General features: G+C 48.0%; 1 protein-coding gene and 1 long non-coding RNA gene across 2 annotated transcripts; one reads left to right on the forward strand and one right to left on the reverse strand.

The window, feature by feature from the left end:
* Positions 1-8,582: 8,582 nt before the first annotated feature.
* Positions 8,583-71,888, reverse strand: DAP (death associated protein). The gene is made up of 4 exons (XM_065905719.1): positions 71,677-71,888; positions 56,478-56,574; positions 11,439-11,481; positions 8,583-10,459 (listed from the first exon to the last, which is right to left on the reverse strand). Exons 1-4 carry the CDS (start codon positions 71,729-71,731, stop codon positions 10,346-10,348), a joined length of 309 nt encoding a protein of 102 aa, XP_065761791.1. The 5' UTR covers positions 71,732-71,888; the 3' UTR covers positions 8,583-10,345.
* On the forward strand, positions 43,612-55,538 carry LOC136146696 (uncharacterized). The gene is made up of 3 exons (XR_010659035.1): positions 43,612-43,650; positions 44,402-44,542; positions 55,472-55,538. It is a non-coding gene; the product is annotated as an uncharacterized lncRNA (long non-coding RNA).
* Positions 71,889-104,029: the final 32,141 nt, after the last annotated feature.

Consider the following 104,029-nt stretch of genomic DNA (forward strand, 5'->3'; position numbering starts at 1 on the left):
GCATCTCATGCAATGACGTTTGTTTTTACTTTACCTACCTTGTGACTCTGGTATTCTAGGTACCTGGTGCAGCTAGAAGTAGAACAAAGTCACTGAGTGCCTTCAGAACCAAAGGAGGGCCAGGACGGCAGCATTCCAGCTCTAGGATCTAGGTGGTGTGGCGTCCTAGTCTAGGATCTAGGTGGCGGTACGCTCCAAGGGAAAAAAATGGCCACGCTCCCGAGGGCAAGCCTTAGTCCTTAGTTCGTCCGTGAGAGAATCAGGGAGCGGGGAGGCGCTGCGAAGGGGTGGAGGTGGAGACTACGCGAGGAGACGAGGACACAGGATGAGGACAAGGACGTGAGCTGACGCGAGGTTTGCCTTCACGAGGGTCTCCCCTCACCCACCTCAGCCTCGGCCGCTCGCTTGACAGAGGCGCTCGGTTTCCGCTTCCGCTTCCGCCTTCCCCTCCCGCTTCCGGCTTCCCCTCCGCCGCTTGTACGGATAACTCTGAGGTGAATCAGCTTGAGACACACACGATCTGTTTTGGAAAACAGGCTGCAATTGTTTGGAGAGAAGTTTCTAGACCTCCTTTTGAGTCTATTAAATCAGCTGAGCCAAGAGCCTGCACGTTTGTCCCACCCGTCCTGAGGGAGAGTATAGGGGAAGCCAACCAGAGACCATGATCTCCACTCTTCTTCGTATCGGTGACTGAGAAAACAGCCATTACACTGTCGAGCAAGGAAGAAGCTTGCTTTATCTAGAATTTTCCATTGCACCCAGGAGTGAATCTGCATCATAGCAATTTGATATCTTTTGCTCCAGGGACTGAAAAGCATACAAGCTTGAGTTACTTCAGCTGCTTCCACAAAACGTGCTCTGTCTCTGACACACATGTAACTTTTTTTTCCCCCTCATGATTCCAGGATGAGGGGAATTTGCCTTGTATTGTTCAATTGTATTACTATAAGAACAAATCACCGACTCAATGGACATGAGTTTGAGCAAACTCCAGGAGATGGTGAAGGACAGGGAAGTCTGGCTACTGCAGTCCGTGGGGTCACTAAGAGTTGGACATGACTTAGCAACTGAAAAACAACAAGAACACAACAAATAGCGTCCCCTAGCCTCCATATTGGTGATCTTTGGTCTCGATACTCTGTTTCAGGGGCTGTCCTGAATGCTGAAGGACTTTTATGAGCATCCCTGTCCTGTACTCACAAGATTCAGCTGCCAGTTTCCCCCTTTTCTCTCCAATCCCCTGTTGTGACAACCAAGTATGTCCTCAGACACCGCCCAGTGTTCTCTGGGGCTGACACTGCCCACTCCCTCCGTGAAAACTACTGCCCTTGAGATAATGAAGATCGTTACTAATACTCTAAAGCCTTCGATACATCTCTGTTCAAAGAAAGACCCAAGCGGGTTTCTGTTTAATTTACACAGAAGTTGAGTCCTTGTGCTACAAAATGTTGAATTCTTTTAGGTGACACTCACCAGCACAGAATGACAATGCTGAAATGTAATCAAAAAGCTCACTCAGGGCTTCTGGATAGAGTCCTAAATCTTCTCCAGACTATAACAGGTCATTATATCAGATTATGTGGGGTCTTTTCCAGTTGACAAATTGGATTTTTTTTAAAGCATGGCAGTTGGATTTATAATAATATTTAAGATTAAGTGGGAAGATGAGGGAAAAATTATTTTCTCTTGTCATGCATTCCCTTAATTGAATTTTAGAATGTCTGTTCGGAAGAGCAAGTTCAATGTTAGAAGGTCAGGAGTATGCCATATGGTCAAAGTAAAAACAGATCCATGATGCTCTAAGAATTCCAAGAAAAATGAACTACACTGAACTCTTGTGATGGTCTATTTTATGTGTCAACTTGACTGAGCCACAGTGCCTAGATATTTGGTCAAATATTAGGCTGGATGTTTCTATGAGGGTATTTTTGGTTGAGATTCACATTTAAACCAGTGGACTCCTGAGTGAAGCAGGTTACGTTTCATAATGTGTGTGGGCTTGAATAGAACTCAAGATTGTCCTCCCCAGAGAAGAGATAATTCTCCCAGCAGAATGCTTTTGGACTTGAATTGTGTTGGCTCTTCTCTGGGTCTCCAGCCTGCTGGCCCACCCTGAAGATTTTGGACTCATGAACCTCCACGTGGGACTTCCCAGGTGGCTCAGTGGTTAACAATCCATCTGACAATTCAGGAGACGTGCATTCAATCCCTGGGCCGAGAAGATCCCCTGGAGAAGGAAATGACAACCCCCTCCAGTATTCTTGCCTGGAGAATCCCATGGACAGAAGAGCCTGACGGGCTATAGTCCATGGGGTCACAAAGACTTGGAGATGACTGAGCAACTGAGCACTCAGTGACCATGGGCCTCCATAGTCACATGAGCCAATTCCTTAAATCTCTTTGTCTATCCATCTGTTGTGCTGCAGTCCATGGGGTTGCAAAGAGTTGGACACGACTGAGCGACTGAACTGAATGGATACATCCATCTATCATCTATTTCTTTATGTATACTCTATCTATCCTCCATCATCTACATATTTATTTGTATCTATTCTATTTATCAATCTATCATATACCTATTTCTTTATATCTATTCTACCTATCCATGTACCATCTATATATTTATTTATATCTGTTCTTCCTGTCTATCGTCTATCTGTCGTCTATCTGTCATCTCTCGGTTGCCTGTCTTCTGCTGGGTCTGTTTCCCTGGAGAACCTCAGCCAATACAATTGAGGCTATTTCAAGTACTCAAAACTTCCTGGTTAACTGCCACCACCCACTCACTCCCTCTCCGTTCTTCAGGAGCATATGGCTATAGATATCTCCTGGGAAGGTTACGAAATGCCTGTCTTTTTTTGTTTTGTTTTCATTTTTACACTGCAGAGGCAGCAGGATGTCAACTCTTGGGGAAGAAAAGTTTACTTTGGGGTTTATAGAGGGAAGCATTTAACCAGCACAGCAGCTGTGAAGTTAGAAAAAGCTGCAGGGTTGCAGAAGAACCCCACAGGCTGCTGAGGTAGGAGGCAGATGTTTAAAAAAGAGTTCATTAATTACGAACACTTTGGGTCTGGCACTATCTCCCACCCTGCAGGCTCTCCGTCGAGTCCTGCCCTTTCTCAGGGTGCCTGAGCCTGGGGCCCGCGGGGGTCAGGTGGTCCCTCCCCACCGCATGGGCTGTGGTACCTACAACCTTGCTCCTGAGTACACGCAGGCTGCTGGCCTGGGGAAGAGCCAGGACTGGGTCTGGGGGCAGGATAGTTCCAGCCTGGTGTGCACTGGTGCACACTTGAGTCAGCATTCAGCAGTGTAACCTCCGAGCAGCTTCAAAAGGCTCATCTCGGAGCCTGGTTTCCTTCGCACCTGCTTTTCAGCTCCCTCCTGGCATTGGCTTTAATTGGACAGACTCTCACGATGTCTCTCGTCTTGCATCATCAATTAACAACCTCCACAGTAATGATGATAAATGAACATAGACGGCGTGCTCACACAGCCCCAGCGGGGAGGTTCTGGAGGCTTCCTCTTGCTGGTGATGAAGCTGAGCCCAGAGAAGAAAACCCAGCTGCCCAGTGCGGGGAGGAGGGACATGGACTCTGAGGGCGCACCTCCCCTCTGGGACTGCGTCGGTGGGGCTGATCCTGACCCTGGTTTGAGGATGCAGCTGAGCGTCCTCTGAAGCAGACAGGCATCAATGCCACAGACATGGACCTGAGGACCAACCCAAGTTCCTTTCTCTGGCCTCAGACAGGAACTCTCCCAGGGCTTCTCATTCCTTTGGGAGGGCACGTGCCAAAAAGTGAACTGGTCTCCCCAGGTCGGGCCAGGCAGCAGAGGCCCAGCGGGGACTTGGCATGAGGATGTCTGTTTCTTGGTGCCCTGGGTGGGTCTTAGGCTCAGCGGCAGCAGCTGGGCAAGCTGGAGGCACTGGAAAATGGCATGTTCCTCTCTGGCCCCTCCCAGGGCTGGACTCCTTCCAGTAACACTTGTAAGTTACAAGCACATTTCTTGCTGAAACCATTCAAAGGCTGAGCTTTGTACCAGGGTGACATGGGCCCCAACAGAGACCGGGGCATAGCATGCAGGAGCCGGGGCAGAAGGCAGCCTGGTCGACCTTGGGGTCACACGGGATCCCCAGGGGGTCCTTTGGTTCCCAGGGTGCCCATCCCTGCTCCTCGGGTCTCACGGCGCCTCCTGTCTCCTCTGTGTTTCCTCACTGCTCCTCCTGCACACCATCCAGAGTGGCAATGAGCCAACCATCTCCTTCTGGAATCTTCTCTCCCTGCTAGCCCACAATCTCAGCATTGCACAGTTCCAGCATGCTGTCCATGTTGAAAACCCTGTTCTACTGAAACTGGTTTCCCTATTAACCAGGGGGTTAATGCCCGCAATTTTCTTTTCATCTCTACAAAACTCTGTGTACACAGTGGCCCAATTAGACAGGTGAAGGACTGAGATCCAGAGATGCTGATTGAGAAACTTCTCACCCCAACAGGGGCCAGGTTGGAACCAGGCAGGTGTGAGGTGGACTATACAGTCCTCGGGAACTTTCCAGGCCAGAATACTGGAGTGGGTAGCCTTTCCCTTCTCCATGGCATTTTCCCAACCCAGGGATCGAACCCAGGTCTTCGGCATTGCAGGCAGATTCCTTACTAGCTGAGCCACCAGGGAAGCCCCCTATTCATCACCTTACACTTACTGGTATGTCAGCTCTGACTGGTATCTTTCTTAAGGATCCCGAAAGGAGTGTAAGAGTCCATGGGTCTATCGTAGTCACAGACACATGCAAGCATCCCCTCAGGTGATTTTGTTTTTTAAATTATTTTTTTTGGAGCATAGTCACTTTACAATGTTGCATTAGTTTCTCCTATACGGCAAAGTGAATCAGCCCCACACATATCCACACATCCCCTCTTTCTCGGATTTTCTTCCCTTTTAGGTCACCGCAGAGCTCTGAGTGGACAGAGGAGGCTGAAGGGCCGCAGTCCATGGGGTCGCAGAGAGTTGGACACGACTGAGCGACTGATGCACACAGAGCCCTGAAGTCCCCGGCACCTTACAGTGAAGTTCTCATTAGTTATGCTTTCTACACAGAATTAGTGGTGTACACCTGTCAATCCCAACCTCCCAGTTACTCCCACCCCAACTCCTTTCCCCTTCTTAGTGGCCATATATCTGTCTGTCTGTATATTTCTGTTTTGCAAATAAGACCCATCTATACCATTTTTCTTCCCTGGTGGTTCAGATGGTAAAGCGTCTGCCTATAATGTGGGAGACCCAGGTTTGATCCCTGGGTCAGGAAGATCCCCTGGAGAAGGAAATGGCAACCCACTCCAGTACTCTTGCCTGGAAAATCCCATGGATGGAGGAGCCTGGTAGGTTACCGTCCACAGGGCCGCAAAGAGTCAGACACGACTGAGCGACTTCACCTTCACCACTTTTCTAGATTCCACATATATGCATTAATGTCCACTATTTGTTTTCTCTTTCTGACTTACCTCACTCTGTGTGACAGCCTCTAGGCCCATCCTCAGTTATTTCAGAACATTTCTATCACCTCAGAAAGGAGTCCTGTTTCCTTAAGTTCTCACCCCCTGTATCCTGCCTGTCCCCCAACCCCCAGCACTGTGCAGTCACTGTCTCTAGATGTCTCCCTATTGTGGACACTTCATGTAAATAGAATCCTATAGTACATGGTCTTTTGTGGCTGGCTTCTTTCACTGAGCATAATATTCTCAAGGTTCACTCATATTGTCCCATAGATCAGTATTGCATTCGTTTGCATGGCCAAATAATGGAATGATATTTACAATGGAGTAATATTCCATTTGTGTGTATGTGTGTATATAACATTTTATGTATTCACTCCTCAGTTGATGGACCTATTTGGGTTGTTTCTACCTTTTGGCTATTATATATAATGCTACCCTAAACATCTGTGTACAAATTCTTGCAAAGACATGTGTTTTCATTTATTTGGGGGTATATACAGAGGAATAACATGCTGGGTCACACAGTAATTGTTTTAATTGTTTGAGGAACTGCCAGCCTGTTTTCCCAAGTGGCCGCACCGTTTTTCATTCTCTGTATGAGTCACTGTGCATGGGTTTAATTTCCCCACATTTTTATCAAGGCTTATTATTTGGACTTTTGATCCCTGCCATCTCTGTGGGTGTGAATGGGTCGCTCACTGTCTCGATTTGCATCTCTCCGGTGACTGTTGATCTCGAGCATTTTTCGGATGCCTATTGGCCCTCTGTGTATCTTCCCTGGACAAGTGTCGGCTAACGGTGGCTTTTGACCCTGGGTAGTGAGCTTCAGTCTCAGTCTTCCCATCTGTGAAATGGGCTGACCACTGCCCGTGGATCACTCTTACAGAAGATACGATATGTGCTATTGGGACATAGTGACTTTGACCTGAGGATGCATGCAGCAGAGAGCTGCGATCTCAGGAGCTACTAGAACTGGGGGTGAATGCCCCCCCCACCATGGCCTGGGTGACTTATCCCTTGGCACTTCTGCCCTGCTCTCTTTCGGGTCCCCCAACACACAGGCTTTGGCTACTCTATGCCCAGCAACACTGTAACAATCTGTAGTGGGCAAAACTTTCTCACAGTAAAGCTCAAGAAACCAATTGACCAGATGAACAGCTATTCCAACAGTGTGAGCTGGGAGCAGGGTTTCCGGCTTTTCATCTTGTGGCTGAGGTCCTGAATTGAATAGTGTCCCCCCGAGAAGATAGATAGTTCAGGTTCTGAGTCCCAGGGTCCATGAACACAACCTTATCTGGAATTAGGGTTCTTGCAGATTTGATTTGTTGAGGTGAGGTCATCTAGGTGGGCTTCTCTGATGGCTCAGATGATAAGGAATCTGTCTGCAATGCAGGAGACCTGGGTCCAACCCCTGGGTTGGGAAGATCCCCTGGAGATGGAAATGGCAACCCACCCCAGTATTCTTGCCTGGAGAATCCCATGGACAGAGGAGCCTGGCGGGCTACAGCCCACAGAGTGGCAAAGAGTAGGACATGACTAAAAGACTAATGCTTCCAGTTTTCACACTGGATGGGGGTGGCTCTGGTCCAGTGACTGCCATCCTTAGAAGAAGAGGGAAGTTTGGACACAGACATGCAGGAAGGTTTCCACCTTAAAAACAGAAACAAAGACTCGGTTTGAGTTGCAACAAGTCAATGATCACTAGGCACTGCCAGGAAGAGGAAGAGGCCAAGAATTATTGCCCCTGGAGATTCTGGCGGAAGGCGGCCCTGCCCACACCTTCACTGCAAATTTCTAGGCTTCAGGACCAGGAAGTCACGCATTTCCACTGTTTTCAGCCACCCAGTCTGGGGTACTTTGTTATGGTGGTGACTAACAAATGCAGGTGACGATGTTCGTGACGATGTGGAACACCCTGGAGGCAATTCTGCTCCACGTTTGTTATGTGGTTGGTATTTCTGTTTGTGTCTGTGTTAGTGACTCAGTTGTGTCCCACTCTTTGTGATCCTGTGGACTGTAGCCCGCCAGGCTCCTCTGTCCATGTGATTCTCCAGGCAAGAATACTGGAGTGGGTGGCCATGCCCTCCTCCAGGGGATCTTCCCAACTCAGGGATTAAACCCGGGTCTCCTGCATCGCAGGCGGATTCTTTACCCTCTGAGACATCAGGGAAGCCCTTCATAGTCATATAGTAACTAGATATAATCATGAGTGTAATAAATGGTGGAAGACCTGTGGCTCTTATCATTCTCAGGTCTGCTAAGACACAGATCATTCTGAGAAATAATATAAACTTTGGAAGAAGGCAGGCTGCATTCTCTAAGTGGAGGGTCTGGGTCCTAGTGAGTCATAGCAGTGTTTGGTAACCTCCTCCCAACAAATGTCTACACAAACATTTCTCAGAAGTCTACATGGCCTGGTAAGTCAATGTTATGTACCTAGGACAACTCTCTACACAGTGACACTAAATGCACAAGACCCTCATTCTGTCCTCAACTTAGACAGGGAGGTGGAGGCGTGAATGCAAAGAGCAGCATCCAGAGGTGACATCAGGGGCTGAGGGGAGGCCAGAGCTGGGGACACAGCCTCTGGCCATGCGTGCCTTCCCCCGGCTCAGGGCCACCAAGCTGCCCTGTCCTTCTAGGGTGAAAACAGGTCAGGGTCCCTCCCAGCCCACATCTGTAGTCTGACTCTGGATCTCGAAGCTAATAATTATGATTATTTTCTCATCCTGCTCATAAGGGTTCCAGGGGATCTTTGGATAAATTAGGTGAATGTCTTATTTGTCAAATGCTGCTCACAGCCACCCCTGGGCTTACTACTAATCATTCTTCCCAAGTCTGTTCCCAAAGGACCTTCCAAGCACAGGGCCAGCTGCTCGGCCCAAGGAGTACATTTTAATCCACCACATTAAAGCTTTTCCACTTTATGACATTTCAAAGGAGGCGATTAGACTCAAGGCGCCAGGTGTCCAATAGTTTGGCTTTGTGTCTGGGAAACAATTTGTGAACATACTCCTTATTTTTGCATGTTCGTATTTCTTTTGAAACCATCTGGCAACCCTAGCGAGATGAGAAAGAACAATCTCTGAGATATAAGAGAAAACAAACCACGCAGGAGCTTTATTAGAATGATTATTCTTGAAGTTAACCATGGATAAATTCGTTCAGGGGAACAATTTGCTTTCAGTGATCGGGAGCCCACAGATACACGCCAGATGTAGCTAAAGGGACAAGAAAAATGCACAGCACGGCACTCCTGGATGAAGCACTACCAGGTGTCAAGGATGAGCCTTCATCTGCACAGCAGAGGGTGCAGCGGTCCACAGACTGACCCGGCGCTGCCTGCTCTCAGGATCCCTCAGAGATGCCGGCTCCAGGAGGTAGCCAGGAGGAGGCTACACACCCAGGCGGCATCTCCAAAAGCCAGCCTCTGTTTATAGCAACATCTCAGCGACTAAGAAATACGAGATGTGACTACGCACTGCCGTGAGTGTGAGACCTTGGCTCCAAAAGTCAATGAGACGGGAAACCAAACGTTGCCTTTAAGATGTGAAGCAGGGCTGGCTTTTCCCTTAGAGAGGGGCAAAAGCTAGGTCTGTGTCACCTTTACCAACCGTGGACATGGAGTTGGAAAGTGTCAGAGGGGCTGTGGGGTGCCTGCTGCCCCCATTGCGGATCTGCTGCAAGAACTACACTGGCAAGTGGGATAGTCAGGCCACACCAGCTCCCAAAGCGCTTGCTCCGGGAGATCTGAACATGTGCCTTTCAGAAAAGCAGGGCACCCAATTGCTGTAAGCAGTCTAGGGCAGCTCTGGGTGGGAAACCTGGGCAGAAAGCGTAGGATAATCTGAGATGCCCAAGTGAACGGTGCCCTAGGGCAGAGGGTGTTCTGACACTTCGACTGACTAACAAGCAGGCTTTTCTAGCTCCAGTGGTGATGTGATGCTTCTACTTTTCCCTCGGGGAGCAAAGGCAGGTTTTTATCTTTCCCTGTGGTCAATGCTTTTGCTTTACCGTTCCAGGGTTATCCATGTGTCTATTCTTCCACCTGGTCAGGGATCACTCCGAGAACTTCAAAGCAGTTCTCGAGGTGATCACTGAAAAAATGAAGTTTCGCCTTGATATCCTGGCACGCCTGTGTGGATGGTGGGGCCGTGCGGGGCTTGGGACCCACACTGAGAAATTTCAGTCTGGAAGTATTCCCTTTGGGCAAAATTTTTCAGCCAGATGACTCCTGGAATAAAAGAGCCTCTTCAGAGCTGTAGGCTCTTCTCTGGCTGTTCTGGGAGAGCGTGGTGTCGCCCCGTGATCTGAGCCCTCGTCACACAAGGGAGGGAAATTCAGTGACGCTGTTGTCTATTGCAGTATCCTCCCTACTCAGGTTTTCTGTAATTAGCGCCTTCATCTCTTTCTCTTCCCTCTAGGTGTTAAGATTTGATTGTCCTATGACTAAAAAGCATGCAATGATTGAGCTTTCCCCTGACCTTAATCTAATCCTCCTAGATTTGTGCCTGCTAATTTTTAAGACCACTGGCAGGGCAACTGATGAACCAGAACTGAAGCTAAACTGGGAACAACGTCACTTCACTCGGGTCTTAGTAATTTCTGCTCAGGGCACAGAGAGAGGCGTGATAGTCCTCGAGCGACACCAGCCAGGACTCCCTGGAAATGAGGATTGGGGGTCTGATTCTAGTTTTAGAGCTGGAAATTGAAGGCAAAGGAAGGGGCACTTTGCTTTGTCTCAGATTTCCCAGTGTGGCAGTGTTTTGAGGAAGATGCCAGTTCTCTTTGCCGGAGGAAATACCAAGTGTCGGGGAACCGAGGCGTGCCTGGTGAGGGCGCTGGGTCCTTGCTGGTCACTTGCGAGGCTGCTGGATATGCTGGGTCCTCGGGGAGGGGTGTCTGTCTATGGAGGCGTGGGGCTTCTGGTGGGCCACCTGGGCGGCCGCTGGGGGGAAGTCCTTGTCGCCCTGCGGGAAGACACAGAAAGCACTGGCTCAAAGCACTGTCTCATCAACCGTGGACAGCTGGGTGAGGTCACGCACGCCTGTCTGCCCAGTCACGCCTGACTCTGTGACCCACGGACTGTAGCCCACCAGGCTCCTCCATCCATGGGATGCCCCGGGCAAAAACACTGGAGCGGGAGCCATTTCCTTCCTCCAGGGGATCTTCCTGACCCAGGGACTGAACATGTGTCTCCTGCATTGCAGGCGGATGCCGCCAGGGAAGCCTGAGTAAGTTCATGAGCAAGACCCAAAGCCGGCATTCTCTGGCTTGCCTGTGCGAGTGGGTGGGTGGTGGAGTGGAGAACCTGTTGGAAGGTGGAAACCCATCTCCTAGGACTGGGGGGTGGTCCTGAGGCTTTCTGGGGAGCTCAAAGGGGCACAAAGACCCATGTACCTTCCAGAAGGTGAGAAAGCTCGCCATCTCTGCCCTCATGCCAGGGGCTCAGGCACCACACGACTCACTCAGAACTTAAGCTCAGGTGTTGGGTGGCTTTCTTCTGCTAGAGCAGTCCTTGTGGTTGTTTTGAATCCCATGGACAGAGGAACCTGGTGGGCTATAGTCCATGGGGTCACAAAAGAGCTGAACCCGACTTAGCGACTAAAACTTCACAGGTATCACCGTGTAATTCTTATTTCAAATCTCTTCAACCATTAAAAAAATGTAAAAACATTGTCAGCTCACAGATCCCCCAGAAACCCTTTGGCCTGTGGACAGTCTACTGACCCTGGTCCAGTCTAAGGAGAAAGAAGACAGCAGAGGGTGGAGGAGAGGCAGGCAGGTGCTGTGGGCTCTTCCTGGCTACCACCCCGTCTGTCCCTGACCACAGAAGCAATTAAGAGCCCCCAACCCCCCGGCTCCCGGGTGGGTGCGTGGGGTGGAGTAAGGACGGGAGGAATCAGGAGATCACGCGCTGAGACCCCGAAATGACGAAAGGGCGCTTACCCGGGCAATGACTCCGGAGATAAACACGGTCGGCTTGGGCGGACTGGAAGACAAGAAGGAAAAGACATGGACCACCATGACTCACAGGGAGGAACACACAGGTGATGCGAATGGGGAGGCTGACTTCGTGACCGCATGACAAGCAAGGAGCCCCCGGAGGGCGGCGGGAGCACGCCTCTTCCCGTTATTTCCTCACCCGCTGGCGCCGTCCTCTGGACACCCGGGGGTCCCCTTCTTCCTGAGGCTGAGCTCAGGCAGAGAGGGAGAACGCTGTAGCAGAGGACGTGTCGCTGAAAAGCACTCTGTTTTTGGCTAGTCCTTCAGCTAACTGTGGGCGAGCCCAGTGGCTTTGGTCTCAGCAGACTGTGAACCTGGGTGCTCCCTGGAGCAGGGAAGGGGCAGGGTCACAGAGGATGAACAGGAGACTCCAGGCAAGGGGCCTCCGGTCCTCTGGGCTGCGAGGTGCTCTCCTGCCAGAGTCCTCAGCTTCCAGAAGCTTCTAACGGGTGAGATTCCCAGAGCCGATCGATGCAAGGCTCTTGGCCCTCTGGGATGCCAAGTATTAAAAACGTAAGGTTCATGCTTCCACTGCAGGTGGCACGGGTTTGATCCCTCGTTAGGGAACTGAGGGGATTCCCTGGTGGCTCAGATGGTAAAGAATCTGCCCACAATGAGGAGACTCAGGATCGATCCCTGAGTCAGGAAGACCCCCGGGGGACGGCATGGCAAGCCCCTCCAGTATTGTTGCCTGAGAAATCCCAGGGACAGAGGAGCCTGGTGGGCTACAGTCCATGGGGTCAGAGAAGAGTCAGACAAGACTCAGAGACTAACACTTTCACTTCACTGTCTTAGGGAACTAAGGTCCTGCATGCCCCATGGTGTAGTCAAAAAAATTAAAAAAAGAAAAGAAAAAGTAAGGTCCTTGTGAAGCTCTTGCTATTTTTTTTACACTCTTTCATCATACTGAGTTGACCCACCCTGTCACCAATACTGAGGGAACAGGAGTTAGGATGAAAGCAGTACATGTTCATTGTTCAAAAGCAACAAGCCAAGCACATTAAAATCACTTGCAGTTCTACCACCTGGAGAGAACTACTGTTAATGTATGGGATGTCCTTCCAGCCTTCCTTTCTGTGGACAGAGAGATGCACTTGTTTCCTTATTACGTTTCCTTCTGTCTTACCAAAAGAGTCACCTTGTTTTGTAGTCTGCATTCAGCACTTAGTATCTGGTGAGCATACTTCTAAGATATTAAAAATTCTTCTATGGGTTCAGTATGTTGGGTCAAGAAGATCCCCTGGAGGAGGGCGTGGCAAGTCACTCCAGTATTCTTGCCTGTAGAATCCCATGGACAGAGGAGCCTGGCAGGCTACTGTCCATGGGGTTGCAAGAGTAGGACATGGCTGAGGTTACTTAGCACACACACACATGCCTTTATAAAAATAACTGCATGTGTCATAGTTTAGAAGCGTCAGGACACAGTCACAGGCAGTACACAGGTGCTCAAGCCTCCGAAATGTCTCAGTGAGAGATGAGGGGACCCGGAAGCTGTTAGGTGAATGCAAGGTCGGCCAGTCAGGGTGGAAAGTTGGGTGAGGGCAGCTCTCAGAAGTTGGTGGCTTGGCTTACGGCTGGTCCTGTGGGCAGGCAGAGCGGAATCGTCACCCCTGAGCTGCCCAGCCCGCCTCCCACCAGCTCTGCTGCTCCACCCTGGAAGGAAATCATTCGTTTTAGCTTTCTTTTGCTGCTGGCAAAAGTCCCAGCATTCAGAAAGTTCATTGTTTACATCCCCAGGTCAGCTCAGTCGCTCAGTCGTGTTCGACTCTCTGCGACCCCAGGGACCGCAGCACGCCAGGCCTCCCTGTCCATCACCAACTCCCAGAGTTCACTCAAACTCATGTCCATTGAGTCGGTGATGCCATCCAGCCATCTCATTCTCTGTCTTCTACTTCTCCTCCTGCCTTCAACCTTTCCCAGCATCAGGGTCTTTTCCAATGAGTCAGTTCTTCGCATGAGGTGGCCAAAGGATTGGAGTTTCAGCTTCAGCATCAGTCCTTTCAGTGAATTTTCAGGACTGATTTCCTTTAGGATGGACTGGCTGGATCTCCTTGCTGTCCAAGGGACTCTCAACAATCTTCTCCAACACCACAGTTCAAAAGTACCAATTCTTCAATGCTCAGCTTTCTTTATAGTCCAACTCTCACATCCATACATGACTACTGTATAGCTTTGAATAGACAGACCTTTGTTGGCAAAGTAATGTTTCTCCTTTTTAATATGCTGTCTAGATTGGTCATAGCTTTTCTTCCAAGGAGCGAGTGTCTTTTAATCCCAAAGAGTTTAGCAAAAGCATCTGAAATTCCCCCAAGTAATTTCTGTTGCTCCATGAGACTAAGGACTTCACGTCCTACTAAGCAGCACAGAAATGTTCCCTACATGATGCTGGTTTTGTTTTATTTAGCTTTTGTGGTTGGTTAACTGGGTTTTTTTTTTTTTTTTACAAATATGGCTTGGCTATGGAATCAACAGCCAACCAGGGATGAGTAAGTTTTGCCCAAGTTTAAGTCTCTGATGTCATTATGTTTGGATTTGTCTGGAATCCAAGCACACCCTGCCTTGACTGCTCCAAATCACCCACCAGCTCCGCCTCCAGGGATTTCACGGCCAAGGGTTTCCCATTGGAAGCTTGAGAACCATGCTCTGGATTCTAATATTTTGGAGGACGCATCGAATGGCTTTCCACAGCGTTTCCACATCTTAGATTCCCACCAGCAATGCATATGGGCTCAATTTCTCCACGGGCTCACCACTTTTAAAAAAATTATAGATTTATTTATTTAATTTATTCATTTGTTGGGGCGGGTCTTAGCTACAGGACTTGGGATCCTCCATCTTCTCTGCGGCATGCAGGAGCTTTCAGTTGCAGCACTTGGGATCTAGTTCCCTGTTGTTGGTCAGTCGCTGAGTCGTGTCTGACGCTTTGCAATCCCATGGACTGCAGCACTCCAGGCTTCCCTGTTTTTCGCTATCTCCCAGTCATCCAGCCATCTCATCCTCTGTCGTCCCCTTCTCCTCCTGCCTTCAATCTTTCCCAGCATCAGGGTCTTTTCCAGTGAATCAGTTCTTCCCATCAGGGGCCAAAGCACTGGAGCTTCAGCTTCAGCACCAGTCCTTCCAATGAATATTCAGGCTGACTTTCTTTAGGATGGACCGGTTAGATCTCTGACCAGTCTCAAACCTATGTTCCCTGCTTTGAGAGCTCAGAGCCTTGGCCACTGGACCACCAGGGAAGCCCCCTCACCACGAATTAGTTCCTGTTATTTATTTATTTATTTTTTGATAGAAGTCATCTCAGTGGGTGTGAAGTGGTATTTCATTGTGATTAGATAGATGTAGCAAGTAATTTTAAGAATAAGCTTTCTTACGGCAGGGAATAATAAACATCTGTATTGATCATTCAAGATCTTTAAAGCATAAAATCCACTGCCCGCAACAAAGTCCAAGCTCCTCTAAAACCCTGAAAAGGCCCTAAGGACCGTAAGGACACGCGGCAAGTGCCTGGACAAAGGCGACGGACTGGAGGCTGGCCCCCGAGTCTCATCTAGGAGCGACCTCTGCTTTCACACGTCGGGCAGAGTGTGTGTGCAGTGCCGGTTTTCAGCAGACTTAGTCTTTTCCATCTTCAATTAACAGCATCTCAAACTGGTCAGTCATTGTCTATTACCTTCCTGTAGTAAAAGCATTCTCTAAACTCCTTGAGACATGGTAGCTTAAATTCACAAACCCCAGTAAAGCGTGTGCACTCGAAGCTGTGTTTGCAAAAACACACTTGTTTTAAATTCCATTAGGGTTCCATGTGAAGCATAACCTACATTTCCAAGATTCTATAAACTGTGAGAGCGGCTTTGAGGATTTATTTAATCTGATGAGAATCATTCTGACAGATGTTGATTTGAAGAAGCAACATTACTTTCACGAAACAGAGACGGTGAAAAATATCGTTCCTGCCCTCCCCACATCCTCAGGCCTTTCCAGTCTTTGAAAACCATACTATTTAAATTTAAAGGAACCACAAACCTGATGGAATTAGCTGGAATTAGAGCCCCTGAAACCCTCCCAGCCTCATGGGGTCACACAGAGTCAGACACGACTGAAGTGACTTAGCATGCATGCGTGCATCAGAGAAGGAAATGGCAACCCACTCCAGTATTCTTGCTGGGAGAATCCCAGGGACAGAGGAGCCTGGTGGGCTGCTGTCCATGGGGCCGCACAGAGTCAGACACGACTGAAGCGACTTAGCAGCAGCAGCCCTCCCATACGTCAGCAGAAACCGCAGCTCTCTCACACTTGGCTTGTGAAGCTGCCAAACGTTTGATGCACGTGGGTTTCCAGTATCCACCTGCCAATATGTGTTAGGTGCTCAGTCGTGTCCGACTCTTTATGACCCCCTGGACTGTAGCCCACCAGGCTCCTCTGACCATGGGATTTCCCAGGCAAGAATCCTGGAGTGGGTTGCCATTTCCTTTTCCAGAGGGATCTGCCCAATCCAGGGATCGAACCCGGGTCTCCTGCATTGAAGATGGATTCTTTACCTGCTGAGCCATCTGGGAAGCCCGGCTTACAGGTGAGGGGACAGTAAATCAGAGAGGTCCATAAGTCACCTGAGGCCTGCACAGCAGATACGCGCTCTGAGCCAGACTTGGAACAAGGGCAGCCCAGAGCGTTAGCCTGTTGCCCTCATTTCAGGGCTGAGAACTGGGTCATGCAACAGGCTCTATTTTTAGGTTCTGGATTTTACACACGATTTAGAGGTGCAGATTTTTCACATAAGTAATCTACATGCAGTCAGAGGATTCGTTATCCAGGCAGACAGTACAAGGTATTCAAATCGGCCTCCGCACTTCCTTTCTGACTTGGTAATGGATTCTTTCCCTTGAAAACCATCATTTATGTCTCTAGCACTTAACTAGGGCATGGAGCACTTCCATATAGGTTATTAATGCATCTGATGCTCTTCAGCAGGTGCTAGACCTCTGTTACAGGTGAAGGCACGTCGACTGGGAAAGGCTGAACCTTGTCCATGGTCCTTGGAAGTGCAGCCTGGAGGACGCAGGTCTGGGCCCCTCAGCTCCGTGCTCTGTGTTGGTTCACGGGCCCCACCGTTGCCCACATCTCAGCTCCCAAGCTTCAGGAACAAAGCAGTTTCAAACTATCCATTGAGTCAAAATGCAGTCTACACGGCCTAAGAAGGAGGCCCAGAGGAAGGTGGCAGGTGGATGCCAGTTGAGTGTGGGTTCTGATGTCAAACCATCCCAACTCTGCCAATGATTGGTGGGTGGGCTGGCATCTGACCTTCTGAGGCTCAGTTTCCTCATCTGTAAAATGGGTGGCAGTGGACCTTCTCTCACCAGGTACTACACATACACACGCTGCTTAGCACATAGCAAGTACTGGCAAAAAGAGGATCTGAGATACATACACAGATGTCACCAAACCATGGACTTGAAGAAAAAAAGCCCTCTGGGTCCTCAGTCGGATTCCTGTCTAACCCGATCGGAACAGACTGCTTGTTAGTTTCCCAGCCCATGGAAGACTGGAAGCAAGCCTGGACAGTGATAAGGCCACATGAGCTTAATTAAGGTGGGGCGGCTGCCCTGCAGCGGGTGGCTCTACCCAGCCCACCAGCTACTCATCCACCCCCAGCTGTGGTCACAGCACAGGAAGCAAGCTGGGAAGGAAGCTGCTGGGGACGCCGGAAGTGGTGGCGGGAGCACCGTCATGTCGGCTACGTGGGGACCTGGGAGCCATCATCACGTGATGCTCCACCCTTCCCGGTGAGAAAGCACGTGAATGCTCAGAAAGGGATTGTACCCTAAAAATCTCCCTAGAAGTCAAAGCTGCCTGGGGATCAGGGAGCAGGGCTCTGATGAATGCTTGGGCCCAGAAAGCTGCATCCGAGTCTTGATTTCATTTTCTGACAAGCAGCTAACACCCTGGGTGCAGGGTGCAGGTGGGTGGGTGGGTGGGGTACTTTGTAGAAGGAAGCCGGAGCAGACCTTGAGAGGCGGAGTTTAGGCTGAGATCTGAGTGTGAGCATGAGGACACAGGTGTGTAACAACAGGAAGGATATGATGCCACAGCCCAGTGAGGAGGAAGGGGCTTGGCTTCACCTGCTGTTGTCAGCAGAGTGTGTGGGGCCCAAGCCTCTCATCTCTTAGTGATGGAGGTGCGCCGGTTTGGGCTCAGGTCCTGTGATGGACTCCTGGGGAAAGCCATCTCCTTGCTGGGAGGACCGAGCCTTGAGGTGGTCTAGAAGCTGAAGCTGTGGCTGTGGTCTGTGACTTTGTGTTATCACAAAGTTTACTGAAAAATATATCCCACCTGGGGTGATGCTGAATACATTTTCTAGTAAATGGAAGGCAAGCAAAATCCTTCCTGGCCACTGTTAATTCTTGAAATTCTTTCTGGCTTGGCGTTCGCTTATTAAAGCCATTCGTCTTCTGGACACCAGAATCCTAAGTAGCATGGCTGGTGACCAGAGGGAGTCCTCACACGTGACTGCACCCGGGCATTGCTTTGTCCCTCACCCTTCGCAGCGTGGCAGTCAAGGTGGCCTCCCTCCTTCGGCCTGGTGTCAGGCGCTTCGAGAACTCTCCCACAAGATGGCACTGCTGGTCCTCTGAGCTTGCGGCTCTCAGGCCAGCAAGGCTTTGTCCAGCTCGGCCAAGCCCGGGAAACTTCCCCCAGGAAACCGGGGTTCCGCGGTGGGCAGGGGCCATGGGCACCTTACGGGGTGCCCTTCTCCCTAAGAGCGAGGTTATTGTTCAGGGAGTCTGACTGCCGGGAAACCAAGGACGACTCAAGGGCTTTAGGAGAAATCCTAGATCTAAAGAAAATGATCAGGAATCCACCTCCTTCCAGGATTTGGCATTCAGAATGTGCAAAATCCTTAAAAAAAAATGGCTGCATCAGGTCTTGGCTGCAGCACTCAGGGTCTTTGTTGCTCGCGTGGGATCTTTCCTTGTGGTACACGGGCTTCTCTCTAGTTGCAGCGTGCGGGCTCAGTAGTTGCGGAGCTTGGGCTTAGTTGCTCCATAGCAAGTGGGATCTTGGTCCCCCCAACTAGGGATCAAACCCGCAACCCCTGCATTGCAAGGCAGATTCTTAACCGTTGGACCTAGGGAAGTCTCCTGTAATGTCTTTTTAAGGGCGTGAGCAAAGGTGCTTCTCTGGGGGACAAAGTCTGAGTTTGTGTTCACATCTTCATTTCAACAAGAGGACCAAGCTTCAGCATCAGCCACGGTGTCTCTAGTTCCCTGACTCAGGCCTGCTGATCCCAGGGGGCCGTGACTCTGGGACAAAGCCCAACCCAGCCTGTTCCTCCGAGTCTGTCCTAGACATGGGTCTCCATGCCAGAGGAATTCCAAAAACTCTGCCCTCCAGATGACACTCTGCCCACAGATACTGGATTGGTTGCTGATCCAGATGCCAGCACCTCACCACCTGCTTATTTCGAGAAGACTGCTGCCCCAGTACTGACTGTAAGGCAAGGATGGCCTACGTGTAAACAAGCGTCCCACAGACACTCTGGCCACAGTGGCTGCTGCCTTACTAGGGCCTCGGAAGCCCCTTCTTCCCTTTAGACACGTGTTTCCAGAAAGCTACTCTAAGCTTCCCACCAGTCTCTACACACAGGACCGCCTCGTCGTGTGACCCGATGGTGTTCCCTCCTCCGGCTTCCCTCTGCTCTCACCTTATTCTCTCTCCCTCACTGGATGCAAAGAGGATAAGATAAACACAGTCCTCACTCTCATTCTTAGCTTGCATCCTAAGGATTTCCTACACGGGTGCTGTTCCAGGCCAGTGTGTGTGTGTGTGTCTGCATTCATCACGATACAGAGTGGTCACCATGTCTGATGAGGGAAGCCTAGCCTGGTCTCCTGAGCATGCTGGGGTGAGCCGAGCATCTGCAGGGCTTGGCAACGCACTGCCTTCTGCCGCTGAATGTACTAAGCGCTGTGAGGACTCAGCAGCAGAGAGTAAAGCTGTGTAACGAAGCATTTGAGGGCTGGGCTTTGGAGACAAAGGGCTCTGGGTTCAAATCTTAGTTCAGAGGAGTAGCCTCCTTGAGCCTCCATGTCCATCTGCAAAATGGGAGCAATTCCTATTGTATAGAACAGCTGTTCAAGTCAAATAATGTATATAAACTGTGCTTACAGTAGGATATTGCCTCCACTGGCAAAATCAGTTCATTACAACAGAGACTTTCTCTGAGCTTAACCTGAGACCGCTTCATGTAACTATCCGACAACCTGTGTAGCAATCCTTCATATGTATTAAATATTCTAAATGTTAGCTCATTTCAGTAAAGAGCACTTACAATGAACTAACCCATCTTCGATTCTGAACACATTTGTTTCAGTGTCATTCTTTTGAATTCCAATATAGGGAAGTACTAGTGGTTCAGATGGTAAAGAATCTGCCTGCAATGCAGGGGACCCGGGTTTGATCCTGGGTCGGGGAGATCCCCTGGAGAAGGGAACGGCTACGCACTCCTTGCCTGGAGGATCCCATGGACAGAGCAACCTGGTGGGCTGCAGTCCATGGAGCTGCAAAGAGCTGGACATGACTGAGCAACTAACACTTTTCACCAGTGAATAGCTAATGCTGACTAGACAGGTGCTAAAAAAAAAAAAAAAAAAAGGTATTTGTGGCCTAGATAGCTTGAAATCAGATCTTGTTGGCTGTCTTCAGGGTCAAGGTTATGTTTTATAATGAGCTGGGGGTTCATGGTTCAAAGTACAAAGTATGTATTTTCTATAAGACAGCTATCATGGCTATAAAAAGGAAAATGATTGTGTAAGTAGAAAAAAACCTGACAAGATGACTGTTAATAGAATTCCTATTAGAAAGAGGTACACACTGAGGTTAAATCAAATACAGATACCAAAACTCGTTTGATATGGGTCTACTCCCCTCCTGGGAGGTGCAGGGGGCTGGCTTTGCGTGGGACCAGCTCTTGCTAGGCTGGTTCTGGGAGACCCTAGCCAAGAAAGAGAAAACCCAGATTAACTTGCTCCCGGGAGACTGTCAGCTGGCCTGTCTTGGTTGTGGGAGCTTTGCCTCTCACAAAAGTCAAGACATGGCCTGGGAGGACCAGTCACAGCTCAGGTTAAAGTCAAGTACATAGAGAGATGGATGAGAGCTTTTGGATTTTTCTGCTGCTGGATTCCCCAGTAATTACATCCTTAATCCACCCTCCAAACTCACGGCGCGGAGGGACTCCGTGAGCTGATAGCGGCCGTGGCTCTCTCCCCAGGCAGTCCGGTGCACACGATAAGAGATAAGCCGCGGTCCTCAGTGGTCTCCGGATTTGCAGATTCACCCGCCGCCTGATTAAAACCCTGCCTCTGTGGGCCCTCTTCAGATAGCACCACGCCCTCCTGCCTTTTCCAGAACTAACAGAAAAAGAGGCACAGAGTCAAGTACACAGAAAACTAAACGCACTGCCAATTCTGCTTACTTGAAATAAGCCAACGCGTGAGTTAGGACAATTTCCGTTCAGTTGGGCAGCTCCCACCCTCTCCCACGTGTTGACAGCAAGCTCTTGGGAATGTCCTGCTAGCACACAGCACAGCAGAATGGACTGGGTCAAGGTCACTGCGGCCATGGGGAGTGCAGGCTGGGTGCTGGCTGGAGCCTTCACTCTCCCTGATGGTGAAGAGTCAGCAAGCTCTGATTCCCCCCACAGTCCAGGTCACTGCCGGGGCGAGAAATCACTGTTCAGAACCCTAAGGCTTATTCTTGACTCGTCAGTTTCATTTGTTGGGCTATTTGTTGATTCATCAGTTTCACTGGTTTATTCAACAAGAATATGTGTGTGTATACACGTATACACTCTTAAGTACCCAACGTGCCTCAGAATTGGGAAGAGGCCTCACGTTACATCAGACACATCTCCCACTTGCTGCCTGGGCGGCAGCTGCAAGGACCTCCCCCCGCCTCTCATCATGCCTCCTCCTCTCCTCCACTAACACCCACTGGGCAGCGCTCTGGGTTAGGGGCCAGGGGAAAGATGAAAGTCCTCGGGGAGCTGGGCCTGGAGACCGCTCGAATGTCATCAGGAGGCCAACAGGGCACACCTGTGAGGTTCCCCAGATGCCAAACTGGAGAACGGATCATCGCCATGTTCCAGAAGTGGGTTTTCCTTATTTCAGTTGTGACCCGTCTCCATGACAACCACAGGGAAACCAAGCTCGTCCTCATCGGCAGGAAGAGGGTCCACAGGCTGATCCTCCGATGGGGATGGGATCCTCTAGGGCTGCTCCTGAGCACCAGCGGGGACCAGAGGCTCTCTCTGAACTTGACCAAGAAGGATTCCAAGTGGGGAGGGAAGGGCAGAGACCCCAAAGCTCTCATCGCCACCCTCCCTTCCAGTGCTCCCTTGGGTATCACCTTCCTGAGGGTCCTTTGCTTTCCATGGAGGCACCCAGATAATCTCCTTTTGCCACCGATGATGCATTCATGGCACCCGATATTAACATGTGAGGAGGATAACAGGAGAAGGGGGTGGCAAAGGATGAGTTGGGTAGACAGCATCACAGACCCAATGGACATGAATATGAGCAAACTTCGGGAGACAGTGAAGGGCAGGGGAGCCGGGCTACAGTCCACGGGGTTGCAGAGAGACTGAGACACTGAACGACAAGCACAACAGTAAGCATGCAGAAGCATGGGGCTGGGAGAGACGGGCTGGCAGACAGAAAACACCCTCTCTGACGGCCAGGTAGCACCCGAGCCTCAGCGTCCTCATCTGAGATGTGGAGCTCGTCACCCCTGGATCTCACAGGGGTTCAGGAAGATCCGGGGAGCGCTGTTTGTTAGGCATGCTGCGTACGAGGTGGGACTCCAGGAGAGAGCTGTCATGAGGCTAGTGTGTGAACGAAAGCAGATTTATCACCATGTCACCGTGTGGACGGCGGACTGGATGGTGGTCATGGTACTTGCAAAAATTAAAGCAGAGAAGCACATTCTTGTGGCTGGAGGAAGTGTAACCTGTAACCGTGAGGCAACACTTGGAGACCACGACGTGGATTGTGCCTGGGGCTTTGGGGGAAGAACTGAACCTGAACCAGTGCAGCGGCTGAGCTCTCGGCAGGCTGGTGATGACTGAGGGGTACTAGGGCTAAATGCAAGCTTTAAGTGAAACTGTTAGTCTCTCAGTCGTGTCTGACTCTTTGCGACCCCATGGACGGTAGCCCGCCAGGCTCCTCTGTCCATGGGATTTCCCAGGCAAGAGTACTGACTAGAGTGGGTTGCCATTCCTTTCTCCAGGGGATCTTCCCCACCCAGGGAATGAACCCGGGTCTCCTGCATTGCAGGCAGATTCTTTACTGAGCCACCAGAGAAGTCCAAATATAAACTCAGTGTTTAAGACATCAAAGAAGAACCTATATTTTGAGATGGCAGGCGTGAACACACCCCGCCCAGTGCCTGCCTTCCACCACCATTGGGCAAATAAACCCATACTGAAGGCACATTTATTCTGAGTGGGTGATGGAAAGTGTGAGGACAGTGTGGCCACATTTCAGAAGAGCCGAAGGTCGCCCTCAGTCAAGGGCAGCTGTGAATTACCCTCAAAATCGTAAAGGATTTGGGATGTAAACTAAGGCTGGGAGAGAGAAAGAGGCAGGGGCCCTTTTCCTATTTTTTTTTTTTTAAACACCCAGAGGAAGGGGAGTTTCGTTAGGGTTGGGAAAAGCGGACAGTTCAGCTGGAAGAGCAGGTTCTGGCTGGGGAGGTCGACTTGGTGCTGTCAGGATCCAGGGTGGCACAGATGTCCATGGGGGTGTTCGCCACCCTCTGTGCCTGGGCCTGTGTGTTGAATAAACACTGAACAACGCCGGTACAGCCAGAGGGCTGAGTTCTACAGACCCAGCATCACCAACACAGCCTAACTCCGGAGGGTGGCCTGGGGCTCAGGACACATCTGACCTACACGCAAGTGGACTCAGGGCCCCAATTCCTCTGGATTTCTCTGGGTCACGTGCCACAGGTGAGAGAACCCTGCCATTGATTTACACCTTGTTGCTGAAAACTAGAACACATTGCCTGACAAGCAAAAGCTCTTGTGTGACAGTGGGAAATAGTGTTTAAAACCAGAGCTCTTCCAGGGAATGTGGGCCACGTGGTCTCTGGAGCAGAGGGTATGAGTCGCCTGGGTTTGCACGGTCTGCAGCCTCGGTTATCACATCCGATGGTGGAGCTGTTATGACGGACACCAGAGAGAAGGACCCTAGACTAAGAAACGCGACACCCAGGGGGCCAGGGGAAAGGTGTGGGGCACGGAGTCTGCTGGGGAGTGGGTGCCTGGCTGAGAATCACTCGCCCGGGGGAATCAGAGGGCCGTGTTCCACGTGAGACACTAGACCAAGCACCCAGATAAACATCACCGGTGTCCCTGCTCTTCTCTCACGGAGGCAGGCGAGGGTGGGATGCGAGTGCGAACTTGAAACACTGGTTTTTGTCTTCTTGTGGGCTCTATGGTTTGTTTTTAAATATTTCTGGGGTATAGCTGCTTTACAATGTTGTATTATTTTCTGCTGTAAGCACAGTGAACCAGTATACATACATGTGTATATATATATGTATGTATGTATATATATCCCTGTTACAGTAAAAAGCCACTGCTGACTCCACGTTGGAACTGCTTCTGTGACTTGCTTTCTGTTGCTTTTGTTATTATAATCACACATAAAGGGCAGCCTCAGAGAATCCCGCCCCTGTGCCTGACCATTAAACCAAACTGCTTTTGTTCATTTAGCACCCTGTCCTCAAAGTGGATGACACGAAGAAATGAACACCTCCCCTGCCTGAGACTTGCCATTCTAGGATACTCGCAAGATTAATGACCTTTTCACTTTGCTTCCTCACCTCCCCCCAACCCACCCCATCTCTGATCCATAAAAGAACCTGGCATCCAGACACAGATAAGACGGTTATTTTGAGACATTAGTCTGCCACCCTCTCGGTCAGCTAGCTCTCCGAATAAAGTAGTATTCCTGGCCGCAACACCTTGTCTCCGATTCACTGGCCTGTCAGGCAGTGAGCAGAGAGACCTGGAACTTGGTGACACCCTCTTCTTTGGATTTCCTTCCCATTTAGCTCACCGCAGAGACTAGGAGAGTTCCTTGTGCTGTAGCAGGCGCTCATTAGTTATCTATTTTATGTGTATTATACTGTGCCTGTGTGCTAAGCCATGTCCAACTCTTTGTGACCCCATGGACTGTAGCCTGCCAGGATCCTCCATGGGATTTTCCAAGCAAGAATACTAGAGTGAGTTGCCATTTCCTCTTCCAGGGAATCTTCCCAGCCCAGGGATTGAACCCATGTCTCCTTCCTTGGCAGGCAGATGATTTTGCTACTGAGTCACTTGGAAAGCCTTATTTTATGCACGGAGGTGGTTTAGTTGCTAAGTCGTGTCTGACTCTTATAACCCCGTGGACTGTAGCCTGCCAGGCTCCTCTGTCCATGGAATTCTCCAGGAAAGAATACTGGAGTGGGTTGCCATTTCCTTCTCCAGGGGAACTGAACCTGGGTCTCCTGCATTGCAGGCAGATTCTTTACTGACTGAGCTAGGAGGAAAGCCTATTTTATGCCCAGTACTGTATATATGTCAATCCCAATTGGGATTGAAACACTGTTTTAAGACAAATAATTTGTATCCCCTACAGCAAATCCCAGTCAAAGAGGAGTTCTTCTTAAGCTCAAGATGTTCTGTTAAGTTTCCTCAGCATAAAGCAACATCTTTATGGTTCAGTAACAGAGCTGTGAGTTCCTAAAACAATTACTAGTGAGGTAAATACCAAACATTTTCTGCATCGCTGTTTTCAAAACAGATCAGGAGGGCCGAAGGCACTGTATATTTGTCGTGCTGCCCTTTCTGGGAAGAAGAAACAAAGTGGCCAAGCCCCTCCTGCCTGCTCCCAGACCAGCAGAGAGAAGACAGAACTGGCCCCCGTGGTCCTGGGGACGGTCACGTGTCCCTGACTCCCTGGGACAGTGCAGCCTGAGGCCTGGGTCACAGTGTCACTACTGTTTGCACCTCCTTTCACGCTGGAAGACACACCAGTCTAAACACGTTGCATGGCCACTCCAAGTCGAGACGGAATTCTAGAAGGATCTTCACCATTACTCGGGCTCTAAGGAGTTTGATCATGCATGTTAGCAATTCTCAAACTCATGCCTGTATGACCTGAAAACCTGAGCCAGCTTCGAGGGCGGCTCACGGGTTTTCTTTCCATTGTTTTCCCTGCACTGACCCTTCCCCAGCTGTGTTCCCCTGAGGACTTCCCACGTATTGTGATACAGCAGAAGCGCTTACATGCCCAGCACCCCGACAAGGTCAAGGTTAATGGTTGAGTTTGCACTGTCCCCAGCACCTGACACAGTATCTGGTGCGCATGGAGGCCCAACAGATGCCGTCAGCACCAGCTGAGCGTGGCGCGCACAGTCTATAGTAGCGGGGTGGGAGGGTGAGCTCACGTCTTAGCAATGCACAGAGCTCCTCTGGTACCAGAGCCTCAAAGGCTTGCAAGGAGCAATTCAAAGATTTGCTTTTGTTACCTACCAGTCGGATGGGCCAGATCTGGTGCAGGGGGTGGTGGACCTGGTGTTTTCAATCAAATGGGCTCTTTCCCCAGCGTTTGCCAGAATGACCTTGAAAACTAGTAAACAGTCTCTCCCTATTAGGACAGGGCTCAGGTTAAGAGGTACCTCTTAAATCATCTCACGCCAAACTGAGAGTGCTGGTGGAACCACGAGTTGAGTCTTAGAAGATAAGAACAGTTAGCTGAGGGCAGGTAGAAGAGAGAGAAGGGGCGAGCACCTTACTGAGACCACTTTCCAGAGTCTATGAATTAAATTTCACAGGAAAAGAATCCATCAACTTTCTCTATGGCCATTCCTGGCAGATGTCAAGGGTTGGGTTTCTTTGCAGGACTCTCATTACCTTTCCCTAAAAATCTCAAAAAATACAGACCTGAGGCACAGGTTCAAAGGCAGCCAACCCTGTAAAGAACCTGGAGTCTTTTCTTTATAAAGTCTGACTTCACTTTACTGCAAGAGGGACCATAGTGTCCGAGGCATTGACTCCAGAGCTCGGAGAAGATGAACTTGGGCACGTGCTCATCCAACTCTCATCATGGACAGGTTTTCAAGTTCCATTTGCCTCTTCCCTTTGGGGCTTCTCTGGTGGCTCAGACAGTAAAGAATCTACCTGCAATGCAGAGACCTGGGTTCGATCCCTGGGTTGCAGATCTCCTGGAGAAGGGCATGGCAACCCACCCCAGTATTCTTGCCTGGAGAATCCCATGGACAGAGGAGCTTGGCGGGCTATAGTCCATGGGGTCACAAAGAGGCAGACACGACTGAGCGACTAACACTTGCCTCTCCAGCTGGATTCTCAGATATGTGTGTCAGGAATAGTTGTCGGGAATTTTATTTTAGAATTCGGAAGGACCACCAAGGGAGTAGCCCAGTGACCTTAGCTCTAAAAGAGATCATCCCTCTAACAATTAAAAGAAATACACCACAGGATTATGAGGGCTGAGTAAATCATTAAAGCATTAAGACATTGGTATAAATAAGCAGAGTTCATTTGATCACTCAAAACGGACTGGTTCTACAAGACTTCCAAGGCTCATAAAATAACGCTGGCTTTTGGCGGTAGCTGGCACCTCGGGTGTGGCTTCCCTGGTGGCTCGGTGGTAAAGAATCTGCCTGCTAATTCAGGAGATGCGGGTTTGATCCCTGGGTCAGGAAGATTCCCTGCAGAAGGAAATGGCAACCCACTCCTATATTTCCATCCCTGGGAAATCCCATGGACAGAGGAACCTGGCAGACTACAGTTCATGGGGTCACAAAAGGGTCAGACACGACTTAGCAGCTAAACAAAAACAACAACGAACAGCACCTGGGGGGCATGCCAACGGCCTCTTTAACCCGGCAGCCTGGCTGTGGGGCACCAGGGAGCCTTCTCCTTGGCTGCCTCCCAAGGTGCCCCAGTGGAGCAGAGAGCAGGGCCCTGTGCTGTGATGAGGGTCCCTGCCACCCAGCCCGGGGTCGGGCTCTGGCCGGCTGTGACTTTAAGAGGGAGGCAGGAAGGAAGGAGAGAGAGAGAGGGTCACAGATGAAGCTTCTCGCCAGGTGCCGTGATAATGACGAGTGGGACAGTGAGAAATGACCCACAAGGTGTAGCAACCCCCCACCTGCACCCAGGAACAAGGCAGCCTGCGCCTCCAGGCCCCGAGCCCTCTCGGCTGACGTTCATCTTCACACGTGCCTTTGTGCCTCAGAGTCTCCAGTGTCTCCCCTGACCTCAAATCAAAACCCTTAGGGCCAGATAAGTTTCAGAATTCAGATTTTGTTGCAAATATTACAAAGGCACCACACTGCATAAATCGTGATTAATGAATATTCCCAAAGGGGCCAGGGGCAGCACCCCTTAGTCAAAACCATTCATATTTTGTACAGCCAAAATATGGAGGTTCCACCCAGTAGGATAAACAAGAACTATAAATAGCTGCACTTCAGTTTCTGCCACTGTATGAGTTTTATTGTGAAAATATGAAAACCTCTGCAGTTTTCCCAGCCCCCTTGGACTGTGCACTTTGCTTCTCTGGGGACACTGGGGCACTTTCCGATTGCTACCTCCTAGGAGGCTCCCTCCGCCACCAAGCAAGAGAAATGGATTTGAAATAAACAAGACAGTACAGCTGTCGAGGGGTAAAAAGAATCTTAGGCATTAGTCTGGGATTACACAGAGAAGCTGCAGTCAGCTCTGTACATTTATCTATAGACAGCAAAATCTGATTCATGCATTTGAGCCAAATCTTTGGCAAGGCAGAATAAAACAGATGCAACCAGGAAATTCCTCCCAGATTGGCAGCCTGCCCCAGTGTTTTCTGGGTTCAGACAACTTGCACTAATAACCCAGTCTCACATTTGCAGCTGATCTCAGAGCCCGCATTCCAGCCACTCTCTGCGAGGCGGGCAGGGCAGGCGGCACATGGGGAGCGCACCCTCTTTTTACACAGATGAGGAAGCCACCTAGTGATAGAGGAGGCCGTGTTACCTGTGGCCCCGTGTCAGAGAGGAAGTGGGGTCCCGACAGGAACCTGGGTCCTCAAATTCTCTGGCAAACTGCCCTCCTGACTCCGGCCACACGCACAACCCTCAGGATGTGGCCCTCAAATACGTTCCAATCGCTTCTAGTTTTTTTTTAAATTACTGTTTATTTTTAATGGAAGGATAATTGCTTTATAGTACTGTGCTGCCTTCCCTGGTGGCTCAGACGGGAGAGTCTGCCTGCAGTGCAGGAAACCCCGCTTTGATCCCTGGGTCGGGAAGATCCCCTGGAGGAGGAAATGGCAACCCACTCCAGTATTCTTGCCTGGAGAATCCCATGGACAGACGAGTCTAGCGGGCTACAGTCCATGGGGCTGCCTAGAGTTGGACACGGCTGAGTGACTAACACACACATTGTGTTGCCAGCCACCTCTAGTCTTGTAACGTGATGCGAGTAACCTCGGCCAACTAGTTCTTGGAAACCCTGCTGCCCGTCTCCTCCTCTTGGAGAGTTAAATGCCCTGAGCGCATGAGGACCCTGAGATGTTGCAAGGAACCCAGATGAACTTCATTTCACGTGTGTTTCGTGAGTGCATTTGAATATGAAATCTCTGGAGCAAAACTCCCGTTGGCTCTGACACATTCAGGGACGCTGATTAAAGGCAACTCCAGTTGTGTTCCAGGCTGTGCACAGACCTGAACTGAATGCGGCTGATCCACTTGGAAAGTGTTTCACCTCCAGGATTGGAAGAGAAATCACAGAGATTTATCGGAGACCCAAGTCTAGGGAACCCATTTTTCCAATCCTCTCCTCCTCCTCCTCCTTATGGCCAGTAATCCCCAGCCACGTGCTGTTGGAGTCCTGAATGGACAAGCTGGGCTCCCTCCACTGCTGACCGTGAGCAAGGCTGGGAATCCTGCTCACAGTTGCTTAGGCATCCTGTCACTCGCAGGGAGACAAAGCACCCCCACGGAGGGCTGAATGTCCTCACTGAGTCGCACTGTCTGTGCAAAACCTGGTGAACAATGGGTATTTTTCAAGGCAAAAGGGGACCCATCTGTGGCCTAAGACCCTGCCCTCCTCCAGCCTTCCTTTCCAAGCCAGTATACCCTTTCCTGGGGCTTCCCCGTTGTCGCTAGAGGTAAAGAACCTGCCTGCCAATGCAGGAAACATAAGAGATGGGGTTCGACTCCTGGGTTGGGAAGATCCCTGGAAGAGGACATGGCAACCCACTCCAGTATTCTTGCCTGGAGAATCCCATAGATAGAGGAGCCTGGTGGGCTATGGTCCACAGGGTGGCAAAGAGTTGGACAGGACTGAGACGACTTAGCACACGAATACAAATACCCTTTCCTGGCTGAGCAAGGTGATGAGGGCACAGCTGCTGCTGCTGCTGCTAAGTCGCTTCAGTCGTGTCTGACTCTGTGCGACCCCATAGACGGCAGCCCACCAGGTTCCTCCGTCCCTGGGATTCTCCAGGCAAGAACACTGGAGTGGGTTGCCATTTCCTTCTCCAATGCATGCATGAAAGTGAAAAGTCAAAGTGAAGTTGCTCAGTCATGTCTGACTCTGTGCGACCCCACAGACGGCAGCCCACCAGGCTCCTCCGTCCATTGGATCCTCCAGGCAAGAGTACTGGAGTGGGGTGCCATCGCCTTCTCTGTGAGGGCACAGCAGCAGATTTAAAAGCAAAGTGAAGTCACACCTTTGGCTCTGATTTTTCCTTTGGAATTTACTTGACCTGTCGACATGCTGGGAAATTCTAGAAATTATGAAATCCTTGCTCAGGTGGGAGAACTAGACCAAGTATCACTGGTGAACATTTGTTCCCAGAACTGTAACAAAGTGACATTCAGGTGGTCACTAGGAATTTTACCTTCATTTGGGTAATAGTAAAATTGCCCTTGAAAGCCTGTGAGGTCCCTAGAAACAAAGCATTTTTTCAAACGTGTGCTGTTAGGTGGGACAAGAAAGCAAAAATTATCTCCAAACTTAGGACAGGGAATCCGAGCTTTGCTCAGGGTCAGCACTTGTATCAAACAGTGGGACACTGAAGGGTAAGGGTAAGGAAGGGTTAGTCGCTCAGTCATGCCCAACTCTTTGCGAACCCATGGACTGCAGCCCGCCAGGCTCCTCTGTCCATGGAATTTTCCAGGCAAGAATGCTGGAGTGGGTTGCCATTTCCTTCTCCAGGGGATCTTCCCGAACCAGGGATCAAACCCGGGTGTCCTACATTGCAGGCAGATTCTTTACCGACTGAGCTACAAGGGAAGCCCCCGGGACACTGAAAAGATGCCCTAAAACCTGTGAAGCAGGTGGCAGCGCTGGGGCAGCCTGGCCCACTGCCTCCTGCCAGCCTTCCCTGTGGACGGCATTCCACAGCCAGACAGACCCCGGCAGCACCATGTGCCCTAATGTTCTAGAACAACCAGAGGGATCTACTTACAGTGGGAGAACTGCTTTCAGCTCTAGGATTTTGACCATAAAGTAGGTGAAGGGTCTGTTTCGGACATCCTGCTACTAAGAGCTAATGTTTCTCTTACTCTGTGCCAGGAACAAATCCAGGTGTGGGTGGTGTGTTAACTCATGCAGTCTTCACAAGGGACCTGATCAGGTAAGCTCTATCATCAACCACAACTTATCCACTGATGAGGATGCCAGGGTACAGAGAGGTTTAGTAAGCTGCCCAAGGCCCTACAGCGAGTAAAAGGGGGAAGCTAGGATCCAAACTCACAAATCTGGGCCCTTCAGGGCAGGCAGTGCTTTTCAGAGTCCAAACCTCCATATACTTTAAGGTCTTTTGTGGCTGTGACACAATCCTGTGAATTTATTTACCCAAATGTTGCTTATGTGATAAGAAAATCAGACCGTGACTGATGAGTTGTTAAGACTAACTCACTTTACTAATCGATGGCCAGGCATCAGTGCAGCTCCATGTAGCAGGTGCCTCTGAAAGGGCAGAGTGTGCCGGGGCACAGAAATGACTTGGGGGCATAGATCGGCAAACTATAACTTAAGGAGAAAAAGCTGAATCTTCAGTTATTAATCCTCTATTCTGCCTGATGCGAAGAGCCGACTCATTGGAAAAGACTCTGATGCTGGGAAAGGTTGAGGGCAGGAGGAGAGGTGTGGGGCAACAGAGGATGAGACGGTTGGATGGCATCACCGACTCCATGAACATGAGTCTGAGCAAACCCCTGGAGATGGTGAAGGACAGGGAAGCCTGGTGTGCTGCAGTTCATAGGGTTGCAGAGAGTCAGACAGGACTTAGCGACTGAACGACAGGTCTGGAATTGCTTAAACGATTCTCTATCGGACGGCTTTGATCAAGACCCGCAATGAAAACTTGGGTCGTGTGACACCGTGACCCAGTTCGCACACACGGACACAGCTGAAACAAACAGCTCTGAGTCTCACAGCCTGGGAGCACTCACGTATTTTCTGCTTGATCCTGTTCCATTAAAAAAAAATGCTGGTCTGTTTCCACTCGCTGAACTGACTTCAGGACCCCAGTGGACCATCGCCTGCATTTGGAAAGTATGGTTTACTCTGAGGAATCAGAGTAAATGGTAAGCCTTCCTGTGCCTCCATTTTTGTCTGTAATCGTAATAACGCCTGCACATCGCTGTGGTTTCACAGGGAAAGGCCCGCCCTGCAGGGCGGTTACAGGAATGGGCTGGCACACAGCTACGGCTCCCTGACCAGGACGCAGTGTCCTGGGGCCAGATGGTGAGGCCCTGGACGGTGGCTGGAGTGTGTTGTCAGGTGACTGATTTTTCCATTAGAGGAAAACCTTATTTAGTCAGATTTCACTGATTTGAAGTTTATATCCATTAGGAGACAGTCTGGATGAGTAGGCAACATAAACAAGATGGCAGGAAGGATATCAAAACCCTTTACAGAAGAAAGGTTTGGGGAAGAAACCCCGAACAGTCATCAGTGAAAGTATTATTTGGGTATCATCTGTATACAAAAATAGTGAATACGTTTATTACATAGGCATGAAATCACGACTCTTCTACGAGGAATTTTACTGGCAACACTCTAATTAGACAAGCCTGAGTTACAGTTTGGTTGCAAAAGCAACAATATCACATTTCTTTCTGTTTTCTAACTTGGAATTCTAAAAAGAGTATCCCATTGTTGAACAGAATTAATATGAACAGGTAAAGTTCTACTGCATGAGGTTATACTTTGTAAGGGCTGTTAGGTTTGCTATTCAGAATACATACATGCAATCCTATAAACGGTCAGGCAGGGGACTTCCCTGGTGCTCCAGTGGCTAAGACTCCAAGCTCCCGATGAAGGGGGCCTGGATTCGGTCCTTGGTCAGGAAACTAGAGCCCCCACGCCGTAACTAAAGAGTTCTAATGCCACAGCTAAAGATTCCACATGCTGCAACTAAGACCTGGTGCAGCCAAATAAATAAATTTTTTTTAAAAAAGAGGCAAATTACTTGGGATGGCAGGTGACAAGTAAAAGTCCAATTAATTCCATTTGACCCCACATTAGTCTACTTGAGGCTGTGTAGCTGTGCCCAGGGTGCAAGATCCAAACAGAACGTGCCCCCGAGAGGAATGAGGTAAACAGGTCAAGGGCTAGAGCCTTTCCACCGTCAGAGCAGGTGTCCTCCCCCCGTCGCTGTGACAGCCCCGCGGCCCCCTGCAGAGGGCTGTGGACGCGCTCGGCAGATGGTGAGGCTGCCCGGGGTTTGTGGTTTTCTCTGTGCTGGGCCCCCCAGGCCAGGTCACGGCTCAGGTGCCCTGGGAATTCCCAAGACAGGACCATGAAAGGCACTGACAAGACTTCTCTGACTACAGGACTCTTAAAATTTTTCTTTTAAATTTTAGCTTTTCCTTTAAAATTTGCAAACATACACAGGAGTAGAAAGCATCATATACACTCGCACCCAGCTCCTACAGCTCACATATCCACACTGCTCTATCACCTGTTCCTCCCCACTTAACTCTGTCTCGTGGTGGCTTTTTAAAACAAATTCCTGGTGTCACATCATTCCATCCATAAACATTTGAGCAGGTATCTCTAACAGATAAGGACTTTTGACAGAACAAGACAATACCATTTTAGTACACCCAATGCACTTAACATTCATTTCAAAAGTAGTATGTAATCAATAATGTGTTCAATTTTCCTGATTTGCTGGAAAAAAAAAAACACACACACACCTTTTTTTCCCTTGGTTTGTTTGAAGCAGTAAAAGAATATGTGGAACTTTAAAAATATTTGTATTAAAAAATGCTGTCCTGATTGTGCCCTGTGCGTTGGGCGGCCTGCAGGTCATTTCCTGGGTCTACCTTGTTCTATGTGGCAGCCACTGGCTGGTGGGCGATCAGTGGGTATGGGCCCTGAGGCCACCCATCAGGCCCCTGGTTCTCAGCCAGAGCCTCTTGGGAGAGACTGCACAGGAACCCCAAGGGCACAGGAAGACAAAGGGGGGAAACTGGGGCCACAGGACTCTCTTTATCAGGGTCCTTCACAGGGCTGGCTGGCTGGGATGAGCAGGCTTGGAAAATTCTACACAAGGAATGCACCCACATCTCACAGGATCATCGAAAAACATGGCTCATGTAAAATAAGCTGACAGTGAGCTCCTTGCAACATGTCCCAGGGGGAGTCCTCGAAAGGCAAGCATGGCTGTCAGCCTAATTTATCATGTGTCCCTCGAGTGCTTCAGGACAGTGGCTCAAAGCGTGGGTCCCACACGGCAGCGTCAATTCTTTGGGAAGGGGCTGGAGAGGCAGAAACTTGCCCCCCCACCCCCAGATTTGCTCAACCAGAAATGCGGGGGGCGGGGGGGAGCAGGGCTGGCGATCTGTGTTTCAGCCACTCCCAGGAGATGCTGCCTTGACTTGGGCTGAGAACCAAGCTGTCCTCAAGGTCATGGTGCTCTCGGGCATAGGGGCAGCCCCGGAGGTCCGGCCTCCTCCACCTTTAGAAACAACCAGGGGAACACTTGCTCCCCGCCTGGGGGCACTGACGACAGGACAAGAGTGTGTGTGATGGTCGCTCGGTCGTGTCTGCCTGTTTGCGAACCTACGGACTGCAGCCCGCCAGGCTCCTCTGCCCATGGGGATTCTCCAGACAAGAATACTGCAGTGGGTCACCATGCCCTCCTCCAGGGGGATCTTCCCGAGCCAGGGATAGAAATCTGGGTCTCCCGCATTGCAGGCCGATTCTTTACCGTCTGAGTCACTAGGGAAGCCCCAACTAAGACAAGGCCCAGGGAAATAAAGAAATATTTTGAATAAGCGTTTTGGTCCTAACTCTGCACCCGGCCCACTTCAGAAGTTGAGGGGACCCTCCAGGGTGCAGCCCCCCAGTTCTGGGCAGGCTTGGGGTGCCCTGTGGAGCAGCAGAGCTGGGGCAGATGGTACTGCAGGGAGCCCTGCTAGACGAGGACCAAGGAAGAAGATGCGAAAGTTCTGTAATCAACAGTGGACAGTGCAGGCGGCTGAGCTGAGAGAGCCCTCATTACTCTAGAGGAAGTCTCATCAGTCCGCCCTCGTTATATTTGAAAATGGAGAAGGTACTCAGAACTGGTAGAGCTGCAGACCTGCTGTCCCGTCACTTCAACTAAGCTGTGAGCCCTCCCCCACTGAACGAAGGTGCATATGGGGTGTAGAACCCTGAGAACCACGCCAGCACCTAGACCTTCGAAAAGTTGTCTGATGTGCCAGAAAATTAGAGTGAATTTGAACTTGAGTGAAAGATGCTCAGTTGTGTCTGACTCGTTGCAACCCTGTGGACTGTGGCCGGCCAGGCTCCTCTGTCCATGGGATTCTCCAGGCAAGAATACTGGAGTGGGTGGCCATTCCCTTCTCCGGAGGATCTTTCTGAGCTAGTCGAACCCAGGTTTCCTGCCCTGTAGGCGGATTCTTTACCTGAAAAGCAATTCCCAAGAGTTTATCTGGGGAGGAAGCAACAGACAAAAGTGAAGGATTCACACAACTGTTGGGAAAGGAGGGGGTTAATGCAGGTTTCCAGGCAAACGGGGCTGTTTCTCCAACGCTGTGGAAAGAGCTGGGCAGCTGAGCAGGACGGGTGCTCTCCTGCCTTGTCCATCATCCGTGCCCTGGGGCCACGAAAGCTCACTGTGGAATTTTCACCAGGAGGCTGCACCGAGGCGTTTATCACTTTCTTTGCATGTCAGCTTGTCACATGTAACAATTAATTTGATGATCCCAAATTGGACCTGACAAGAAGCCTCTTGATGATACGGCATGCCTGGTATTCGGCAGAGATGAACACCATTTCTAATTTCTCCGGCAGAGATGCGAGGATCAGCTGGGGCCTTGATTCTAATTCCCAGAGCACTCGACTGGGCGCCCAGCTCGTGACCGCGAAGCCCTCTCCTCTGACAGCTGTGGATGATTTTAGGAAGCGCCGTGTCCCAGGGCTGCTCACTGATCATTTACAGTTTTCAGGATGTGAGGAGGACAGGCAGAAACCGAGTACCGCCAAAGGAGAATCAGTGGGAAAACACGGCTGAATAAACTCTGACAGTAAGTCAGGAAGGAAGAGCATTTGGTTGGGGAACCTGATTAACGATGAACTTCTCAGGAACCCATCAATGGTGCCAGGTACACGCCCTTTGGACTAGACATCCGTGGGCAGTCATCCTATTCCATCTCCTCCCCTCCGACAAGCAGCTGCTGGCTAAACCCAGTCCCTGCGGTGTGGGGGTCCCTGCTGGCTGCCACCCTGCCCCCCAGGGCAGATACCTTGGTCACACTAAGGAGAACGGTTTAGGGGAAATATGTGTGTGCTAAGTTGCTTCAGCCATGTCTGACTCTTTGTGACCCCATGGACTATTGCCTGCCCAGCTCCTCTGTCTATGGGATTCTCCAGGCAAGAATACCAGAGTGGGTTGCCATGTCCTCCTCCAGGGGATCTTCCCGATCCAGGGATTGAACACACTGTCTCTTATTGGCAGGCAGGTTCTTTACCACAAGCGCCACCTGGGAAACCCGGGGGAAATATATCACAGTCTAAATGAAGACACTTGTCCCCTGACAGTGATGCCTCCCAGCTCACACCCACCACTCAGCAATGGGCCCTCACAGCAACGGGCCCTCACGCTTGACTCTTCCTGGAAGTCACTATTCCCGATCTCCCTTTAAGGGATGCAGTTAGGAATGAGCCCACAGAACCAAATATCAATCACAGAAGCTGCACAGCTAGACATTCAGTGTTCAGTGTACTGAGAAACCCTCTTTACACGTCTTCTAGCCCTTGGCTGCTGCAGCCGCAAAGTCTTGGCCGTCAGAAGGTCAGCCGTCCTTCAGAATCACGTCCCTTGTTGAAACGTCAAAGCCAAAGGAATACAGACAGACATGCCTCATGCACCTGCCACCTCACCTCCTTCCTGCTATCGTGTACTTAGTCACTCAGTCGTGTCCGGCTCTTTGCGGTCCCATGGACTGTGACCTGCCAGGCTCCTCTGTCCATGGGATTCTCCAGGCAAGAATACTGGAGTGGGTTGCCATGCCCTCCTCCAGAGGATCTTCCCAACCCAGGGATCGAACCCAGGTCTCCCACACTGCAGGAAGATTCTTTACCGTTTGAGCCACCAGAGAAGCCCAAAGAGCAAGTGGTTTACAAAAGAAAGCCAGCGAACCATTTCTCTCATCTGAAACAGTATTTATGACGATAAACTCTTAAGCTGATAGGAAAGAGAAGATACGTTAATAGCTTATTAGATAACAAATAAGAATGTAAAAAAACACGGCAATTAATTTAATCCCTTATATACACATCTCCTGTGTTCAGTCACTCAGTTGTGTCTGACTCTTTGTGACCCCATGGACTGGAGTGGGCTGTCATTTCCTCCTCCAGGCAATCTTCCAGATCCAGGGATCTAACCCACATCTCTCGTGTCTCCTGCATTGACAGGCAGATTCTTTATCACTAGCACCATCTGGGAAGCCTATGTGTCCCCTATCCTATAAACATCATTTGAGTTGTGCAAGATCCCTCAACTAGGTAGTGGTACAACTGGCCCAACTCAGGTCTTCCAGCTGAATCCTTCTATTCCATCTTGATACCCAGTGAGAACAATTCAGTGGCTACGAACCTAGAAACAATACTAAGCTCCTCTGGAGCATCATAATGTTTATTGGTAAGCCCACTTCCTTGGGACATTTGGGGAGAAATAACAGATGAGAAATAGAGGTGCTTATAGAAACAACTGTTAAGAATACTTAGGCAACAAAAAAAAAGAATAACCAGGCAAGAAAGAAAATAACAGTTTTGAGTATTTTTAGTAAAGGAACAGACAGCATGCTACAGTCACTAACATACAGTGTTTTTCAAGGAGAGACTATTTTGCAGGCTCTGGGTCAGAAGCAAAAGAAGAAATGTGTGAAAGCAAGCTCCTGCCTCATTAGAAGTCTTGGTCTGAGTTGGCTCTATGTTTTACTATATGTCACCATCTTTAACCAGTCAGTCCTAAGCAACTCCATCCTGAATATTCACTGGAAGGACTGATGCTGAAGCTGAAGGTCCAAACTTGGGCCACCTGATGCGAAAAGCCAACTCACTGGAAAAGACCCTGATGCTGGGAAAGACTGAGGGCAGGAGGAGAAGGGGGTGACAGAGGATGAGATGGTTGGATGGCATCACTGACTCAATGGACATGAGTTTGAGCAAACTCTGGGAGATAGCGGAGGACACGGAAGCCTGGCATGCTGCAGTTCATGGGATTGCAAAGAGTCAGACACGACTGAGCTACTGAACAATAACATCTTCCTCCTCATTATAATGCTTAGTCATCACAGTGCAGCATTGATGGGGCTCCTAAGGATGAGTGAAAAGGATGCTTATCCATCTTGCCCTGCATCTGAAGGGGCCTGGCTGCCATCCGAGTGCGTCTGCCAGCTGTCCATTTGGAAGATTATGGAAGAAATGCCGAAATACAGGGGCAGAAAGACACATATAGCACAAAAGTAAACCTGAGCGATTTGTTTAATGAGCCACTCAGCACAGGCAGCCCATTCCCCTGTGCTACCCTAAAACTGCCTTACAATAACTTTTAGTAAAAACTTAAAAAGATTTAAGAGCACACCCCTCTCATCCTGTTTAAGCCTGAAATGGTTTATAAACACCTACCCAGGAACTCGGTTGGGAAGATTCCTTGGAGGAGGAAATGGCAACCCACTCCAGTATTCTTGCCTGGAGAATTCCATGGACAGAGGAGCCTGATGGGCTACAGTCCCTGGGGTTGCAAAGAGTCAGACACGACTAAGCGACTGAGCACACACAAGCACCCAGGAACTACTCTATCCCCAGGGGAACGCAGAGGACCTCGGTGAGGACTGAGCCATCTCCCCAGGTTTCTGGAGGATGGAGTTCTGTTTTCTCATCTCCTCCCAAGTCTAGTGGAATTCTAGATAGGTGGAAGTATCTCCATAACAACCAGAGACTGGTTAATTCATGCTGGGTTGCTAGTTCTCTCTCCTCAGAGCTTGCAGAGATTCACTGCCTCCTTCCGTTTCACTACAAAAGTCCAAAGAGAAATAGATTGCTCTACAAACCTCGTGCTGCAGATGAGGAGATAGGCCCCAAAGGCCAGCATTCTACCTGGGACGACCCAGGGGCCACAGGCCAGGACACAGGGAGCCACCAATGTCCAACGCCTGCCCCCACGTCCACCTCCCCAGCCAAGATGCTGTAGGCACATTTCAGGAACACGTGGAAGCCTGATCCTTGAGGAGGACGTGTACCCAAGTGACCTGACTGCACGGTCATAAGGGTGGTCAAGATTTAAAAAGGAAACCGAGAAGACCAACAAATAAACTAACAGATGAAAGGCCTGACTGGGTTTCAAGGGGACTATTTCTCTGCTCTGGTTCTGGGTCTCCCTGAGAAGCTCTCGTGCTCAGCCCACACCTGGGTGTTCAGAGCTTCTCATTCAGGATGACAGCCATCTGGGCACAAAGCCACAGGCTCTGAGAATCCAGAGATACTCAGGGTGGGATTCCCTCCCCTTCCCAGGAGGAGAGGCGGGGGTCAACAGACGCTTGCCAGCCTGAGCCTCACTCTGCCTCAGGTGCCCCTCTGACTCCACAAATGCAAAAAAAGAGATTTCTCATAGAAATCCACCCTGAAGGCTCAGCCTTGCAGAAGGTGGCAGCGGTTTGCATCTGTTTCTACCTATAATCACATTCAGAAACTCTGGCAAAATGAAAACAGCCTCTCCCATTCTTTAACAGTATTTGTTCTGGGTCCATGTGGCACCACCCTTCCCATTTAGGCCATTATTTCTTTTTTCCACTTAAAGTCATAACGAATTTAGGAACCGTGAATCACTAGTTTTACCTTGACGCCAACTTCCTTTCATTTGTACTTTGGTCTGGTTTCCTTTCTTTGCAGCGGACTTTGGAAACCCTGGATCTATGGCTTCCCAGCTAGCGTTGGACCCAGTTTCGTCCAACCAGGGATCGAACCAATGCCCCCCCCTCCCCGTGATAAAGACATAGGGTCTTCCCACTGGACTGCCAGGGAAGCCACAGGCTCTCTTTTCAATAATTTCTCTTCAACTCCTGTGAAAAGAGGGCCAGCTGCCAGAAGACAAGGGCCAGGCAGCAAATTAGCAAGTCTTTGTTGTTGGTTGTTTTTTTTTTTTAATGTAATAGTAAAGGACATTTTAAAAAACTTTTTATTTTATATGGGTGTATAGTGGACTTACAATGTTGTGTTAATTTCAGGTGTATAGCAAAGGGACTCAGTCACACATATACATGTATCTCTTCTTGTTCAAGTTCTTTTCCCATTTAGGTTGTCATATAATATTGAGCAGAGTTCCCTGAGCTGTACAGTCGGTCCTTGTTGGTCCATTTTAAACATAGCCGCGTGAGTCTTTGGAATCATAGGTTTGGGTTCAGATCCTACTTCTGTCAGTTTCTATTGGAATGACCTTGGGCACATCATTAGCCTTTCTGAGAAAATTTCCTCCTTCATAAAATAAGGGCCCACCTTCCCCGTAGGCTGGGAGGACAAAATAAGACTAAGCATATAAAGCACGGGTCTAAGAGTGGCTGGTGTTTGTCATTATTTGACTATTAGACTTTCTGAATGATGCTGAAATGCTTGCTTGATGGTAGGGACCATCTTCTAAACTTGTTCCCTGAGGCCTGATTAAGATGGGACATAGTCATAAGCTCACCCAGCTGAGTGACAGATGCTTTCTCAGTAGATTCAAGTCCCATAGAACCAGGGTTCAGTCCTGCTCTCGGGACAGTTCTCAGAGTGTCTGCCTCCTTCTCTTTGCAGTACTTATAAATATGGAGACCAATTAGGAAGTTATAACTACTTACGAACAGCCAAAGGGTAAATTGTTCATGTAACATTTTCTACCTTTTATAATACATGGGCTTCTCAGGTGAGAACCCTCAGTAAAGAACCCTCCTGTCAGTGCAGTTGTGGATTGGATCCCTGGGTGGGGAGGATCCCCTGGAGGAGGAAATGGCAACCCACTCCAGTATTCTTGCCCTGGAAATCCCATGGACAGAGGAGCCTGGCGGGCTGCAGTCCACGGGGTCACAAACAGTTACACATGACTGGGCAACCTTTGGCACAGTGTTGATACACTTCTGACAAGCACACAGACTTCGTCAGACAGACAGGGATGGGGTCTGGCTACACTAAGTGTGGTGGGAGCAGGCAGCACCATGCCCCATCCTCCCAGAACCACCCCCCAGCCCACGGCATTTTGGCAAGATTCCCAGGTGATTCACAAGTGCTCTGAAATCTGGAGGCTCTGTCCGCTCCTGAGGAGCGCTGCTGCTTGGCCAAACACCACTGGGCAAATCCCACGCTGTCCACGCCTCCTCCTTCCACCCCCCCTGCTAAACTGCGACCTGTAAAGGACCTGGGTTTTACTTTACCTGCCAGCCAGCCAGTGTGGGGGAAACAAGGGGATGCCAGGTACAGATATCATATATATATATATGTATGTATGTATGGCTTCCTGACGGCTAAGCAGTAAAGAACCTGCCTGCCATGCAGGGGACTTGCATTCGATCCCTGGGTTGGGAAGATCCCCTGGAGGAGGGCATGGCAACCCACTCCAGGATTCTTGCCTGGAGAATCCCATGGACAGAGCAGCCTGGCGGGTTACAGTCCATGGGGTCACAAAAGAGTTGGACATGACTGAGAACAGCACATATACTGTTATATAACTTAATACTGTATTAAGAGAGTAGATCTTAGATGTTATCATCACTAAACATGCTAATTATTTGAGGGGGTGGAGGTGTTAAGCAACCTTATTGTGATGGTCACTTCACAATGTACACACCTATCAAATCATGCTGCACACCCTGAATTCACGTGTATGTCAGTAATATCTCATTAAAGCTGGGAGAAGATAATAAGAGTGGAAAACCTAGAGGGGATCAGGGTTTGGTGAAAGAAAATGATGTGTTCAAATCTGTAGGTAACTTGAAACATTTTTTAGGATTGAGATATCCAATCTCTACATAATTAATAGACAATTACATATAACATTAGGACATTTTTAGTTCAGTTTTTTTTTCAGACCCCAGAAAGTGAACTTTTATTTACTTTTAATTTGTTTACTAGTAATATTTGTTGACAAATTTCTACTGTTTTATGAATTGTTTATTCATGCTCTTTTTAATTCCTTGGAACTCTGACAGTTTTACTATCAATATGCTCCCCATTCATTTTTGCAGTCCATGTTAGGTTTTTAATCATCACTGCTATTAAAAAAGAAAAAACATAAGTATGGAGTTACTTAAAACACTGGGGAAAGGTTTAGACAGCCCAAGGGGCAGGCAAAAAAGACCACACTGGGAACCTTGGAGGGACCAACACTCCTTTCCTTTCGCCTTATTTTTCAGAGCTTCAGGGAAATGAAATATAAATAGATGTACAGAGTGGTAGATTCTGAGTGCAAGAAGTTAAAGCAGTGCTACTGATCTATAACCTAACTGCTCTGTGAGTGTTCTTTAGACACCTGACCTGCCAGTAAGTCCAAGTGAATGGATATCATCAAAATCCCAGGTTCAAAGGAACCATGAGCCAGGAGGAACATATCCCGCCTGAAGGCAGGTGTTTTTGATCACGCCCCACTGCAGCGGCAGGGAGAGAAACAGCCGTATGTGGAAACCTCAGGCAAGGTGTGAGCGAGGAGAGGACAGCATGGGGAGGAGGAGGCGGGGGACAGGCCCACCCCAGTTCACCCTCCAGCAGGAGCTCCGCTCACCCCACCTGTCCCCAAAGCCCCTTCATGCTGTTCCCTGGCCACTGCACTCTCCCTACCTGTCAAATTTCATACGTGCTCCCAGGCTCAGAGCATCAACTCTTCATTGTTAACTGAACAGCAGGTTCAGCAACTACACTCAGTGTTAACCATCTTAGCTTTTCTCTCAACTCCCAGAACTTATCCAATACTGCAGAATATCAACGGTACTTCCTCCGCAAAAAGTGTAGATTTCAAAACTGTCAAAAAACTGCTGCATCTGGTCCGTTTTCTACTGAATCCCTGTGCCGTAAAGTGAACTTGGCAGCAAAAGTCCAGCTATTCCGTAGGAAGGAATGTTGTTAAAGAAAAGGGAACCAGTTAGTCCCCCTATAATCAAACTTAAACATTATATTCCACTGCCATCTTTGAAAACAGGCACCCAGACCAGAACTTGGCTGTCTCTACTCTGTCATCTTGGCTTTCCATCCTTTCATTTTCAGGCCTCCCGCGATGCCCCCAGGAGGGTAAACAGCAATTACTTCTCTAAATTTAGTCAGCCTGGCTGAAGACGCTCTAAATTTCACCATCATCACACTGAGGGAATCATCTACAAAAGGAGCAACAGATGCCATTTGGATTCTTTGCTCTCCCACTTTTCATCTTTAGTCCTGACTTACACAAGGTCAGCGTTAGCCAGAATAAAAAGTTCGCGGCGGCGGTCCAACTTTTGGACAAATTCTTGGGGGTGCCAAGGACATACTCTTCTCAAACACTCTGGGATGCTCCCCCGTGGGGCTGTGCTCACCTGAAGTGCCAGGAAAACAGCCAACCACCCCTACCAGCACACCAACCAGCTCGTAAGTAGAACTGTGTAATATCTGTCTTTTTGTGAGTGCCTTATCTCACTGGTTTTTGCTGTTTAGTTGCTCAGTTGTGTCTGACTCTTTTCGACCACGTGGACTGTCGCCCGCCAGGATCCTCTGTGGGATTTCCCAGGCAAGAATACTGGAGTGGGTTGCCTTTTCCTTTGCCAGTGGATCTTCCTGACTCAGGGATCGAACCCACGTCTCCTGTTTTGCAGGCAGATTCTTTACCACTGAGCCACCTGGGAAGCCTATTCACTTGACACAGGTTAATCCATGCTGTGGCATTGTGACGGGATTTCCTTCTTTCCTAAGGCTGCACAGTATTCTGCTGTATGTACACAGCACATTTTGGCTACCTGGTCATCCACTGATAGGCCTTTAGGTTGCTTTGACCTCTTGGTTATTGTTAATAATGCTGCCATGGGTCTGCAGATAGCTCTTGGGGACATTTTTTCAATTCTTTTGGATATATACCCATAAGGGGGCAAGGGCTTCTTCTTAACATAAAAATCTCTGTGGATCTCTTCCCAATAGATGTTTTGCTTCTGGTATCTAGACCTTTCTAGGTCTTTATAAAAAATCTGGCATCTAGTCTGTCAAGAGCTCCGCCTGGGAGAACCTGGATTAGGTGACCTCTCAGGTGTGTCCAGCTCTAAATTCAATGATTCTATGAGAATTTCTTGAGTATAATACCATCCTCATGACTCTGGTCCATATTAATGAGTATATCTTCTCCTCTAAGATGTACACAACCAGAAATCAAAGTCAATCTCTCCCTGGAGAGAGCTAAGGGCTCAATGGAATATCCCAGAAGGAGGAAGAATATTCTTCCATAACACTGACCTTACCTGGCTCACCTCTTTCACCAGCTGGAAAATAAGAGGTAACCAAGTTACTAAGTTAATTAACTATCTACCTTTAAAGAATCAAATTCTAAGCTCATTATTACTGATTCACTAAGTATTTTCTGAGTGCTATGCATTCTGACCCAGCTGAAGTCAACAGTTTATTTATTTATTTTTGTTTTCCTCTTTCATTCTTTTTTTTTTTTCTTTTTAAATAGAATGTATTTAAATAGGGGGCTTAAAAATTTCAGGCATAGTCATTGTAATGTAATAAACTCAATAAAGGGCTCTTGTTTCTATGTAGTTATTTTTCTAGGTAGCATTATTCTATGCCGTTATTATTACATATTGCATTCTGTAAAATCCAGCCGCTGGAGAGTTGATTTAAATTCAGTTCCTATGTTTATGTAACAAGGAAACGCTCTTGATAAATATTGCAACCCTCTGAGGAGCACCATAAAAACAAAAGAATTATCCGTTCCAAGAGGCTGGCTCCAGGGCGCACAGGGCTGTCTGGAGACGGAAGCCGATAGCTCCATCTCCCTCCTCCCCTCCTTCTATCTGACGAAAGGTGGAGGGCAGTGTGGCGGTCTGGTCAGGAGGCTGGAGGACTGTGGAGGGAGGGAAGCGGATGCTCAAAAGCGCATCGATCACACCTCGTTTCTGCATCCCTTACGGAACCAGATGTTGGGTAAATACTGCCTCCAAGCCCATGACCAGCAGCACCAGGCACCAGAGGATAGCTCGTCCCTTCTCAGCCTCACCCTGGTGGGGTCCAGCCAGGGTCGCCTGACACAGGGGTGCCCACATGCTTCCTCCCTCCACTGAACAGTGAGGTTCCGATTCACCACCCACCAGACCCCAGCCTGCCTCAGGGCCCATCTAAGGAGAGCTCAGACTCTGAGTTCCTGATGACACCACTGCCCACGACTCCTGGGACACAGAGTATTTTGCGTCCCACGCCAGCGGCTCTGTGTTCATTGCGCAATTCTGGGCAAAACTTCTTAATGTACCTACTTGTGCTCCTCCTGATCATCCTAAAATACATGAAGCCACGGGTTTTGGAAGACATGGAACTCCATACAACCAGAGAGGGGCTTCCCCGGTGTCACAGGGGTAAAGAATCTTCCTGCTAAGCGGGAGACACGGGAAGCCTGGGTAGGAAGATCCCCTGGAGGAGGGCACGGCAGCCCACTCCAGCATTCCTGCCTGGAGAATCCCATGGACGGAGGGGCCTGCTGGGCCACAGTCCACGGGGTTGCAGAGTCGGGCACGACTTCACGACTGACAGGGAACTCCTCTTGGAGCCACCACCCGCCAGTCAGTGACGAAGGCAGTCTCGTCTCCAGAGGCCACGGCACAGTCGGGGAAAGTGATAAACGTGCAGATTATTTTATTTACATTTATCCTTTATCTAAAAAGCCTCAAACCCAATGAACTAAGCGTCACCGCGGTTCACTCACAGGGCCCATTTTGCCCGTCTGCAGCTGACTGCCCCCAGCCGGCCTCCCGGTCCCTGGGGCTCCGGACGGAGGAGCAGGGTCACCGCCCGCAGGGCCCGGCGCCCGTTCCTTTGCTTCCTGTGTCTGACAACATACGCACGACACTGTCTGGTTTGCGGGCTAATTAAATTCTCTAGTTCTACCTTTCATATGTTTCAAGCATCTAGAACTGCGCTCAAATACACAATGGATGAATTTAAACTAACTATGACAAGAAGAGGGGGCTTCCCAGCTGGCGCTAGTGGTAAAGAACCCGCCCACCAATGCAGGAGACATAAGAGACTCGGGTTCGATCCCTGGGTCGGGAAGGTGCCCCAGAGGAGGGCATGGCAACCCACTCCAGTATTCTTGTCTGGAGAAAACCATGGACAGAGAAGCCTGGTGGGCTTCCACGGGGTCGCAAAGAGTCAGACATGACTGAGCGACTTCACTTCCAGCTTGAGCTTCTCGTCCTGATACAAGTATTTCATGAACCACATTACAAACACCGAAGAGTTAATTAGACTTGACAGGAAGCCACCCTTCCCCACAAAACCTGAAATCACCAGGAAGGACATTAGAAATTTAGATTTACATCCTGAATCATTAATGAGAAACACTACCTCAAGGGTATTTGGACCTTGAGATATGAGCTAATGACAATAAAAAGTAATAATGGTTGGCAGGACATTTAAAACATTGCTTATTTCACCTTGATCTCATACATTAATATCCATTTTGTATACATTTTGTATACAACAGTAGCAAAATATGCACAGTATAATTTAAAAATGAATACACAAATATGGGGGTGCAGGCAAACAGCAATTTTTAAATTGATGGAGGGACTTCCCTGGTGGCCCAGTGGCTAAGACTCCAAGCTCCCAGTGCAGGGGGCCCAAGTTCAATCCCTAGTCAGGGAATTAGACCCCACACACCACAAATAAAGATTCCACATGCTATAACTAAAAGACTTTGCATACCTCAGTGAAAATCAAAGATCCCGTGTGCCGCAACTAAGACCCGGAGCAACCAAGGAAATAAGTAAAGTAAATACTCTTTAAAAATACTAAAAAAATAAATTTGGGGGTGCACAGTCATGATTGGGAGCCACTGCCGTGGTACAGGGCGCCCACTGGGACGGGAGGGCAGACTGCCGCAGCGCTCAGCCTGGGCCACCGTACATCCCCGCGCAGAAGCAGGAGTCGCTTGCTGTGTGGGCCTCCCAGGGGATAAGTCGCTGTGCTGCCGCTGCTGTTGGGATGTCACTGAACCTGGGCACTGCCAGCTGGTGCCTCGTGCCATGAGGCGCTGACGCTTGTTAAGAGGTGAACTGTGCGTCCCTCCACTCCCCCTGCTTCTTATGCTAAAGTCCTAACCTCCAGTGGCTCATCATGTGGCCTCATTTGAAAATAAACTTGTTGCATAATTAGTGGAAGCAGTGACAAGATTTTATTTTCTTGAGCTCCAAAAATCACTGCAGATGGTGACTGCAGCCATGAAATTAAAAGACACTTGCTCCTTGGAAGAAAAGCTATGACAAACCCAGACAGCATATTAAAAAGCAGAGACATAACTTTGCAGACAAAGGTCCATCCAGTCAAAGCTATGGGTTTCCAGGAGTCATGCACAGATGTTAGAGTTGGACCATAAAGGCTGAGTGCTGAAGAAGTGATGCTTCCGAAGTGTGGTGTTGGAGAAGACTCGAGAGTCTCTTGGACAGCAAGGAGATCAAACCAGTCAATCCTAAAGGAAATCAACCTTGAATCGTCATTGAAAGGACTGATGCTGAAGGTGAAGCTGAAGTTCTAATACAAAGAGCCGACTCACTGGAAAAGACCCTGATGCTGGGAAAGATTGAAGGCAAAAGGAGATGGGGGTGGCAGAGGATGAGATGGTTAGATGGTATCACTGACTCAACGGACATGAATTTGAGCAGACTCTGGGAGATGGTGGAGGACAGAGGAGCCAGTGTGCTGCAGTCCATGGGGTCACAGAGTTGGAGATGCCTTAGCGACTAAACAATACCTAGTCAAGATGAGGTCATTGGGGGGGCCTGATGCAGTATGACTGGCATCCTTACGAACAGGGGAAGCAGGCCCCGACACACACAGTGAGGCAGCTGTGTGAACACTGGAGTCCCGCTGCCTCAGCCAGGACCAGGAGGGGGCCTGAAGCAGATCCTCCCTGCTGCTTTCCGAGAGGGCATGGGCCTGCTGACACCGTGACCCCAAATTTATTGGCCCCCAGGGCTGTGAGACAATCCTGGGTCTGAGGCACTTTATTCTGCAAGCCCTAAGGAAATGAATTCACTCCTTTGAGGGGAGGCAGGCTGCCTGGCGAGAAGGCCCTACTATAACCCAGGTGGAAACGCAAGCAGGTGCACCTGAGCCTTTGCAGAGTGATGGGGCGAGGAGGGCTGCCTTGAGAACAGGCTGCAGACTCCCTGATGCAGACAGACGCTCCCCACCCCTTGGCAGGCTCTCCTGCGCTACCCGCTGACCCGGGCTGCCACGTGGGGACCCGGGCACCTGCATGAGCTCTGTTAACCTTCTGCAGCCTGAGCGGCTCCAGGCAAAATGATGACTTTCACAGCTGCCTTGCCAGCATACAAACTGTACCACTTCATCCATGCCCAGGTGGCCTACAGACGCAGAACACTGACCATTGAGACTCCCGGGCAAAGCTGACAGTGAGAGCTGCCCAACAGCAACGAGACTCTCCCCGTGTTCCCCACCAGAGCAGACAGGACTGTCCCTCACTACTTCCTGGTGCCATGACAACGTGCCTCAGGCGCCTTCTATTTGGCGATCTTGCTGTACCTTCAAGAAGGCTCTTCCCTGGAGGTGGCATCTCAGTCCACAAGCAGGTGACAACCCGTTACCCCATCACAAGGACATCCCCTGTTATCCAACACCCCACCTCATCAACACTCTTCCTGTGGCTGAAGGCAGGGGTTGGCTGCCACATCACGGGTCCTGCCTGCTGACCAGGGCACCCAAACAGCACAGGAGTGGACAGCTGGCTGGCACCCCTAGTCCACTGGCAACTTCACACGTCGTGAGGAAAGGGTCACAGTGCTTCTAAAAGGTAGCTGACAGCTAGCCTGGATATAAAAGATAATCCTATTGCAAAGTAAGGATGATGCTGAAATTGGCTCACAAGCCTCATTCAAGTTCAAACATGAAGATAATGGCTTAAAGATAAAAATTCCCAGGCGTATAGGGTGTGCCATCTCTTAACCTCAACGTTTTCAATTTTCCATTTCTTACTTAAGACTTCACTTTAACTGAAAGAACCATTAATAATGGCCATAGATTATCATTTGGCATCTATTAGGGATTGGCTCGTTCCCCACCCCCAACTACGAGAAGCCCTTACCTCCAGGACCTTAGAATTTAACCTTTTATGGAAACAGCGTCTTACAGAAGTAAATGAGTTCAAACGAAACTTTTAGGGTAGGTCCTAATGCAATATGAGTGGGGCTTCCCAGGAGGCGCCAGTGGTAAAGAACCCCCCTGCCAATGCAGGAGACAGAAGAGACGCAGATTCAGTCCCTGGGTCGGGAAGATCCCCTGGAGGAGGAAATGGAACCCACTCCAGTATTCCTGCCTGAAGAATCCCATGGAGGGAGGAGCTTGGCGGCTACAGTCCATAGGGTGGCAAAGAGTCGGAAACTGAAGCGACTTAGCACACGTGCACAATGTCCTTACAGAAAGGGGAAAGAGACACATAGAGGGGAGGTACAACGACACAGGGGGAGGGCCACGTGAAGACGGAGATCGAGGCGAGGCATCTAGGGCTTCCCCGGTGGTCCAGTGGCTAGGACTCTGAGCTCCCAGCTCAGGAGGTTCATTCTCTGTTTGGGGAACTAAGATCCTGAGCGCTGCACAGCATAGACAAAAAAAAAGTGATATATCTATAAGCCAAAGACGGCCGGCAAAGGAACCAACCCTGAGGAAACCTGGGTCTCGGCATTCCAGCCTCCAGATCTGTGAGACAGTACAACTCAGTTATTTCAAGCCACCTGGTTTGTGGCATTTGTTCCGGCAGCCCGATGGTAACTCAGCCTGCATCTAGCAACAACTGTTTCAGGCTGGAGTTAGCCGTGACGGCGAAGAGCAACAGGTGAAAGCTTGTTGTGAAACAAATACAGCACTTTCACCATCATTCACAGAACACGGAGCAGCAACAAGGAATGTCATGGATGTGCAGGTTCCCATCTGAAGCCCAACGGGATGACTCTCTGGGACCCACCCCCGCTTTTTAAAAAATTTATCCCCTTTTAAGAAAAACTTTTCATTTTGTATTGGGGTATAGCCGAAGAATTGATGCTTTTGAACTGCGGTGTTAGAGAAGACCCTTGAGAGTCCCTTGGACTGCAAGGAGATCAAATCCTAAAAGAAATCAGTCCTGGGTGTTCATTGGAAAGACTGATGCTGAAGCTGAAGCCCCAATACTTTGGCTGTTTGATGCAAAGAGCTAACTCCTTGGAAAATACTCTGATGCTGGGAAAGATTGAAGGCAGGAGGAGAAGGGTACAGCAGAGGATGAGATGGTTGGATGGCATCACCAACTCGATGGACTTGAGTTTGAGCAAGCTCCGGGAGTCGGTGATGGATAGGGAAGCCTGGTGTGCTGTAGTCCATGGAGTCACAAAGAGTCGGACACGACTGAGCGACTGAACTGACCTGACAGCTGATTAATAAACAAAGTTGTGACAGTTTCAGGTGAACAGCAGAGGGACTTAGCCACACTCTCCCCTCAGACTCCCCTCCCCTCCCATCCAGGCTGCCACGTAACACTGAGCAACTCTCTGCCTTCTTATTTCAGGTCTTCTACTGTAAATGAGTATCTTTTTCATGATCTCCATGTAAAGAAATTCCTTGCTTAGCAATTAGTAAGTTTATTGGGGGAAACAGACTGCAAATAGCCCGTTTCTCCTTAAATTTTTGCCCTCTAATTGTAGCATCCCTCAGTGTATCCTCCCGACAACAATTACTGTGGTGTTTGCCTATTGGTGATATTCTACTTTACACATTTATTCACTGGAATTCTTCAATAAAGAAGAGCTGCCCCTTCTCATCTATGTGTTCAATTATTCATATCAGTATGGACTCATGGATATCTATTTCACTCTAGGGGCTATAGTCCCATACTATCATTATCTATTTTATCTCAGATTATTGCAGCTTTGCCATTAGGTGCGCCCTCAGGCTGGCTTCCGTGTTGTTCGGGAACACTCCCGGGTGTTCGGGCACTACAAGCTGTGCCAGGCTCAGCTGGCACTTTTCTAGCCCTGGTCCTGGAATGAACCACTTCTCCAAAAAACCCTTGATTGGGGAATGGTGTTTAGAAACCAAGATCCCGGCCCTGGGGGGTGCTCATGGCTACGTGGTGACAGCTCTTTAATGCCCTGTCAGTAAAAACAGCTAGGATGTATGTACCTCTTCCATGTATGTTTATTTATGTACGTATGTTCCCATCTATACCTACCGTCCGTCCATCCATCCATTCATCCAGTTAAGCTATGAGTTCGTACTGAAGTAAGGTGTTAGTATATCAGTCCTGTCCGACTCTTTGCGACCCCGTGGACTGTAGCCCTCCAGGCTCCTCTGTCCATGGGATTCTCTAGGCAAGAATACTGGTCTGTCCTTGGGATTCTCCAGGCGAGAATACTGGAGTGGATAGCCATTACCTTCTCCAGGGGATCTTCCCGACCCAGGGAAGGAACCTGTGTCTCTTGCATTGCAGGCAGACTCTTCACCATCTGAGCCACCAGCGAAGCCCGAGTTCATACTAATACCTCCAATTCTGATTAAATATCACAGTCATCTTAGTCGTCCCCTTTCGATCTGTAACCTCTTTCCCTGACCGTGAGGAACTTGACTCTTCATCAGCCACAACATATTTACTTATTTGTTCAATCCTAGTGCACACACAAAGCAATTTCAGAATCACTAACCCAAACTCCTGTATGAAACACTAACTGGAGTGTAACATTTATGCATAGTTTTTTTGCATTTTTTTTTTGTTTTTGTCTTTAGCCTTATAGTATCCAGTCAAAGTGATGTTTCCTGAAGTCACTTAAGTTAAACCATTTTTTTTCCACTGTACTCCTTGCAGTTGATAACAGTAAGCATTTGTGTTACATTTAGGGCCAGCTATTAGGGCCAGTTACTAGGGCCAGCTGTTATTGTGTGTATCCCATCGTGGGTATTTCCCACATCATGGATGATTGAAACTGTTTGCTTATTCTGGGGGCAGGGGAGGTATGTGAACAAGAAACAGCATCACAGCCTAAGTCAGTCCTGTACAAATTGTGGAGCTCAGGAAGGGCTGTTCCCTCCTGACACTCACCACCCCCTTTCCCCTCCCTCACTCCTTCTACCCCTTTCCAATCCACACCAAACCCTTCCAATTCTACTTTACTCCTCCTGCCACCTACCTTTTAAAATACTTTCTACCCAGCTCGATTCACGCGAGGGCCTCAGCACATGTTCACCACTACACTGTATGTTAGTGAATTCTAATGACTCCTGAAGTCCATTCTATGCCTGCAGTTTCTCCGTTACATAATGAAACTGGACATTTTGACTTGATATGCTTAGCAGACGGCTTTGAGAGAAAAATCAGCTTTCCTTGATTGGGTCAGTTCTGAGATTGAATCTTGCACCCACTCAGGGAAGTATCAGTCCACAACAATGATACAAAGGGCCGCAGGTAACTAGAATTCAGCCTGATGGGAATGTTTGGAAAACATTTTCAAATTTCTGCTACATTATTGGTTTCTTTTTTTTAAATAGTATTTTTAAACAATTTGGTGGTATAAGGAATTATCTTTTTAATATCTGAAAAATGACAGGATTAAGGGGACAAAGTGTAACATAAAGATTTGCAAAAGAAAAGTACAAGTAAGAGTGCTTTGAGGTTTTTTTGGGTCACACAACAACCTCTTTAATGCTCCAGTTGTTCATTTTCTCTGCAATCAGTATTTGATTTTCTGATTGGGAAAGGAAGCCACCAGAGATGAGTCAGTAAATGCAAAGCCAGCTTTAAATATCTAGGAAGTAAAGCAGAGAGTTTTGCAAATGCAGATCCAAGGAGGAAATTGGCATCTGAGACTGTGCACTTATTTTCATATCTGGAGAATGATTGGCTCAAAACATGATAAAATAGAAAACTTTAGAATGAGGGTAATGTGAATTTTAAAGTCACATGCCATGACATTTCCAAAGAAATTAATGTAAAACATCACACACCTGACTAATTCTGGAAATAACTATGGCGTTTCCGTATGTAAAGGAAACCAGCCCAGTGCCCTGAAAGCTTACTATAAGCTGTAATTAGGCCACCTACTTTGGTGAGGCTGCATGGGTGGGACTGTGGGCTTGAGGAACATGGGAAAGGTTATGGACAACCCCGGAATCAATGTCTATTTTACAGAAGGATCTAGGACTTCCCTGGTGGCTCAGATGGTAATGAATCCACCTGCAATACAAGAGACCTGGGTTTGATCCCTGGGTTGGGAAAATCCCCTGGAGAAGGCAATGGCCACCCACTTCAGCATTCATGCCTGGAGAACTCTATGGATAGAGGAGCCTGGCAGGCTATAGTCCATGGGGTTGCAAAGAGTCAGACATGACTAAGCTACTAATACTTTCTTCATTTTTCTGGATTTATAGTCTACATTGATCCTGAAAATTTTTTGTCAGTTCAGAGGGTTTCTGTACCCTATTAAGGACATGGGATTCCAAGTCAAGACAGAGTTAGAGCTGAATCCTGGCCAGACCACTGATTGGGTCAGATAAGCTTACTGAGCCTCGGTTTCTTCATCTCTGTAATGGGCAGCTTTTAGGTGGTGTGAACATTAAACCCAATGGGAAGCACTTACTAAGTGCCCAGCACAAAACAGGCACTCAGTTGGTACACATAGCCCAGGGGCTAAGAGTAGGGGGCTCTGAACCCAGCTGCCGGTCTGGGATGCTGGCTCTGCCACTCACTTGCTGTATGCGTTTGGAAAAGTCACTTAACCTCTCTGAGCCACTGAACTGGGAGTAGTAATCTGGAATGGGGATAATAATCAAGAGCCAACTCCCAAAGGGGGATGAGAATAGAGTAGTTGTAAGGATCAAATGAGTCAACATGGGCAGAGCCCCCGTTAGAACCGGGCGAGGTCCACTGCACTCTGTATACCATCAGTGATCGCTATTAACTGTAACTATTCAATTAGCCCACCAGCAAAACGCAGACTGGGTGGTGGTGGAATAGGACGATTACACAGAGTTCCAGGGCTGGTGCGGGGAGTTTGGAAGGAGTTGTGTTGGCGACATGTGCCAATAGCTGCAGCGTCTACAGAGGCCTCCCCCCACCTTTGTCAACAGCGTGGGGGAATTTAACCCGCAGCAGTGAGGAGAGAAGCCAGAGCCCAGAGGACAAGAGCTATCAGCCCCACAGGGAACTTGGTGCAACAATTTGACTTCAGGGAACAAACATCCCCTGGCTCATATGCAAACCCTGCCCTGCAGTCAGCCAGACTCAAAACACCTGGTTCCAGGGCAAACCAGCCTTCACGGTGGGTGAGAGATTAAAACCTAGGGTGCTGGGTGTTCCCCTCCTTTCTATGGTAATCATTCATCCTCTGGCACCTTTATTTACATTGTGCATCTTCCATAAACGCTGTACTTCACCTCATGAGAAAAAAAAATCAGTAGAAAGAAAACGAATGGGCTGTTCTGTCTTGATTTCTAAACATGCTAAGAAATGATCAGTTGTCACTGTATTGACAGTGTTACACACAGAAGTAGCTATTTGTTCCTTATTCCACTTAAACTCATGCAGAAAAGCATGTTTCATTAATTTCCCAGGGTTCCCCACCCCCCCCACCCAGATATAGCTGTGTCTCATCCTTTCTCCCTTCTTAAGGAACCAGTGGATATGAAGGGAAATGACATTCCAGGTTTCTAGCGGAAGAATGCTACAGGTCACATGCTTTTATCCTTGATTCCAAGTCCAAGAATGTTCTCAACACCAAACGTTCTAACTCTTATGCCGGCAAAACTTACCCTGAACTGGTCCAAGTCTGTAAATCTTTAAAATGAATCTCAGCAGGTATGAACATCATACACAGATTCCAACAGGCTGCTTGAGACCCCAGAACAGGTACTATATGAAATACATACGGTCTTATTCAGCTAAAACCTGCTTCCTCTCCCAAAACATTAGAATTTCTGAATTCTGATATGAATTAGGCCCCACGGTTTTCAGATACAGGACCGTGGACCTGTAGGAGAATTCCTGATGCTGTTATGTTCCAAACACAAATCTGTGAAAATAGTGGAAAGAAAATTCGAGACTTTCCTTAAACCACCTTCTTCTTTTAAAAAATCAGAACTTGAGCTGATTTTCCTGGTGCTGATATCTCATGATTTAAAATGGGCAATAATCACTCACAAACTTCTCCTCCAATTTTGTCCTCCCCTCCAGCAACCGCCCTAAGTGACACCCGAGGTTTTACAGAAAATACCCAACGGCACAGCATCTACGTAAGCAGGTATGTGGGGTCACCAAACCCAGGCCCGTCCTCCTCGGGGGGCGCCTCCTGTCAGGAGCTATCCTTTGGGAAGGGGCCTGCTCTGAACCCCAGGCATGGGGTTCATCCCTGCTCAGTGTCGCAAGCATTGACCTCTGTGGACTTCAGTCTCCCATGTGTAACCTGGGGAGCATTCCACCTGCTCTTCAGGACTGCTGGAATGAAATGCACAAACATGCGCTGGCTGCTCTCCACACTCCCTTTCCCTCTGGCTGAGACTCGGCCAGAGATGAGTTACAAGGTGCAAAGCTTAAGTGATGAGTTACAAGGTGAAAAGCTTGGTGTTCACTTCTCTTTCTGAGGACAGGCTCAGAGACAGGTGGGCACTGAATGTGTGTTACAGGTGGGAGGAGATGGGCTTGTATCAAGGTCCTTGGACCAAACTTGACATCAGAACCTGCAAGGAAAGGAGGTGTAAACAGAGATGGTGGTGTTCCAGGAAGGTGAGCTTTCAGGGACCCAGGGATCTGGGGGCAAACACATTGTTTAAGGGCACTCGGTCACTCATCATGGTGTGTCCTCGATGATTCAAGGTTGGCTGACAAAGCCCTAACGCTTGTGAACACTGTTTAAATCAGTGGTTCTCTGCCCTGACAGTCCAGAGACTCAACTAGAATGGCATTTTCAAAGGTCTGTGAGTGATTTCAATGTGGTGGTGGAGGGCTTCTGCGCAAAGATGGATGAATCCACTTAGATTTATTTGGGGCAAGGGAAGAAGCGTGCTCTAGCTGTCCTGTTTCTCCTCTGTCTGGGGGACAGAGCCTCCTCCTCAGGGATCAGGAGAGTAAAGCTCACAGCACAGGGCCCCAGGAGCCCAGGGTTTATCGGAAGCACGCAGCAGAGAACAAACGTTAATGTTTAACTGAATAAGGGTGACTAGTGAATCCAGAACTTTCCTACCTGGGGCTCTCCCACTCCTGGTCGTCCTTGTCCTTCTCTTCTTTGGTGTCTCCAGAATGCGGGTGTTTCTGCACAATTCGCATCCCACCAGCTTTCACTGAAATGAAGACAAAGGGGTGTGATCAGTGTGAACACACAACCACCAGATGGCAGGGGAGCTACTGAAAGGTGTGTGGCTGTCCCGTGGCCCCAGGTCCAGACCAGCTGGCAGTGACAGCGATTAATCACGGAGAATAGTGCTATTATTGCCATTCTTGAGTCACTCAGTCACGGCTGACTCTTTGCAGCCCCGTGGACTGTAGCTAGCCAGGCTCTTCTGTCCATGGGACTGTCCAGGCAAGAATACTGGAGTGGGCTGCCATTTCCTTCTCCAGGGGATCCTCCCGACCCAGGGACTGAACCTGTGTCGAGGCCCCAGTACTACTGGGGGAGATTCAGAATGACAGGACACTCAGCCCTGTCTCATACTCTGGAGCCACTCAGACACTTTCCAAGGCTTGTCCGTTTGTCTGGTCTCCTTTCAAGTGGGTAAGAGCAGCGGTGCTACCAGAGTACAAGCCACGTGGAGAAAGCGGCCGCCTGCTTTTAGGTTTTGTACAGGTTTGTGATGACGCAGAGGCCACTCCATCCCTGCTGGGGACATTTTCTCAAATGCCGATGGTGCTCTGATGGGGATACAGCCACAGGCGACACAGGACATCGGCCGTGTCACAGCCACAGAGCCCGCCCTGGTGACGACCTTTCCCGGACTGTGCTGTGAAACCCTGGGTTTGGCAGAAGTTAATTTCGTTTTTAAAAAACAGCCTTATGGACATATACCTCACATACGATATGGTCCCCCTAGTTAGAGTATACAGTTCAGTGGTTTTGTGTATATCCAGAGTCGCACAACTGTGACCACAATCATTGTCAAACAGGATCATCACCCTCAACAGAAACCCATCAAAGGTCCCTCTCCAATCCCTCCTCTCCCCCAGCTCTTAGCAACCAGTCATCTGCACCGGCCTATTCTGGACATTTGACATAAATGGAATCATAAAATATACAGCCATTGATGACAAGACTTTTCTCTTAACATAACGTTTCCAAGGTTTGTCCATGTTGTAGCACGTGTCAGTACTTCATTCCTTTTTTTAAGATTTTTTTTTTTTTTTTGATGTGGACCATTTTCAAAGTTCTTATTGAATTTGTTACAATACTGTCTTTGTTCTGTCTTGACCTTTTGGCCTTGAGAAATGTGGGATCCCAGTTCCCCAAGCAGGGATGGAACCTGCACATTCTGCATTTGGAAGGTAAAGTCCCAACCACTGGACCACCAGGGAAGTCCTTTCATTCCTCTTCATGGCTGAATAATACTCCACGGCATGGACAGACCATGTTTTACAATCTACTCATCTGTGGATGGTCAGTTGCGCTTTTCCCACATTTTGGCTACTGGGAATAAAGCAGTTATGAACGACTGTGCATGTACAAGTTTTGTGTGGCCACATGGACTTACACCCTTATTTCCTTGGTACATATGCAGGAGTGGAAAAGTTGAGTGACATAGTAATCCCACAGTCACCCTTTTGAAGGATCTTCAAAGCTTTCCAAAGCCATGGCACTGTTTTACACTCCAACCAGTGGGGGTTCCAATTTCTCCACATGCTTACCAACACGTGTTATGGTGTTTCTTTTTAATTATAGTTGTTCTAGTAGGTGTGGTGTCTTATTATAGTTTGATTTGTATCTCCTCATAACTAATGTTAATACTGTTTTGCAAGAGAAAAAGCAGCAACAAAAATGGAGATTCTAGGATCTAGGAAGTGTGGAAAGAGCTAGGTTGAACAAATTCAGTGGCTTTCCTCAAGACAGATATTCTGCCTTTAGCATGTGCCGTAAGCTTCATGTGGGCACACAGAGTGTGCCGTCTTTCCCAAGTGTATTTGACCACAGAACGTCCCTCCTTCCCCAGTAACGCTGGTTATCATCCTTTAGGACTCCTGTATTCCACGGGATAAAGCTTGGAAATGCCGGCCTTATTTCCAAAAGTCAGTGTCACATGGCAGTTGACAGGGTTGTGTTTTAGGGTCAACAAGTCACTCCATGTCCTCAGCTGCGTGGTCTCAGGGTAGTCAGCTGCTCACAGTCTCAATGCTTCATCTCCAGAAAGGGGTTAAGAGCCACGTCCTAAGTTGGAGGAGTTTAGATGAGAAGAGCTGTGAATCCTATCTCCCAAAGTGATGCTGTTTGGAGGCGAGGCCGTTGGAAGGCGCTTAGGTCATCAGGCTTCCCTGGTGGTTCAGATGGTAAAGAACCAGCCTTCATTGAAGGAGACCTTGGTTAAATCCCTGAGTTGGTAAGATCCCCTGGAGAAGAGAATGGTTACCCACTCCAGCATTCTTGCCTGGAGAATTCCACGGACAGAGGAGCCTGGGGGACTACAGTCCACGGGGTTGCAAAGAGTCAGACATGAGTAAGCGGCTTTCACTTTCTTTCTTTCTTTTCACTTTGGTCATACGGGTGGAGCCCTCACGAACAGGATTAGCGCCCTCCTAAAGAGAACCCTGAGAGCTCCCTCACCCTTTCTGCCAGGTAGGATGGAGAATACAGCTGCCTGTGAACCAGGAAGCAGGACATCACCAGACACTGAATCTGCTGCTGTTGCCTTGACCCTGGACTTCCAGCCTCCAGAATGGTGAGAATGTCCATTGTTTACAGCCACCAGTCGATGGTATTCACTTGTAGCAGCCCAAACAGACCAAAACAGAGGTGCACAGCAGCTTCCCAGCACTTAACAGAAAGCAGACTTTGCTAACTGAGCTCATGGTCCAGGGTTTGTATGTGGGGCTCACAGCACTACCCACCCCTCAACCTACCCACCTCCCCTCCCCGCCCTGCCCCAGGACAGCCACTCCACGTTCTGACACAGCCCTGCTCCAATCACAAAGTACAGCCAGCTGGTCAGCCCACCTCCTCCAGTGTTTCAAATTAAGTTGTTCTTGTTGTTCAGTTGCTAAGTCGTGTCCGACTCTCTGTGACCCCATGGACTACAGCATGCCAGGGCTCCCTGTCCTTCACTATCTCCTGAAGTTTGCCCAGACTCATGTCCCTTGAGTTGGTAAAGCCAAATTTGGACCCTGCTGAATTAGGAAAGCTCAGGACTGCTTTCTTTGTGATGCTGCAAACAGGAAGGAGAATGTGAGACACTTTGAGGCTTATACACATCAGGTTTATTAGTTTTCAGTTTCCCTGGGAGGATTCAGAAAGCTGCTGATGGCTGCAGCATGGCCAGCAGTACACAGAGGCACTCGCTCAGAGGAAGGTAAACCAGAGGCACGAGAAATAAAATACTGTATTTAGTGACACGTCTGCGGGTCTGGGTTTGGGATGAGACTCTCCCTGCTGCCACCAACACTTCTTTTCCGTGGGGATATTCTATTTGTTAGGAAAGAAATATAATCCTGTCCAGTAATTTTCTCAAAAATCTGACTTCATTCTGAAAATTTTTGAAGTAGGAATAATTATCCTGATTTTGATTCCAATCATTTTATCTTTTCATTTCTAAAGCATTCCCCCCTCGAATTCATCTGGTCTTTATTTGAGGGCATTTTACTTGTTTCCCATGTTTTTGGTTCTTTTATATATTTAACCATTTTAGGTATGCTTGTCTTGTGACTGTATATCTAATTTTTTTAATTTCAATTTTTGGTTGTGCTGGGTCTTGTGCTGCCCACAAGCTTTCTCTAGCTGGGGCTGTGCGTCTCTCTAGCTGTGGTTCACAAGCTTCTCATGGCGGTGACTTCTCACGTGGAGTACGGGCTCAGGAGTTGCTATTCACAGGCTCCAGAGCTCGGCTCAGAAGTTGTGGGGGACTGGCTCAGTCACTTCACAGAACGCGGAATCTTCCTGGTCCAGGGGTCAAACCAGTGTCCCCCGCATTGGCAGGGTGGTTCCTATTCACTGTGTCACCAGGGAAGTCCTATGTAATTATTTTATTATCAGAAGTCTCGCCCCCACTGTTCGCTTTTCTGAATCTGGCTCGTTTGGGGGGAATGTCTTCAGTGAGCCTGTCTGTGGGGATCCTCTGGGGGTGGTCTAGGCAGCACCCCTTGGAGAGATGCTGTGCACGCTTCTGTCAGACCAGGAGTAGGGGCAGCAGGAAATCCTTTTTACATCTGATTTCTCAGGACAGGAAAGAACAAACAGTGTAAATCTGAACAGACTGCCCATGTAAAGGCAGACCTGCAGTTACAAATTCTCAAGGAGACTCTGTTCTCCATCCGGAGGCCAGGCTGAAACACACCAGCTTCCTCACCACCCCACTGTGCTGCTGGACACTTTTTCCTGCACCCTTTCTCCATGGGTTTGGCCTCTGAGCACCCAGCTTGTAGGTGGCGTCTTGAGTTAAACGAGGCTGTGTGTGTATTGGGGGGTGGGTGGGGGATTGCCTAATTGAACATGAGTGAAAGTTGCTTCAGTTATGTCCCGACCCCATGGACTGTAGCCTGCCAGGCTCCTCTGTCCATGGGATTCTCCAGGCCAGAATACTGGGGTGAGAAGGCGTTCCTTCTCCAGGGGATCTTCCTACCCAGGGATGGAACCCAGGTCTCCTGCACTGCAGGTGGAGTCTTTACCAGCTGAGCCTCCAGGGAAGCCCAACATGACTGCTTTTCTTATCAGAAGAGGAGACACCAAGTCACTTCCTGCCTCTCGTGGGCCCAAGGCTCAGGCTAACTGTTCTTCATTTCGTTTCTTCTTCGGATGTTGTTCCTAGAGATCACCCTCACTTTGGGCTAAGATTTAAAGAAGAAAAAGAAAACAAAAATAACATTTTCAGGTCGCTTCTCAAGATTTCCAGGGACATGAAGCCTGCCAAACTTTAAGAAATGGGAGACTGAAAAGAAAATTCTACATATACATTATTTTTCACCCACTCTCTTGAATTGTAAGATTATGAATGCTTTTGTTTGAATAATAAGGCTGGAAGAATAATCCCATTAATTTTTTTTTAAAACACTTTCCTGCCCCATTTATCCCACCCCTACTCCATGTCCATGAGAAATGGATCAAAGGTTTTGTTACATGAGTTGAACTATAACCTCCCCAAATTCTTATGTTGAAGCCCCGATCTCCAGAACTTTAGGCCTGACTAAAGGTGTGGTGTGGAGACAGGCCTCTAAAGAGGGGGACTTCCCTGGTGATCCAGGGGTTAAGAATCTGCCTTCCAAGGCAAGGGATCTGGGTTTGATCCCTGGTTCAGGAACTAAGATCCCACATGCTGTGGGGAAAACTAAGCCCAGGAGCCTCAACTAGAGAAAGCCCGCATGCTGCACCAAAGACCTAGTGCAGCTTAAAAAAAAGAGAAGTACTTAAGTGAAAAAGAGGCTGTGAGGGTGGCCCTGGGGCTTCCCGGCTGGTGCAGCGGTAAAGAATCCACCTGCCAACCCAGGAGACATAAGAGACGTGGGTTCAGTCCCTGGGTCAGGACGATCCCCTGGAGGGGGGAATGGCAGCCCACTCCAGTATTCTTGCCTGGAGAATCCCATGGACAGAGGAGCCTGGCGGGCTACAGTCCACGGGGTCGTAGACAGTCAGATATGACTAAGAGACTTTACACTCACACACAGTCACACACACTCACACACACACAGGGTGGCCCTAATCTGATAGGACTGGTCTTCTTATCAGAAGAGGAAGAGACACCATGGACGCACGTGCAGAGAGGAAAGGCTACACGAGGACACAGAGGGAAGGTGGCCATCTGCAAGTCGAGGAGATGCCTCAGGAGAAACTACACCTACTGGCACCTTGATCATGGACTCCAGGCCCACAACTGTGAGAAAATAAACTTCTGTTGATGGAACCACCCAGTCTGTGCTATTTACTTTGTTATAGCAGCCTGCACAAACTAATAGAGATGCCCATTTAAAAATAATCTCTGAATCACTTCTGCTTGGCAGACAAAACACGTTGACACTGTAAGTCCCAGGTGTATTCTATCAACTGTGGCTAAAAGTAAAAAAAGGGTGTGCAACTCACTACAAAAGGAACAGATGATGAATGCCAAGGTGATGTTCAAAATAATCAAGCCTTGGGAAGCTCACAGGGAGCCCGGCCACTCCTCTCCTGAAGTAAGCACACACTCCCAGACTCACACCTCCACATCAGCACTTCATTTAATCTAGTTTATAAAAACAATTAACTTCATCAATCTCTCACAGTATGGGTGGTGATTAATGCTGCAATAAAGTGGCAATAATAATAATAACTCAAGGCTGAGACAGATTCATTTTAACTTGCACCACTGCCAAAAAATATGACAGCACATATTTATCGATTGTTTTATCATTGTCACTAGGACTCTTCATCGGTCAGAAATACAAAGAGAGAGCTACTTCTGCAGAAATCTTTGCAGAATTATTTGCAAATGCAAGTATTTTTCTGAGTAGTAAAAAATAAAACAGATTTTTGTTGTGATGGTTGTTATTCAAATATGAGCTTCAAATGTAAAGACTAACAAGCTTCCTCTTGGTAGAAGTCCTGAGCCAAAGTTAAGGCATGGATTCTGAGAGCCAGATCCCCAGGTTCAAGTCCCAGCTCTACATGTGTGTGTGTGTCTGTGTGTGTCCGTGTGTGTCCCGGCAGGCTGCCGGCACTCTGCCTCAGGGTCCTATCTGTGAAGAAAGGGTGGCAATGCTGAGGACTTAAGAGGGAGCCCACCTGGAACACCCCCTTCAGGGCCTGGCTCCCACAGATGCTCAACTCCTAGCCACTCTCACTCAATAAAGTCACTCAGTCGTGTCTGACTCTTTGCAACCCCATGGACTGCAGCACACCAGGCTTCCCTGTCCATCACCAACTCCTTGAGCTTGCTCAAACTCGTGTCAATCCAGTCGGTGATGCCATTCAACCATCTCATCCTCTGTCATCCCCTTCTCTTTCTGCCTTCAATCTTTTCCAGCATCAAGGTCTTTTCTAAGGAGTCAGTTCTTTGCATCAGGTGGCCAAAGTATTGGAGCTTCAGCTTCAACATCAGCCCTTCCAATGAATATTTCAGGACTGATGTCCTTGCAGTCCAAGACACTCTCAAGAGTCTTCTCCAACACCACAGTTCGAAAGCATCAGTTCTTCAGCATTCAGCCTTCTTTAAGGTCCAACTCTCACATCCATACATGACCACTGGAAAAACCATAGTTTTGACGAGACGGACCTTTGTTGACAAAGTAATGTCTCCTCAGAGAGTCCCCCGTGTCCGAGTCCTTGGTGGTTTATCACCTCCTCCCCACTGTTTCCTCTGTGTAAAGTGGGGGTGGCAGGATCTGAGCACTGGATTGGTGAGTGAGCCCCTCACCCTCCATGGTGAGGGACCCCACCGCCTGGCAGCTGACCACTTCCAGGACTGTCCTCAGCCCCTCACCATCTAAGGAGGCTTCTGGAGAGCCGAGGACCTTGGATAACCCTTCCCACTGGATGGCGCCACGTGCCAGGCCCTGCTCTAACCACTGGCCAGTTACCACCCCACCCACTTCACCCTAACCCTATGGTGCAGACCACACCCCCACCCCCATGAGGAGGCGAGGCCAGTGAAGAAGCTCCTGACCCCGCCAGCCAGCGCCCTTAATCTCACCCCACAGGCCTTTTCCTGCTTCAATGTTCCAGGAAACAGAGCATCAGTGCTCCTCAGAGAGATGCCTCCGGGCAGGTTCTAGGCCCAGGAAAGCAGTGTGTTTGATGTGGAGAGCTCTCTGTGAAGCAGGTTTTCCTGCCCACAAAAAAAAGCAACGTGGGCGGAGGAAACAGCCTCCAGCTCGGACTTTGTCAGGGAGGGAAGCAACTGATGAAGATACCGCCCTGGGGCCTGGCAGCCCCTGAGGTGCTGGGGTGCCTGGCTGTGAAAGGGTTCCCCACAGACTGCTCCATACCCTCAACAGCAGGCTAGGAGGACCCACAGCTGCAGGTCGGGCAGGGGAAGGAGAAGGGTGTCCCCAGCGGGCTTGAGGCAGTAAAGCGCCCGGGGCCAGGGAGGGGCCAGCCCTGGGGACCAGTGGGGCAGGACCGAGAGCAGAGGCTTCCCTTTGCTCTTGCTGGGAAGAGCTACTGAAATCTGGTTCAAAGGAAAGCAAACCCACCTAAAAGAAGCCAAGAAAGGCTCTGAGAGTTGTTCCGGTGAGAAAAAAAGGAAAGCAAAACAGAGACGCCCAGAGCTGCAGATCAGGGGTGAACGAAATCCTCCCAGGGAGAGCAGCGCTGTGGCCGGAAAGCGAAGTGGGCACCAGACTGGACGGCCCTGGGATGGGGACAGTGGGTGGGGCCAAGGCAGAGGGAGGCGGTCATTCTCCATTAAGAGGAGGTGCCCCACCGGGAGAGGGGTCTCCATGGCCAGCAAAGAAGCCACGCCTATCCGAGGAGGCTGGCGTCCCGAGCCAGGGGGAGCTGCAAGGAGTGAGAGAAAGAGGGGCAGCAGCTCTGAGTTAGGAGGGGCCCCTGGAGCTCCCCACTCCCCGCGGCCACGTTCAGTGCCCACAGGGGCTTTCTGCAACGGGTGAAAGGGATGCTTGCCTGAAAAAATGAGTCCCTGATACATTGCTGAACTTGCACCCCTGATGGTTTCCTCTCTGAAGAAACAGAGGATGAAAGAAGGTAAACTGCCATTCTCCACTTAGAGGCGAAACATGTTAGGGTGGGAAGGCCCTTAAGTGACACGGAGGAAGCTCACTCACTCTCCAGAGGCAGGCTGAGGCTCAGAGACCTCGAGCGTGGGCTGGGACTGGAGAGGCCGGCCAGTCTTCCACGCAGTGCAGGCTCCATCCCCTAGCGGCTGTGACCCAGAGGTCAGAGTGCCTGGTCATTGTTCAGTCGCTCTATCCTGTGCGCCTCCGTGACGCCATGGGCTGCAGCACACCAGGCTCCCCTGTCCTCTGCTATCTCCTGGGGTGGGCTCCAACTCATGTCCTCTGAGTCGGTGATGCCATCCAACCATCTCACCCTCTGTTGGCTGCTTCAACCCGTGGCCTCCATCAGGATCTTTTTCAGGAAGTCAGCTCTTCCCATCAGGTGGCCAAAGTATTGGAGCTTCAGCTTCAGCACCAGTCCTTCCAATGAATATTCAGGGTTGATTTCCTCTAGGATGGACTGGTTGGATCTCCTTGCAGTTCAAGGGACTCTCAAGAGTCTTCTCCAGGGCCACAGTTTGAAAACATCAATTCTTCAGTGCTCAGCTTGTGTGGTGACAGGGCCCAGACCTGCCAGACAGTGACTGGTCCAAAGCTGAGGACTGGGAGAGGCAGACGCAGGGGAAACCCTGAGTTCAGGGAGATGGTTTCAGAAAGTCCAGGGAAGAGTGAGATCCCTGCCTCGAGGTTCTCGGGGACAGGCAACCCGACGGTGTTCACCGACCACAACCCTAGTCTCCCCGGCAGTGAGAGTGGGGCCATTTACCTGGGTTGTGGCTGATTCCGGGGAAAACAGACCACGGTAGGCAGGGTAATGTCCCCCTCCCCACCAAGCTGGCCACGCTCTAGTCCCCCACCTGTGAATACGCTTGGCAAGGAGGAATTAGGCTGTTAATCAGTTGACCTTAAAATAAGGAGGCTATTCTAGATTACGTGGCTGGGCAAACTGTGATCACAAGGGGGACCTGAAATGTGAGACAGGGGCACGGAAGCATCAGCGTGCCTACTGTGAGGAAGGCTGGACCAGCTGTTGTGGGTGGAGGAAGGGGCAGTGCACCCAGGAGCGTGGGGGTGTCTGGAAAGTAGAAGTGGCAGAAATGGGGTTCACCCAGGGAACCGCCAGATGAACCAGCCCTGCAAACACCTTGACGTCTGCCCAGTGAGGCTCACTTTGGACTTCTCACCTCCAGAACTGTAAGACAATAGAGCGGTGCTGTTTTAAACAACAAAGTTTGCTGTCCTTTGCTACAGCAGCCACAGGAAACTAACACAGTGACGCGTGTCACTTGCAGGTGGCACCTCAAGGCCCCGACACCGTGGCGTGCACTCAGTCCCCTCCGAGGAGGCCACACGCTGGGCAGGAGGGGCCTTGCCCTCTGCATTTTTTCCCCCCCGGTTGGAGGGCCTCCTGGGAGAGAAACCAACCTTGACTTGTTCAGCCACTGCGATTTGGGGTTGTCTGTTACAACAGTGAATACATAATATAGTTGATATAACTGTAACTAATACAGGGCCTGATACAAAAGTGGATAGCCCCTATACAAACAAAAGAGTCTGTGAAGCTGGGAAGGGGAGGCCATTCACAAGACCAAGTAAGAGTGCGGAGGCACCTTCTGAAATGAACAGGACACTCACAGAAGTGAGGAGCAGGAGGCATGTGTGAGCCAGTCTCAGAGCACAGAGGGAAAATCTTAAACACGTCGTAGAAGTGCTTGGTCCACCCTAACTGGAAGCTCTTGGAAAAAAAAAAAAAATGCAGTGACTAAAAGGGTCCCTCTTTTTTCTTGGCATCTCGGGACCAAAGGCAGGCTTCCCAGCTGGCACTAGTGGTAAAGAACCTGCCTGCCATTGCAGGAGACATAAGAGATGTGGGTTCTATCCCTGGGTTGGGAAGATCTCCTGAAGGAGGAAATGGCAACCCCCTCCAGTATTCTTGCCTGGGAAACTCCATAGACAGAGGAGCCTGATGGGTTATAGTCCATGGGGTCGCAAAGAGTTGGCCATCAGCCATGACTTAGCGACCGAGCACACACACACAGGAGCAAAGGCAGACAGCTCTGTCCTGTATCTTCAAGCGCTGATCAGTGACTGGGCTGAGGACACTGGGGGTCGTGCTTAGCACACCTGTGATTTCACGGCTAATACAATAAAAACCAAATCAGTCTTGCCTTTTTTAGCAACAGAGTGGCCTGGATAATACGAAACCTCCAAAGGGAGGTAATTCAGAGGGAAGTATCATCCACAACCTTTTAAATGCACCCTGAATGATCAGTAGAATAGAGGACTCAATTATTTTGAAGTTACTAAAGAAAAACAAAGTGGTCTCTTTTCCACTATAATGAATAGAATTGTGTTTGTATTTCCATTTGACTCAGTTCTAGAAGGGACATAAAGTCTACTCTTGAAAGGAAACTACACTTAAGATTAGTAACACTTCAAGCCATCACGTATTAGATTTATGAGAACTTTCCTGACATATGGTTTGCGTCCCCTGGGAACTGGCAGGGGACCAGGACCAGCAAAACGTATGTCACGAAGAGACGTTATCCCCACCACTGCCAGAAACTCATGGAAACCGGCAGGAGCGAGTCACAGTGTGGCTTGTCACCGAGTCCCCCTTTCTGCTGGGGATCAGAGTTCTGCTGTTAGATGAAACAGAACCTCAGTCGCTCTGTTCATCTGTTACTTGTAAGAATTCCCAGAGAAGCAGCTGTCTCACCTCATCTCTCCACAAATATTTGGTCGCCGAGAGCAGTGGCGAGCTCTCAAACATGAAGACTTGGCTACTCTGACAGAGGACCCAGCCACCAGCACATCCCAGGGTGCCAGGCGGCGCCCACCAGCACTGTATTTATTCACACAGTCCCCTTCCCACCAGTACTGAATTTATTCACAGTCCCCTTCCTCCGAGGCGCTTCAGGAGCCTCATTAACCTCACAGCCTGGGAGGAGGACCTGGTGAAGAATGGAGCCCCTCTGAGAAGGGCTGCTGAGGTTCCAGGAGGCAAAGTCGTCCCCCCCCCCCCCCCGGGAGATCCCCTGAAGTCACTGTCTTTGGGGGTGTCGGCAACACTCCAGAGAGCTTGGCCAGGTTAAAAACAGCGTCGTCCCCTTGATCCCAACTGCAAGGGGACTGTTCCTTAGTGCCAAGCGCGTAGAACTGACTGGTGAAGGGGAACACGCTGCTACCCCCAAAACCTGCCTCTTGGGCAAGTATGATTTTGAGTTGATTAAGAAACAGCACACAGGAAAAGCTGGATACAGAGAAGTCACCCTTGCTGGGAGCTTTTACACTCGTAAGGGAGATCTCCAGGTGTTAAGTGTCTCTTTTTCTCTGTACCAGGAAGAGAAATATGACTAAGTCACAGGAGAATCCTACTCTGCATAACAACCTTCCCCTGGCTTATCAGGCATTTCCTGGCTCCCTCCCACAAGGGGAACCTCCTCTCCTGGGCATGTTTTATTGTTAGTATTTAAGGTGGGGCTTGGGAGTCACTCATTTTTCTTGAGCATCTCCTATGTATACAAGAGAGATATAGGTTATTGAACTGCTTCTTTTTCTTTATTAGTCTGTTCTTTATCTTAAGGGGGATCTTAGCCAGGAACCTAGAAGAATAAAGGGAAAGTGATTTTTCTCCCCTACACCCCACACCCTAAGCATGCACACATACTAAGTTGCTTAGTCCTGTCCAACTCTTTGCGCCCCTCTGGACCATAGCTTGCTAGGCTCCTCCATCCCTGAGATTCACCAGGCAAGGGTACAGGAGTGGGCTGCCACACGCTCCTCCAGGGGATCTTCCCGACCCAGGGATCGAACCTGCGTCTCTTAAGTCTCCTTCACTAGCAGGCGGGTTCTCTACCACTAGTGCCACCTGGGAAGCACCCCATGCCCTGTAACACTCGGCAAATATGTTACGATTTCCATGCTGCTGCTGCCTAAGCTGGCTGAGAGTCCCGCCTGCACCACCAGGACACGCTGGAGACAGCTCAGCAGTGGAGGGAAGCTGTGGGCCTCTCGTGCCAGGGAGGAAGTGAGAGGCAGTTAAGAGGCTCTGGAGAAACTCACAAGCTATTTATTACATATCACAAGCCAGGCCCTGCTCATCAATGGGACCCAGGCCCAGAAGCAAGGGGCACAGGCAGACAGGTAGAGGTTGTGCGGTGCAGAGAAGTGTACCTGGTTCAGAGAGCAACAATGAGAAAACACGAAAGAACATGAAGAGAGTCACGGAGGAGAATTTTATTGTTTTCAGTCGCAGACTTAGGCACAAGATTTTGTTATCCAACTTAAGCACTTAATGAAAGTGTTGCCAATGTTTCAAGGCTGTTATTTTGATTTAGGAACTGGGCTCTGGGCTATCCGTGATGATTACCCTTTATTATAGTAGACGCTCTTTTTTCCTTTTAACATCTACTCTGCAGAACTTTCTGTTCTCTGGTCATGCTGGAGTAAACAAGACCACCCAGACCTTTCTGCCAGAAAAGGCTTCCACACAGAGGTCTCTGTGCAGTACTAACGGAGAGGCAAGACACTGCAACCGATGAAAGGTCTCTTTCTAACCTGCACCCCTGGGCCTGGATGCTAGGCCCTTCCTCCAGCTCTGGCCAAGTGTGACCATCCTTGCGAAAGGCAGAATGACAGTGATGGCTTCCTTAGCGTCTCCTGCTGGACTGGGAGCGAGCTTGTCTCAAAGCCTTAAGAAGTCACTGCCTGAAGTCACTGGAGTTGTTTACCTGTGGCATTAACTGTCCCTGGGCTCCAATCCTATAGACGGTGACATTAAGAGCACAAAGGCAGCCCTGCCCTGCTACTTCCTCAGGGACCATCTGGCACAAACCTCCCATTTCATGGATTAGGAAAACCGAGCCCTAAAGAAGTGACCAGTCTCAAACTCAGAACTCAAGTTCACTGCTATGCCAGCACAAATACATTGGCTCCCTTCTCCTTGAACATAAATAAAATGGTTAATTCGTGATTCACACAGCCTAGCTGTTCACAATTCAGAGAAAACTCAGAGTCCTTCATGAAATTTCTCCCAGGGAGTTAATATCGACAGTTTATTCCTCCAGTCTTAAAGATCTCCATATGGCTGTCTCTATATGCCATTTAATGACTGCCACTTTGCTTTGGTATCACCCCAACACGTACATTCTACTGCTACTCACTGCCTGGGAACAGGGGAGCCCCAGGCAGACTGTGGCTGAAGGTCACCAGGGTAAACGAAGGTGCTACCTCCTGCCCAGCTGCCCAGGTCATCAGGCAGCTGGGCATGAACCCCCAGTGGTGGGACTTACAGGCCAGAGTTATCATGAAAGGAAATGCTTTGACGTTCTCTTTTAACTTAAAACTGATTCAACACAGAGGCCCCCAAACTCTACTTTCCATTACAGTGGAACTGTTTTCTAAAATCCCACACCTCTCACACCCCACATGCATCGGTTAGCCATTTTTCTTTCCTGGTGCCTGTCTTGCTGTTGAGAGCTTATTTCACTAATGAAAAGTATGACCTACTCTGGAATGCAACACATGCTAAGGAACTGCTCTATTCACTGTGTGGAGACAAAGAATTAGCGCCCTATGGTGGGGGCGGCAGGCAGAAATTGGGGAAATCTTTCCTTCAACAAGAAGATGGCATAAATGTTCCACAGAAAGCAGCCATGTTTGGCTCAGGCCTCTGTTACTAGCAGACTGAGTTGATACTCTTCACTAATGTGTGGAATGAAGACCCTAAAAATCCCACAGGCTTATGCGACTGGGGGTCAGTCACCTCTAATTCCCTCCCAGTGCCCTTCCATATGGACTGATGGTCATTTCAACGGAGAGGTGAAAAAAGCAATCAACCAGTTTGGGCAGATTCGAAAGAGCAAACAGGAACTGTGCTCAAAAGGGGGAGGAGACGATATGAAAATAAAGGCTGCTCAGAGTCCCATTTTCGAAGAAAAAAAAGACTCCAGCATTTAACTTCCTTGCCTCAGAAGTTTAGGATGTACAGAAGCTAAAAGCAAAAAAAAAAAAAAAAAAAAAAACCCCACACAGAATCAAACCACTTTTGAGGAAAAGCAGAATGCGAAAGAAACTGGAGGAAGGGAAAAAAAGTCATATTGAGTGGTTAACGAAAAAAAAAAAGATTTCCTCTCCTTTGGTTCTTTTTTGTAAAGCTGTCAGCCTACAATTAATCATCGTCAAGACGCTGAGAACTCTGTGATTTGTCACTGTTTTGGCTCCTCGTTTTCTTTTCCAAAGCATCTGGGTATTCTAAGGAAGCACTCACCGACCAAACTTTTGGGGACACATTGTTCAGCTGGGGTTCTTTGAAGTCAGTCTAATCTGCACGCAACTCCAACGGACTTGCGATGTTTTCGCGCAAAGAAAACAGGTGTCGCCCGCGCGGGGCTGAGTCTACCTCAGACCGCACGAGTCGCCCCATCCCGGGGCGGGTCGCTGCCTCCCCGCCCGGCGCCCCGCGCGTCCCGCGCCCCGCGCCCGCGGGTTCGACCCCGCCCTCCGGACCCGCGAGAGGAGAGAAAGTGGGAACGCGTCCGTACCGGCGGGCGGGTGTCCAGCTTTCGTCTCCAGCTTCCCCTCGGGAGGCGAAGACATGGTGCGAAGCCGGTTTCAGACGGACCGGGACGGCGGCGGCGGGCTCGGGCTGCTGGGAGGAAAGCGCGCGAGCGTCGGTGCCGGGACCGAGAGGCGCGCGCGTAGCGCTCCGGGGCCGCGCACAGGCTGACTGACCGCGGCCGCCGAGAGGGGGCGCGGTCGGCGCGCGCCGACGTGGCACGGTCCCGCCCACCCGCGGCTGCGCAGTGGCGTCACCGCGCCCGCCCAGCTCCGCCCCGCGCGGGCGCGCGCTTGTGTCCCGTGGACTGAGCATGCGCAGTCCGCGGCGCCACGTAGGACGCCAAGGCTGGAGGCTGAGGAGGAAGAAGGGGGCGCGGGGAGGGCGGGGTGTTGGTAGACGCCCGAGGTGCTGGCGAGGCAGGAGCGGGAGACTGGGTGAGCGTAGTCCAGCGGGAGGGTGGCACCGACGTGGACGGTGCTCCGCCAGCCCGCCAGAAGGGCTGTGACCGTGGTGGGAAAGCTGAGCCTCCACAGCTGGGCGCCCAGGCCAGTGATGCGTGTCGTCGTCGGGGAACCGGCCCGTCAGCCACGTGTCCTCCGCCCCCCTCACACCTGGAGCCGCAGTTCGGAAATGAGACACCAGCGGGGACCGACCGGGCACGAGAATAGCCCAGATTTATTGAAGTTCAGTTCAGTCGCTCAGCCGTGTCCGACTCTGCGACCCCATGGACTGCAGCACGTCAGGCCTCCCTGTCCATCACCAACTCCCGGAATTCACTCAAACTCACGTCCATTGAGTCGGTGATGCCATTCAACCATCTCATCCTCTGTCTTCCACTTCTCCGCCTACCTTCAATCTTTCCCAGCATCAGGGTCTTTTCAAATGAGTCAGTTCCTCGCATCAGGCGGCCAAAAATTGGAGTTTCAGCTTCAACATCAGTCCTTCCAATGAATATTCAGGACTGATTTCCTTTAGGATGGACTGGTTGGATCTCTTTGCAGTCCAAGGGACTCTCAAGAGTCTTCTGCAACACCACAGTTCAAAAGCATCAATTCTTCAGTGCTCAGCTTTCTTTATAGTCCAACTCTCACATCCATACATGACTACTGGGAAAACCATAGCTTTGACTAGATGGACCTTTGTTGGCAAAGTAATGTCTCTGCCTTTTAATATGCTGTCTAGGTTGGTCATAGCTTTTCTTTCAAGGAGTAAGAGTCTTTTAATTTCATGGCTGCAGGATTTATTGAAAAGATGCTGCAAACGTCCCCACCCACCACCCCTGAGAGAGCACGAGGCAGCGCTTTGAAGCTTGGAAACCTTAAAGGTCTTGGAAGGTTGAGCGTTTGTGCCCAAAGGATGGCTTTGCAATGGGTCTTGATTCTGTCCAAAGCTGAGTTGGTCTGGTGCACTGAATCTCATCCTTCTCGACTTCTCAAGCACTTTGCCACTACTCGTATCCTCTCCTGCACAGTCAATCCCACTGTACTAAGTTAGTGTTCACACATGTCCAGTGTCATTTTGAAATGGAAACACCGCCACCTGCCTTGACCGTACATCTAGCTTTGACAGCACAGCTGCTGGAAGACCACCTCACCCACTCTCACTCCTCAACCCAGTCCAAGCCATCTGTTTGTCATCGAGCTCCACAGAGGCTGCCACCCACCAGGAAGGTCCTTTTATCAATTCCACTCATAACCTCTCTGCTGCTCAGTTCAGTGGTCACTCTTCAGCTCTCCTCCTCATTGACTTCTGGGCAGCACTTGACCTCGCTGACGTCAGGCTTCCATATCGCTGCTTTGATATCCAGTGTTTGGACTGGATACCTGCTGCTAACTCTCAGTGGGGTTAGTTGGCTCCTGTTGTAGATTTCTAAACACTTGAGAATCCCAAGGCTCAACACCAACTCCTCTACACCTCACCTTGGTTTCCCTGGCCAGTGAGGCCCCATTACCATGTGTGGGCTTGTGGGTCACAAAGCTACAAACCCATCTTTCTACACCTGTCCCTTCACTAAGCACCAGACTCACATTCCACTGCCCCCTCAACCTCCCTAACTGGAGGTCTCACCCAGTGCTGCCCAGCTCTTTGCTTTAGGACCCACGTAGAAATGCACACACTACAGGTGGATCTGGAACTTCCCCCCATTTCAGTAGCACTATTAGCAAGAGAGCTGTTGGCAAGGCAGCAGTCATGATATAGTTGTCATTGTCTTGCATTCACATCCAAACTTTCAGACAGGTGTCAGCAGCTTTGAAGAAAATCCGAAATCAATAGTGGGACACTTTGAAGAAATGCTCCATCACTAACACTGTTGATATAACAGAGTGAGGAATACACAGACACAGGCGATCTGGATTCTAAACAGATGCTTGAAGGACATGTAAACAAATTAATTGTATGAATAATTTCCGTGACTGCTATATGGTTAAAAATTTAACTTTAAAATTACCATGCCTAAGAAGTGCAGGAAAAAACTTATGGGTTAGAAAACACTGTGTTATAGTTTAACTGGCATCATTTTTTCCCCTTCTGTCAGTCAGGTCAGTCTCTCAGTCAGGTCTGACTCTTTGCAACCCGATGGACTGCAGCATGCCGGGCTTCCCTGTCCATCACCAACTCCTGGAGCCTGCTCAAACTCATGTCCATTGAGTCAGTGATGCTACCTGAGCATCATCCTTTGCCTCCTCCTTCTCCTCTTGCCTTCAATCATCAGGGTCTTTTCCAGTGAGTCACTTCTTTGTATCAAGTGGCCAAAGTATTGGAGCTTGAACCTTAGCATCAATCAATCCAATGAGTATTCAGGACTGATTTCCTTTAGGATGGACTGGTTGGATCTCCTTGCAGTTCAAGGAACGCTCAAGAGTTTTCTCCAACATGTCAGTTCAAAAGCATTAATTCTTCGGCACTCGGCTTTCTTTATGGTCCAACTCTCACATCCATACATGACTACTGGGAAAATCATAGTTTTGACTAGATGGACCTTTGTTGACAAAGTAATGTCTCTGCTTTTTAATAAGCTGTATAAGTTGGTCATAGCTTTTCTTCCAAGGAATAAGCATCTTTTATCTTTTAATTCTGTGGCTGTGGTCACCATCTGCATGATTCTGGAGCCCACGAAAATAAAGCCTGTCACTGTTTCCATTGTTTCCCCATCTATTTGCTGTGACATGATGGGACTGGATGCCGTGATCAGTTCTTTGAATGTTGAGTTTTAAACCAACTTTTTTGCTCTCCTCTTCCACTTTCATCAAGAGGCTCTTTAGTTCCTCTTCACTTTCTGCCATAAGGGTGGTGTCATCTGCATCTTGATTCCAGCTGTATCCAGCCCAGCATTTCACATGATGTACTCTGCATAGAAGTTAAATAAACAGGGTGACAATATATAGCCTTGACATACTCCTTTCCCAATTTGGAACCAGTCTGTTGTCCCATGTCTGGTTCTAGCTGTTGCTTCTTGACCTGAATACAGATTTCTTAGGAGGCAAGTAAGGTGGTCTGGTATTCCCATCTCTTTAAGAATGTTCCTCAATTTGCTGTGATCCACATGGTCAAAGGCTTTGGCATAGTCTATAAAGCAGAAGTAGATGCTTTTCTGGGAAACTTGCTTTTTAATGATCCAACAGATGTTGGCAATTTGATCTCTGGTTCCTCTGCCTTTTCTAAATCCAGATTGAACATCTGGAAGGTCTTGGTTCATGTACTGTTGAAACCTCGCTTGGAGAATTTTAAGCATTACTTTGCTAGTATGTGAGATGAGTGCAATTGTGTTTGAACATTCTTTGGCGTTACCTTTCTTTGGGATTGGAATGAAAACTGACTTTTTCGAGTCCTGTGGCCACTGCTGAGTTTTCCAAATTTGCTGGCATATTGAGTGCAGAACTTTCACAGCATCATATTTTAGGATTTGAAATAGCTCAGTTGGAATTCTATCACCTCCATTAGCTTTGTTCCTAGTGATGTTTCCTAAGGCCCACTTGACTTCGCATTCCAGGATGTCTGGCTCTAGGTGAGTGATCACACCATTGTGGTTATCTGGGTCATTAAGCCCTTTTTTGTATAGTTCTTCTATGTATTCTTGCCACTTCTTAATATCTTCTGCTTCTGTTAGATCCATACCATTTCTGTCCTTTATTGTGTCCATTTTTGCATGAAATATTCCCTTGATATCTCTGATTTTCTTGAAGAGATCTCTAGTCTTTCCCATTCTATTTTTTCTCTATTTCTTTGCACTGATCACTGAGGAAGGCTTTCTTATCTCTCCTTCTATGGAACTCTGCATTCAAATAGGTATATCTTAATTTTTTTCCTTTGCCTTTTGCTTCTCTTCTTTTCTCATGTATTTGTAAGGCCTCCTCAGACAACCATTTTGCCTTTCTGCATTTCTCTTTCTTGGGGATGGTCTTGATCCCTGCCTCCTGTACAATGTCATGGACCTCTGTTCATAGTTTTCAGGCACTGTCTATCAGATCTAATCCCTTGAATCTATTGTCGCTTCCACTGTGTAATCATAAGGGATTTGATTTAGGTCATACCTGAATGGTCTAGTGCTTTTCCTTACTTTCTTCAATTTAAGTCTGAATTTTGCAATAAGGAGTTCATGATCTGAGCCACAGTCAACTCTTGGTCTTATTTTTGCTGACTGTATGGAGCTTCTCCATCTTTGGCTGCAAAGAATATAATCAACATGATTTCGGTATGGTTTTTTTCCCCTTAGTGGTATATAAAGCTGTACGTTAAGAGTGTTGGCAGTTTAGAGTCAATAACCCATGATATTGTTAGGAACCCTGTGAGTAAAAGAAAGAACCTTCTGAGGAAGGAACTAACTACCCGGGGGCCCTGGAGGCTCTGGTCACCACTGGGCTGCAATGAGGACTGAGAGTATCCATATATTTGCCTGAGACCTGTTTTGGGACAACACTGATCAAGACGCTCTGGTATAACAGCTGTGCCTAGTTTTACGTGTAGAACCTGAACTCCTGATTCACCCACCTACCCTCAGAGACCTTCCCATCTAAAGGAGAATCCAAACTAATAATTTCAATGGGAGTACCTGCCTAATCCCTTGCATTTTTACTGCAGAAAACACTGTGATTTAATGAATTGAGCTTGAAAAAAAATACTCATTTTCCCTTGCAGCTAGGAGTGGCCAAGAGACAGTATTGGTCATTGAAATACAAGTGGAAGTCAACTGAGGTTTTCTGGGGAAGTTTCTACATTTTTGATATGAGGACCACTCTTCTTCCTGGTGACTTCATTGTTCAGATGGCCTTGAATTCAGACAGAAGGTAGAAGCCAGAGCGATTGTACTGCACCCATGAGGCAACCAAAGGCATGAAAGCCATATGCAAGAGGTGGCAGAGCAGAAAGACAGAAGGAGGTAGGGCTTTGAGATTCTGCGGAGGCTTTACAGAGCAGCTGACCCTGCCTCCAGACTGTTTTGTGTTGTGGGAAACAAACCCCCTGTTAGATGCAGCTCCTGTGGGTGGTGTCTTTACATGCAGCCTAATGCAACCCCTCGCCGGTGATGGGGCCCTGCCTGTCCCCGGAAGCTCCTCTGTCACAGCAACTCTGGACATGGGCCTTTCTGATGCTCCTCCCCTGTGACAAGCCAGTCCCTCCCTTTGGGCCTTCACATTAGCTGTTTCCTCCAGCTAGGACCGTCTCCCCCAGATTCTTGCATGGCTAATGCCTCCCCATTCTGGAATCAGGATTTGAAAGGGCCTATCCTGACCACTCGGTCTAGAGAAGGCAGCCCAGGCCCTTGACTGTCTCCACTTTGTCTTCATTCTCATCTATCATCTCTCTCCCTGGGCATTACTGTCTTTCTCCTCTGGTGCACAGTCTGTGTCAGCCCCATGAGGAGAGAGGTCCTGTCCAGCTTGCCTGCTGCATTCCTAGCACTGAAAACCAGGGTGGGCACAGATAGACATTCTCCCCCATTTCCCCCATCATTCCAGAGTGTAGATACATTTAGTTTCTCACAACTGTTATATAAATGAAGAGCAGTAAATGAGGTCTGCAAACAGAGTGAAAATTAAACACAGTCATGGAGGACAGAGGAGCCTGGTGTGCCATAGTCCATGGGGTCTCAGAATTGGATGCCACTTAGTGACTGAACAGCAACAACAAATGTAGATGGCATGAATTCAGGTGGCCATGAATCTTTTCTGATACTTTACTTTCACTCATAAGTATGTTTGTGTCTGTGTGTGTGTTTATGTGTTCATGTGTGTATTCGTGTGTGTTTGTGTGTGTGTAGGTCCAGCCACACAAGTCCTGGATCCTGAGGATAAATGTCAGACACAACCCTTTGGAAACTTTTTATGTGGACGTGCACACAATAAATATTAGAATTCCTGAGTGAATAATCTTACAAGCGCACCATACCTCTGGGAGTAAAATAGATTGACCCATTTTTACCAAGAAAAAAGGCAAACAAACAAAAGGGGAAAGAAAGGATCGTTGGACTTCTGTGGGACACAACCCTGTTGAGTGCATCCTGGGACCGGAAACCACATCACTAAGCCCCAAACCCATTTCCTCCCGCCACTGGCTGCCTTCTAAAGTAAGTTTTGTGAGCTATTGTCCCCCTACTCTCTTAAGAAGACTCTCTTGTCATCCCAAATAATACTGGGGAAAATGGCATTGAATCTAAGACACTACTTAATATGTATGCTGTAAACACTGGAAAAGTATTCAAAGAAGAAACAGAAAATGCAGATTCTCTCCTCCGTGTGAGTATTTTGTGCCCTTGGTTACTTCACTGACATTCCGAACTTCAGTTGCCTTATCTGCAAGTTGGAGATGTAAACTCTGCCGTCCCTCAGGCCTGGAGAATCCGGGGCCTTCCCAGTGCCCCCTGCACACCCATATGGCTGTCCATCAGCTGCTCCCCATAAGATCCTGAGACACCAGGGCTTCTCTGCCCTCAGGGATGGAGGAGCCGAGCCTGTGAAAGGCCAGACTCGGGCTGGTCCTCAGGGATGTGAAAGGCCAAGCACAGGGACTGGTAGCTAATTGGGTAGACCCGAGAGAGCCCAGCTCTTGCTACAGTCCTGGATGCACCTTTGGAAGTGCTTTATAAATTGAATATACTATGGGATGTACTGCTATTACTGCAGAAGGAGTTCTCATTGTTGTTGTTCAGTCACTAAGTCATAGTCCAACTCTTTGCGGCCCCATGGACTGCAGCATGCCAAGCTTCCCTGTCCTTCATCATCTCCTGGAGTTTGCTCAGATTCATGTTCATTGAGTCAGTGATGCAATCTATATGCAGTTCTTATTCAGTTCAGTTCAGTTCAGTCGCTCAGTCATGTCTGACTCTTTGCAACCCCATGGACTGCAGCATGCCAGGCCTCTCTGTCCACCCCCAACTCCCAGAGTTTACCCAAAATCATGTCTGTTGAATTGGTGATGCCATCCAACCATCTCATCCTCTGTCATCCCCTTCTCCTCCTGCCTTCAATCTTTCCCAGGATCAGGGTCTTTTCCAATGAGTCAGTTCTTCACATCAGGTGGCCAAAGTATTGGAGTTTCAGCTTCAACATCAGTCTTTCCAGTGAACACTCAGGACTGATCTCCTTTCGGATGGACTGGTTGGATCTCCTTGCAGTCCAAGGGACTCTCAAGAGTCTTCTCCAACACCACAGTTTAAAAGCATCAATTCTTTGGTGCTCAGCTTTCTTTATAGTCCAACTCTCACATCCATACATGATTACTGGAAAAACCATAGCCTCGACTAGATGGACCTTTGTTGACAAAGTAATGTCTCTGCTTTTTAATATGCTGTCTAGGTTGTATTCATTAAATACAAGAATTATCCCACGGTGTTTTAAAATAACCCTGCCTATCAATCAGTTTGATGAATATTGTTTTTTCATTCCGTGCTGACTCATACCTATGTCTTCTTGTGCTGTTGTCTGATGGATGAGAATTTTTATATTCTTACTCACCTCACAGGATTTCACTTCCATGTTTGATTTTGCTTGGAAGGTGAGGGCAGCAGCCATTCTGAGCTTTGCTTTGTAACATCCAGGATGTTTCTCACTATATTATGTTGTAGAGATTTAAATAATATTTATTTAAATATAATTTCTTTGACACCCACAAGTCACATACAATATTGAAGAAGATAGATAAGCATGTCCCAAAACCAAATAAGAATGGTGGACTATCTCACTCCCTCCCTCTGGCATGCTCGCTCTCTCTCTCTCTCTCTCTCTCTCTCTCTCTCTCTCTCTCACACACACACACACACACACACACACACACACTCTGAGTCCGTTGGAGTTTCATTGGACACCAACTTGTCAGTCAGTCACAGGGTAATTGAAAAGCATTTCAAGGCGTTTTGCAAAAGTGATTCAACAGCTGGTAGAGAACCTGAAGGTCAGTTTCCATCACATCTGAGGTCATCCTTTAGCTCAGGATATTTGAAGAAGAAGAAAAAAATAACCAGTCTGAATCTCAGCAAAATATTCCTCTTATCTTTATTTGGAAGTTGGAAAATAGAAACTGCAGCAAAGATGGGAATACGACAACCATGAATACTGATTTGGCACAGAATTGCAAATGCTATGTAAGTTCTTTATGAAAAATGTGTTTTAGCAAGAAATGGGGGTGGAGGGTAGGGATAATTTTGTTTCTGGCTGTTTCACTGAGTCATTATTTGACCTTGCGCAAGCTACTTCCACATTCTGTGATTATAGTGGAGGCAATAATACACCTCTCAGGCGGGGATTCAAATAGTTACTCAATATTATGTCTTAGCATTTATCTCCTTGTGTAAAATGTCCTACAAGGGTATATGAATTGCTATAAGTACAAAAAGCAAACATGACAAAGACATCAAGAATAAAGAGGCTTTCAGCAGGATAAAATCATCTCGAGGGGGTATGAAATCTACAATAGAAGAACAACGTACTTTTGTTAGCTTTTTTTTTTTTTTTCTTTTTAAAGAATCTAGCCAGATTCCCTGATAGCTCAGTTGGTAAAGAATCCACCTGCAATGCGGGAGACCCCCATTCAATTCCTGGGTCAGGAAGCTCCCCTGGAGAAAGGATAGGCTACCCACTCCAGTATTCGTGGGCTTCCCTTGTGGCTCAGCTGGTGAAGAATCCATCTGCAGTATGGGAGACCTGGGTTCGATGCCTGGGTTGGGAAGATCCCCTGGAGAAGGGAAAGGCTACCACTCCAGTGTTCTGGCCTGGAGAATTCCATGAACTGTATAGTCCATGGGGTTGCAAAGAGTCAGACACAACTAAGCGACTTTCACTTTCATCCAGGTTTAGTGGTACTAAGACATTATTTTACCCTTTTCTTCTTAGTCTGAGGAGAAGAACCTGTAAATGACTGAGGTTTGAGACTCAGCCTGCTCACACCTGAGATGTGCAGCATCATAAACCATTCACTGTGCGCCTCAGCGCCCTCACCTAAGGTGGGGCCGTACCGCGCCTCTAGAATGTTCACAGAAGGTATTGTACGTGTGACAGCACATTCAGAGCGCTGGCTACACTTTAAAGGGCCGAGCACAAGTTTACCGAAAGCACCTTACTTATCAGAGATTTTAGATCACCATCCAAATAGGCATTTATTTTAAAATACAAAACAGACAATGAATGTTCTAGGACAGAAAGAAGATTCCCACAGGTTTGTGGGTGGGTAGGACTGGTGATAAGGAACAGGTTTCAAGGGAGGGCGTGTGTGGAACAGAACCTTCCTGGTGACAGAAGGCAGGAATAGGGCGTTCTGAAGAGAAACGTGGAGGGAACAGCAGCTCACGTGCCGGAGACCTGGTTGGTCGGGGCTGGCTTGAGGTGAGAGTAATGACGGACCAGAGGGTCCTGGTCTAAGTCCCGCTGAAGAGACCACTAGGGTCTTATCTCTGCCTCTGTATTCAGTCTCTTGCAAAATCATGTCATGTAACCTCTGGAAAGGAGAAGGGAATGGCAATCCACTCTAGTGTTCTTGCCTGGAGAATTCCATGGACAGAGGAGCCTGGCGGACTATAGTCCATGGGGTCGCAAAGGAGTCAGACACGACTGAGCAACTGACACATACACGACCTCTGAAAAACTTCCTTGTACACTTGAAAGAGAATAAAAGAGGAGGAAAAGAAAGCAAATAACATTTCAGTATTATTTTAAAACATTTGTTTTGACCTCACAGATGCTATAGATCTAGAAAACCTCCAGGGGTCACTGGACCACACTTTGAGAACTGCTGTTCTAAATCATTCTTCAGACACTTGTTGACTTAACAATAAGAAAAATATTTATGTTTGGATTAAGATACAATCACCACACTGTAGTCAGTGGTAATGTCAACCCTATAACCAGCCAGGATTACAATGGCAGGGGGTGTTGCCCAGGCTTGGCCCAGGGCAGCAGGGGAACTCTCAGAGGCTCCCCTCTTTTCGGCTGACTCACTGGCTTTGGGCCAGTGACGTCAGTTGGGAGGGAGGTGTGAGGATGGCCTCCGGAGACAGAAGCAGCTCCCACTCATTGGGGTTCCCCACTCATGACAGCTGTTTCTAGATTCACACAACTCACCCACTGTGCTGTTTGCCTTTGAAAAGGCAGTCTGAGCAGTCTTTGAGTTTTAATAGTATCGCTGACATCATTTTTCAAAAGGGCTGCCTTGTGCTGGCTTGAAAAATTGAGATGTAATTGACATACAGCATTGTGCAGGTTTAACACTTACGATGTGTTGATTTCATACCTTTATATATCAAAGGATGATTACCACCTTAGTGTTAGTTAACACCTCTATAATGTCATATAATTATCATTTCTCTCTCTTTTTTCCCCTTGTGGTAAGAACAATTAACATGTAGTCTTCTAGGAACTGTGACGTTTAGAAAACAGATACTATAATCACTATTCAGTGTGTTAGATCTCCGAGACATTTTATCTGCTAGTTCTGGGGGCTCAGATGGTAAAGAATCCACCTGCAGTGCAGGAGACCTGGGTGTGATCCCTGGGAAGATCCCCTGGAGAAGGGAATGGCTACCCACTCCAGTATTCTAGCCAGGAAAATTCAACGGACAGAGGAGCCTGACAGGCTACAGTCCCTGGGGTCACAAAGATTCAGACATGACTGAGTGACTAACATTTTCACTTTCCAAATTTGTACATTGAACAAGATTTCTCCCATTCTCCACTCCTCCCACCCTCACCATTCTACTCTCTATTTTTATGAGTTCAGCCCCTTTAGATTCCACATGTAAGCGATGTCATACAATATTTATCTTCCTCTGACTTTTCTTACTTAGTATAACACACTTAAGGTTTTTCCCATTCACAATACCATCAAAAACAATAAAATAGTTAGGAATACGTGTCAGCAAGGAAATGAAAGATCTGTATTATGAAAACCACAAGACTTTGATGGAAGAAATTGAAGAAAACACAAACAAATGAAAAGATATCCCATGTTCATAGATTGGAAGGATCCATATTGTTAAAAATGTCTGTAATACCCAAAACCATCTTTGGATTCAGTGCAAACCCTATGAGAATTCTAATGGCATTTTCCACAGAACTAGAAAAACCCATTTTTCATAGGCTTTTAAGTGAGGAATGGCAAAAATCTCAAACAGGATACTCTTGGCCACAGTTTTCTCTCCCAGACTGCATAGTGTGCCTTTGCTCATTAGGCAAACTGAATGTCTTGATTGCTTTCAAGAAATACTTTCTACGAATATGTTTTGAAAAATTACAAAAACAATATACTTTGGTAAATCTAAATAGCAGTATTCTCTATGCCCAAAGGAGAAAGTGAACCACTGCATGTCAGTAATCCTGGAGGCATTAAAGTCTACTATTTATTGTTTGTATGTTCCCTCAGGCTTCCAGAAAAAAATAAATAAAGATTCTTGCTAACTATGTCATCTTGTAAATTATCCTCCAATTTAGGTTTGCTTGTTGTTTCACTGTTAAACAGAGGTTATAAGTTTTGGGACGGAAGGCCATATAAGTGAAGTTTCATTTTTATGTTGATGATGTTCACCTAGATCACCTCCCTGATAGAAAGGGCTTTATTTATTTACTTTTGGTCTTTTTTTGTTACTGGCTTGTTAAAAAATTTTATTTATTTATTTTTATTGGAGACTAATTACTTTACGGGCTTCCCTAGTGGCTCAGATGGTAAAGCATCTGCCTGCAATGCGGAAGACCCAGGTTCGATCCCTGGGTCAGGAAGATTCCCTGGAGAAGGAAATGGCAACCCAGTCCAGTACTCTTGCCTGGAAAATTCCATGGATGGAGGAGCCTGGTAGGCTAGAGTCCATGGGGTTGCAGTGGTTTTTGCCATACACTGACATGAATCAGCCATGGGTGTACATGTGCTCCCCATCCTGAACCCCCTCCCACCTCCCTTCCCATCCCATCCCTCAGGGTCATCCCAGTGCACCAGCCCTGAGCACCCTGTCTCATGCATCAAACCTGGACTGGCGATCTGTTTCACATATGGTAATACACATGTTTCAATGCTATTCTCTCAGATCATCCCACCCTCGCCTTCTCCCACAGAGTCTAAAAGTTTATTCTTTACATCTGTGTCTCCTTTTCTGTCTCGCATATAGGGTCATCGTTACCATCTTTCTAAATTCCATATATATGCATTAATATACTGTTTTGGTGTTTTTCTTTCTGACTTACTTCACTCTGTATAATAGGCTCCAGTTTCATCCACCTCATAAGAACTGATTCAAGTGCATTCTTTATAATAACTGAGTAATATTCTGTGTGTATATGTACCACAGCTTTCTTATCCATTTGTCTGCCGATGGACATCTAGGTTGCTTCCATGTCCTGGCTATTGTAAACAGTGCTGTGATGAACACTTGGGTACACGTGTCTCAGAAAGGGTTTTAAATATGGTTATTTTATAGATTTATAAGGATTCCCAGGTGGCCCAGTGGTAAAAAATCCACTTGTTAATGCAGGAGACCCAAGAGATGTGGGTTCATTCTCTGTGTCAGGAAGATCCCTCGGAGTAGGAAATGGCAACCTCCTCCAGTATTATTGCCTGGAAAATTCTATGAGAAGAGGAGCCTGGTGGGTTATAATCCATGGAATCACAAAGAGTTGGACACAACTGAGTATGCACAAATATTTTATAGATTTATATTAATTTATTCATGAATTCAGTTCTTTATTAGGAATTGGTGTGAACATACACTTAATTTTTTATACCCTAACCTTGAATTTGCCTAAAAAGTGATAATAGTCTATATTAATAAGTGTATACCTGGTCTCGTTTCTGAAAGATAACTTTTGAGCTCTTCCAATTGCAGTTTTCTTCTCTCTCACAGTTCTGGGGTTAGAAATAGCAAGTACTTTCTTCTACAAATTTAAAACCTATTTTCCCTGCTGAAGTTACCTTGGTTTCTTTTTAAGCCATCTTTTTCCCTCAGCGAAGTGATTTCAAATACTTGATTAATTATTCCATGCAGGCTAAAGTATCTGTGTGTGATTTTCGTAGACCAGAGAAGGCTGTAAGTGATGACTTTAGCCAGTATCCTAGCTCTTACCATGTTTGCAAGAGAAGTCAGCTCACCTCTTGCTCAATGTTTGAAAAAAGGTCTGAGCTTGGGAAATATGATTGCTGTTAATTTACATAAGAACATACCCCAAGCCCATCCTTCAGGTTTGGAGGGGCCCCCCGGGGCACCATTCAGAGCTTTTCACTGACATAAATGAAACTGCCACTGACTATAGATAAGATAAAAGAAAACATACAACTTTCAATGGCGTACTGGAAATTTACAACCTAACTATTCGTCTTCCTAACAAAGAACCATGGAGCATTCGGGTAAAGAAAAGTTACACTTAAGCTGTTCCTTGCAGGATCCACAGAAGAGCTAAAACGTGGTGTGATGGCACTCGGGCAAGATGAGAGAGTAACTGCTGGGCCACCCCTGGGCTGGGTTTGACTTATTCATTGCTCCTTTTTCTCTTAAGGATGTTATTGTTCTTTCCTCTCCTCCCCTTCCCACTCTCTCTCCCCTCTCCTCTTCCTTTTTCTTCTCAGAAAGAGAAACCAACTCTGAGTATTTACTGGAATCTTGTAGAATACTGGAAGAATTCATGGAATTAAGGAGAGGGCTCCTGTAGCTTCAGGAAGAGACATGGACCAATAATACATGGGCTTCTCTCTCTAAAACACCATCAGAGGATAAATCTAGACAAAGGTTCATTCTTTGTGTCTACTTGACTAGGCCACAGCACCCAGGCATTTGGTCAAACAATACTGTAGATGTTTCTCTGAAGGCATTTAAAGAATGAGATTACCATTTAAATCGGTAGACTTTGAGTAAAGCAGCTTACCCTCCATAAGGTGAGTGGACCTCCAACCAGTTGAAGGTCTTAATAGAAAAAAAAAACCAAAAACCTCCCATTGGTAGTGTATTAGTCAGGGTTCTCTTGTTATCTGCGGCTTACTCATTGGGAAATGTAATCCTTTAACCCCATTCCTTGTGTAACACCAAGTCATGAAATATGTTTAAGAGAATTGCATCAAGTCCTAAACCCACACCTGGCGAGGAACAGTGTTAGTGCATAAATCATGCCTACTGTTAGGAACTCAAGCTGCAAAAGCTCCCTGGCTTTGTATCAATTTAGCTCACCACCATAGATTATATATCTTATGTCAAATCTCTTGCTTGTTGGAAGATTCTCAGACTTCGGGGTCTAGTTTTTTCTCCTTCTACACTTGCAGGTTACAGATAAACAAAAAGTATTGTCTCTAGTGGATCTGTGACATAAATAGGTTTGCTCTACACCCCATTCTCTCCTCAGCCACCCTCTTTCTGATACTACCTTGCTGGAGTTTCTGATGCTAAAATCTGCCCCATCCCATGAGACACAGCATTGGTTCCAGGCTCTCCGTCAGCTGTCCACAGCTCTCCGCTTTACTTCTGGGCTTCTCCCTGGTGTTCTTCACCAGCTTTTCCAACGTTCACTTACATGACTGGAGAACTGAGTGGTCCTTGAGGTTCCAGCAGCTGCTACTGTAGCTGAGACAGAGGAAGGAATCTTGTCCTTATTACCCACACACAGGGGATGGTCCTGATACACATATGCTGGCCCCAAGTCTCCCTCCTGGAAGCCCTGTCCTTCCTACTGAACCAGAAGGGAAGAGGGCAAGGCATAACCTTTAAAAGAATGACATTGCTGTTAGGGACGTGATATACACTGGTTAGAATCAACAAGGTCCAAGACGGTGAAAGATCTGACTTCCAAGAGCCTATATCCCTTGGACAAAGAGATCAAACCAGTCAATCCCAAAGGAAGTTACCCTGAATATTCATTGGAAGGACTGATGCTGAAACTGAAACTTCAATCCTTTGGCCACCTGATGTGAAGAACTGACTCATTGGAAAAGACCCTGATGCTGGGAAAGACTGAGAGAAGGAGGAGAAACAGGCAGCAGAGATCAGATGGTTAGATAGCATTCCTGACTCAGTGGACAATAGTGGAGGACAGAGGAGCCTGGCGTGCTACAGCCCATGGGGTCACAGAGTTGGACATGAAACTGAAAAATAACAACAAACCTTTGTTATAATATATTAACATCTAATGACATGCCTACCAGTGCCATGACAGTTCCAAAGCTAAACATAAAAGGCCAAAGCATGGGTGGTGGCCCAATTCCTGGAAATCCCTGCCCCTCCCTGAAAATATTTGGAATCATCCTCCCATTCATTACTTTATGAAATTACCCAGACCATAAAAACTAACCACATGGTATTTCAGAGCCTCCTGCCTTCTGAAATGGCCCACACTCTCGTCTGTGGAGTGTGTTTCTCCCAGGATCACTCTTTCCCTTTTGAGAAGGACCACATTCTATCTATGGAATGTGTTATCTCGCTACGTGAACCCATGTTCCTATCACATTGCCTTTCACCAAATTCCTTCTGTGCTGAAACGAAAACAACAACAGCTACAACAGCAAAAACAAAAACTAAGCTTCATTAAGTCCTGAGACCAGGTGTGTGATCTTAATTAAAAGATGGTGGATCTGCAGCGCAGCCTGTGGGCTCAGGTCCCAGCCTGGGTTGTGGCTGGGTTTGAGTCCTATCTGAGTTGTGTGGCTTCACTACTATCCCAGGGTTATAAGGGCAGGAGGAGGGAGGCACACTTCCTTCCCAGACTCTGAGGACAAACCTAGAAATCTCAAGACCAGAAAGGGGTTTACTGATTTTATAGACTTTATTTAATTCAGCAGACACCTTTGAGGACCTACTCCGTGCCGAGCACTTTTCTAGAAATTGAAAATAAGTTCTCAGCTTTTGGGGGACTTCCCTTGTAGGTCAGCTGGTAAAGAATCCACCTGCAATGTGGGAGACCTGGGTTTGATCCCTGGGTTGGGAAGATTCCCCTGGAGAAGGGAAAGGCTATCCATTCCAGTATTCTGGCCTGGAGAATTCCACGACTGTATAGTTCATGGGGTCTCAAAGAGTTGGACACGACGGAGCGACTTTCCCTTTCACTTTTCTCAGCTTTTTTAGAGTTTATACTCTGGATGGCTGGAGGCTGAAAGGGTGCAAGGTGACAAGTGGCAGAGGTCAGCTTCTGGTATTCTCCTCTAAGCCAGCTGAAACCCCAGTCAACTTCCCAGATCCTGAAGCTTTGCGATATTAACATGCTGTGTTGTTTGTGCAGGTGTACTGAACAAAGAGTTCCTCTGGGACGTATTTTAAAAGATAAAATCCAGGTGTCCATGGTGTTTCTGGCTCTCTGTTACAGTCAAGCAAGACCCTTCAGGCAGAGACTATGGGTGTGGAGGGATTTATCCCTTTCAGGTGTGACTCAGACACTGAGAGCCAGGGTAGGTCTGGCGGTGAAAGTTCTTCCTCCTCTGGGGCAGGGATGGGCCCACTGCAACCCATGAACCAAGTCCAGCCTGCCTCTGGCTTTAAATAGTTTTATAGACACTCAGCCATGTGCATTCATCTGTGTATTGTCTATGGTTACTAGCCATATGCTGCAGTGGCGGAGTTGAGGAGATACAACAGATATGAAGCTGACAGCAGAGCCTAAATTTTATTATTTGAGCCTTCAAAGAAAGTTTACAGACTCCTTCAGAATAATGGGTCTGTGCATGAAAAATGTCGCCTGTCATCAGTAAACAAAGGAAGTTGCAGCCTTCAAGTCACCACAGTGGCAAGCCCCGAGGGCACTCAGGACGGAGCCAAGCAGGCTGCCTCCGGATGGCAGCCACCCCCAACTGTGCACCCTGAGGGCATCCGGGTGGGAAAGAAGAGGATACTGGTCCCAGATAGTTGAGGGCAGATCAAAGGAATGATTTCAGTGAGCTCAGACTCTTGCATCTTTCCATACACAGTCCAGCTCAGTTCAGCAGTCACTCAGTCGTGTCCGACTCTTTGCGACCCCATGAACCTCAGCACACCAGGCCTCCCTATCCATCACAAACTCCCAGAGTTTACCCAAACTCATGTCCATTGTGTCGGTGTTGCCATCCAGCCGTCTCATCCTCTGTCGTATCCTTCTCCTCCTGCCTTCATTTTTTCCCAGCATCAGGGTCTTTTCAAATGAGTCAGCTCTTCGTATCAGGTGGCCAAAGTATTGGAGTTTCAGCTTCAACATCAGTCCTTCCAAAGAACACCCAGGAATGATCTCTGAAAGGTCGGGTATGTTGAGGCATGCCCCGGAAAAAGTGCCGCAGACAAGTTCCGGAGGCTGGCTAACCTTCTGGGGACCAATCCCCCCTGCAGCCTGGTCCGATCAGGAGCCGACACGCAGCCCTTGGACACCCACCGCCGCTGTAGCCTGCGCTTTCTTCCTTACATGGAAGGACCTGGCCTGGACGCCGGCCCTGGTTATAAAACCTCTCCCCACCTCTCAGACCTCGCAGACTCCCTTTGTCCCCTCGCTCACCCGCCCCTCCCCGGGAGATCTGCCCGAGAGCGCCCGCCCAATAAAGGCCTTCATCAGCAGTCCTTAGAGGTGGCTCTTTCATCCCACGGCGGTTTTTTATAACAATCTCCTTTAGGAGGGACTGGTTGGATTTCCTCGCAGTCCAAGGGACCCTCAAGAGTCTTCTCCAACACTACAATTCAAAAGCATCAATTAATTTTTTGGCACTCAGCTTTCTTTATAGTCCAACTGTCACATCCATACATGACTACTGGAAAAACCATAGCCTTGACTAGATGGACCTTTGTTGACAAAGTAATGTCTCTGCTTTTTAATATGCTAAGTTGGTCATAACTTTCCTTCCAAGGAGTAAGCATCTTTTAATTTCATGGCTGCAATCACCATCTACAGTGGTTTTGGAGCCCCCCAAATTACGTCTGACACTGTTTCCACTGTTCCCCCATTTATTTGGCATGAAGTGATGAAACCGGATGCCAAGATCTTAGTTTTCTGACTGAGAAGTGCTAAATTCATTAACTTGAGATGTCTGGTTTTCTTTGTTTAACAGTCACGTTTTGATGTTCCGACTACCTGGCCTCTGTTGCAAATCTCCCTCTGTTTCCTGGCTCCTCCCTTATCTTCCAGAGCAATCACTCAGAGCTGTCTGAGAGGTTGCCTCCTAGGCCTATGTCCTCAGTTGTGTCTGTCAAATAAAACGCAATTCTCAACTTTTAGGTTGTGGATCTTTTCAAGTCAACAGGTTGTGTTAGTTTGGGGGTTTTTCACTTTGCTGACCCCTGGTTTTTCCAGGTGACAGTCTCGCCTGCTCTTTTGTACTATTGAATTCTAGTACCTTGCTCACAAGCACTCAGACACACCCAAACTCATGGAATTTAACTCTATACAACAGGAGCTTCTTTCCCTTGGAAATCCATGTCCCCAGTTCCATGAAGTTTCTTGGGTTCTGTCCCAGTCCCCCAGTCTCACCCTTCATGTGCCCAGATTCTCAGAGCTCTGTCTTCACATCTTTCCTGTTCATCCTCTTATCTGTATCATCCCTAACCACCACTTTAGTTAATGTCTCCACCACCAGCACAGTGAGTGGGGTTTTGACTAGTAGATAAATGGAAAGGAAATAAGGAAGCTTACTAAAAGGAAGAGAAGGGATGTCTCCAAACATTCAGAGATGCAGAATGCTCATCTTCTAATTTTTAGCTTGTGCAATTCATTTCAGTCGACAGTTCTCAAAGTGTGGTCCCTGGACCAGCAGCACCTGCATTACTTGAGACCTTGCAAAAATAGAAGCTGTCTCTCAACCCTAGAGCTACTCAGTCAGAAACTCTGGGGTGGGGCCCAGCAACCTGTATTTTTAGCAAGCCTTCCAGTTGATTCCCATTCATGCTAAAGTTTGAGAACCATCAAACATTTGACTTTTTTTTCCCTATAATTTTTCAGGACCTACTAGGAAGTCGAAATCTCAAAGCAGTCTTCGAATTCCTGACATACCCTTATTTTTTCACATGATTACTAAGAAAGTGAATGTTTCATGTTGAGATGCACTGGCTGAGGCATTTTAAGGGAGCCATCATATACAATAATGGCATTACTGATTAAGAACTGTATTCACTGCAGAGAGGATCATTAACTGATTTTATGATTTTATGAGCTAATGTTTAGCTCACTGATTTGTGAACATCACATCAGTGTCCCTTTTAGAAGTTAAATCTCTTTAGTTTTTGATCACAGTTGAGGAGAAGACATTGATTGATTATGTGTATTAGTGCTCCGTGACGACGAACAACTCCCCGTATTGTCCCAGGAGGCTGTGAATGAGTCTCATTACAGGTACCCATGTGAAGGCAAAGAGTCAGACATGACTGAGAACTGAACAGAGCAACAATGTAGAGGCACGAGAAAGGGAAGGCAATGGCCACGCCCTTCTCGCCCTGGGTAAGATTGATGCTGCCTCTGAGGCTGCTGACTCTTGACCACCATTACCCTCTTTTAAAGGAAAAAAACCCCTGCCTCTCGGCATGCTGAGTTTCAATGTTTGGGATTTCCAAAGTGCAGGCTAAATGAGGAAATGGAAGTGAGCGCTGGAAGCCTTTAGTCCATTGTTTGGAATATTTCCCTGGTTATGTAGATGAATGATGAGTGAAAATTTTGCAAGAAGGAGGACCCCTTCCAGGGTCCAAGAGTGGCTCTTATCTATTGCTGTTGTTTAGTTGCTAAATTGTGTCTAACTCTTTGCAAACCCTTGGGCTGCAGCATGCCAGGCTTCCCTGTCCTTCACTATCATCTCCCTCAGTTTGCTCAAACTCATGCCCATTGAGTTGGTAATGCCTTCCAACCATCTCATTCTCTGTCTCCCCCTTCTCCTTCTGCCTTCTATCTTTTCCAGAACCAGGATCTTTTCAATGAGTTGGCTGTTTGTATCAGGTGGAAAGTATTAGAACTTCAGCTTCAGCAGAAGTTCTTCCCATGAATATTCAGGGTTGATTTTTCTTTCCAGACCGGTATTGACTGGTCTGATCTCCTTGCAGTCCAAGGGACTCTCAAGAATCTTCTCCAGCACTGTGATTCAAAAGCATCAATTGTTCTGTGCTCAGCCTTCTTTATGAACCAACTCTCACATCTGTACGTGACTACTGAAAATACCATAGCTTTGAATATATGGAAGTCAGGGGCCTTAGGAAGTATCACTACCAACAAAGCTAGAGGAGATGATGGAATTCCAGTAGGGCTATTTCAAATCCTAAAGTATGATGCTGTGAAAGTGCTGCAATCGATATGCCAGCAATTTGGAAAACTCAGAAGTGGCTGGAAAAGGTCAGTTTTCATTATAATGCCAAAGAAAGACAATGCCAAAGAATGTTCAAACTACCGCACAATTGCACTCATCTCACACACCAGCAAAGTAACTCAAAATTCTCCAAGCCAAGCTTCAGTAGTACATGAACCATGAACTTCCAGTTGTTCAAGCTGGATTTAGAGAAGGCAAAGGAACCAGAGATCAAATTGCCAACATCCACTGGATCATCAATAAAGCAAGAGAGTTCCAGAAAAACATCTACTTCTGTTTTATTGACTACGCCAAAGCCTTTGACTGTGTGGATCACAATAAACTGTGGAAAATTCTTCAAGGGATGGGAACATCAGGTCACCTTACCTGTCTCCTGAGAAATCTGTATGCAGGTCAAGAAGCAACAGTTAGAACTGGACATGGAACAACAAACTGGTACTAAATTGGGAAAGGAGTACATTGAGTCTGTATACTGTCACCCTTTTTATTCAACTTATATGCAGAGTATATAATGTGAAATGCTGGGTTGGATGAAGCACAAGTTGGAATCAAGATTTCTGGGAGAAATACCAATAACCTCAGATATTCAGATAACACCACCCTTATGGCCGAATGTGAAGAACTAAAAAGCCTCCTGATGAAAGTGAAAAAGGAGAGTGAAACAGTTGGCTTAAAACTCAACATTCAAAAAACTAAGATCATGGCATCTGGTCCCATCACTTCATGGCAAATAGATGGGGAAAAAATGGAAACAGTGACAGGCTTTATTTTCTTGGGCTCCAAAATCACTGCAGAAGGTGACTGCAGCCATGAAATTGAAAGACTCTTGCTCCTTGGAAGAAAAGCTATGACCAACCTAGACAGTATATTAAAAAGCAGAGACATTGCTTTGCCTACAAAGGTCCATCTAGTCAAAGCTATGGCTTTGTTAGTCATGTATGGGTATGAGAGTTGGACTATTAAGAAAACTGAGTGCTGAAGAATTGATGCTTTTGAACTGTGGTGTTGGAGAAGACTCTTCAGAGTCCTTTGGAATCGAGAGTCCCTTGGACAGCAAGGAGACCCAACCAGGCTATCCTAAAGGAAATCAGTCCTGAATATTCATTGGAAGGATTGATGCTGATACTGAAACTCCAATACTGTGGTCACCTGATGTGAAGAACTGATTCATTGGAAAAGACCTTGATCCTGGGAAAGATTGAGGGCAGGAGGAGAAGAGGATGATAGAGGATTAGATGGTTGGGTGACATCACCGACTCGATGGACATTGAGTTTGAGCAGGCTCCAGGAGTTGGTGATGGATAGGGAAGCCTGGCATGCTGCAGTCCATGGGGTGGCAAAGAGTCAGATACAACTGAGCAACTGAACTGAACTGATATGGACCTTCGCCAGCAAAATGATGTTTCAGCTTTTTAGTATGCTGTCTAGGTTTGTCATAGCTTTCCTTCCAAGGAGCAAGCGTTTGCAGGCAAATTCTTTGCTGTCGGAGCCACCGTGGAAGCCAGCTCTTATCTAATGCTCAAAAATGAATTTTCCAAGGAGATAACACACGCTGACCAAGCAGGAGAGTTCTCTGAGAAGGAACACCGAAGTGGAGAGTAGTAGTGTCAGGGAACCCAGGAGGACTGGTCTGCCACACGGTTCACAGTCTCAGGCTTGATGGTAACTGTTTAGTTTCCGGGTTGTCTCTGACCAGTCACTCTGACTCAGGGTCCTTCCTGGTGGCACATGCATCACTCAGTCAAATGGATTCCAGCAAGAAGGATTCTGGAGGTTGTTAGGACCACAGACTGAAATCTTCTCTCTACTCCTGCTGCTGCTGCTAAGTCGCTTCAGCCGTGTCTGACTCTGTGTGACCCCATAGACGGCAGCCCACCAGACTCCACCATCCCTGGGATTCTTCAGGCAAGAACACTGGGGTGGGTTGCCATTTCCTTCTCCAGTGCATGAAAGTGAAAAGTGAAAGTGAAGTTGCTCAGTCGTGTCTGACTCTTTGCAACCCCATGGACTACAGCCCACCAGGCTCCTCTGCCCATGGGATTTTCCAGGCAAGAACACTGGAGTGGGTTGCATTACCTTCTCTGCCTCTCTACTCTTAACCTTTCCCAAATTCTTCCAGTTGGTGGTAGCTTGTTGGCTCCATGTTCCTTACCACGACATCCTATTGTAACATAAGTGATGCAAGTGGTTACTATTGTGCCTGGCCACGGTGGGCAGTTTGCGTCAGTGGTCCCCCTAACAGAAAGGTCCCATCACACTTCCTTGATCTGGTGATAATGCCCTGACTCCTGTTTCCCGGTGCTCAGACTCGAAGGATCTCCATGACCAACCTTCTTCCTCTGGTTCACTTTAGGTTTAATAATTACCATCATCTGCTTTTTCTTTCGTCTGTATCCCCCAAACACATGGGATTTTCATAGTCAGCATGATGTTTTTCTGTTATGTCATTAACTAAAATAAACTAATAGTACTCCTCTTCTAGTTGACTTGGTGGCAATTCATTATTAGAATGGCAAAGGGAAAATATCAGGTAATTTCAGGTCTTCCCACGCTCACCCCATTGATTGAACTGTCGCACAACTTGAAAAACAACAAGACAATTCCCCAGTTATATGTCCTCTACTTGGATGGTGACTCTCCTTACTGACTCAATATGATTTACATCTGTTTGTGATGAAGCATTTTATACATGTGACCAAAATGTCTTTGTTAGAAATAGGAACATACTAGCACTACTGTGCATTTACTGCTAATTTTTATTTTATTCCCGAATAGAATATAGGCTATTCTCAACTGAAGGTCTGGCTGACTACACCTGTGAACAAAATTTTGCCTGATGCCTGTTGGGTAAGCAAAGTTTTATTGGAGCACAGCTATGCCCACTCTTTTGCGTATTACTTAATGCTGTTTTTGTGATCTCATGGTAAGGCGGAATAGCTGGGACAGAGGTTGTATAGCCTTTAAAGCCAAAAACGTTTACTGTCTGACTCTTTGCAGGAAGTTTGCCCACCTCTGTCAACTGCACCACTTACTGACTCCAAGAGAGATGACGTCACAGGGTTAGGCACAGACTGGCTTCTTTATGACATGAAATCAGGTGAAGGATGCTTCCTTCCTGTTTCAGCTCTACCGATGTCACCGAAGCCTTGGCTCCCTGTAACCGATGCTGAATAGAAATACAGAGACAGAGTCTGGAGGGAATGAAGGATGGCTTTATTCCTCTGCCAGTCATAGGGGGAAGACACGGCAGGCTATCATCTCAAGAACTGTGCCCCACCCCCAACGTGGGCAATCGGGGGGATCATAAAGGTGGGGCTCGCAGTCCGGGGTATATGGTAAGGAACAAAGTAGTGAGAGTCTTGCTTTCTTCTTTTTCTTGCCTTTTTTCAAAACAGAGTTGCTGTCAGGTAGCCCAGTAATCAGGTCTGTTTGTCTCTGGTTTATCAGCCTGCGACCTTTTTTCTTAAATGTAAAAAGTTACAAGGGGTGGTCTGTTACAAGCAAGCACAGATTCTCTTCCTATATAGGTCATTACAAAATACTGAGTAGATTTCCCAAGTGCTATACAGTAGGTTCTTGTTAGTTATCTATTTTATATATAATAGTGTGTGTATGTTAATCCCCAGCTTCTAATTTATCCCTCCCTCCCGTGTTTCCTCTTCGGTCACCATAAGTTTGTTTTAAAGATCTATGAGTTTATTTCTGTTTTGTAAGTAAATTCATTTGTATCATTAAAAAATTAGATTTCACATATGAGGATATCGTATGATATTATCTTTCTCTGTCGGACAAACTTCAGTTAGTATGATCATCTCTAGGTCTGTCCACATTGCTGCAAATAGCATTATTTTGTGCTTTTTTTATGGCTAATATTCTCTTATATGTATGTACCACATCTTCTTTATCCAGTCATCTGTTGACAAGTAGCTACATTTTGGGGGCAATTTGTTATGCAGCTATAGATAACCATTATATGGGAGAAAAAAAAAAAACAAACCAGAATGAGGGATTGGTATAGCTTTCAGCTTGTTCAGTCTGCTTTCCTTAAGTTAAATGCAATTGGAGAATGTTATGCAGCTATTAGTAAATTATCTCCCTTTAGAAGCAGGCTGTTAATTTGACATGAGCTCAGACACCCCTACCTATTTTCAAACACATGCTGGGTCTCTCTGTCCTCTCATAGGTTTGCACAGTGTGCTGGGTCTTCAGCTATCTTTATGCACAGACCTAATGTTTTAGCTCCTGAAGGAAAATGGTCTTATACATATGAACCGGCTAATATTTATACAAAAGAAGATGCCAGAAAAATGCCTACTTTGTATTGAGCTGCTGCTATTTCTTTCTTTGAAAATCAAACGATGGCACATCTCAGATACAGGTTTGGACTTTGCGGACGTTCCCGCTTTGACCCCTGTTCACTTGGTGGAACAGCTGTTGTGCTCGGCAGCTTCTAGCACCTGCGCTCGGCAGAGGAGCCGTGCGCAGCGGGTCCTGGGCAGCTGCAGCTGCCCCAGCATCACCCCAGCCGGATCCGCTCACCCCGCTGCCCCTCGGACCCCTGGCAGCTGCCTGGGTGGCTGTCAGCCAGAGCTGTGCGGGCGGCGGGGGCAGGGCTCGGCTGCCAGGGCTTCTTGGCCCAAGATAAGCTGCTTCTGGAAAAGACAAGTCAACTCAACCTGTTTGCTTTGCTTTTCTTCTTTCATTCTCATCTGCAGAATCTTGAAGCTATTTTCTGAACATGGGTATATGCTTAGAAAACACACAGACCTGGACACACTGATACACACGCAGACACAGACACCTTCATTCTCATGTTTGCTTCATGTGGATAGTTAACAGAGCTGAAGAGTCCTCTAGAGCTTGTCCTTCCAGTGCCTTTAAACCAACCATCCCTTGCTGTACCTTGGGAGTGATTTTTAAATGCAGATTTGGGGTCCTGTCCTGACCTAGTTGAATCAGTCGCTGGTGGTGGCGCCCAGGAGTCTGTATTTATGACAGATGGTAGTTTGTCCATTGCCATCTCCACCCACCACCAAGCGGCCACATATGTTTGGTGAGTTGAGTGGTGACCTGTTTTAGTTTGTTTGTGCTGCTGTTAACAGGCTTCCCAGGTGGCGGAGTGGTAAAGAATCTGCCTGCCAGTGCCGGAGAAACAGGAGACGCGAGTTCGATCCCTGGGTTGGGAAGATTCCCCTGCGGGAGAAAACAGCAACCCACTCCACTATTCTTGCCTGGGAAATCCCATGCACAGAAGAGTCAGGCGGGCCACAGTCCAAGGGGTGGCAAAGAATCAGACACGGCTGAGCAACTGAGCACACACGCTATAACAACGTGCCCTATGGACTCACGGGCTTAAACCAGAGATGTTTATTTGCTTGTAGCCCTGAAGGCCCCCAGTCCAGACTCAAGATGCCTGCAGGCTGTTCCTTCTGAGGCTGGGAGGCAGAACCTTGTTTCAGGAGTCTCTCCTCAGCGTGTAGACAGCCGTCTTCTCCGTGTCTCCTCACAGGGTCTTGCCCCATGTGTGTCCAAAATGTCCCCTTTTTATAGGGACACCCATCTTATTGGATTGGAACCCACCCTAATGACCTCATTTTAATTTGATTACAGCCTTTAAGACCCTCTCTCCACATACAGTCATGGTCTGAGGTACTGGGGTCAGGACTCTACCATGTCTTTCTAGGATACAATTCAACCCATTGAATGCAATTGAACGGTAACGGATCCAACTTTTGCTTTATTCCAGACTTTGGAGTTTTACCCTTCACTTCCTCCAGAAGCTCCCTGCCTCAACAGTCAATAATGAGGTGCTATGAAACCATGAGTTGCTGGGTGGCTATAGCCTATAATAGACAGTATGTCCTGAATCTTCCACAGTAATAACATGATCATGGCTATGTTTATGGGCACTTACTATCTGTGCAAAGTGTCTTACATGCATTATTCAATTTTAACTTTCATAGCAAACTTTGAAAAAATTGCTGTCATGTCTCCTAATTTAGAGATGATAAGACTGAGGCATAAGGAAATTGGGGAATTTGCCCAAGACCTCAGAACTAGGGCTTCCCCTGTGGCTCCGCTGGTAAAGAATCCGCCTGCAGTGCAGGAGACCTGGGTTTGATCCCTGGGCTGGGAAGATCCCCTGGGGAAGGGAAAGGCTGCCCACTCCAGTGTTCTGGCCTGGAGAATTCCATGCACTGTATAGTCCATGGGGCCACAAAGAGTCGGACACAACTGAGCGATTTTCATTTTCACAACTAGTAGATGCAGGTTAGGGCCCCAGTCCAGGTCAGAACAATTCTAGAAGCCTTGCTTTTATCTATTGTACATTAATTGTTACAAAGTTCTCAGTTCACTTCAGTTTAGTTCAGTTGCTCAGTCATGTCCAACTCTTTGTGACCCCATGGACCACAGCACACCAGGCTTCCTTGTCTTTCACCAACTCCTGGAGTTTGCTCAAACTCATGTCCATTGAGTTGGTATTGTCATACAACCGTCTCATCCTCTGTTGTCCCCTTCTCCTCCTGCCTTCAATTTTTCCAGCATCAGGGTCTTTTCCAATGAGCCAGTTCTTGCATCAGGTGCCCAAAGTATTGGAGTTTCAGCATCAGCATCAGTCCTTCCAATAAATATTCAGGACTTATTTCCTTTAGGATGGACTGGTTGGATCTCCTTGCAGTTCAAGGGACTCTCAAGAGTCTTCTCCAACACCACAGTTCAAAAGCATCAATTCTTCGGTGCTCAGCTTTCTTTATGTTTTAATTGTTACCAAAGCCTCTTTGCATTTAGCTGGTCTTTCTTCCCTATCTCATTGGTCAAACTTCTTTGTCCCCCTTCTGTAGCCTGAGTGACTACATTCTTTCCTACTTGTCAGATGCTTCCATAATGTTTCTAGGCCCTTTTGAGCCCTTAGTTTTCCAGGGCCCACACCCCTATTCTTTCTTTGGGTGCATGCCCAGCGTCCTCTGAGCACAGTCCACCTCTTGCCCCCCACCAGTTTGCTGATATGCATCTTAACGTGTTGTCCCGCTATAGACTGGAGCTAGGTTCACACAGTCTTGCTGTAAATGAGCTGGCTTATTATGCTCAGAGTAAAGAAACATCTCCCAGTCAAGTGTGCTTGTTGTTCCATCAAAACAGATCACGCAGCTTCTGTTCCTTCCAGGTAAGTACATCGGAATATGGGCTAAGCATACATTGTGGGCCAAGACTCTATGTATACATCACCCTAAGCAATGCATTCCCACTGTGTTGACCAGGGCAAAGTTACAAACCAAGACAAGTGAGCCCCAGTATTCCAGGGACAAGACCCTACTGTTGGGACCATTTCTGGGGTTTCCAGCTCACTGTACAGTGCCGACCACAAACTCCACTCTTAAGTGGGCTTATCACGGTTGAAATTATCTGGAATTATCCAGGGCTTATTCCAGCCTCTGGAACTGGGAAGGACTCTCCTTCTCGCCATCTTACTCTCTTTGGACATTCAGAAAACTAAGATCATGGCATCTGGTCCCATCACTTCATGGGAAATAGATGGGGAAACAGTGGCTGACTTTATTTTTCTGGGCTCCAAAATCACTGCAGATGATGATTGCAGCCATGAAATTAAAAGACACTTACTCCTTGGAAGGAAAGTTATGACCAACCTAGACAGCATATTAAAAGGCAAAGACATTACTTTGCCAACAAAGGCCCGTCTAGTCAAGGCTATGGTTTTTCCAGTAGTCATGTATGGATGTGAGAGTTGGACTATAAAGAAAACTGAGCACTGAAGAACTGATGCTTTTGAACTGGATGTTGGAGAAGACTCTTGAGAGTCCCTTGGCCTGCAAGGAGATCCAACCAGTCCATCCTGAAGGAGATCAGTCCTGGGTGTTCATTGGAAGGACTGATGTTGAAGCTAAAACTCCAATCCTTTGGCCACCTGATGTGAATAATTGACTCATTGGGAAAGACCCTGATGCTGGGAGGGATTGGGGGCAGGAGGAGAAGGGGACGACAGAGGATGAGATGGCTGGATGGCATCACCGACTCAATGGAAATGGGTTTGGGTAAACTCTGGGAGTTAGTGATCGACAGGGAGGCCTGGTGTGCCGGGGTCGCAAAGAGTCGGACACGACTGAGCGACTGAACTGAACTCTCTCTGGTTTATACAGTTGCCCTTTAGGTAACCTTAGAATTCTAGAGATGGTCATTGTCCCACATTCGTGGTTTTGTACTTGGCCTGCTGAGTATGGAGGAGATTGACATCATCAGCTTGTGCAGGGCTATTCAGCGTGGTTGATTTCAGCATTTATCATGGGACAAGAGCCCAGCTGCTAGCCCTCCCTCCCCTCCCTCCCAAACAGTGATGAGCTCTGGCTCCAGGCATTCTAGATTCTGGGGACCCTGCAGTTGAACAAGACACATAAGGTTCCTGCCCTCAGGGGCATTCTAATGGTGGATTGACAGGTGACAAACAAGTAAACCCATGAAGTGTGCTCAGGTTGTGTTAACTGCAATGATGGAAATAAAACAGGATAATGAAGGGTGTATACGTGTGTGTGTGTGTGTGTGTGTGTGTGTGTGTGAGCCTTCTTCTACCAAGTTTGTCCAGTGCTCAACTTTGCAGCTTCTAATTTTTGCTTTCTTAGCAAGCCTACAGTCTCTTGATACAGCCTGTGTCACTACCAGCCCACCTGTCTCATCCCCCTTCGTTTGTCAGGTGGAGTTCTGCAAAGTGAGTTTTGAATTTACCCCAATAGTGGAATTAAATTAAATATGCAATCAGTCAACTTAAAACTACATGTGGTTCCTGCCAATGTTTTCACTCAGCCCGGCACGATTCTGGACTTCAGATATGATATGAACTCCTCGACACCACCTCTATTGTGTGAGACTTGGTGGAAGCAGAGCAGAGCCCTGGAGAAATTGCAGAGCCCGGCAAGATGGTCTTTGTTTCCTGTTCCTCTGCCCTTTCAACTCCTTGGCAATGCCCCTGTCCACCTCTAAGCCCTCTTCATCCTGGATCCTCTCTACTAATCAAAACAAGAAAAAAGAGGCTATCATTTATTTATGGTTAGGAGGAAAATCAGAGTCAGGGTTACCAGGCCTGGGACCCTCTCTTCAGGAATAACGGTGCATTTTTCAGTAACCTCCACAGTTCTCATCCTTGAGGACCTCCAACTTCACCAAGCAAGTTCTAGGTCAGGAACCCTAGCAGGTCATCACACAAGGAAAAAGGAGCTATGAGGCCAGTGCTGGCCCCGCCTACATCAGTAAGGCCCAGACAAGGCAGCCAGGGATGAGATCCATATCAGAATAAATACTGCCTTCCATGGAGGGCAAAGGCCCTCAAGTCCGGGGATGCAGAGAAGGCTCTTTCAGGCCTTTTTCCTGAGGCTCAATAGGACAGAGCTGATGGTCATATTGAGTCCTAGAGCTCCTACTTGGGCTATAACTCAGGGAAAATGATCTCAAGCTGTATTTTTTTAATTAACATTTTAGGCACCCACTCTCCTCTTGTGGAGTGGGAGGTTCTACCCTTTTTAAATGACATCTCAGACTTGAGCCACCTAAGCTGCCTGTCTGCTGGGTACTGGGGGTGGGGTGGGAGTTTGGGAGCTGCCCTGAGCCCAGCCTCCAGGTCTCTGGGAGACCCTGCTCTGGGTTGGAGCAGTTCCCAGGGAGACCTCCCAGGCCGCTTCTGAGCAGTCACTGGATGGAGTCAGGTCATCCCGGCTACTTCAAGGCTACTAATGGCGTGGCCCAAGCAAGGGCTGGGGCATCCGGGCTCCCCCGGCTGCAGCCCCAGGCCAGAGTTCTGCCCTGTGGGGCGACCGCCCCTCTTCCTGGCTCTCCCCACTGGCTCCCTCCCTTTGCTGCCTTCACAGAGGCTGGGGCTCCCTCTCCCCTCATTCCTCCCCTTCCTTTAGCCTCTGTTCTTTCCTCCTCCTGTGCAAAGATTTCCAGCTCCACAGAGCTCATTTCCTGAGTATCATCTGTCCATCTTTGGACTAAGTCTCTGCCTCCAGGCAGAGGCCCCGGAAGCTTGGACCAAAACTGGAAGCCGGAAGTAGGAAGTGAGGAGCAGGAAGCAGTTGTTTCTACCGCTTCCAGATTCCTTCCTTTCGGTCCCAGGAAACTTCATCCTGGTCAAGACCAGTGAGATTAGGGATGCAGAGAATCCTACCCTCAGGGCTAAACTGTAGAAAATATTCAGGAAGATGATTAACCAAGATGCTGATTTCAGCTATAAAGCAAGGTGAGATAAGAAAAATCATCAGGGAGCTACTGCAGAAATGATTTTGATAACTATCATATGAATGAGTGACATGATCCACGGCTACTTGTCATGGGGTGGATAAACATGTATGCACATCAAAAAATGTCAACCAACTTTGAGGCAAGTTTTCATTAGTTATAGAGGCAAATCCAGCTGATATATGTCCCACTTTCCTGGTGAATTCTCAGGTAGCATGGTCTAAAAGACAATTAGAGACACTGGCCTGTAATGAACACGGTGTGGACACCTCACTGTGAACATTTTATCAAACATGCTACTTGGGTTTCCTTCTTTACAGAGTTGACACGTCATGTAAAAATTGAGTGCAAATAAAACTCCTATAGTATAGTATAGTCATGTAGTATTTCAAATGCTTTCTAAGATCTGTTTCTAAGGCATGCACTCTCAAGGGGAGTAATTCTGCACTCAAAGGGGGGTGAAAATAATTTTTAATGCATCATTTATATAGCTTTTTATGAACAAAGCACAGATATATAATACATAAGTAGATATACAGTATGTCTTTAGTATTAATATTTCATTGGGGAGTGATTAGGACAAAAATATCTAAAAAGACTCTTTGAGGGGTAGAGATAATAAAAAAATAAGTTGAGAAACACTACTTTAAATGGAAGATACTTTTATGAAGGTCTCTATTTTAAAGTATTATCTCCTAGTTAAGTTTTAAATTAGAAATCCAGATTTTCAGATATTGCGCTGCATAAAACAAGACAGATCTATAGCAAGTCACTTACTGCCAGAAGGCAACATCCATCCCTCTTTACCGCAGCATGGAGGCCCCCAGGACGGTCTTCCAGTCGGGAAATCTGTGCCATGCTGTTTTAAAATAATAAGGCTGCTCAGTGTCCACAGCCCGTGAAAGCAGTCTCATTACTGTTTTATGGTCAGATCTCTTTGGCAATAATAGTACTGATAATCACAACACTGTGTTTCATCAAACCAAGACTCAATTGATTGTAAGATGTGCAGTTAAAGTTTGACACAATGCCAGGATGCAGCAGACTGTCATATGCATGGAAGAAATGTTAAAATGTGGGAGAATGGGCTCAATGAAATGTAGAAACAGTAGCTGACAACCAGCGAACCTTCACCACGTGCCTGGTGTATCTCACTGAAGACTTTCAACAGTAATGCCGATTACACATGATGATACTTATTACTACCTCTGTTTTTCAGGTGAGGATAACTGAGATTCAGAGAGGTTGAGTAACTTGCCAAGGATTGTACAACTTTAAAATAGTGGAAGAAGGAATTAACTAGAGGACTCCAGGACCCTCTTGCCTTTATGTTTTGAGGAACGCGAGGCTGCATCTTTTCCTGTTGTATCCCCTGTTACCTGGAAAAGCAGATTCACCTCCATTCATTC

Source organism: Muntiacus reevesi, chromosome 14, assembly GCF_963930625.1.
Source record: "Muntiacus reevesi chromosome 14, mMunRee1.1, whole genome shotgun sequence".
Lineage (NCBI taxonomy): Eukaryota > Metazoa > Chordata > Mammalia > Artiodactyla > Cervidae > Muntiacus > Muntiacus reevesi.

What these genes read in the sequence shown, in the direction of transcription:
- DAP (XM_065905719.1), bottom strand. Translation starts at nt 71,731, where the DNA reads ATGTCTTCGCCTCCCGAGGGGAAGCTGGAGACGAAAGCTGGACACCCG. An exon ending in AGCTGGACACCCGCCCGCCG is followed by an intron (nt 56,575 to 71,676) that starts GTACGGACGCGT and finishes TCTTCATTTCAG; the next exon opens with TGAAAGCTGGTGGGATGCGA. An exon ending in TCTCCGGAGTCATTGCCCGG is followed by an intron (nt 10,460 to 11,438) that starts GTAAGCGCCCTT and finishes GTCTTCCCGCAG; the next exon opens with GGCGACAAGGACTTCCCCCC.